A 144179-nucleotide genomic window follows, 5' to 3' on the forward strand; every position below is an offset into this window, starting at 1 on the left:
AAATGCATTTTTACGTTATATTTTTCATGTACTGGAGATAAATTATGCCCCTTATTAAACTGTCCAGTGTGATAATTGAACTGCAGCTCTGGTTTTCACTGCCAGGTGGCATCTGTGTAACGCCCCCCCCCCCCCTCATCTAGTTTCCATAGCAACTGACAACATAAGCTAAGATAGCGTTAGTTGTTGGTACAATTAGACAGAAATTGACTAGTTTATGTTTGCGTGATATTGCTCTATATTTCGGAATATTTAGAGCCTCTTTCAACGGCAACGCTGTAACGTTGGACTAGCTGGTTTTCTAACTTAAACCCACAAGCTTCAGCATTTCTCTAGTTATCATAGTTTTCTTCTCAGACAGCTTTAAGTTAACCGAGCTAACTAGCTAGCAGCTAGTGTTTGCTAGCTAACGCCAAGGAACGACAGTCACCCTAAGATGTTCCCCACTGGCAGTACAGAGGATGTTTTAAGGCAGGTCAACCAGGTTTGGTCCATGCTGGATGATCTTTCTCAAAATGACCCTGCAGCGTACCGCACCTTCATTGAGAAACAGATGAAGGATGGAGCAGAATTCAATGCGCCACCTGAGGTCGACTCTTGTTTGTGTACTGAAATAGTGGTAAGTTAAGTACGCCGGTGGCAGCGGCTTTATAAGTGGTAACTAGTTAACTTTGCTTAGCTATCAAGCCCGCATAAACGTTTTCCATTACAAACATTTTACTTTACCTGTAAACGTGGGAAACACAGGTGCGTGTCATCAAAGATGGCGCCGTCCCATTCAGGTAAGTAGGTTCAACATAGGTGTTGTACCAAAATGTGTGACCCTTCACATGTTGTGACCCAAACGAGAGACATACTTAAAAATCTGTGACTCAAAAGACAGTGAAGGCACCGTGTTGCTCGCAACAAAATAAAAAGCAGGTGATTTAGACACAGAGTCTGGCGGGTCACAGAGTCAGTTCGTGTCATTGGTACGAAAATGAAACGCAGCCATTACTGATGACGTTAAAACTAAGCTGCCCCCCCCCCTTTTTTTTTTTTTATGAAGCGCAGACGTCCACTGTGACAAAACTCTGCTTTTGATTGGAGTATTGTCTACCCGTCAGTCTCCTCAGCTACATCTAAATATAATTTAAATTCTTAATTAATTTGCAAAATATTTTCTTGATTTATTCATTTAGTCAGTAAAATGTAAGCAAATCGTGAAAAAAGACCATCACAAGCTCCCAAAGACCATTGTAACATCTCTAAATGTCTGGCTCTGTCCTCTGTGTTTAAAACCTGAACATACCCAGAAAATATTCATTTTTGAGAGGCTGAAATGTTTGCTTATACATTTACTGAAATAATGGATTATTAATATTGTTGTCAGTTGTCTACCCCTTAATACAAAATGTCTGACTTTTGCTACAAATACTTAAGCAGCCACACCTGTTTCCATTTATAGGTCAGAGATAGGGTGTGCTTTGACTTTCTTTTTTGACAGATGGTACATCTGTGTCCTCAACAGGAGCCCAAGAAAGGGTCACTGTACATCAACATTTGCAGCTGGAAACGCGTGCCTGCACCTCAGGATCCCAGCAGGCCTTTACCTGTGTGTGCAGGAAAACTGGAAACAGACACAAATGAAGGTCAAGGTAAAAGACAAAGCTGTGCTGCATCACGAGCGACAGAATTGGCCTTTGTGTTACATCATGTAAACAAGACAGTTAATAAATTGTTGTTGTTCCTGCGCAGGTTGGTACACAGTGTTGGATGTGGCATTAAACCCTGCAGTGCTACAGGACAACGAGGAAGACAAAACAGAGGTCTATATGCTGGCCCTGAGCTTTGTCCAGCAGCAGCATGGGATGAGGGTATCTCAGCAGTACACTGTCGTCAGCTGCAGCCCAAAAAGTAGCCCAGATGACTTGTACCGCCGCCTTGGTTTTCAGCAGAGGCCCAACACCTCCAAACAGCCAGACACAGGTAGAGTAATAAGTCTTATACCCCGACAAGCTGCTACATGCCCTTTATGTTGGAGCTATTTTCTTTTGCTGCTGTGGGTGTATCATCTTTCACCTTCTACCACTGTTTCTAGTAATCTACAGTGTTCATTTTTACAGACAGTCAGACCCCAGCCGCCCTCCTGCAGCAGATCTCCTCTCTACGCTCAGAGAAACAAGACGAGGACACAGCCCAAATTATCTGTAGACCTGCGGAGCACAAAAAGAAGGATTTGATCCAGGTTATCTCCACCACATTTGTGCAGCCTCAGAAGCCAGAGTACCAGCTTGAGGTGAAGACTGATACAGCAGGAGTTCCTCACAGCATGGAGCTGACAGTGGAGCTGCCAAAGGTTTGCTTCATGTCAGACTGCCAGCTGAGAATCTCCAAGGTTAGCGGTTACACACTCCTTTGAACAGTTATAATGAACCACTTTAGAATCCAGTGTGTGTTGGTGCGTAGTTGGATGTCATAAAAAATACATAATTGGCCCCTTTCTACTTTTTTTGAGTCTTACGGGGAATCTTATTTTTCTCTGCAGGACGATGTCTTACTGGAAGTGGAGGATGTGTACTATTTACTTTTGGAATTTCCAAAAACTGTAAATGAAGACACTGCATCTGCCATCTTTAACAAGAAGAAGCGAAGGCTTACTTTGAGAGTAGATGTTTTCTGACCCTGAATGAAGAAACAAATATGCACAGAGGTGATCAGTCCTGCTGGAAATGGGCTGAAGGAACTCCTGACACTGAGAATACCTCAAAGTAAATAACCAAAGCAAACTAAATTCCTGCCATGCAATCTGAAATGCTGTGTGAACACATTGTACTATGCAGGGACTCAAAACTTCAGCTAACAACCAGTTCCCCTGTAAACAGATCCTTTCCCAAAAGGATGTTTTACTGAAACAAATATGCTGCTGTGTGGGTTCACCTGCAGCAGCAAATGTAATTCTTAATCCAAAAAAAAAAATTAATTGACTTTAATGACCATCTGTGTGGTTTGTTTATTAATGTGGGGGTGTATGAGTGGAGGTGTGTAATGGCTAGGAGCTGGTGTACAGTGTCATTACCATACCAATAATTGATAACAAAATGATCCATGCAATAATTCATGTTTATTAAAACATCAAAATTGATGCAGAACAACAACATCACTATTTGGCAATCTGGAACATGTGAAAAATGTCAGTAAACACTTTTAAGGTTTGCATATTATGCAGTGAGTACAGCTTTTCAGAGCACAGCTTGTAACATGTTAGTTATTGTAAATCACGTTGACTTTCTTTTATAATTCAGTTCAGTTTCAAGTATCACATTACTGACCTTTAATCTGTAGTCCCGTATGTTAATTTATCAGCTGCAAACAGTGTCTAATATTAATTCCTTGAAAAAAAAAAAAAAAGCTGGTACCCTAATGTCAATTCAAGTTCTCCGTATGAAACATTCGCTTTCAAAACATGGTTTATATCGAAATGGCATTGTATCTGCTGGTCCCAGTTAATCGATTTATAACTTTTCTCTATTATGGCATCACAAGTATTTTCAGTGGAATCCTGGTCCAGTGGGAACAACTGAGGTTTGTAGTGGTGATCTCTGGTTTTTCAGCTCTACCTCCTCTCTCCGTGGTCCTCCTCCACCCACGCAACAATCTTCCCTTCCCAGCCGGGCACGACTGCTCCGTCCTGGAACACCTGCACAGCCAACATGTGGCATTTACATATCCAAGAAACACTCACACAATGCATAAATAGGATAGAAAGTGCAAATGCCTACTCTGTGTAATCAGATTCCCTTGGATGGAAATCAGTCCTGCAGTGTTTTGAAGTATAGCACCGCCACGGCTATTATTAGAATATCTTACTCTATAACTGACATTTCATATTTGCCTGCTGGAGCTGATGTGAAAAGAAGCAGGGCCTGTAATTTTACTCCCACGCCTACCTCCTCTTTCACTGTGCCGAACTCTGGGTCGAGGGCCTTGAAGTGGTATCTGAAACTGCCTTGTCTGTCCACAGCAGCCTTGAAGTCTCGCAGTGTCACCTCACCCAGCCTGCAAGAGCACACTGTCGGTCATGATCTATGCTCACAGACACCCACACAGACATTAAGCTCGTCTAGGATAAACATTTAACCAGCGCAGATACCGACATTCTATACGCAGCTGTGGTTGTGCTTGAATTAAGCCATGTGTCCTCAGTGCGCAGCTCTAACCCAAACAGCAATTTGCTTAAAAATCATGCACACTACAGTGGGGGAACAAACAATAACGCTGTTATATAAACCCACCATAAAGTGTTTTTATTTTCACCTTTTTGGGATGTTAATCAGAAACGGAGTGAGGGAGCGATCGGTGAAGTAGAGCACTTTAGTGGAGACGGCGGTGTCCAATCCAGGGCTGCTGTGTGAGTGGGCCATTTCTGGAAATAATTACAAAAACAGCAGACTGTTTTTCACAACCAGGGTATAAAATGGCTCTGGCCTCACAGACGATAATGCCCCCTCCACATACAGCAGCGTAATTGAACAGCACAGTCTGATTTAACAGGCAGAGTTTGAGATGTTCCAGAGGATGACAAACCCTGAACAAAACAAAGATTCTGTTTGTCTCACTTGAGCTCGGTGGCCAGGAGTCACGGTCTGTCGAGTTTGCTCTGCGTCCCGGTGATCTGAATTCCTCCTAGAAGAAGGAGCAATTACTCATGGTAAACAGTCGAACGCCGTTTGCTGTTGACTCATCATTCACCAGGTGACAGATGTGTTGCTACTGTGAAACTGTGTGTGTGTGAGAGTGCACGTGTACCCCTCTGTCCTGTCTGCGCTGGGTGTCCAAAGAGTGTAATCGGTCCATGAGACTGGACACACCCTGCTCCAGGGTGTCCAGGGTGTGATGTTGGGGGTCGTGGCCAGAAAAGCTGTCCCTCAAACTACGTAGTGCCTCCCTGACCAGCTGCAGCTCTTCCCCCTTGTGAAAAATTAAGTCTTGATACTCAGACAGTTTCCGAAAATAGTAGTTTTGTTTTTCATACTAATGCAAGAGGCATGGAAGCCCACTCCCACCAAGAAACGAAAGAAATGCATAAAAAGTTGTCATGATAAGTAAGTCAAAATTATGAGATACTAAGTCGAAAATATGACTCACTAATTATAATACTCAGCATAGTACATAAATTTGAATTAGTAAGTCAAAGGTTTGACTTAATGTCACAATTTTGACCTCATTCCTGATAATTCTGATAAAGGATCTCTCAGTTTTTGCTGTGCATCTACCAATTACGGCGTTCTGGCCTAAATCAAAATTTGAACATACTCATTATCTTGATTTATGTCATAATTCTGACGTACTATTTCATAATTCTGTCCCCGTACATCACAGTTTTGGTGTAGTATCTCATCATTTTTAATTTATATCTAATAATTGTGACTTAGCACCCCAAGTCGAAATTTTGACCCATTTATCTCATAATTCTGACCTACTAGGTCATAATTTGAATTCATCCCTTAATTTTGACCAAGTCAACATTTTGACGTATTTTCTCATAATTGTGATTTACTGTTTGTATTTTTCATCTTTGTCATGCACAATCTTTGTTTCTTTTCCCACCACGACAAGCCATCGAAGTCAAAACAATAAAAAGCGATTGATAGTATTTATTAAAAACTCAAATGAAAGAGAATACGTACCGGTGCGCTGTGCTGGAACGCTGTAGGAGATGTCGAAGCCACTGAGTTACTGTAACCACCGCTTTCACCCCGAAATGGCTGCAAAATGCAAAACAATACATGTAAATACGTAAATAAGGCAGGGTGGTTTTCATCATTTAGAGGACGAGGCTGCTGATATTCTATAATTATGTTGTATTAACAGCCATGATCAGACCTGCGGAGCCAAAGCCTGACCTCGCTTATTCCTCCATGGTACAAGCATCAATTGTCGTCCAAAGACTATTCTAAACACATCAATGAGCGACTGAATGACATGGTTCCTCATTATGATAAACATAGGCTCTGTGGTTTATTGCGTCAATCCCACACACACACACACACACACACACACGCAAATGTGAATTAATCCAAAGTAGTCCTTAACTAGCGCACTACTTACTCTTGTTTGAGTAAATTTTTGTTAAAAACTGCAGTGACCAGCTGTTTTAGAAAATTACAGGGCCTTTGTGACCCCTTTTCTAAGATTACAAGTTGAGTAGGAACCAATGGGCGTTGAGCAGAGCACCACTGAGAGGGTGGGGTCATTGGAAAGAACTGAGGAACTGAGCAACACGTTGCTAGTTGAGATCTCTTCTACCACCAGACTTGTCCTTTAAATCTCTTATTAAAATGTACTTTTACCTTAAAGAGTTTGATTGGCAACAGGTGATAGTATCATGACTGGGTATGAAAGCAGCATCGTTGAAAGGCTCAGTCGTTTGTGAAACACATGATTGTATAAAGGATATCGCTACATGGGCTCGGAACACTTCGTAAAACCATTGTCAGTAAACACAGCATCCCAACTCTTTTGGGATCGGGGTTGCACATCCAAACGTATTGTTGAAATACTTGAAACAAATCATGATCCCTACCCGTCCGAGGCTGACTTCATGTGCTTTATATTGAGCTTCATCGAGCTTCTGCTGCTGCTGCTGCAGTATCCTGTCCTTCCTCCCAAGTTGCTGCTTTTGAGGCAAGAAAGATGGATGACATAAGTCTGTGTATACATGTATGTGTCCAACGAATGCACTTAAGTATAATTAATAAAAGACGTTACCTCATATTCAGCGAGTAATTTGCTCCGTTCACTCAACTTGTGTTTAAGCTCTGCCTGCAAACAGGTATACAGTATCAGCATGACATGACACACGAGTGCTACATTGCTCTCACGTAAAGCTGCATCCACGCCGGTCAAGAAGGTCAAATATTTTATCATGTCAAATGGAAATCATCGCTTGTCTCACATTTTCCCCTTCCAGCTGATCTTTGGCCATGTTGCACCTCAGTAGCTCCTGCTTGAGCTGCAGCACAGCGTCCTCCTGCACTGCCAGTCGCTGCTGCAGAGCATCCTAATGAGCAAGAGGGGGAGATCAAAGAAGCATCCAGAAAAAGACCTGAATACAGATCCACCTGTCTCGTCGACAGCATGCACGCACCTCTAAACTTCAGTATCTTTACAAAGGAATGAAAGAATACAGATTGTGTGCGATAGAAACTAGAGTCGTGACTTTGAAACAGATTGAATTATATCCTTTAATCCCTTTTAATTCACACACAATAAACAAAATTAGAGTAAGAGGTTTACCTTGATGGCCTGAAGGTGGCGTGCCTCCTGTTTGTGTCTCATGAGTTCCCTCTGAGAGTCACACAAATGAACAGAGACATTTAGAGAAAAGGACTCTTTGCTTGTAAGGCAGCTCATCTAAATTAAACCTAATTACATTTCCTTACTGTACCTTGAGATCAAGGGCTTCCTCTGTGCTTTGGTCCAGACGACTGCGGATTAGGACCTTCAAAGAGAGAGGGCGAGCAGCGTAATTAGAGAATGGAAAAATGTCAGAACGTATGACAGCAGGCTAGCAGATCAGAGATTCAATTGCGCTCTACAGTAGCCACACTCGAGCGGAGCGATGGCGGCAGACATCACCACAACAGAAGGGCTGACACCGACACTTCACACAGAGTGGCGAGCAAGTGCTGTTTTCTCGAGTTAGCAGAGAGAGGGCACTGTACCAGCTGCTGTTCAGCGTTGGCCCGGTTATCTCCGAAGCTCACAGATCCGTCCTGGTCCTCCTCGGGGAGGGAGCCGTGGAGCAGCAAAGCCTGAGGACAAAAACACACACAAGGACACGCAGTGTGAGAGCCTGAAAACAGTCATATTAAATATACATGCCAGAGAAGGCAGATTTATTTTATGTATTTGCGTGTGTAAATATAGCAGTTTGGGATTTTAATACTCAGCCACAAAACAAGTTTCCCATTTCAGCAAATAAAGCCAGTGAATTAAACTGAATTGAGCTGCATCAAATTTAAATCAAATTGAAAATAGCACAAACATATACAGTACACATCTACATATTGCATTATTCATTAGCTTGTTAAAATATTAATTACCTCTTTTCAATAACTACTGAATATTTACTAATGTCAGAGGTCGGGAACCAGCTCCAAAAAAATCACAAGCATGTGTTAACCACTTTGGATGCCGGAAAAGACAAATGGAAAGACAGAAGCATAAATGTTGCTTTAGTTTTGGACATGTACGCACTGACAGCATGGGCTGTGAAGTGGACAGGAGGGGTTACTTGTGTAATTTGTGTTGACTTGTAGCTGCACCACCAACATGGCAAAATATAGTTGAATACATGGAATTACTCCAATATATTATAATGACTTATTTCTTCATATTTAGATATATACTGCATGAAGAAAATATGGCAAATATATTGAATATATACAGTAATAAAATCACCATATATCTTTATCTAGACTTACATATATTAACATACATTTTACCTGTAAGCAGCATCACCACTATTTACAGTAAAGTTTATGGTAATGTTTTTGTAATAAATGCACCATGTGCGAGTGTAAGTTAGTACTTTCCACTGATTAATTCTGTATTTTGCAGTATTTTGCAAATATTAAACGTCAAAAATACTGTATATTATTAAGTGAATGCAATATCTTAGATTCTCACTGCATTAGAGGCATCTGGATCAATCATTACTATTACTGACATGACTTTGCATAAATGTATTAAAGGATAACTTTCGTTTTTTACAACCTGGACTTTATTTGTAGCATTAAATACGACCATTTAGACACCCAGACAACTGTGGTGGCATTTGGAGTCGTTTTGAAGAAATTAGCCACAGAAGAGCGGTAAGGACGTCCATCGTAAACAAAGTCATCGTCCACCACCTCAGATTCGGAAAAATATTCATCCATTTTGTGAAAAATAACAGTCGCAAACTACAGCTAAACTAGCCGACCGCCGCAGAGTTAGCCGTGTTGTAGCTGGTTGCTCGCAGCGCGCGGCGCTCGAAAATGACGTCATCCACGTCAGAAGTAGTTGTCTAGAGACACTGAATGTTGATAACATGCCACCACGGGCTCAGAGGGGAATAGCGCCAGCATATCATAACAAAATATTGGAATATGAACAGGTTTCGCAGCAGATTATGCGTATATAGAGGCTACGCACGGGTGCCCCAATTACTCGCATTATACGGATATACGCGCCGCTCTTCTGTGGCTAATTTCTTCAAAACGACTCCAAATGCCACCACAGTTGTCTGGGTGTCTAAATGGTCGTATTTAATGCTACAAATAAAGTCCAGGTTGTAAAAAACGAAAGTTATCCTTTAATACTGAACCATCTGCATATTGATTTTAAGTGGAAGAACAGAGGTTAGATTGTCAGTCTGATCAGCTCTTGGAGAAATTATCAATAGTGTCACTAATACTTATCAGCATGCATATTAGTAGCATACTGTTTTTCCTCAACGACCTACTAATCACAGCTTATCGATAGTAAATAAGTGCTTTATAATGACTAAAAAAGAGCCACTATGCTACTAATATGCATGCTAATAAACAACTGCTATAAATAATGAATATGAGTATCTAAATATTAAGTGTGAGCATAGTGTCAAATTAAATTGGGCTAATAGAGGTCTGCTTAGGTCTGCTGATCCTCAAGGGCCTTGATGGAGCCCAAGGAACTGAACTGCAACTTCAACAGGGATGTTTCAACGGAGCTATAAATTCTAGAGTGAATCAGGTGCTAAATAATAAATATCGCCTTTTTGTTTTCACTTCGTTATTTGAATCAATATTTTTTTAAATCTTTTTACTAATATTTAAATTGCTGAACAACATCTGGAACTCTGTGGAACCAGGCGACTGCATGCTATATTTGAGCTGCTGCCTTCCTCTGGAGCATCTGCAGCCTGTGTGCCCTCTGTCCATGTGTTCATAGCAGTGGTGCAGTTTGTTTTTGAAGTGTTTTATCACCAGGACTTACCTGTAGGCGGAACACCATCCTCCTGGCCTCCTGCATCTCCTTCTCCAGCTGCTCCTGGTGGGCATCCAGCTGCTCCTCCCACGACTTCTCTTCCTCCTGCCCATCGTGCCCGAGGGAGGGACACAATCCACACAGAGACACCTCCTCTGAAAGGAAGAGAGGCACAGCAAACATGAGAGAAGGGAGCTCTTTTTTTTTTTTTTTTTTTTGCAGGGATTCTTTGCATCGCAACTTGCTCTACAAGAGTTGATGTGCAGCCAACCAACCTGTGACAGATTTCTTCTCTGTCAGCTCAGATTTGTCATCCCGAGGTTCCCCCTGGTCCTCAGACTGATCATGGACTGCCTCTTCTTTAGGGGTGTCAGTGGACTGGGTGATAACATACTCCTCTTTGGGAGAGTGAGCAGGGCTGGCTGAGCTGAGACTGGAACAGATGGTGGGCACAGGCAGGAATGAGTGTGTTTGCGTCTCCTGCCAAATGAATGGCAATAAATAAACCTAGCGACATAAAATAGACATATACACTTAAATAACTCCCCAAGGAGCACAGAAATGTGAATTAATCCCATCTGGGCTAAATATTTTAAGCCATATCCGTTTTAAACACGTAGTGCCCATAGGAATACAGAGTATCACAGGCTATTTAACAAATAACAAAATGAGTGAAAACACACCACTGATTGAAACCTGGACACAAAACACACAGTGGGAGCAGGAATGCGTGCAACTCATCGTTCCCACAGGAAATTCCTTTCATAGTTTGCTCCCCCTTTGGCCATAATTTCAAAACATAATCCCGGTATGGTTTCTGAATGGCTGGTTTTTTGTGCAGCTTGTATGAATATGCATTTGTGCTCTCTGAGAGGATCTCCAGCAGCCTGGGGTGCAGGCCGGCTGTCATCTTCACTCTTCTGTGTTTGTAGAAATGGGATACAGCTAGTGTGACCTGTGACCTATGGCATTATGCATGGTCCTTTAACAGGGAATTCCTTCTTTTTCCCTCTGTGTCTGCATGGGAAAACGGGCGTACGTCTGCAGAAACAGATCTAAACTCTATACCAGAGAAGGGAGGGAGAAAAGCCTCACAGTTCTTCACCCTGCTCCTGAGGCCAAAAAACAGAAGGAAAAAAAAAATAACTGTGGACTAAAACTGTTTACAAACCAAAGAATGTCCCGAGGGATTGTATTTGCAGAGTTAAGCACATTCTCCCCATACATATGCAGCAAGATTTAGATTGTAGTCAATGAGATTTTCTGCTTATCTAATAGCATTACTCAGCTTGAGCAAAAATCACAACAGACAGCAAACAGAAAGATTTGTATTATCTGTCACTTCTGAGGTCACAGCCTCTTTATGGATTAATTGTGCGACGATTTATAAGAATGTGCTCCTGAATTCTGTCTGTCACACCAAACAAGTCATGATTGTGGCTTTGTGACGCTGTACTTAGGCACAACACTGAGCTAAATGCTAATCACAGCATGCTAAATGCTTCAAATGACAATGCTAACAGGGCAGCACCTGACGATTATATTCACTGTTGATTACTTTCTCAATTGATCGATTAGTATGGCCAATAAAACGTCAATCAGCTGTTCCCAAAGCTCAAACTGACTCACCTCTAAATGCTGACATGCTGATGTCTAGCTGGTATATATTCCTCCGATGTCAGACTGTACAGTCCAATGTATATCTATTATATGCAATAACCTCTATTCTTCTCTGATTAAAAACATCCAAATCCACTACTGCAGGGCAAAAGTCACTGATGCAGCTCTTGTGCATCTTTATGCATTTGTTCCCTCGGCCCTCCCTCCCTCCTTCCCCTCGCTCCCTTCTGCTCGGTCGCAAAAGTTTAAACTTTTACAGTTGCACATTTTTTGCTCAGTTTGTTCTTATTTGTTCTTATCTGATTATAAACATCCAGATCCACTACTGCAGGAAAAAGGTCACTTAAACTCTTACAGTTTTGTTTTTTTTTATTTTTTACTGTTATTCTTTTGCTCCGTTGTTGCTTATTTGCACCTTGTTCTTGTTTTTCCTATTGTTCTTATTATCAGCACCCTTATTGTTCTTATTTTGCATCTTATTGTTCCTTATTGTTCTTATTTGCACCTCCATTTGCTGTTTGCACCCCCCCCCCACCCTTGTGTGTTCCAAAGAGCTTCTGTATGATTGATTTTCTCCATTGTGAGATCAATAAAGTCTGATCTAATCTAATCTATAATGTTTACCATGTTCACCAGTTACTTTAGCAAGTTAGCATGGTAACATCTGTGAATTAGCCCTGAGGTATAGCTAAGGGTGATGGGAATGTTTTGCAGGTATTTGGTCATTAAGCAAAGTATTGGACTGCAACACGAAAAGTTCAGGGTTCACCAAAGTTATTTCAGTTTATCGTGAATGTGTGTGCAAACTGCCATAAGAAGAGGAGTTCAGTCAAAAGCAGGAATGGCAGCCTCAAGGCGGCGCTAAGGTAAAGTCTGAGGATCGTCATCATCAGTCATTACGATTAATCATCTGTGCAGTATAGATATGTGCAGGCTACATCTCAGGGCAATATTTAATAGCTGCTGAGATATTTGAGTCTGGATCAAAGTGGTGAACCAACCAACATTACCATCCTGCTGTTAGCGTGGCTAAAAGAAAAGTATAAACTAAGAACTACTAAGAAATAAACTAAACCTTTAGGAGAGTTCAGTCACATGAAAAACGTGTGGCGACCTCCCCACACTGACTTTGGATGATTTGGTCCGCCCAGCTCCTCAGAGAGAGTAATTGCGCCGGGTCCCATAAAAGACATGAAGTGCGCGTCTTATCAGATGCTGCTGTGATTATCCCTGAGTGTTTCTGCAGGGGATCAAAGCAGCTGCCTCCAACTAATCGTGTCACTGCAGATGATGACATTTAGGAGATGCCTTCTATCATTGTCTCAGGCTGCAGCCGCTCAATGAACAAATTCATTTTTTAGATGCTGATCTGTTGCACCGAAAGAACACAAAACATGCACACAGATTTGAAACATACGGGTTAAGCCAAAGATTAAATGCTGGGATTTGCAAGAGATGAGCTTCAGATTAACGTCATTTGATCAGCAGTGGTGGAAAGTTACTAAGTACATTTACTCCAGTACTGTACTTCCGTGCAATTTTGAGGGAGTATTTCTATGTTATGCTACACATTATACATACACTGCTACTTCACTAGTTTTCACAGCAAGATTTTTTACTTTTTACACCACTGCATTGCTCTGACAGCTGGATTTACTGGTTAGTTTTCAAATTAAGATTTTACATTAAAAAACATGTGATACTACAAGATTAAGCAAGTGCTTCCAGTGAAAACAGCTCCGGGCTGCTTGTCATGTTGCAGATGTCTTTGGATTGTTAGCATTTCCACTAAAGAGAGATTTACCCTCTAAACTTCTCAGATGGTTTCACTGCAATACATTTTTGAGTACTAGAAAGGTAGAGTTCAGGTTAAATTATCCAACATTTCTCAAAATATCAAAGATTAGAGAGAAGTCCTAAAAATTAATACGCATTTATGCAGCAGCAACTTTGCTTTTTTCTTCTTTTCTCTCCCATTATCTCAGAACGCCTCAGACCTTTATGTGACCCTTTAGAGAGGGCTGATCTCGGGTTGTGAACTGCCAAACTGTATATAAAGTGTTTAAGACTATCTCTGTTTCTAAAAGGCTGCTTACACATTGATGCACCAGTGTTAAAAATTTAATAATGTTACATAAATCACTTAATACTTCTGTACTATTGCTTAAGTAAGATTTGAATGCAGATTTTACTTGTGATGGAATATTTTTTTACATTATAATTTGGTACTTTTACTTAAGAATCCATCAGCGGTGATCAGCATGAAAACTCTAAACTTCATCCAGTCTGTAGGCTTTTATTTAGAAGTTCGTTTTAAAGGATTAGTTTGAGAGCAGCCTAAAGTTTGTTTGTTTGTTGGTTACTGTACCAAATCTAGGAACAGATGATGGCTTTTAAAAATATCCTCACAGCCCAGAAGTGAGCCTTATTTAACTGTATAACACACAAAAATAAACATCTTGTATTTATCATTCTAATAAAACTTTAAATAGAAAATCGGCATCCAAATCATGAGATGGAAGAGGCGGTAGACTGTGGTTGCTAGGCAATGGCAGCTTAGCTGACACACACACACACACACAGGGACACACCCACATCCACTGCACTGTAAACACAGAACAATAACCTGCACAGTCAGGGTATCAAAGTCATGTTACTGTGATGAAATGCATTTCTAACCCTGACACACACCCTGATCATACTGATTCATGTATATACAGCAGTCTCCTGAATTCCGGCCTGATGTGTCTCTGCTCCTGATGCGCTGATGCAAAGCAGCCTGGATAGACATAGCGTTAAAATGCTCATAAATAACAGCTCTTACCATTTCATCTGTTTGGCTCCCATGCTGGTGTTTATAGGCTTAACCTCCCAAACAGCCGCAGCCCTGCATCTGGGTGATGCTCTGCTTCTCAGTCAGGACCATAGCCCAAACACAACCAGAGGCAGGAGGGAGGGGAACAGCCCTGAAAGCAGCAACCAGAGGAGTCTCCACGTCGCACACTGTGTTCAATCAGAAATAACAGCATGTTCAAATCCTCTCCAGCAGCATACTCCTGAAACATAAAGCTCCAAAATCCTAATCAAAAGCCCTGAACCCCTCCCCTAAATCATACCCGGGCTCAGTCCTCGCTGGCAGAGACAGACACAGACAGAGCGAGAGAGGATTGGTGCTCAGCAACACCAGCGGCTGGAGTCTGCCTGGTTTCTCATTGCACTCGCCTTGTGCCTGAGCTCACCCGCTCCCATTCACGAACACAATGTTTTTTGTTCCTTGCCGACAAGAACTGATGCAGCTCTTGTGCATCTTTTTCGCCCGTTTTGCATTTACTCCCTCGGCCCTCCCTCCCTCCTTCCCCTCGCTCCCTTCTGCTCGGTCGCACTGGCTTTGTATCGTCCCTTCCTTCTTTCAGCAAGCAGGGATGTCAGACATGGCTCTGTTTGGGTGTGTTTACCCTCCCCCCTCTCCCTCGTTCCTCCTCCCTCCTTTCTACACTGCTCTCTCCTTTCACGAGGAGGAGGAGGAGGAGGAGGGAGATTTTTCTCCTTCTCTTCCTCAGCTTTTTGAGTACTGTATGTCACTGCGGCTAAAACAAGAAGCAGCGTATAGACTGAAGAAGACAAAGAGAAATCACAGCAACACACCGCACAAGCCGAAACATGTGAGAGGTTAATGATACATTTACAGAGCCTGAGGAAGTGTGTGGTTAGTTGGAAATAAACAAACAGAAAATGGTATTTATGGAATGCAAACATTTTCACGTTGTTCGCTGTTGTGGGCTGTAGGCCGTGAACATCATTTCCACTGCGAATGTGACAGGAAGCCTTTAAAATAACATGAGTTCTGCAGGGAAAAGCCCTGCAACAGAAGAGGCATCAGACTAAACCAAAATGTAAAAAGTGACAGATTTTTAATTTGAGCAGCAGGCAAACAGAAACAAAAGGTTTTCTGTGACATGTGCCTCCACTGTTAAGCACCCTGCTGAAAGGCGTTTTGGCGGCGCACTCTGTCATTAAGCTGCTCGAAATGTTGCTGGTGTCATCAGCAAGAATGTGAAATGGGTCTCCACGTGGCTGCTTGCTGCTCTGCCTGGAACAAAATGACAGTGTCTTAAATTCAGTATGAGCACCATCTACACCAGCTCCAATGTGCTGCTTTACTATCGGGGGGTAACGCAGAGCCATGAGAGGGTGTGCAGGCCAGCAGACTGATGCAGCATCGCACTTTACTGCAGTAAAGCTGCAAAAGTATTGGCATCAACATGTACATAAAGTACAAAAAGTATCCATTAGAAAGGCTCATTTCACAATATTGCACAAATTCTAACTATAATTATTGTGTAAGCATCACTTTAATGTTGTAGCTGGTAAACACAGGGCTAATTTGACTACTTTTTATACTGCTGGTTAGTTTTATCTGTGATGACACATCAGAATTTATTTGTTGGTCATATTTTATGTTAATAATCTGCAAAAGTAATAAGTATTAAAAGCTTGTTTAGTGTCACAATATAATGGTCAAAAAAATATGATTATTATATTGATATTGCAGTTATTACCATGGAATAAGTATCGTTGAATTTTCTTAAGTGTGAATTCAAATCCTGACGTTTTCAATATTATAACAACATTAATGGTAATCAGTAATACTCCTCACATGAGAGTCATATTTTGATAGAAACTTGAAATAAGTCACACTGTGGACACTAATAATAATTCATGATCAGAATAATTTAAAAAAATCTGGTCTATCTACAGGGGTCATATTCCTACAAAGTAAAAATAAGGCGGTCAAGAATACAATAAACAACTATTACTGACTTTTAAAAACTATACCAGAATTTCGTTAAGTGTTAATTATACATTTAGACATTTTTTTAATGTTATCACAGCATTAATCAGTACCTATAGGCTACATAATGGTCACATAAATCAACATTATTGTTCACATCAGGCTCACACTGAGGACCCAGATGTCAGATAGAGACACTTGACAGGTTTTACTGCCTCAGGTGTTAAAAGCTGGAGTGCGGGACGTTGACACATAAATGAACATCCATTATATTCAAGCCTTTCAAATGAGTTAACGCAATGCTGATTAAGCTGTCTTTCTCAGCAATGATTGGTTTGCCAGAGCTGAAGGGCGGGGCAACTGCGGCAAAGGAGTAGGTTGCAACTAGTGCTGTGCTCCAATATGTATATTACCAGACTACCTAGTATGCCAGAAAAATGTTTAGCATGTCCCTATGCATAGCTCAAACAGTATTCTGTCGCTTTCAGAATGTGAGCCAGCACACTTTTCTGGCTACTCTGACCCACAATCCTCTGCACAGCGGAAGAGACGTCACATGTATCTTGGCGCCTGTCCAAATCGCACATCTTTTCTTTTTGCTACATATTTTGCACTATGGACTGGGACACATGTATGAGCAAGAGGGTCAGCGTTCAAGCTGCAATGTTATTACAAAGACGTGTCTCAACTGTATGCATACTGCATGCGCCAGTACGCAGTTTGTAATTAAGAAAGAAAAGTGTGTGATTTGGAAGACAGCTTAGGAGCATGGAGGAGCAAATAGCGTCACAAGCACCTCAACAGTGTTTGTGTCATTACTCTCATTGCCAGGAGGGGGAGACACTTGTTCCACACTGCAGGATTAAATATTTTATACTTTCACTGCCCAGTAGCCTGTTTTTGTAATACATTTGGCCCAAATTTGCAAAACTTTAAATCAGAACATGCAGGAAAGTTTTGCTATGCTTTTATCTGTGCAGGTTAAGACAAAAAAGTTTTTCCAGGCAAGTAAATCAAGGTGATGCACGTCCTCCCATCTGATGGAAGGATTTTGATACTGGACAAAAGGAGCTGCTGGAAGAGTGGGAATACCAGTTTAAAAACTCAGTAGTTTCCTGTTAAAAAAACTGTCCTGAAACAGCTTTCCAAAGTTGCTACTGTTCCGTTGTGCACTAATTCCTTTGAATCCTGCTTTTGCGCCACTATTAAAAAGACAAGGACAAACTCGGGTTCAGAACAGACAGATGATGAAGATTTGGCAGACCAAAATGTGACCGAGGGACTCTGGGAAACAAAGTGTTTCTTAAACAGAAAATATTCTATTCAAGCATGGATGGTGTGTACGGAGTGACTTTGCCGCTGAGAGCGTGGTTGGAAAGTCATTCTACCACCAGGGAGTCAGGAGGTGAGAAGAAAGCCGGTTCGCCTCAGGGACAGCATGCAGTCGGCCAATTTGTAAATCAAATGAGTAGCTAAAATAGAACAGATTGTTTGCATGATCGCCATGGATTCTGATTGGAAATTATTATTGTGCCTGCTATGAAGCAAGGGTTACTCATCCTTTTCATTTCAGTGACCTTCGAACAGATACGCACGAAGCACTGCGGACTGATAAGATTGCGTCCCTGAGAATAGCATCTATTTTTGTTGTCAAATATAATTCAGAAAAGAAGTCTGTGGCTGCTTAGGTTTATTGTCGGGGAGGTAACACTGCAGAGGATGACGTCAGTCTCTCTCACCATAAACCAGCCATTGTCAATTAAATCACAGCCATAGTGAAATAAACTATTTCGCTCTGAAATGATCTGGCAATCATCAAGAGAGCCGCACAGATAGCAGAACATAATTGGAAAAGTTGGGTAAAGACTTTGTTTTATTCAATTAAGAAATCCTGGGTCCACTTGGACTGGATACTTGGATCTGTTCACAGCTTTTTCACTTCACTTCAACCTTTTTACTAACTTCTTACTGACAAGCAAAAAACAAATGTGAGTGAAAAAATGAATTACCTCCAATGGTAATAAACAGCAGTGGTGGAAGAAATATTCAGATATTGTTTCTTTAGGACAAGTAGCAATGCAGCAGTATAAAAATGCTTCATTGCAAGCCAAAATCCTGCATTCAAAACCTTCAATCAATCAATCAATCAATCAATCAATCAATCAATGCGTCATATTCTATCAAATGTTCTAATAATATATATAATGATAAATGTAGTTGTAGTAAATGTGGTAAATGTAGTTATTTACTTTCCATCACAGATAAATGGACTCTTCTGCTATTTTAACAGTCGTTCTACGTGAATTGTCACGCTTCTTGTCAAATGTTGACTCGCTTCAACAAATGAGTGCTCAAAGCCTCAAAAGTTGTACATAAAACTACTCTGACACAACTGCTTCAAATCAGGTTGGACCTGTGTGAACAAAGCCTAAAAGCCCTGCTTCACTGAAGCTTGAACCAATGATCTATTCTGAGAGAAAATAACTAAAAAAAGACACATTTTCCCTAAAAAAAGAAGACATTTTCTACAGCACTTGTTTATCACTCGTCTGTGCTTTGTGTCCACAGTGATTGCTGTCAGAACATGAAAGGCCTAAGCATCAATCATCTTTTAAAAAAAATGATACATGGATGAGGAGAAACAAACTAAATCCAACAAGGTCTGGCTTTTCATTAAAAAAAGTCTGTTTGTCAGTGCGATGTTAAGGCTCAACCAGCTCAATCCAGTGAAATCAGTGTAGCCTACTTACGCAGTTGAGCAGCAGCTTCAAAGTACTTAGTAGTAGCACACAACTCAATTTCCAACATTCTTCATCTGCTATATAAGAGATGCATAAAGGCATAAAGCTGTCAGGCAATTAGGTCAAATATAGGATACATAAAATAAGATTCAACTTTTATTCCCACCAGATAATATTGGGAGCACACAATCATCTTCTTAGTCTGGTATTATGGAGCAGCTTCACACGTGCAACCACATAGACTACTTATTAAAACCACTAATTAGGCTCCCACTTAACTGATCATCACGTACCTTCATCATGGTGTGCCTTTATATTGGCTTGCATAATCACCAGGGTATTCTAAATAGACTTGAGCCTAATTAGTTATTACAAAGTGATCCATTTATCAGCATGCTGCACGTGTGTGGATATATTAGTTAATAGAACTGCCGTACATCGTTTACAGAGTACTTTGATCATCATAACCCGGATGGCTGATCTTGCAGCAGGGACTGACTGTATGCAGGAACTAGCACCCCTCTGAGGAACTTACATTAGTGGAACTGGGCTGTAGCTTGTTTGTATTTGGATCAGATATAAATAGCGCCAGAAAATGTCTCGCTAAGTTTGGCACAAAGCACAGACACAGCACCCAGGGAGAAAATATAGCGTGACTTTGCATATTCTTATTGTGCAGTTTCTTTTATTTAATTTTACTGATATTTGTATTTATAGTTACAGGGGAAACAGCAAGATCTAGATCTATCATAACACTTCAAAACAACTCAAAAACTGTTGTATTTACAGAGGATTTATTTACATTTCCATGTATCTTGTGGAATTAACGCATTCAGAAACTGAAAATGAGACATTTTGGTCTCACTGGAGCTATTTCTAGTGGTGGAAAGTAACAGTTAATGTAACATTTACTCAATTACTGTACTTGAGTACAATTCAATATAATAACGTAACGTAAACCATTTCAATTTAGAGGCGATTATTTTACTTTTTGCTATGCTACATGTTTGATAACTTTAGTTACAAATTACTTTGCTCGTTCAGATTAATATTATCAAAATATGATCAACATATAAATGATAATATTAATATATAAATTAGACATTACTGTTCCTTTGGAGGGGATTCACAAGCTAGCCAGCAGTAAATAACGTGATAACATAGAAAATGTATAGAAATACGTTAAACCTGCAGCGTAGAACATTTGTCTCCCCCTGCTGGCAGTGAGTGGAAATACATAAATACGATCTACTTGCTTATAGCGCCATAGGCTAGTCACTGTAGTCCGCTGTGGCTAACACCGCTCCCGCCTTCCGGTCTGGCAAACCAATCTGTGCTGTCTGACGTAAAACACATCACTACAGGTGTGCCAGCGTGGGAAAGTCACGACAAACACCAGATTTATAAAGTCTGACACACTGTGGAATACAGCGCGATTCACCTGCCAGTGATAGGCTTCATCAGCATTATGCTTGTTTGGCTGGAATGCAACAGATGTTTATTTGTATGTCCAAGTCGCACACTGCAGCTTTAAATCAGGCCTACATTTACCTGCTGCAACATTAAAGTGAAATAGGCATGACTGCATCAATAATCTTAGTCCTGGAAAATTAGTAATTTTTCTTTGAGTACTTTAATATATTTTGATGCAAATAAATTTTTTATGTCAAATGTTTAATGCGTGACTTGTAACCGAGTATTTCTGCACTCTGCTATTGCTGTTAAAAGCTGTAAAACAGGCACCAATTTATCAGCAAAAAATTGGGTACTTACACATCCAGTAGAAACGAGCAACATCTTGTCCATGATGTCCTTGTCCCCTTGTTCCAGCTAATCTAAACAATGAGCTCATGTTATTGAGACCTTCAGCACTAGCATCCATTTCCCATTATTGTGAGCCATTTGATGCAATGTTGGTATAAAATATTGCTTATTGGCTGTAGATTTTTAGTCGTTTTTAGTAGAGTTTAAGAAAAATCAAGTGTAAAAGTCAATATTATCTAATTTTGCTATGAAACGTTAATTCTGTTAAAAATTAAAAAGTGGCAGTTATTTTGCTGTTAAAAACATGCACAGTTGAATACATACAACCTTGAACGTATCAAGCGTCTACCACGATGATTGACGGACCATTTGACCAATCACAGTTCAGTTACATCCGTTGACGTAGAATGCGCGACAACGTTACGCCGTTCAATAAACCGGAAGTACCGGTAAAGGCTGTGAGCCGTGTTTTGTCCCTCTTGAATACTACTCGTTTTACAAAGGTACAGTTTGTACACATTTACCAAAAGATGGTGAAGGTGTAGTGGTGGTAGTAGTAGCCTATTTTTTATCTGAACAACCTGTAAGGAGTAGTTCTGAAGCAGGTTATTCTTGCTGAATAGTGTTAGCTAGCGAGCTAGGCTAACAGGTGATGATGTGTGTACATGTAATTACAGTTATCGTATATTTGCACTTATCATTCCTCTTATCTCTCTGATTCCTAACCAACGATCGCGTTTGTCTGTCGGTGACTTACATTTGTGTCATATCAGGTGTCATCATGTCCAAACAGCCTTTGGGGAAGACATTACTGAGGAATGTAATCCGACACACAGATGCCCACAACAAGGTGCGTTTGGGTTCACGTGTTTGCCGACAAATGGGGAAACACGCTCCGTGGCCAGCCAAATAAGTACACCCAGCCAAAAGTAATGCAGCTCAATACAACAATCCTGCAATAAATCCTGTCTTCAACAAGGTTATAATGTTCATTTTTTTTTTTATAGAGGGATGGTGCTGTTGTTGCACGTATTCTGTCTGCCGTCACTGATATAGAAAAAGGGGCAGACTAAATTATTATATAAACTGGCAACTGAGTGTAGTCTTTGGTGAGAAACAAGATAATGTCCTCCTGTTTCCCCATAGAAAACAGGAAAAAACGTATTTCCCCCCCAAGTATAACCTCCCTTTATGATAGCCTGAAAACTGAAGCACTCTAATTCTGATCAACACTTAAAAATCACTCATAGAGCTGCGACTATTATTTTCATTACTGCTTAATCTGATAATCATATTGTCAGATTAATTGTTCTATCAAATGTCAAAGAAATGCAGCAAATGCTCAAATTTGAGAGGCTAGAACTCGGTATTGTTAAGCATTTATGCTTAAGGAGCAGTTAAACTATGTCTATTTTAATTATTAAAATGATTAGTAATAATAATAAATAATATAATTGAGCTGAGATGTAGGTTAATGTACATTTGTGATACTGATATTTGCCAGCTGTGGGCAGATTCACAAACTGAATGCTTCACAAACCAATTCGCAGGTTTTTTTCTTTACCCACAAGTCTTAAGGAACATATATAACCTCTGTAAATGTATGCATGAGGTTGAGAGTGTTAGTTTGTGCGTGTGTGACTGGGCAGCCTTTAAGTTACTTACGTTTGCTGACACACTGCAGATCCAGGAGGAGATGGAGATGTGGAAAATGCGCGGCTGGGAGGTCCAAATGTCCCACCACAATCACTTGTCCGGTACGGAGAGAGTGAGGTAGGAACAGTCCCAGTTTAATCTGACACACCTGAACACAAGTGACACCAAAGCTAATTTGGGACTATGTTTAACGATGTAGCTCTCAGTTCAGAGAGTTACTGTGTGTTTCTGTTTTGTTTATTCATGATGGTTGTGTTGCAGGGGGCGAATGCACTGTGATCGAGTGCCAGATCAACCCAGGGAGCTGAGTCAAAGCAGAGTTTCCGAACATGATGACAGAGAGGCTCGATACTGGACTCGCAAACTGTATGACTTCGAGTCCAATGACCCTGACAGGTACAGTACATGACTAAATCTTCATCTATGTTTTACATTTTTGCACATTTTGGGAATATCTCACAGTTGCTAATTTCTGAAAGGTAAAAACAAGTAAGTGAATTGGTTTCCTGGTTTATTTATCAGAGACAGTGCACAGTAATCGTCACTGTAATGTAAATGGAGGGGAGTTCGACAAGAATGACAAATTTTCATCTTCATCTTGTGTTCACATCACAGGTGGGGACATAGTGGCTTCAAGGAGCTTTATCCAGAGGAGTTTGAAAGTGACGGGTAAGCAAAATGCCTCAAAAAAACAAGAGATTAGATTTGAGCTATATGTGAAACTCAGATTTTGAAAGGGTACTATGGAGACTTAGTACTATACTTCCATAAAGTTGGGGGTTTGATGCTGAAGAGGTTGAGATATCCTGGCTTTTAATCCATAGACTCCAGCTCCAAAAAAATCTGAATCTTACCTTTCCCATAATTGCAATTTAATAGCATCTTTAGCATCTTGTTTGCCATGTTCACACCCAGTTTCCAATTTATGAATAGCACTCACATCAATTTTTCTGAATGCAGCATTATATCCGACAAATATGAACACCTCACATCAGCCAGTTTTCATCATTCGATGAAATTAAAATCAAATTTAATGAAAGTGTTAGATGTAGTTTAATCCTATATGATCCCCAAAAGAGATTATTAAATGTTTTCATGAGCTAAGTAGTTCCCCTTATGATGAGTAAACTGATATTGATGTGTAAAATTGCTGGATTGCCTCTCTAAGGCATTATGTCCTACCTAAAATCCTGCCATGCTCTTTCTAGCTAACATTGAATTTGTTGAATTTGGTTTTTCTGCAGGGAAAAAAGTAGTGCCACAAAGAAGATCGGGCGCCACAAATTGAAAAAATCTAAGTCCGACACCGAGGCAAGCTTAGCGAAACAATCCAAAAAAAGAAAGAAGAAAAAGAAGAAGAAGAAGAAAGATGAGGAGGACAGGCGTAAAAGAACAGAGAGCTCGAGCAGCAGTGATGACAGCGGTGCTATCAAAGACAAGCAGAGGAGGAAGAGGACTAAAAGTCGACATAAAAACAAGAAAAAAGCCAAAACCAGGGGGAGAGACGAGGACAGCAGCTCAGGGGACAGTAACGACGAAGAAGAAAAGGAGAGACGGACTCACAGTCGCAAAAAGCGAAAGCAGGACTCCCACAGAGACTCAGACTCATGGTCGAAGTCAAAGAAGAAGAGGAGGAAAAACTGGAAAGCAGCAGGTGAGGAGAGCTCACGCGATAGTTCTGGAGACTAAGATGTACAGACACGATCAGACCCACAGCTCAGGTAACGACCAAGAAAGCTACAAATGATTCCTTTGTTCGCCTCAACTTCGCAGAGGGCTTTTCTCTGCAGGGCCGTTCTGTATCGCGCTTTGTTAGACATCAACAAACATGCGCCCGTTGATCCTCTCTGTGGGCGCCGTGTGCAGCGATACCTCACCCACCTCTGCAGAAGCACGCTGCACGGCAGAACAGACAGCGTGGAGAGGGATGCTGGGGTATGCACCACCTGCCTCATGAAGAATTCTGTTGGCTGCAGGCTCATTGATTCGACTCTCGCCTCAGACTGTCTGCCTCACGAGGAGACCTGTCCTGAGTCGACCGCTGCTTTTTCTAGTACGTTTTATTTAAGAGGAAGAAAAGACATTAATTATACAGCTCTCCCCAGCAGTTATGATGAAATGTGCATTTGCTTTTATTCATTTTTTTTTCTTAGTTTTGTAAATTTTAATATTTGTATGCAGCACGTTGTCATTGGTGAGAAACAATTCTATTTTTAGAAATATTTCTTATTTTAAAATTGTTTTTTTTAAACAATAACTCTGATGATACTGTGTTTTTCTTATTGTCAACAAATCCCACTGAAAGACCAAAACCAACGGCGAATGTATCAGAATAACAAGTATTATCTATGTGGCAAAAAGCCTGGTGTAGCTGAGAGACTGTACAAAAAGTATTGGTGGAAAAAGGAGGTCATTACATCATTACTGAAATTATAATTTTCCTTTTGCTGAAGGTAGTCTGACTTGGATTTTTTCCCTTTACAATACAGTGAATTCACATAAAAAAGTCAATTTTTACATGTTTCACTAATGTGCAGTGTGTTAGGGCTTTATTAATGGCACACAATAGAAGTTCCATTAAGACATTAAGTTTTGAACTGGACTACACGATGAGACAAATTGCACCAATTTAAAGCTTATATTATTTTGACATGTGGAGATGGTGCTGCAGTTTTACCTAAGATCAAAGAATAGTAACCAGAGGAGGGTGAAATTATTTTCATACAGTTCCTTATTACTCTGTGCCAAAATGATTAGAAACACATCAATGTGTCTGGGTGACATGTATAAACAAAGAATAATGAATATCAGCAGCCTCATGCTTGAACAGAAATAGTTACATACAACCCCAATTCCAAAAAAGTTGGATCCCTGTTTAAAACCCAAATATAAACAAAATGCAGCCTTTTGCAAACTGTTTACAGACGACAGTTTCACTGAGTGTTCCCGAGCTCATGCTCCTCAAAGGACCGAGCCTTTCCAGGACGCTCTTTTCATATTCAATCATGATACTATCACCTGTCACCAATCAACCTGTTTACCTGTGGAATGATCCAAACAGGTGTTTTTGGAGCGTTCCACAACTTTCCCAGTCTTTTGTTGCTCCTGTCACAACTTGTTTGAAACGTGTTGCTGCATCAAATTCAGAATAAGCAGATATTTACAAAAATCTATGAAGTTGATGAGGCGAAACATTAAATAAATTGTCTTTGTGCTGTTTTCAATTGGGTGTATGTCAAAAAGGATTTGCAAATGATCACATTCTGTCTTATTTATGTTTTACGCAGTGGCCCAACTTTGTCGGAATCGCGGTTGTATGTTTTACTATGTGTCAAAGATCAGATTTCAACTGATTCCTGATCATTTCTTGCTATAAATGTAAGAACCACAGTCTCCACCCATCTGTTTCAATAACATTCACATGTTCAGGGTCAAATGCAGTCAAATAATGAGGTAGCAGTGTAAATCTAGATAAGTGACTTAATAATTCATACTTTAATACTTGGAAATAACCTCTGTCAGATGAAATATCCCATTTGAGATGGTGGGTTTTATTTTATTTTTATGTTTTTTGATTAGTCACGCGGTTTGTAAAGAAAAACACAGGACGGCTCTCTCTCCACTGGGCGCCATGGATCAAAGACCTCGGCGCAGTCCTGTCCCAGTTTCAACATGCAGTCTGATTATGATGCAGGATACCTTAATAAGCTGCTAATCATGATCAAAGTGAATTAGTTTGCAGAAATGCTCTTTGACTGCTCTACCACCCGAAGTTCAGCTCTGTACTGAGGAGCTGCAGGTTTCCGTCCCCCGCAACTTGTGCTGTAGTGCTTTGGGTGAATTTGAGGCTGAGAAAATGATTCAGTAACATGAAAAACAGCCCTGAATGTGAAAATTCTAAAAGTTAACTGCACCATTCAAACCATATTCACATCACGTTCTGTGCTGCTGGTCAGTTTCCTCCTACATTTGTATTCAACATTTTTCGAACAAAGCCAAAATCAGCCTGGTAACAAGTAGGCCTGAGTCAACTGGGTATTTTTAGATAATCGGATGCTGAAGGAAGTGTTGGTAAACCATTTTGAAAGTGTGTGTGCGTGTGTGTGTGTGTATACTGGAAAAGCCCGAAGCACTTTGCTGAGTCTGTGTCAATAGGCTAAGTGTTCTCTCTAAGCAGCAGAGAGTTGGCTGTGTCGAGCTTGGCTGCAACCGCCCAAATCTTGGAAATGGAAAAAAGCAAACAAAATTCGGCTGGTCAAATCATTATTGACACAGATTTTTGAACATATTGTCAAGGTTAATAAGAATTTGGAAAGAGTGCAAAAATCCAAAATATGTTTTGTTTTACACTTGAATATGTCTCGTTTAGACAACATATCCATAAAATAAGTATAAACAGCAATTCGGTTCGAGCCTCATTTTGAATGATGAAATGTGTTATGTGCACCTCAAACTGCAGCCTTTCAAAAATCCATTCATCAATGCAGGATCTACTGGATGGACAGGCAGGAAATTTGGTCCAGACACTCATGGATCCTCTGACTTTTCGTCTAGCGCCACCATGAGGTTGGCACATGCTTTTGGGTGAAATGGCTCAACAAACATTGGATGGATTGCCATGAAATTTTGTCCAGATGTCCATGATGAACTGTGATTGATTGGGCCAAATAACCTGTGTTTAGTGCCAGTTGATGTTAGCACGCTTACATGCCAAATTAAGATGGTTAGCATGGTAAACATCCGCGTTTTACAGTATCATTTTGGCTTTTTGCACCTGCGTCAACACTTTGCTACAGAAACTGTATGTGAAGTGTCTACTTACTCCATTTTCAGGAGACACACAATATTTGCTGATACAAAGAGATACCAGAATTTACAAGTAAATTCTTTAAAGGTGAAGTGTGTGAAAATCAGAAAGAGATCCAAACATCTCATGCAGTTACGAGGCTACTGGAAAATAGGCAGCACAAGGATCCATTCAGGACGATAGCATCTATCAATCACAGAAAAAGCTGCTGTAAATTTTGCATCAGCGTCTTGAGTTTCAGCACATTTGGAAAATGGTTTGCAATCTTGTCGAGCAGACCGCATGGTTGGCAAGGATAAGACTTTACCAACTGAACCATGTTCAAATTGGACTTTTCAAACACGCATTACTATGCATTAAACATAAAATGGGATCTTCAGTGGGGGGAAAAAAAACCTCGCTCTCATCTAGTCAAGGCACTTTTTTTTTTTTTTTTGCAGTCACTCAGAACTGCTGATGAGACGCAACACGCTTCGCTCCACTCCCAGTGTTTGCTAGTTTGGCTGCTCCGGCCAATTTTGAAGACCGGGTGAAGTCTCAGCCTCATCCTGCCTAAGCAGATTCCGTGTTGAATAATGGTCACAGATAGCAGCAGACAGAAATACTTCTCCTGCTGTGAGAAATGGTCAGCGGCGCATTTCCAGACTGGAAACCATCAGTAGTTAATGAGGACATGGACACAGGTTGAAAAATGTGTGCACCACACATTGACAGCTGAGCTTTTAAACTCTGCAGTTAACTCCTCTTCTAGCTGGAATAAAGAAAAAACTAATTCAGGCTGCGCAAAATGCTTTTGGCTGAAAAGTGCATTGAGGGAAAAGGACGGGATGACCCTGTTCTTCGACTCAATCCTCTCCATCACTGAGGAGGATTGAAGAGCTGCAGCGTGACTTATCTCTCTCTGCTCCACGTTTTATCTCTTTGCTGTCCACGCAGCTCCGTTTCATCTCAGCATGTCCTAAGTAGCTGTAATCAGAGGGAGAGGGTGGTTTCTGTAGCAGCGTGCAAATATCCCTCATCCAGCCCGATCGAATCTTTCCCCGCTGTCACGCCTTGTTTGGTGACACCATATTTCACCCCTGTCTTAAGCACTGATATGCAGAATGAAAACAATAGTTTATAACACATTATAATGTTAATGACTGATTTATCAACAACTATGACCTCTTAACGCCTCATCAATGGTGTATATGCCATTGATGATTTACACAAAACACAGTTGTGATTACACAAAAGTCTTCATATATTTGTAATTTTTTATTATAAAGTATTTATTTAAATGTCTTCATCTCTGCTTACAACTGCATTATAATATGTTATAAACCATTTATTAGCTGTTTACATAGAGTGCTGCTTGAGATGAAGCTGAACCTTAAAAGCAGGCTTTCTGCTAACAAAGGTTATCATAGCATCCTCACTGCAGCCTGCAGCTCAATGGGCACGTCACAGCCCTTTGTCTTGTCTCCCCCTAGTGGGAGCAACAGATCTTACACCCTTGTGACAAACAGCTGGCCGCATTTGAATTCAGCATCACATCCAGTTATCACGTCCCACACCCCGCTCTGCTCCGTGTGCGCTGTGCGGCATTCACAGAAGCCTTATAAATAGTACCCGGGAATCAAATATTTATCATGTCAATGCATGCGTCCCTCCCTGCAGCGGACACATACTGCTCCTCCTAAAGCACAAGAAGAAGAGGCCACGGATACAGTTAACCCACACAAAAAATTTAATACCCTTCAAGAGGGGATAAATGGTCCAAACTTTGACATACTAAATAGGGAGAGGTGTAATGACACAGGTTTTTAATGTAAAAACTTGCAGCCAACACCCAAATGCTTTGTAAAAAGTCATGTGACATATGACTTACTTACTTACATAGTTAGTACACATACACCAATGTTTTAATATACTTATATATGTCTTGTTTGTCGTCTTTTTATCTAGACCAGCCAGATACAGAACCGATTAATATACAGTTACATCTGGAACAATACCTATTTAACATCATACAGTCCGACCATCAAAGAGGAATCCGCGCTTGGTTTCCAGGTCCATCCTCTCTATGCTAGCATTAGAAATCGGCACGTGTAAAATCCTGTTCTTTTTTCATTACTATTATTGTATAGACTGGTGGTGATACTTGTCCTTGTATCTCGTGTCTTCTGTGCAAAAGTTTTTTTTTTGTTGTTTTTTTTTGAAAGAACCCAAAACATGATTGACATAACAGGATACCTGGCTGTTTCACTTTACAGTTATGATGAAGTTTTTTTTTTTCTCGTTTTTCTTTTTTAAACAATTAAACAGTCACATCCAAATGCCACACTCCCTTGGCATGTCACGGAAAGAGATGAAAATTAAAAAATCCAAAGAGATGCTTCCCCGTCATCGGGGAGGGAGGCAATGACAGAGAGGAAGGTTTATGACTACAGTGAGCAGCATCCTCCATTCGTACATTTTTTTTTTTTAGAATAAGGCACCGCTGCATAAAGAAAGGACATGGCCAACAAACCTCTGTGGGAGTATGATGGGGAGGCAGGATGAAGGGAGACTGTGTTCTTCTCCAGCAACTCACAGAAAGTTTGCATGTCTAAGTAAATGTGCTTGTGTTTATCATTTGCTGTGCGCAAAGGAAAAAGTGTGTGTTGTATGGCATGTAGACACACTTGTGTTTTTACATGTGCATGTTTGCGTGTGGCTGAGCGGTTTGCTTGTTTGTTTTTTTTTCTCCCCCCGGCTACACCGCTTTTCCTCAGACTGTGCTCTCAAGCATCCACTCAGTGCTGCTGAACGTAACTCTCCTGTTGGCGAGCGGCGACGACTCCATGTTGAGCTGGTTGGTGGACTTGTGCCACCTCGTCCTCGCTCTGCGTGGGTAACTGTGACTCTGAAAAATGGAGTAATCCCCTCCGTCGAAAGAGAATCTGTGCCTAGTTCGTGCCAGCTCATTAGGGAGCAATCCCATGTTGGCTAGGGCACTTTTCTTGTCCTTGAGCCTGGGAGCCTCCTTGCTGCCAGCGTTGGGGCCTATGAGACACAGGGACATGGTGGAGCCCGTCAGGCTACTGTCCGTCTGCGTGTCCTCAGATGGGGGGCCAGAGCGCTGCGCATCCAGGCTGGTTCTTCTCTTCATCTTGTCTCCAGTCAGGGGAGGCAGCTCCACCTCCAGGATGGCAGTGGTGGCTGCTGGATCTTCCCTCTTCTCACTGTCCACCCTCAGCACCAGCGCCATGCACTCTTTGGGCGCCTGGGCTTCGCGCTGGCCCTCGTCAGACGGCTGCTTGGAGGCGGAGCGCTGGAGCCGCTGCTGGCTGCCATTGGTCTGGGAGTGCATGCTGGAGCTGACCTTGGTCTTGCTGTCCTCCGGGCTGCTGTAGGCCTTGTAACGGATCATCAGGATGATAATGAAAACCAGCACTGAAGCAACAATTATACCACCAATAATGATGATCATAGTGCCTCCCAGGAACTGGCTGTGCATGAAGCGGCACTGGCTGACCTCACTGGCCGTGTGGAACTGCACACAGCCGACCACACGTGTGGCCGTTAATGATGTGATGCCGTCGTCGTAAACCGCCAGGACGCAAAGGTCGTACTCCCGGCCTGCGGCCAGATCATTGATTAAGAAGTTCTTGCTGGTAGATGGGATCATTCTGCAGAGAAAAGAAACACAGCGCGGCGGTGAAGATGTTGACGATTAATCATCGGAATTACAACGCCCACATTTACTGATTTGCATAAGGTGTATTAAATCACACAAAGGTGTCAGTTCCACACAACAAAAAGACAACAGGGCCATCGCAGCTCTGGCATTAAGTATCACTCATTCTGGTAGACAAACATAAAAAGCACAACATTCATTAAAGTTGACTTATGAGAGAATATGTTATATTACAAAACAGCGGCGAGAAGTTGCTCCACTGGGTTTGTGTATGAAATGACAGCGCGGGTAAACTGCAAGGTGATAAACAAGGCGGAGGAGGTTCGCTGTCTGAAGAATATGCCACAACAGCTGCAGGCTGCAGGACAAGTGACACATGATGCGAAGGCAATTTTGATGTGTGAATACCTAAGGTCACATTTTGTTGGCAACTGGTAGATTACCCGACTCTAAATACAACGGAGGAAGGCATTGTCTTCAGGTCAACATTGGCGTTAATATAATTAGAAGCTTGTTCCTTTTCCCTAAAGGGGGGCTTTGATGGTTATCATTTGTAGGTAATAATGTACCACCTAAAGACAAAACAACACTCAGCTCCATGCCTAAACTGGATGAGAAAATTATACAGGAGAGCGACTCATTATATCTGGTAAAATCTATGAAAAAAAAGAAAAAGTCGACCACTATTATTAACTCGCTCCATGAATACATAAATCCTGAAGTACTTCTCGGTGCACCACATTCAGTTCATGTGCGTCACATAATGCAGAAGAAACACATTAAACTCGTATTTAAAACTGCATTTCATGAGGTTTGCAAATGTTTTCACTGGCTGTTTTGAAAAAGAGTGAGCTCAGTTTGAACAACCATGAGCAGTTTTTAATTGTAGCACAGGCGTATTGATTTTGCCATTTTTCTCTGTATCTGCATTTTATATTACACACCGCAACTGAACTTATGCAGTATAGAGACTTTGTGTTTGTGCAGTGTTCCTCTTTTTTGCAACCAAGCAGTGGTGGAAAATAACTCGAGTGCTGTACAGTAGTAATAATAGTAATAATAATTATAATAATAATGTATTTTCATTGTATGAGACATAATACTCCAACTAGTTTACAAGCCATATTGTAAAATAAGATTATATATGTTAATAATATAAATAATACAATATGCTCCACCAATACTGCTGTTAATGGTTCAATAATAATGATCACATAATAATAAAACAGTGTGAAAAGGGGCCCATTTTGAATAATGAGTAATTTTTACTTCTAAGTTAAGTATTTACTCAAGTTTTAAAGTAATTTTGAGGTGCTTGTACTTTATTTGATTATTTCCAAACTACTTTACACTTGAATCTTCTGATGGGGAAATATTTTACATTTTAATCTGACAGCTGTAGCTACTTGTTGCTTTTCTTAGATCCATGCTTTACATTAAAAATATGATAATCTTATCAAATGAAATGCATTGTTAGGTGTAGTTGGGGCCTGTTGTCATGTTTCAGATACATATATGTGAGTTAATAGACATTTTTCACTCTGAACTTCTCCCATGATTCCATTTAAACAACTGTTTCAGGCCCAAAAAGGTCAAAATATCCAATATTTCGCAAATAAAGCCCTTCCATTAATCAGCTCATGACCCCGCAGATTCATTTTGTGACACTTTGAAAGGAGCCTGACACTCGGGTTGGGAACTGCATTTCCATCGTGTGCCGGTGGCAGTTTCCCTACAGTAAGTAAATTATCTGGTTTCTTCCTCCGCCACTGTGACCAAGCCTATCATGAGACAACCACATCTAATCACACTGTGTGTTTCAACCAATTAATCCAGACACTTGCTAATGATACAAACAGTTACATGCAGTGAAGTAGTTGGCCCTCCTGATATTGTTTATAGTCACATTATGTTTTAATGATGCTGAAAAGGCCCTTTAGTCCTTCAGAGAGCTGGACACCACAGTCTATTCAGCTGATTGCAAATATCACAGACTGAAAATTGTTTACTGAATCTGTATCATATAAGTGTAATGTACTTTTCATGCATATTGCAATACATTTTAATTTATAGAAAATATTCTTCCTCAGTAAAGCCCCTAGATTGCACTGCAGGCGTTCTGCTTATTTTCGGACATACTTAATCATTTTGCATCTTTGGGACGTGCCAATCTGCCATTACTGTATGTACCGCTGTGTCATTCAGCAGATGGTAGTTCCAGATGTCTCACCTTTCCTCATGTCCCAGCTCTACCACCCTCCCCTCCCTCCATCCAGCCACCCTCTCCACCATAACTCACCTGTACACCAAAGTATCATCTGCCGTGCTGTTGTACTGAATCTGGTACATCCTGATGCCGGGGATGTGGCGCTCAGATGGCCAACGGATCACGGCAGAAGAGGAGGTCAGCTCGGTGACCATCACCCTCCTGTCCTGCTTGTCGTAGCCCTTGGTGTCATTGCCAGATTTGGAGGAGGTGGTGATGTCTGAGAGGCCGGGGTCCTCACGCATGTGGCCTGTGTTGTTAACAAACAAGGGTAAGGGGATCATGTTGATCTCAACAGCAGCTGTGGCGATGCCTGCGGCATTGGACGCCACACAATTAAATGCCCCGCTGTCCTTCAGCGTGGTGATGAGAATATCAAGGGTGCCATTATCATACAGGATGGTGCGGGAGTTATTATGCACCAGCTTGCCGTCTGGCGACCGCCAGTGAATGTCTGGGTCTGGATCGCCCACGGCTTTGCATTTAAGAGTCACACCCTGCCCTTCCATCACAAAGGGCTTCGTGGAAAGATGTTTGGTGATTAGCGGGGGCTCACAGATAAACTCCTCCTCTTGGATGGACCAGAAATACTTGTCCATGAGGTGTTCTGGCGAGGCGCACGTCTCCAGATCATCCTCTCTGGTCAGCCTGCGGAGCCACAGCAGCTCACAGTTACAGTGAAGAGGGTTTCCACCAAAGCTCACAGCCAGAGTGGAGGAGCTGGAGCCCTTGGCGTCGGACAGCACCTGTGCGTGCTGGAACAGGCTGTCCGGCGGAAGCTTCTGCAGCCTGTTGGAGGTCATGTCCAGGCGGACCAGCTTGGTGAGCAGCGTAAAAGTCCCCGCTCCGATGTGGTCAATCAGGTTGTGGTCTAGCGTGAGCGTGTTAATGTTGGTCATTCTGGCTATGGCTTCCCAGGGAAGGCTGCGCAGGTTGTTATTGGAAAGATCTAAGTCCTCTATGGTGGAAACAAACTCATCAAAGGAGGTGGCGGCCACCTGGTGGATCTGGTTGTTCCCGAGGATGAGGTGCCGCAGGTTGATGAGGCCCTTAAAGTGGTCGGTCTTTATCACGCTGAGGCGGTTTCCGTCCATGTGGAGCGCGCGCAAGGATCGCAGGCCGACAAAGGCGTGGGGGGTGATCTGGCTGATGGTGTTGCGGGACAAGGTGAGGTGGACCAAACTGGTCATGTTGAAAAAGTCTTTCCTGCGGATGATGGTGATGAAGTTGTCGGTGAGTCGCAGCTCGACGGTCTTGCGGTCGATGGTGGGGGGCACAAACAACAGACCGGTCTTAGCGCAGAGCAGGGTCAGGGTGGGGGAGAGGTGCTGGCAGATGCAGCGGCCGGGGCAGCTGTAGCCCTTCACCAGAGCGGCACACAGCAGCACGCACACAACCAGCCGGTCCATTGTTGATCGGTTTCCAGGTCCTGTACATGAGACAGACAGAAATGAAATAAGAGAGATGCTGAGTCAAAAAATAGAGATCTTTGAATTAATAAATAGCATCATAGCCTTTATGAGAGCCTGCTGCAAAAAATCCAGAGTCTGAACAAGATTGCTGAGACTGCCAGCAAGGTATCAATCACAAAATGAAATGGAGCTTTTCTGAAATAATGGCACCTGGGATGATGAAAGGCTGCACCAACACTCGGGAGCTCGTGCCTCTGTAGCCTTTTAATGGAAATAATAGAATGTTTTTGTGCTGCCACGGCTGCATCACCACTGAACCATGTAATTTCTTGAATGATCAAGACAGTTTTCCTATATTAGGTAACCACATGCCATGTACATTTCCATCATAATGCAAGGCTTGTGTGTTTTTCTAGCTGTGAGTTTCCACGTCGGGATGAAGAATTAAAGGTAGCAAAGGGCACTTGTCAACAGCGCTCAAGGATTTTCATGACCTTTTCATGCTCTCTGCCCGCCCCGCGCGCCGCAGATGTACCGCAAAATTAGACAGAAACCTGTCATGTAAATCACGGCAACAAAAAGTAAAGGTGAAAACGGCGGGAATGCGCCTTGTTTTTCGAGTCCGTCCTATGGGAGCGTTGGGGATGTTCTGATTCTCTGATTCCCATTTAGAGGTATTGATTTCAGCCTTGGACAGAACACGCCTGTGGTGACAGGAGTAAAAAGTGATCCTTTGCTATAATAACCATAAGAGACCTCAGTGGAGCACAAACGGCGATGTGCTGATGCTACATTGTCAGTGCTATTACCCTCTTTGGCATCCGGCTTGATTGCTTATGCCTTAAGCTTCGCCGCTGATGAGAGAGGCTGTTAACGCCGATAAAGTAAAGAGATGACAACTGACTTTTCTTGTCTAGGTTTAGAGAATGACACAAGGGTTGCTACAGCCCACCACCCCATCCAACCCCACAGGGTGACAGTTCTGATCCCGAACATATCCAGCGTGTCACTCAACCGCATGTCTTCTTTTTTTAGAAGTCCAGCGTTATCACTTTAATTCATACAGGAAAAAGCTGGCTGTGGATTTGCAACACAAATTGCCTCTGGTTTTCACCGTTTTTTGATGCTTTACAGCCACGTTGTCTGGGCTTTTTCCACCACGTTGAGGTGGTGCTGACGTCTTTAACACCAGCGATTCTGTCCCCCATTGGGCCCGAAGCAAAAACATCTCATTCTCAGAGCGGCAACAGTCCTGAATTAAATTTTTATAAAAACAAAAACAAAAACCTGGAATATTTCAAATATCACATCAAAGTTCATAACAGAAATAAAGCACAAGCCAAGCTCTCTTCCTCTTTCTCTCAGGCTTGAACTTTTTCGTATGCTTGGCACAAACACTCCGTTTTTTCGAAACCATGTCGTCAACAAAACAAATTTGGGTCTGATAAGAGTTGTTATACGTGTTCAAGATAGTGAGAGAAGTGAGAAATTGCGAGCGCACCGCTGACATTTCACATCAACCTGCTCTGCATTTGCCAGCCAGCAGTGAAAATTCCCAGATGCTTCTGCTTTTGTGCTCTCATGCACGCACACACACACACGCACGCACGCACACACTGCTGGCTGGCTACTATCTGACAGACAAGAGGGCACCTCGTTAAGTATGAAATACTGTTGTCCAATCAGAGCTCTCATTAAAATCTGGGTCTGTCTGATGTCATTTTCTGAGGGAAGTGGAACAGCTTGAAGCACCAGTGGGATAGTTTCTTAAAGCTTAAAGCTTAAAGCTCGTTGATAGACTTTAGTAAACACTGACGGCTGTATGACTACTACTTTATGCTATATGTCAGTAGACTATTCAACAATATTTAAGGAAGACACTGAACCCAGACCGCTGCTTGTTTCCTCCCTTTTTGTTCAGGCTTTGCTATAATCTCCATCTCTGAAACAGAACCACCTTAACTGTTTGAAATCGACAAAAACATTTCTCCTTTGCAATTTATTCAACAAAGAACATACACGATAAACCATTTCCATCTGAAAACATACGCAATAGGTGGAACACTGTGAGAGAGAAATTTCCAAACCCCCTCAGACAGAGTTTATTTATTCAACAATGCTCCTTTATTGTTGGCAGCTCAGTGCATCTGCCTTGTCTAAATTAATTCCCCAGATTTCCTTTTTTAAAGACGCTGGGAAAGCTAAAACAATCAAGTAAGCTACAGCAGTGCACACTTCCTGTTAAGTATGTAAGAGCCGCAGTCCAGTGAGAGACTTTCAACAGTGCAAGTCTTTGGCCCAGATTGAATCTAATATTGTGGCACATGTTTAGAAATTTCAATATAATAGTGACCTTGCTTGATTGTGTTAGTTTTCCGATGCTAACTAGGCCACAAAGCTCATGGTTTCTCTGAGGACCATCTGTGCCAGAGCATTTCCTGCCACACCGTCGAGGATACTCTATTGATCTTTCAGCATCTCAGGGAGGAGGGGAGGGACTTTGTTGCCACAGCAACTCTGCAGTAGAATGTAGGTCTTTGAATTGCATTAAGATGATGTTGAGCTGCCCGAAACGCACGGCGTCAATCTCAATCGGCGCTGAGGAGTGGAATGGCCAAGTGGAATTAAAAGAAAAGGGCAGCTCCGCCTCTCATTTCTATTTCTGGTTTATTGCTTCATATTAGTGGCGGCCGCCGAATCGATATGTAGACAACAAGGGGGGGGCCACAAGGTGAGCTGGAGGTTTGTTTTTGTGTCCAGTCATGCAGGCGCACAGCCTCTCGCAGGGGATTACTGAGATGGATTAGACACATGCATTTCTAATTGAGCTTGCATTCACATTCTGACACATTCAGGAAATGAATAAGAAAATAAACACATTTACATACACCCATGCAAACAATTCTACCTATGATACTCAAACATATATGTTCATGCATGCATGTATGCCTATACACATACGGAGCTGTCAAAAATCTGCATACCATTTGAGTCTTTAGAAACCAGCTGCACAGTGCAGCTACAACTTTATTAACTCCAATTTGTATTTGCTAATTCTAATTTAAATAAATCCCTGTTTGCGTCTGCACATAGTGAGATTAGCATTATAATTTGTTAGAATTTGAAGATGTGGACCCGCCTGAAGCCCTCCAGGAGCGAACCTGACATTCAACACGATGTACAAGTTTTCTAAATTTGGATCCATCCCACAGCCTAAAATCCATCGAGCTTCCTCTGACATTTGTTGCCGTTGGCTGGAAAAGGCTGAATTACTCTGAATGGTTAAAAAGGCCTGCAGGCCTGCAGAAAAAAAAAGCCTGAATATGAGATCTGAGCAGCATATGAAAGTGTGAAAATGTGGAATCTGGATCAAATGTTCAGCAAGTGATCAAGAACGAGCATTGTTGAAATGGCACGCCCTGTTTATTGACAAATATGTCTAAAATAAATATATATTTTTAATACATTCGTCTATTAGCTATCTATTATTACTGTCTTCCAGTCAGAGTTAACGCCTTGCAAGGGTCTGAAAAATCCTGAGAATCCTTTTGCAGAACAGAAAATTGTAGAAACAATAAATCTCATTAATTCACAAATATATTTATTTCTACTTAACACTGAACATCTGCGAAACATCGAGTTTTTATTTATTTATTTATTCTTTTTATTTTGCTTCCACAAAAAAGCTTAAAATTCATGTCAGACTTAGAAGAGACATTTCAGATATATTTGAGAGCCAAGTAGCTCTCCCTGCGGACCCTAATGCGTGATGACTCTCATCTGTATTAGAGGTGTGTTTGAGTGGGAGGGAAAACAAGCAGGAATAATACAAAAAAAAGAAGTTAATTTAAATGCTGGAGGTTGTGGGAGATAACAAGCCGCTTTTTCCGTGGCGGTGGCAGCCGGAGGAGAGGGAGGGCGTGCTGCTGGCTGACAGTGAAGACGATTTCATACTGAGGTCAGATACCTGCTTTAGGTGAGCGGTCCCTTCAGTCTGAAGTGAACATACTTATTTCTACTCGTGCATTTTGATGCTTTGAAGTGACTGTGTGTGTTTCTGTAGGTTTGTTTTATCCATGCACGCAGTCGTATGCTGAATTCGTGGCTTTGAGGGAGGAGCCGTCCTTTAACCGGCTGTGTGGGAGTTATCTGAGCCATTGTGCCCATTCAGACCTTAACTGAACATTTACCTTGAACGAAGGTTGGAAATGTTTCTGCCTCGTGTCTGGCTGCGTGGTGATCGTCGCACTGGATCAAACTGCAGTGATGGCAAATGGAGCGGTCAATCAATCAGTCAGTCGCATGACTGGAAACTATTTTGATCACCAGTTAAGTCAGTTATCAAGAGGAAATGCTGATTTTTGGTTCCAGTTTTTCACGATGATGTTTTTGTATTTTTTGTATATTTGGGGGGTTTGGGAGACCCTTTCAGGATGGCATGAGTGACTGACGACTCTGCCTGAGCCTGAGGACAGCTGAGCTCCCCCACTGTTTATTCTCCCCTTCCTTTTTCTCTCCCCTTTTTAATATTGGTTTCTGTATGTTTGCTTGGTTTTTTGAACTCAGGGTGCGGTTGGTGGGCAGTGGGTGGGCTGTCGGCACGACTAGTTGCGTTGGTGGGTTTGGTTTTCATGGGGGAAAACTCACAGGCCCCGAGCTTAAGTACACTGTGTTTGTGTGCTTATAAACCTGTGCTAAAAATGCAATTAAGAGAAATAAAATAACAAATTTTGATTCATCCATTTAAAAAAGTACTGGATGAATTAATCAATACTGACTAATGAAATTAAATGGATCGGGCTGAATACAGCGGATCACAAAAATCAGCTGGATCATTGTGATCCAGATCCTGAACAACAAAACTATCATTAAATGTTATCCTTCATCAAACAAAAGAGGATATATTGTATTTACACACAAGCGCAATTCTGCATAAGGCACGTACACGTGAAGACATGAAAACACACACAGCCGCCCCCTCACACACACACACACCAGAGAATATATACAGACACCTATAGCTTCACATCCTTGTACTGTACCTGCACATTAACACTGAACAAAGACAGAACGCAGAAAGAGCCCAAGAGGAGAAAACAAAGGAGAATAAATTAACTTAGTCTTCAGGGTCAGGTGTGCTGGTATGAGAGCGTGTTCTCTCAAACACACTGACAGAAAACACGAACAAAAGATAAAACCCCTCTTAAAAATGCTCTTACGGTTCACGAATTTACAATAGAGCTCCGTTGAAAGAGGACACAAAGGCGAGGACTGCAAGTAAGTGCAATTTCTTAAATAATCAGCTACTCAAAGAGAGAGCTTAGAGAGCATCATAAACAATGCAGGAGGAATCAAACGAAAGCTGAGAGATGGCGTCTCAAACAGCTCGTGCTATTTCTGACTGTGGAACACCTTCCCGCCGCCGCGTCCGCAAGCATCCATGTTGCACATTAAAGAGGACGAGCAGGTGCGAGGATGATAACGCACCTTCGCGACTGAGATGAAGTCATGAAATCAGAAGTCAGTCTATTCTAAACTTGAAAAAAGCTTTTTCACCTTCTCAGCTACACCCACGTCGTGTTTAATTAGGGCACCCGTGAATTCTCCAGGATATTCTCGTAATTAAATAAGCAGAGAGAAGTCGGGGCTTCGCAAATTCAACAGCCACTCGAGATAACGCAGCAGATCTGATAAATCACAGGAGTGCCACGTAAGAAACACCCCAGTTTTGTCCTCAGTGAGAATAATGTACATGAATGTCGGCTACCACCATTGAAATGGACAGGAATGTGCTATTACCTGCCACCTCACAGTCACTCACAATGAAATATGCCTCACCTGATGTAATCCTGACATGATAACATGGTTACAGTAGCTTCCTTTTAGAGGGCAGCTTTCCACCGAGCCTCCTCTGGCTATTAAAACCTGCAGTCATGTGAGATTACAGTAGAGCTGAAACGATTAGATGACTAACAGAAAATTAATCCGCAGCTATTTGGATAATTGATTGGTCTTTTTTGTTTCTTTTTTTGCATAAATGTGGAATATTATCTTATTCCAGCTGTGAGAACTCATCACCTTTCTTGTTTTATATGATAGTAAACTAAATTAATTTCATTGAGTTTTTTATTAAAGCAACAAAATTCACTTGTTTTAGCTGCTAAAATCAAATCAGCAACAGGTTTCTTACCTTTTTATTTATTTTATCATGTATTATTAGACATGATTAGATTTCTGGCATTGAGTCTTTAAGGTGGACGGTAGAGAGGTATTTTCTGTTGGTGTTTTTTCGTCATCTATGGCAGTGAACTGAATATTTTGACAAAACAAGCAATGTGAATATGCTAGCTAAGGTTCCGGAAAATTATGATGGCCGTTTTCATGACTGCATGGCATTTTAAAGAGCAAACAATCACTGGTTAATTAATAAATAAAAAAATAATCAGCAGTTTAGTGATAACAAGTGATCATTAGTGGCAGCCCTGGATTGCAGTCAAAGCAGCTGAAGCTAAAGTATACTTTGAATGTGACATTGACGACAGTGACTGAATACAAACAATGCCAGAGAGTGTCCTTTACTCAGAAAAACATCTGCTCAGAGCCGGAGCGCTGCGAGGATACTTTCTGGACATGACATTGTCAGGGAACCGTAAACGCCAATTAGACGGCGCAGGCAGTGAACTGCTTGCTGCCCTTGTGCGACTCTTGTCAGGATGCTGGCATAATTATTGACAGGCCGAGTTCATTGGAGTCAGCTCCGTCTCCGCCAGTGGACGCCTGAACCGAGGCTCCGCCGCCCCGGGGATTTCTGGTCGCATCTCATCAAGGGGGATGGGGGGTATCGTCGTAAACAGGAGACGCATTTGCATATTATAATTATGTCGGCATGCGAAGCCGGTCTTCTCAATTACGTCCCATTTAAAACTTTCAAAGAAGAAGAACTGAGGAGCACAAACTATTGTGGCTCCATAAAATGTAATTGTACGAGCTTCCCTAAGCAACACTGAGAACATTAGGGTTGCATTTGTGCTGCGTAAGTATCGTCGCGCACGTCACTTGTTGATTGAACACTTAGCTGATTGATTGTTAGCCTTTATGTGCTGCTCTACCTGTTCTTTTTAATTTGAAAACCCTCCCCCAGACATAAGCAACCCTAAATAGCTGCTGCTGCTGCTGCAGCTACAAATTACTGCAATATGTTTTTAAAAATAAGACTTTCTAAAGTTTAAACAACAAACTACTTCTCAAACACGCAGCCTTGAATGTCAGCTGCTAACTGGTGAGTAACAAGTGTTCGAACAAAAAGGAAATAACATGGAAAGAACTGGAGGACGTACCAGCAACAACTGCTACACAGTCTCAGAGAGGCTGAGCAAATTTACTGCAATTCACCTGCTGATGAACTTTCTCAATCAATCAATCGATTGTTCCATCTATAAAGTATTAAAAAAGTGAAAAATAATAATTTTTCAGAGCCTTAAGTATTTGTATTGTTTGTTTTGCGTGAACATTAGTCCTAAAAACACCCAATTTACCATCACAGAAGATAAAGAAAACCAGAAGGTATTCACATAAAGCATTTTGGCTTCATCAAATGATTAAAATAATTGATTGATTTTCATTGTCTGCCTCCTGATCTCACCATTCTTCTAATTCCAATCTTTCCATCAGACGTTCTTCACAAACAATCGTATGACGTAACGCTCCATACATCAGAGCACTCAAACAATCATAGGGGAGCTGATTTACATGAAGGACAAGAGAGGGCTTTTTTCTGCGTGAAGTGATTGTTTCCCGCTTTTTAAGTCTCACAGCCACACATGCAACATTTCTGCACTGAGTCTTTCCTGATTACTGTACATCCACTGAATTATTCACTAAAACAGCCTCATTAATCACAAGCACCATTTGATGCATAATAGAATTATTAGACATGGTGTTGTCCCAGTCAATCCACTTGATGCACAAATTGCCTCCACAACTGAGCTAAAAAACCCCCTCTGATTGGATTCCATCTGCTAGCAGTCATGATTAATAGAATAAATAGGACAATGCGCTGCCCTCCATTTACAATGGCCACTTGCCTCTTTTAGATCTGCTGCGAGAGTTTTTGCAGAGGTTCACACTCAGAGGTGAAGGTGGCCTTTTGAAGTTCACACTTTATTCACACTGTAGGGCTCAGACAGGAAGTATGATAAAGATGAACTTTACTGTTTGGTGTTTAATAATATCAATGGTGGAAGTATGAAGATCTTTGACTAAATTAAAAGTAGGAATGCCACAAAATACAAATACTCAAGTAAAAGTCCAGAATTCAAAATACCACTTAAAAATGAAACTATTATTGGGACTAATGCAGCTCTGTCAGTGTTAGATTATTACACATTATTCTACTGGATTATTATCATTATTGATGCTGCAACATGTAAGATGCTTGAATTTATTGTATGAACATTGTATTTCATAAGCTCATTATATAGTACATAATTTAATATATATAAGTGTATAATTTCCCACAAAAATTTAGTCGAAGTCAACTTTATTGTCAACACCATATGTGCAGGACGTACAGAGGGATCTGATAATGTTGCTCACAGTGGAGCACAAAAGCAGCATGAAGCTCTTTTAGCTTGAAGCAAGTACAGTACTTCAGTAAACCTACTTCCCGTCACTGAATGATATGAACAACCAGCAAATGAAGCATAAAACACGACACATATTTTCTTTACCGACTCAAACACGCTGACTGTGCATCTTTAATTGAAACATCTCAACAACACGCAGCGTGGCTGCTGCTCTTTCCTTCACGTAGCAGCTTCACTGACACCTTCCCAGAGACTGCCGAAGTACACGCGACATATTTGTCCAAAATAAAAAAGAAAAGCACAGACAAACAAGGCGCGATAAAAGCGGGAGCTGCAAGCAAACAATACGAAGACAGACAGTGATTCTGAGTGACACGCAGCTTATGGGATTTCTATTTCAGGGCTTAGTTATTTTGAAATCCAGCTACAAGTATTGGCGACTTACAAGCCCAGCATGATTGTCTTGTCTATATGTTGCGTCTGCTTGCCTTCCCATGTGATGACAGTTTTGTTATTTCCTCATTGTTTGTCCTCGACACATATCTATTTATTCACCGACTTGCTGTTTTATTTTAATCTTGTCGTCTCGTCCCTTAGCATAGCGGCTCCATGCCCTGCTCGCTCTGTGCAAACGAGCTGAATATACGCTCTGAATTGGTGCCTTGCGGTGCCACTTTGCGCTACAGCGATGCAGAGGAATCCAGACTTAGTTTCAAATCCTCCTCCAAAGGTTCCTATACTGTATTGATCCCGCTCTGTATGTACCCTTGCAGGGCATTATGTATGCCTGTTATGTACTCCGCTGCCTCAGTAGACTACAGTGAAGAGCCGATTTACACTGCGGAGAGAAAATGTATCAAACGGCTGAACTTTTTGAACCTTTCCCTGTTGAAATGCACTGCATTCACTTCTACAAGGCAGCCACTGATCTATCATTAATATGAGCTTTTGTCATGTATTAAAGCTGGATTACTAACCGGCTTGTTCCATAACAAAGGAACCGTGTCTGAAGCAAACAATGTCCACCATCTGTTAATCACACAACAGAATCACAAACAATGAATTCCTTTAAATCAATTTCAATGAGGCAAAGATTTTGGATTTTCTTCCAACACACACACACACACACACACACACACACACAGTATGATAGACAAATTGAGTTTTTTCCATGGACGACAAAGCTACTGAGATTGACTGAAATTGAATCGTCTCAACAACTATTGGATGGATTGCCATGAAATTAGGTACTGATATCAATCTTTCATGTATCCAGTGAAATATCTCATTTACACGTTGGATTGGGACAAAATTGGGACTTTATGTCTAGCGCCACCATGAGGTCGACATTTATGACTTCGAGTGAAAACTATTGGATGGATTGCAATGAAACTGCGTAATAACTTTTGTGTGACTTTTCATTTAGCAATATGTTGCTTTGTGACCAAATACCTGCAGAACTTCTGCAATTTCCCTGCTTGGGATAAATAAAGTATATCTATCTATCTATCTATCTATCTATCTATCTATCTATCTAACAACACTCCCATCAGCCTGTGCTGTACTTGGTGTTCAGTGCTAATTAACATGCTAAACAAAGATGATGAACATGGTAAACATTATACCTGCTAAACATCAGCATGTTAGCATTGTCATTGTGAGCATACAAGCGTGTGACGATGTTAGCATTTAGCTCATAGCACCACAGTGGCTAATTGCAGCCTCACTGAGCTGCTAGCATGGCTAATTCTTAGTCCTCTTAAACTAGTGCACTGTGCTGCTACCCAACCAACCATATCCTACTAAAGGCAGATGGTCCCATTCGTCATTTTGTTCCTTGAGTCAAATACAAAGTAAATATCCAACGTCTACCTTCTCCTTTACAACTACTCTATCATTTATATAGCAAAAACAATTGAGATTTATTACTAATGGGATCCGCGTAAATACATTTATTGTGAAAACGGGATGAAGTAATGAGAAACTCACACAGCTCTAATTGATATAGAAGACAGTGGCCCCAATTCACTCGAGGCTGTAATGCTCATGAGTGTGTGTTACAACCTCAGAACAGACAGCTATAACTGCATGTGATTCACTCAGCGCACACAAATAATAGAGCTTCAATTTGACACACTTCATAGGAAAGCCTGTGTAAAGCAGGTTTAGGCAGAACTTTTGTCAAACATATATTGTGGGTATTATATTCATATATACTGCAGGCCGTCTGAGCTTCACTAATCCTGTCTCCGCTTCACATAAAGCACCTTGCAATGTCAATGCATGCACGGTGGCAGTGGGGCAGTAAATACACATAAGGTGTGGATTTATCTACAATTGGCTTTGTACCAAGACAATGAAGTGAATTAAAGTGCACACTGGCTGTTTCCCACAACATCATTTCATCACCAAGAGCCAGTCATTATGTCCCTTTGGTTGTTTACTGTGACTCTTCCAAAAACAAACCAAAAAACAAACATACCAAAAAAACCCTGAATTCAGTGCACTAGTTGCTTTTATAACACTGTCAGTACTGGATTAGCATTTGCATATGTGCATTTCTTCATTTGCATGTTTTGTATCATCCTGATCTTGTTTCAGTTTTTGTTTGGGCTGCACCATGAAGAACTGGCATCATGCTGGTCTTTTCTTATGAACTCTTTAAATGTAATCCTCAAAGGATCATTTCAGCCTGCAGCATTTACCATGAATGTGACTATTGTGGCCTTAAGTAGATGCCTATGCAGCTATGCATAATGGACGTTCCAGGCTTCTACTTTCTGTGTTTAATTGTAGTCGGCCTCAGAGATGAGCATTTGAAATGATTCATGTCTATTTGGAAAGATGTGGGAGGTTTGTGCAGCTTGCCCCGATATGTGATGTTTTGCACAAATGCTCCTTTTCCCAAATCTCTACAACAGAGGTGGCTGGTGCAGAGTTAGCATGATCCATAGAGCCACATGCATGGGAAATATGCAAAGCTGAAATAACTCAAATAACCCTTAAACTGCCCTACTACCCTGCGGAGATTTTCCTTTTATCATTTAAGTTTGCCCATCCTCCAAAATGCCAAGAATTAGCTTAATTAAACAAATGGGTCCGCACAACATGCATGATAACAATTAATTGTTTGTGTGTGGATGTGTTGAAAGAAATTAATTATGACCCATGTCTGCATTTTCTCTCTACAAGCAATACCTGCCACGTTCAAACAGACGGCACGATTAAAAAGTCTGATATTCTTGAGCGAATTCAATCATTATTTGTCATTTGTGCCTCCAATTATAGCTATTTGGGGAAATCAGGGCAACGCATAAAATCCATGACATAGCTGTATAATTAGCAATTATGTGAATGAAATGTTTAGGCTGCAGACAAGCTCACGCCACACTTCGTGAGTCCCTCGTCACGAACCTGTCAGGCCTGTTATTTGAAACTGAAAGGCATATTTAGCCATCTCGTCAGACATATAATTATTATTTTTATCTACATTCATTTTTTTTTTCATTTTACGTTCTCTATAATGGAAAGTCAGCGTTGATAAACTGCTGTGTAGAATTTTTGATGTCTTACAAGCTTGCCAAAGGAAATAAAAATGATTACAACTTGAACCTGCAGCCTCGTCTTCACATACTCTAGCTGCTGCCTTCGCGTCACAGTTTTTTTAACCTTGGAAATTTATTGGCTGTAAATAAAATACAACAAAAAAGGTTGCGATCTATTGACTGAAATAATTGCGCTGGTCGACGTTGATGCACAGGAAACATTAAATACTGCACATGTAGTGACTTCACCTCCAGCGAGAAGAAGTTCATTATGAGTCCTTGTGCTTGTGGCTGTACCATAAATAATTAGTTCCCAACCTATTTGATGGAGGTGGCATTATCAGAAATTGCTCTTTATTGTCTGTCTGTAGTTAATTAGTAAATTTGATAAATTAGCCGCTGAACCAAATTGCAGTCCAAAAGCTATCAAGTTAGGAACAAATTAAGCCTGAAAAATGAGGACATCAGAGAACATTTGGTGGGATTGAGGTGAAAGTGTTTTTTTGGTGTTGTTCCCTTTTATTGGGGAAAACGTGAATTTAATTCAAAATCCGACATCGAGCAATTTCTACATTCCACGTCTCCCAAATGGGCGCTGCTGCCACGTTCGATGCAGACGCCTGCACGCTTCAGAAGAATGGTTTGCAAATGAAACCGCTGCCTTGGATTTGAATGAACGCTCGAAGACGATTTTCTGATCACATCCCGGGCTTGATGTGTGATCTGAAACAGGGAGGGCAGCGCAGCAGCTCGTCTATTTTTGTCTCTCGGTTTGATCCTCGGCCCTGGCCCTTTCTTCCGGAGACTGCTTATTTTCTCTGTGTTTGCGTGGGCGTTCTCCAGGTGCGTGACCTTTCATCTAAATGAATTGCGAGAGAAATGAACATATCACTCGCTAATTGGTGGAATACATAACAAAAAGCATCGGCGTTTGGAATTAGTTTCTTATTTGCTTCATGTACTCTGACTAATAGTTTTCATATGCTGCTGGAGACGGCTTCTGGGAATGAACTGAGAGTAATGCAGCCATAAAGCATGCGATACCAATACCGAGTATGACTGGGATAGTTTCAAACACTACATTTCTATAATTCACTCCCCGCCCTAAGACAGACTATAATCTTGGACAGCAGGGCAACTTGCTCAGTGCCATTATTGCACTTTAATATAGCTCTGTCCACGCCACTTGTCCATAATACTACACCCAAGCAAGCTCATTGTGCTGCCAGGACCACTTATAACATCCCTGCCTCATCCGCAGCTCCTCCTCCTCCTCACTCTCCTCTGCCTATGAGCCAATGCAAATTACAGTAACAGCTTGGACGTGAGTATAATCTCAAGTGGTGTGAGCTGGGCTCCATGGCGAGGCATGCAGGCAGATGGAAGCAGAGACTCTGCCAGGCCTCTTTAGGGGCTCCCACTCTTTCTCCAGCATGCTAGACAATGGAGGAGCTGTGGCTCATAACCAGCTACTCGTCTGCCACTATCACGCGGCCTACTCCCATACGCTGTGTTTGGTAAATGATATGAAAGGAAGGGGGCTCCTGTCACGGCCTCGTTCCGACCGATGCACAGATACTGAAATGGATACCGGCCATGTTATACCGTGAAACACCTACAGAGCAGAATGTGGAGACTTGAGGAAAAATGTTCAGACGTTCACATTTACAATGAAAGAGGGGTAAGGGGAGCACAGCAGGTGTGTTTCTGTTCATGTCCCGGCACAGCAGGTGGTAAAGGCATTGATCTGATATACAGAAATAGCCCTTTAAATAAACATCCTTTTGTATTTGCATAAAAGACTATAATCAAATTCAGTGATAATTTATTTTAGCACCTTAAGAGAAAAGCTTCGAGTCTCTTAAAAAAAGCACCATAATAGAATATTCATACAACATACACGGCGCAGCATAATTAGCTTTAGCCTAGTTGAGGTATGTTGTAAGTCTGTGTTTCCTCAGGGGAAAAAATAATTTATTTTCACTATCTAAATAGGTTTTCCTCATGCCTGAGCACACTTCTGTCTGTATCACAGAACTCTTAATAAGTCCAGTAACGTCTGTCTCCGATCGCCGCGAACAAGACAGACGACTTTGTCCTGCTCTGTGATTCGGGATGATCTCCGCGAAATGAAATGACGAATTTATAAACTGTGAGTAGAAAACTTTTCCGTGGTTACGGATGCCTTTTTAGGTTAAAAGCTTGCCTCTTTGAATTCAAGCAGTGCAGCAAAAGTTGCATCAAAATGTAATGCACCTTTTATTTTGAATGAATGAGCTCCGGGCTTTACACTTGCATGACAACACAGATGAGAGGTTCTCTGTTTTGCCGCTCGGGGAGACAGGCTTGCTTCTGCACACAAACACTGTTTGTGCTATTCTTGGCCATTACTGTAAATGGATTCTTAAACTCCGTCGTGTTTCTGGTAACTACTAAGGATAAATGCAATAAGGTTGCACCTCCACACGTCATTAACCATGGCTCTGAATTTTTAATTGCATAACGCTGCTCCGAGACAAGCGTATGTGCTTCGGATGAGTTCAAACAATGCCCTCCCTCCTGTACATATACATAACAACAAACAGTACAAAAGAGTATGATGTGTGAAGAAATCAATAGACTGTGAGTCAGCTGTGTGTCAAGATGAGGCTGTTTAAGTGACTCAGTTTTCAATGTGTTTGCCAACCCTGAGTGCATCTGCACGAACAAAAAGATATTTGACTGTGAGAGAGAAAGAGAGAGACAGCACCAAGACGCTGAGCACACCTCCCCTGGAGCTACGCATCTATTGTATCTGACTTGTGCTCGCACGCACGCACGCACGCACGCACGCACGCACGCACGCACGCAGGTGTGTTTGATTTTGCCATATTTTCCTCCGCCATTGTTTGAAACCGCTTCAGCTGCACCGCTTCAAATCCACAGGGCCCTTGTTATTCTGGGACGCGGATGACGCGGGGTGGATATCTTAATTTCTGCGGATGATTAGAGCTGTGGTAACAGGAATCAGGTACAGATGATGGCTTAACACGGCAGCGTGCTGCAAACCTCAAGAATACCCTGAGCTGCTACTCAATGCTGCCTGTCACTGCCTTCAATACTTGGTATTCCAGGAAACACTGACTGCAAGACTCAGATTACTTTGACAAGACAGGCAGACCACAGAATACAAGGCAGGGGAGGGGAGGCGCATATGCACACTGCCGCCACTGGAATTTTGAATATGTGAGGGTAATAACTTGACCTCCTCCTCACTCTCCCGTCGATCCCTGATTAAAGACCTGCATTCACTATCTACTTACAGAGCACAGTTTTCTCCGTTGTAGAACCATCATTTTGCACAAGCAGAGATGAACTGGTGGGGAATCCTGTTGTTCCGCCTCTTATCGCCCTCAAACTTGACAACCAGGATTAAACTACACTCGAAAGAACAGCTGGGCGAAGATGTCCAAAGAATACATATGGGCGCAAATTGCTTTTGCTTGACAGGGAAGTGTGAATTCAATTCTCTCAAAAAGGATTAATCTAAAGACGGGAATTATTTTCTTTTTCAGGACAGACACAGAACAGGATGTCTCACGGTGCACAAAATATGCAGAGTTATGCAGGGTGCAGGGCTGTTGTAGATGCTGCTTGTTAGGCGACGAGGGGGAGGGGGAACACTGAAGGGAACAGCGGTTATGTTCAATTCCGTAACACAAGATGGCTAATTAGCATTGCCCTGCCATTCCCTTTGAACTAGAGGAGGACAAGTGGGAGCCATCATATTTCTTTGTTCTCAGCACTGTGTGATGCCCTCCTGACCGCAGAAACCACAGGGGTTCTGACGGGTCAGAGGTAGGCAAAATAAGCTCACCTCCCCACCCACCCCCCGCTCACTGAACTCCCCCAGGGGAACTGCTCAGACCTCTTCCTAAAACTAAGCCCTCAGCAAAGTACTCTTACTGGCAGCAGGCTGGATCAGATATAGCGCCTAGATGTGGTGCAATGACATTTTCAGGATGCAAACCTACGCTGAGTACAGCAGACAGATGTTAAGGGGATACAGGGACCTACTGCACTTCAGATGCACACAATTATTCTCGGCTGACTGCCCTCTGAAGATGCAGCACAGATCATTAACTCTATCCTCTCGTGTAGCAGGTTTTAATTAATGGTTTCATGCTATATAATGTATGATTGAAACATGAAACTGAGTTTATGTACTGCTGCAGCGTTCTCAACAGCATTTTATGGCTCGTTTCAGGTTAGTTAGAGATGCAGTGAATTACACTACGACTCCAGATTGGACCTTTTTGTACCACACATGGGTCAAATAATTGGAAATATAATGCATATTTAGGCCAGTCAAAAGGTGCTTGATGCCAGGCTTTGCCTTTTACTTTATGTTTAGTACTTTAGAAGTATACACTAGACAGTTGGGTCTGCAGAGAAGATCATTGGTGCCAATCTGCCCAACCTCCAGTGCTTGTACGCCTCCTAATTCAGGGAAATGGGCAGGTAAAATCACACCTCACACCCTGGACATAACCTGTTCCAACATCAGCCCTCTGGCAGGTGATACAGAGGTCAGCGCACCAAAGCAGACATGCACACAAGGGCAGAATTTGCACTGCGAATGGAGGTTTTCATTACTTAAATCTCTCTGGACAGTCAGTTCTTACTGTCCAGTAGTCAAATTTAAGATGAGAAAACAGAACAGATGATAAAAATGGCGACAGGTTCAAAGCAATAAGTTTAAACAAACAGCAGTGAGCAGTCGAGCAGGTGCCTGGTGGCTTTATTTGCCCCGTGTTTTGCCTCTCAGGCTAAATATATGTTCCTCTACCTTATTGTTTGAGGTTGTGGGGGCTGTATGCAGTCTGAGAGAAAGATTGCAGGCACTGCTTAAGGCTGGAAAAAGGACTACTACCTCCTCTCCAAGTTTGGAGGATAAAAGGTTGTTCATTGTTGTTGTGAAACAACCATTATTCTGGAAAACATTGTAGCCTGTATTACATACAGTAATTAATTGTTGCAGTGACATAAACGTATACAGAAAATGCTTTTTTTGGGAGGGCTGAAGAACCTCTCACGTCTTTGTGTTGCTGCACTTCTAAAACCAAACCGACACAGTTTCCTTTCGCCCTCTTGAACAGCAAAATCAGACGCGTGCTGTCGGGTACATTAAGCCTGTAAAATCAAAACATTTACTATTCTTACAAATAATGTACATGACAGGCTTATATACAGATTGTGCAACAACATGTACATATTATCCATTACTGTCAAACGTAAATCTATGCAGACTGTATATACTGTCCATAAAGCACCTAATGTAGGCATATAAAGTTACTTACTACATTAGTCATGCAATATTTATGCTGCACACTCCCACACACTGTTTGTAACCCTGCACTGTATGTTGTCGTCCATTTGTTGTTTATATACAGCATGCATTTCTCATACCTACTTGTCTGTACATAATAGCCATAGTTTCATGTTTGCTGATCTCTGTTTAGGTTGTTTCGATGCACAGTAAACGTAGTGTTCTCTGCACTGTGAACACTGAGAACATTGAGAGGTGCTGGAAACCTGAGCCTGCCTAAACATACCTGGCCTATAAAGCTGAGTCTGATTTGCAAACTCCACCCATATGGCTGTTTAAACTGTGTACAACAAATGCTGCTGCTGCAAGAACGAAAGAGCATCTGCAAATTTGACCCAGTTCTGCTCCGCACCTGTAGTTTCCGTAGTCTTTTCTGAAATAAATCCCCAGAGGTATCTACATAGTGCTGCAGCTTCAATCTGCTGATGCACCACTGCTAGCACAACAGTTTCGGCGTAGTTACAGCAGAGCTGCCCCAGCTAAAGGTGGAGCTGCAACTGCTCACAGTCAGTATGCAGTGACTCGGAAAACACGACAATCTCACCAGATATCAAGCCCTGTTCTCCATCGCGGGTTTCATATCAGCATCCCGATCAGCTGGCGGTCAGAGAGTCAGAGCTGAGGCAGGCGACTCCCACCGGCGTCACAGCGAAACACCACCTGGAGGACGAGAGGCGTGTTTAGCCATTTTGTTGGAATTAGGACGTGTTAGAGCCATTTTGGGATGTTTGTCATTCACGTCTAGACACTATTCTGAAGGAGGCAACATTCCTCAGCACACAAGAGAAGCAGTCATACATTCATAATCTCATTGACTGAGCTTGCTCCTTTTTCCACTTGGCAGCTTTGGGTGCGATATGAACGCTGATCTGATTATGAAACAACAGGAAAGAAGCATAAGCAGCAGGAGAGGCACCAGAAAAACAGAGTTGGAGATACCATGACTATGAATGTGTGTCCTGTCATTAATATTTCACTGCATCATTGTAGCTAAAGGAGAACAAAGTGTAAAGGGGAGCATAATGAAAAATTTATCATATTTTGACACAGCTGTGGAATTTATCTGCGCAAAACAAAGAACGGGCGAGTCTTCTCTGCTCGTGATGAGATTTTTGACTGAGAAAATAAGGTGATTTATGCGTCGGAATAATTACCGCATGCCTTAACATACAGCTATTGCCATTATTCGCACATATTTCATAAAGACGGATGAGGATAAGGGTTCCTTACTCACTTAAGGGGCTATTTTTACAGCAAAATTTTTCTTCCATTCTTACTTTTTTTTCCCTCCCCCCTCAAACAGGAGAGAGGAGACTGTCAAGGTCACAAGCCTTCAGTTTCTCACTTGTCCCTAAAATTCAAAACAAGCTACATGACAAGTCGCAGCTCTGCCTGCAGAACAGGAGCACGCAACCCAAGAGAGATTACCATATCGCTCGCATTTGTCTGCAGAGAGCCTTCATGCATTAAAAGACACAATTCTCCACTCAGGTTCCTCTTCCAGCTCTACTGTACATCAATTTGTATTCAGAGGGGGACTTTAGGCTTGTCACCTTCAGCTATTCATCCAGCCAATGAAGTATTTATGACGCAAGCTTTTGCTTTTTTGATAAGTCATTCCAGTCCTTTTTAATTCATCTCGCGCTTGAGTCAGTGCTGTCATGTCAAGAGTTTAAGAAATGAAGGCGAGAAACAAAGTAAGAGTGTAGGTGTCATGAGTTTCACAGTCTATCATTTCACAGTCTATCATGCCATGCATATTAACTGCTTCCACTCGTGTGTATGGCGGCGCTGCTGCCCACTCCAACAGCCAGTTTGACAGGGAAGCGGTGTGACTGCAATGTGACACTGAGCAACCACTGGGAGGTGCATAAAGTTGTAAATGTGCTTCGAACATAAAGTCCTTCAGCCGTCCACAATGGTCTAACAGCTGATTTTTCGGTTTTATCTTGGTTTCCAAGCATCAAATCATCACCTGGCCCAGTGTGATAAGTCCGGTGTCAGCCCAGGACAAGTCGGCCTCACTTAATCTCCAACATGGCTCCCCTTCACTGTATCAAACACTCCACTTCCCTGCTCCATTTTGCTCTCGCAGCCACACAATCTCACCTCTCTGTTTCTCTCTCCTTTTCTCTCCAGGCCCTTACATGAAGCGAAAAGAAGGAACAAAAATTTCCTCAGTGCCGAGCAACTTTGGCCAAAGGACATACTCCGTCAAGTCATTATCCATCACGGTGATTCCCTCCTATCAGGGCAAGACAAAGACAGTTGTTAGGGAGACACTCATCCTGCTGCGCTGCCAGCTTTGTTACTTAAAATACTCCGGGATGACAACAGCAGCAGCTGAGACTTTTTACCTCGCTACGGTTATCTCCTGTCTGTCAATTCACACGGAAAGGACTTGATGTGTGTGGCATACAGGAAAATGAAATACCGCTCCGGTTGCAGGAACGATTAAACATCTTTTTTTTTTGGCCATCTTTTTCTCAAAAAACAGCCTTAACCTTGAAATTCATCACATGCTCACTGAAATATGAGCAACACTAGCAGCAATATGTGTTTCATGGGCTGAGTCTTAGGTTGTAAATAGTCACAAATGTACATGCAGTGAAAGCATTACCTGTCCATATATGACAGCTAGCTTGCTAGGCAATAGTGGAGGCAGGGGAATGCTATTTCTAAATTATGTTTATCTTTGAAAACTCAGTCTACAGCAAGCATAAGGAAAAGCAGACCAGAGCAATATTGATTTATCTAAAGATTGGAATATAATACAGTTGTTATTTTATACCTGTTGTCTAGGCACACAAGATTACAGTTTACACATTTAGAAGACAATGTCAGAATTATCTTTCTACTGGCTGAAACAGAAGGGGGATTTTTCCTTCTTAGATATCAGCTCTGCAAAAGCAGCAAAAGAAAAAAAAAAACCTTCAGGCATCTCATTACATCACATCCTGCTGACCATCTAGGGAGACAAAAACAAGCCTTGGAGCTTCAATCAATTATAGATCTGAGTAAATGCATTCATACTGGATATGGTCGCCTTTCTTTGTGCTCCGCTCCGCAGATATCGACAGAGGCGATGGCAATTCCTGAGCTTACCAGCCGATAAGCGAGGACCCCAAGCATTTAATAGATGGCAGAATTATGGGAAATTAATACCACAGTGGGCATGTGAGGAGGTGTTTGTGTATTTATTACAGGCTTTAATTATTTTTAAATTGCCCAATTGGAGTAAAGGTTTTGGTTAGAATTAAAATTTTCAGCAAGGGCCTCCCTTCCTTCACTGCAGTGATCATGGCGCCTGTGATGAAGACATGCTATAAAGCAGCCGCAGCTGTAACACGCTTATTAAAGGACATTCTCAATGTCATCATGACTCAGCAGCGGACTGACAGAGCCACTCGTTCGGGAGGACAGCGATGCTGTTCGGAGGTGTAGAGTAGCCTGATAGCTGTCATAACTGTGAGGTCAAACTCAACCTCAGCAGATCTAAGAAACCGAATGCCGTCAGACCATTCCTCTTTTCCCCTGGCTTTACAGTAATTTACTCTTCATGTCAGCACTTTGATTAATGGCGTGACTCACACACTGGATCATACAGGCTCCACAGCAATGTATCAATCATAGTGCTGTATGTATTCATTGCTTAGCCTAATTACACCTATCTAATAGGGGTGTGTGAACAGCAATGCCCTGAAACTGTGACCATATTGAAAATATGTCACTAACTGTGGACCTAATGCTTTGCATCACATCACATACATGCAGTTTATTCAGTGGATGCAGAATTCCAGGAATCAGCTGGGGACCAACCCACAAATGTGCGGTGATTATTGAGGAAGAGCAGCTGTTCTTGTCTGAGCCGCTTCCACCAATCTAAAACCACCTTCAGACTCTGATGAGCGCTCCGCTCCCACTGGCCCGGCTCAAACCAAAGCTGAGCTCTTTACTTGCAATGAGACAAAAACAGTTTCAAGGAAAATTGCTCGCAGGAGCAGTTTGATTGAATACTTAGCTTTTTATTAGCTTTTACAAACCTTTGGCATTAGAGGTCAAGGAAAGATGAATAGTGTGTGTATGTGTGTTCTTCAGCCAATCAATACTCATGAATTCGGTGCTGCTAGAGGGCAAAGTTACCAAAAGAAGGTCTGCAACTGCAGGAGCAGGTTGGGATCAAAAAACCCATTTTCAGAGATAATTAGAACTTGTTGTACAACCGTGATCTTAAAAAGTTCAGATTCGGTGTAAAACCCCAATAAAACCACCTTTTGCAAACTGTGTTTTGTTCCTGAGCCCATGCATGTATCATGTATTACTATGCATTATGACTCCATTAGACAAGGCTGCTGGATCACATGTTGAGGTCCGCTGTAATGCATTAGCTGAAGGCTCACATCAGACTTCATCCAGTCACATCGACACGGGTCGAGTTACAGATCTGAACAAGCAATTGGATTTTGCTCATATTACGATAAGATCCCCCAATCCAGATGTGGAAGTGGTCTCTTTGCACCGTGAACTCTCTAATGCAGTTCAACCACAATGCAACTGGCCAGCTAGTGATTATTTACATTATCGATTAATCTGCTAATTGTTTTTTTTTTCAGTTAATCAATTAATTTTTGGGGTCTAAAACAGCAAATTTCTTAGAGGTCGAACATTCAAGAATCAAAATACATTAAAAATGTAAGGATATAATATAGAATTTATTTATTTATAAGCAGTATATAAATGCTTATACAACAAACTTCTTTCCTGATGCTCCACTTGCGAGCTTGTTTTTGCTCTGTGAAAGATCTTCGATATCAATTTGGCTCCAGTTAAATTAGAATACTTCGGGTAAGAACTGGACATGTTTTTATGATACGATCAGCCAAAATCTTGTAAAACCTCATAGTAGGTCATAGCTTACTAAACATCAAACATCCTAATATGTTATTAATCCAAAGCAACTGGCGAGTGATGAATCATTTAATCTAAGATTGCAGGGAGTCGATATGAATAATAAAGTTAATTTTGCCTTTGAGAGTGTGGGCATTTGTGTGTGGTGCCACGAATTAAAAAGCAAGAGTGTGAAGTGCATCAGAAGTCCTTTTTGCTCCTTTCAGAGACAAATTGCAAAGTAAGACATCAAGTTAATTCTTAGAATTTTAACCTGAACTTAAGGTCCACTTACTTTACTTTACCTATGTCACATGATCTTCACCTTTAGGCCTTCTTGTTATGTACATGATGCAGCTATAAAAGCTAGTGTGTTATACCAGGGGATACTTTCACATCCTCACCCCTCCTGTGATAAATCAGTGTCTCAGTGTTTGCTGAAAAAAAAAAAAAAAAATCAAGATATATTTTCCCCTAAGAACAAATTGCTCACTTGGATTAGAGTTCACATTTTCCTAATTCCCATTTTTGCAATGCGGTTCCACCAATTTCGTATGTAATCCTTCCACAGGCGGGTTTGTAAATCTTTAACGCAGTGTGTGCAGGTTTTGGCACCGTCATCAGACTGCAGGGCGCAGTTCATGGACGTTTTTGGCAGCCTGACATGTTCGTGTCACATCAACAGGACAAAACATCACGAGGTAAACATGGGATTCATATGGAGTCCCACTGCTCAAGCAGCTCTTATTAAAACCTAAAACAATAATTCATCGAACGATTGTTTTTGTTGCGCTGCGTTCTGGACCTGAATATTCACAGCTCGTGATGAAGAATGGTACAAATTTAGATCACCCTGTGACTGTTTAAAAACAGCCCAATGTGGTATTGCTGTCTGCACGTCTCATGCCATTAGCATGCGCCATCACAGTCAGTAATAGTGACACTTTGATCATCCTGTGCCGCTATAATAAGAAAAGACAGGTCTGATATACTAAATGAAGGTTTTACAACTACCTCTCCTGCCCCATTGAGCTTTAACCTGAGAAAATGCAAATCAGCTTCATGAAAACCGTGTGATTTCATGGTTCACTGACTGCTACATAAGCATATGGTCTGTAGTCTCCGGGAGAACGCATCATAGAAGAAGGGGTTTACATATGAATCTTACTTTAATCCGTAGCTGTTCATTTTGCAATCATTCAGTCATATTTAGTGCACTGCACGTGACTGTGTGCAGCATTTTGCTCTTTACCATCGTTTCAAAACTGAGCTGAATTCTAGCAACTTTTTCCACACGGCTATATTACGCCATCAGCATTTACAGTGTGCGATAAAGACATGGTCCTCTGTTCACAAATCCAAGCATGAAGATTACAAGGGCTTAGTACGACGAGTATTAGCATACTATGCTGTTACATACAAGCCTCTAAGCAGGGTTGTGAAAGAGTCATAGCGCTGCCTTTAGCTGGTTGAAATTTTATACAATATAACTGAATCCCAAAAAAAAGCTGCAATAAAGTAATCGTTCCTTCGTTGTATAATCCCTACATAGAGATCAATGATTCTAAAGGGGGTTCTGAGCAGGGCGCAAAATGAACTTTTTTGTCCACCGGCCAAATGGCTAGTGACATTTAAATTTCACCAGCCACTCAGTAGATTAGCATTGGGGGGTTTTTTTTGGCTGGTGAGTGAAGCCACTTGCATATTTTACCAGCATTTGGACGCCGGCTGGCGCTAATTTCGTGCCCTGACTCCGAGTCAACAATTTTGAAGGCTGAGGAGAGAAAAAACAGGAGGTTTCATTATTTTTACTATCCCCTCTCACTCAATAAAGCGGGAGGGAAAAAACGTTTTACAGAGCCCCAAGCACGAGCGTAATTTGCTAAATGAATGTGACAACTTGTCCGTAAACAAGACCTGGAACTAACGATGAATCATACTGGCTAGCCACATATTTCTCCTTATTTACCGCCTGCAAATAATGTCAGAGTTGGGCCCGCGTGTCACCAGAGCTGTCACTTTGACAGGTTGTGGAGGTGGCGGCGCAGCAACAAAACGGGTTAAAAAAAAACAAAACAACTGCTCTTCATTTCCTTCCCCTTGTGAAAGCATCCCAATTCTCTCTGGTAAACACTTGGGCTTCTGTAATTTGTGTTTCATTCCTGAATTTATTGGTAACTGTAACAGGATTTGTCTGTCAAGGCGAGACTCGAGATGAAGAGACCAAACGGGGGGAGAGGTTTGATAAGATTGTTTCCAATATGTCAAAGGAGAAATATGAAGAGCTTATCTGATTTCCTCAGCTGGCTCTCATTTCACTGCTGCCGAATCCCAAAAATTTCATTCATTTCATTGGTCTCATTGTCTTTCCTATAACGCAGATGAAATGAATTAAGCAGCAGCATAAGAGCACCGAAGGTTCAATCACGTTAGGGGCAGAGTTTGAGTTGTGCTTCTGCAGACCATTTCATTTCACCTGTACTTTGTCATTCACAAATAAATCACTATGATTTACATGTTAAACAGTGGCACACTGTTTCATACATCACACTGACTGCATTTATCACTAGTTATTAGTTCTTCCTGCCTGCTTTAGCTTCTGTCCTGTGTGTTTCCTGTATCCTGACATTACTAAAGCAAACAGAAAGTATTCGGTCAGAACCAACTCGTCTGGAGTCACAGGGGGAGCTCAAAGCATGAGCTTTAACTTAATGCATGATCGTCTGACTTTATCTCTAGTGCCATCGTATCTTATCTTATCTTATCTTATCTTAACATCAGTTCAAAAATGTTTTAAACCTGCAAAACTAAAGACATTCCCATCAGCCTCAGCTGATACGTATCATACCTGCTAATCATCACCATGTTATCACTGTCGTTTTAACCATGTTCGCATGCTAGCATTAGCATTTAGCTCAGCCTCAAGAGCAGCCTCACAGAGCAGCTAGCATAGCTTAGCATTCACACTAGTTGCAACTAATGTTAATGTTAATCTCTTCACTTAAGTCTAATGTAATGCATGCTCCGCTGCGCCAGTCAACTAAAAAAGTTTCACCCCTTGTCTCCTGGTGCAACTCTGTCTCCCAGAAATTACATGTATAAAGCACATATTGGCAAATATGTTCTGAAGGAAACATATTGCTACCGCTTAGATAACGTTTTCATGAGCATAATGAGGAGAACGATGCTAATTGGCATATCTGGCAAGTCGATTAATGCATCTGCAAAACCTGACTACACGTCTAATTTGTTCTTGCAGCAACTAAAGCGTGATTTACCTCCTTTCCTGTTTATGTTTGGGCAGTCATGGCACTTGGTTAGGGCGAGGGAAAGATCGCGTTCTGGGTTCAAAAAGGCAGCAATGACTTTAAGCACAAGAGACAGCGTGTTTACCTTCTCACTATTCAACTGAAACCCCAATCTGTCTGGAACCTGAAGTGCTTCTGGTGCCCAAATCTAACCACACACGGGGATGCAAACCCCTGACTCCGACGCATTGCACTCCCCCAACAACTGACAAAATGTGCTACCTCACTGAACAAAATGCTACCTGTGAGCATAATCCAGGCTGAATCCCATGAATGCAGTTGTGAAACTGTTCACAAGATAGAGAAAGAAAAAAAAAGAAAGAAAAAAGAAAACCCTTAATTTGCACTGTGTCTCTTGTGCCCAACTTCCTTGCTTCCTCACAAATACATGAGCACATTTTGCCGTGTGAGTTGTTGACACAGAACTTAAGATAAAAATAAAAAACTTCTAGGAGGTTACTACAAAGTCTCACTGAGCGTCTTAGAAGTGGAAAAAAACTCCCCAGTTTCCTAAAACAAAAACTGAGAACCACCAGCCTCAGCACATCAACTATTAATCACATCTGAAGCTTTGTGCTTAAAAGTGAAACACTCATAACACCTGGCTGCCCTGTACGGTCCCTGAACTGCACAATCAAAGGGAGCTTTCACACTAAAACATAAATAAGGGTGAAGAGGGAAGTTAATTAAGAATTCAGCAGTTTATTTCACAGTAATCTTAATTTCTGTTTCGCTGTCGTGTCCAACCTCTGGAGCAGACAGCACACTACTGTTAACTCAGTGTTAATCCACTAAAATCAGGATGTGGATTTTCATCAGTAAATGTTCAATATGCTTCTCTTTAAAACACAATAATTCACATTAAGTGTGCACATTTGGAAAAGACAGAATTGAAAGTCAATTTCCACCAGTCCTTTATCATAATGCATGCCCGACGCTGGTTGCCATGTTTTTGAGTCCATGCAGTTGGGCACATTTATCTCTGTATGTATTATTGATGTACTTGGGAGATAATGTTACAACAAGGTCTTCGGGATCCATCCGGCTCAGATGGATAGCTGTTTTTTCATGACTCTCAGTGAGTCCTCTTGGTGCATTTGACAGTTGTAAACATATGTATACCGCTGGCTTGGCTGAGCCAGCCATCTATAATGGATATGGAGTCGTATGGAGTGGAGCAAGTCACCTCTGGTGAGATACTGGGACTCTATAAAACGTTAAAATCGGCCTCTCAAAATATGCTCTGTATTTCCATGAATAATATCCAGAGCTTAGGCTGTGAAATGTCAATCGCTCTCTGCCAGGCCTTCAGAGATTCTATCGTGCAATGGGAAAATATGTCTTTCTTAAATGTATGTAACTTTGGAGATCTTCTCCACCTTGGGGTGCAGTCAGTATTTAATAACCTGGACTAAATCTTCTTCAAAACCTCAAGATGTGCAGTGTGCTGCAGCTGACAATACAGCCGTTTTTCATACAAACTGTGTATTTCTCCGGGGATTTGGAAAAAAGAGACTCCCCAAACTGCTGCCTTCTAGGAATAATAATGCACAGAGCAGCAAAAGCTGGGCTTTAAGATGTTCCACGGCACATGCACGGGTTTCCCAGAGCTCCCCTCGTTGCTGTTTGTGCTTGTGATTGCTCCGTTTGAACCCTTTTTGATCTCAGTGAGGCAGCTGACACCACAGACCAGGTCATCCTGCTTGAAAGTCTTGAAAAAGGGTTTATGTCACACAGTTATTGGCCTTCAAACGGTCCAGACATGACGTGCTGATCATTTCCTGCTGCTGCTGGAGGTGGTGCAACATCTCAATCCTGATTTCATGTTTGGTGTTTTCCCATGAATTGAGTTTAGGTGCTGCTAAACAGCAGTTAATTGAGGAAGGCCTCAATTAACTGCTCTTTATCAGCACAAAAGCTTGAAAGTTTTCAGGAAGTTTTGATTTTATTTTTTTAATTCCTAAAGAAAGCCAATTACAAATGTTCAAAAACGTTGCCAACAGTATGATTAATCTATTAAACTAGTGTAAATGAATGAAAGGTCATTACCTCCAACCTCTGACTCTTTCTCATATTTTTCAGGCCACACTGATTTCCGCTCTATTTAAATCTACTCTGCCTCTGCATGGTAATGATATCGGATGATCCAACTCGGTTATTCATTTGCAAACACGGTATCTATTCCCCCAGTGCACACCCACTAGTTCCAGCCTTTAAAAACCATTGATATCATGTTTAAAAATGTTCGCAATAAGAAAGACGTTCATATTCAGTCAGTAATGAAATTATTAGGACTGAATCCCCTGTCAAATTACACCAGCCGGTTCACCTTAATGATTGGCTTGCAGATATAAAGTACTCTCCCCAAACTTCCTGCGTGTTAATGATAATGAATCTAGGTTTGCTGAATTCCACCCACTCGGCTGTATTAATCTGATTCAACAAAGGAACAGAAAATCTGCAGCCTTTCTAGAAACTCCTGTTTCGTCTGTGCGTCAGGATCTGGCGGCTTTTCTTGCTCAGATCTTTTTCTGAGATGAGGATGTAAGGGCTGTTCCCTATTGCTTCCTCCAGTGAAAGTACTGATAAAAATATGGACTTTCCCAACCTTGAGAGAATTATCCATGCTTTTATTTAATCTCATTTTCATCACCACGTCTATTAGCACAAGTTGGGTATCTGAAGTCAGGCCAAGTAAGAGCCAGGATCATATTAACCTTAATTTGGTGAATTTGTAGTGGGGGTTCCTTAGTTGTGCTACCGATTTGTGATTTTTCCCCTCAAGGCTCCCCGATTATGAAACTTAGTGGAGGAGCTAGGGTTTAAAAATTATCAACACCATTTAAAATATCTCTAAAAATTTCAGACAGGCATGTTGTACACAATTAGCTTCTACTTTATCCTGACCTTCTTATTTGACCTCGTCTTAATTAATTTCCTTAAATAACACTTTCTGACTATTTTATTGACTCGCATTGATTGTGTTAATGATTGTATCGTATTATTTATGCTGTATTTGGGCTTGGCTGTAGCATGAGGCAGAATGGATTATTGATTAAGGCTGTTCAATCCATGCGACACAATCCAATCCAAGTATCCCAGAGCAAGGACCTCAAGCCTTGCATAGTAGCTCCGCCGCCATCAGTGTGTGAGCGCGTGTGTGACTGGGTGAACGAGGGTGGTTTAATTTGTGTCCAAAACAGTAACACATCATGTTATTTTCATTATCAATTAACCTGTCCTATCAATTAACCCTGACACTATCAGTGATGGAATGTGTACATTTACTCAAGTACTGTACAATTTTGAGGTATTTGTACTTTATTTAAGCATTTTATGCTATATCGACATTTCAGAGGCAAAATACTGTACTTTTTACTGCCCTAAAATTTCTTATCTTTAGTTACTTTGCAGATTGAAATTATTTATTCAAAAGTAGTTAAAGTAACTAAAATGAGCTCCACCTTTACCAGCTGCAACAATAAAGTGATGATGAACACATTAATGCAGTAATTACTAGAATCCTGTGATATATATTATTCTGAAATGGACCATTCACCATAATGAGTACTTTTCCTTTTCGTACTTCATGTATGTTTTGATGTTAGCATGCACACTGAGATTCTGCAGACAAGTTATTCTGAATGATGCAGATGCAGTCATATCAGTTCCTGCAAAACTGAGAACGAGTTACTTGCTTTGACCTAATTTTGCAGTTGGAAAGTTTGATTGCGTTTGACTTGGTTGGGGGAATGAAACCTGCAGCTTGACTTTATTGTATTTTTGCTTTGTTTATTATTGCAGTTTTGCACAAAAAATGTTCTTAAAATACCTCTAATTCAAATGATTGCTATTGCTTATTGCTTCAAATTATGCTGTAATATAAATATTAGGCGAAACTGTCCAGCCACAATTTGTACTGTTAACTGTTTTTTTCTTTGGTCTATAAAATGTAAAAAAAATGTGAAAAATACACATTTCAACAACAAACAACATTTCAGAGAGCCTAAACTGATATCTTCAAATGTCTTGTTTTGTTTGACAGACAAAAAAACCCAAAACATTCAAGTTACAATGACACAAAAAAGCAGAAAATCTTCATGTTTGAAAAATGACACAAGAGGACGTTTAACTTTTTTTTCTTCTTAAATAAATAATTAATAATCAAAACTGTTTACAACCAATTTTCAGTGGGCTGCATGTTTTTGCAGATTATGTATCACCTTGCCACTTTTCTTCCACAAAGAATTACCACAACAAACGTCTGTATACATTTGCTTGCATCTTACTCTTACATTGACTGAACACTACTTTAAACCCCTCGGTTAAGCTGCAGCTTATTCAAGTTTAAGGGAAGATGTTAAAGGTAATGCTGTGCATCTTAAACAGACATTAGGCGCTAAATCATATGTAACATCCCACTTATCTAGAAGTCCTTCATTTTTGCAGTTTGGGAGCTGCTATTCTTCCTCCAGCCATTGAAGTTTGCAGCTTCATAAACATTCAGGAGGAAAAGATGTTGTGGGAGGTGTGCGATTTGGTTTAATTGGAAAGTGAATCCCATTTTCTTTTGTGCTGTACATGCTACGATCATTTAAGAGTTTAAATCTTCCTTAAATGCTCGACCAAGTCCTGAAATATTCGAGACTACTCATAAAGAATGTAGTCTCATTGTAATCTCTCATCTCGAATTACATTATTTCATGCTTTTGCCACTGATTTAGATGATGTATGACAATCTGACTCTGACTTTCTGCATCTGGCTTATGTGGGTTTGTGGTGTCTTGTAAGCCAATGCTGTGTGGGAACAGTTGTATGCATGAGAGAATAATAAAAACCTCACTTACTCATTCATTGCTGTCAAATGTTTTTAAAAACAGCGCCCCTCTTGAAGCTGCTATATAATGCCATGCTAGCGGGGAAGCCCACACATAGACTTGCAGTGCTGCAGACTAGTGCGTGACTGCGAAACAGAGCCCGACGATCAGCCCCGTCCACTGGGAGAAAAGTCAGAAAGCAATGCCTCGGAGTGATGATGAGTAAAATATGTGGATGGTGCAGTGAACCGCCTCGTGCATGTCACCTGCTGTAATGGCATTCGCTTGATTAATTGAAGTTAACATGTCTGGTTCTCGAAGCTTAAACACTCGCGTTTTTCCGTGCATATCTGATGAAAGGTCAGCTCCCTGCAATTTATGTGCCAAAAGGAGAGGACACAGGGGAGCAAACACAGGCTGGGGATTTAATCAGAGCGCCACCCTGATGCTGAAACCCGGTTCTGTGCTTCATGATGACATGCACATCCGAATACGGGCAATGGTGCATGACTAATGATCTCTGACTGTGACAAAGAAACTCCACTCGTAATCTCGTGTCAAGTTTTGTTGACAAATGTGTTGTTAAGAAAGACAACGCTGATTAACACGCGGACTTGAGGTCATTTCAGTTTCGCTGTACAGTGGCTTAAAAGCAGGTTTCGGCATGAATAATGACACGATATTTACTCATTATCCCGCTCCAATCTTCACACAGGGACGTGTTTTCTCATTTTGGATTCAGGAGAAAGAATTTTCAGACAGAATCAAAGTGGGAAAGTGATTATAGGAGTTATTGATCCATTTATTTGGGTAGCGTCTCTGTTAAAAGTGAGCGGAGTTGACCTCAATTTGTGTCTGTAAGTCCCTTGATGACTGCATGCACTCAGAGAACGATTACATAGATAACAGACATTAAGAAACGATTCCCCAACCTGCACTCTGCCTGTGAACGGTGTATACACTGAGAGGCTCTCAAGTGCACGACACGTGAACGACTAAATGACTTATACTGCAACACATAAGGTTTAGAGCAGGAGGGGGATTAAGTTTTTGTTTCATTATTGATAATATTCTTAAGTCTCTCTTACTGAGTTGCTATAATGTTTCAATTCGGGTGAAGACGGGTGAATTAAAAAAAAAAGATTGTATTTAAAAAGAGATTTGTCACAGAGGATGCACTGCGCCGCATTTTTCTAAGATTTGTAAACAGCAGAAGTTTTAAAAGTATGTTCAGACTTTAAAAGTGTAATCCCTAAGATTTAGTGCCTGGTTGATTTTGCGACACCTGTGGTCACCGTGGTAACAGCAAGTGCGTTTTAACACTGTAGCAAACACTCGATGAGCAACTTAGTCGTTAATGCACCAGAAGAGCGGCTGGTGTGTCTGTTTACGGTGCAGCCAAACAAACTCACTTTGCTTTAATGAGGGATTTGGTCAGTTGGCTGTTTTCCAGGATGAAAATAAAGAAAACCGTTCGATTCCAGTTTTTAGCTGCACACCCTTCCCATGTTTGTGCAAATCACTAATGAGAGGACAAAAACACTTCACAGGTTTATACTGTGACACTGTACTGGGATCTGTACAGCGCATTTGAAGCATATTGTATAGCAAGAGGTGTTACGTGCCTGGTCTGAAAACTTTCTCGTTAAGGTTTGGATGGCGCCCTGAAGGCAACATTAATGCCCTTTGCCAGACACAAGCCTGTTTACGTGATGAACTGCACTGCTTGTGGTTGTTTTTAGAGGTGGCAACGGACGTTTTATACTCATGCTGCAGCCCTGAGAGTTTCTTGCTTTATAACAACTTCACTGCTCTTCCCCGCTTTGCTTCCATTAACATTAAAACGACCACTAGAGGGCTTTTTCACTTAAACACAAACTGTAACTGCTGGAACAAGAACTATGGCCTCACCGTATGTATGGTAGTTATTGATCCTGACTTTTTAACTTAACTTTTTGTATTTCATAGTGCTTTTTACTTGTTTTGCACCCATGTATTTATTTATTAAACACTTGTTTTTCTGTTTTACCTTCATTGATGTAGAGCCAGTATTTCGATCCCTCTGCATGTCCTGTGTATATGGCGAAATTGTCAATAAAGTTGACTTTGATCTTCCCGGAGGTACAGCCTGGCTGGAAAACATGCATGTATTGTTTTCCTATAATCATTTGACGGCGCCACTAATGATAGGAACAACTGCATCGAGAGGGAATTACTGAATGCAAATGCAATGAATGGCTGTTTCTGAAAAAAATGGCCACCATGAATAGCATCAAAGAAGAGTGTTGGCTTTCATAGACATGTTCAGGATTATAACTCAAGCTTACATCTGCAGCGAGTGTCACAATCTGCGGAGGCAGCCTGATATCCTGCAAGAATTCATTGTCGTACGCCATTTTCCGGTGTCACGACCGTACATCTGCAGAAATTGACTGAGCCCTCAAGCTGTGTGGACAGCTAGTCGCGGAGATGTAAGCGTTAAAACCCTAAGAAATGCCTCACAGAGAAGGGCATTCAACCGTCTTCCTTTTTTTCCTGGCAGTCACTACAGCAAACCTCACATCAGCATGAATGAAGGAACAGCAGAGTAGAAAAATGACATGCTGTGCTGTCTGGAGAGAGATGTCCTTCATGGGCTACAATACCGCAAATGGGGTTATTATCTATGACCACTGCATTCTGTTATTCCTCTCTCACCTCTTCCTTTTGTTCACACTGTGATGAAGAAGGAGTCATATTTCACCTTGTTATTTACATATATCTGTAATAATCCCCTGTGTTCCTTCCCCTTCACATTCATTTTTATATTCTAATCTACACTATTTATGATTACGGGCTTTGCAGCGCACACCCTGTGCAGGCGGAGGGTAATGAATAAATTAAGCATTAGAGTGAAGGCAGGCCTACACCGAGGTCACATGTATTTTGCTGCCATTTTAAAACAGGCGGATCACCGAGGAGCACGGCAGAAGACCACGTCCAGTCAAATGCAAGTGAGCGGCTGTAACTGGGCGGCCATCGGGGAGCACCTGAATAATTTATGGCTCTCCTTGTTTTGCTGCACAATCAGGGGAGGTTTATTTCAAACAAAGGGAACACGGTGTCTGTTATGAATCGCTGTTAAGCTTTGTCTCACCTTGTCATGTTTGTACTCGACATTTTCACCCACATTAGATTTATTTCATTTGATCCATCAAACCGCTGACATGCAGCTGTAATTGATGCAGCTGTTTGTGCATCCTGAGGCAAAGTGAAAAAAAAAAAAACGGGAAAAATTAAAAAAGCGACCGTGTGGTGTTTGGATCAGAGAGCATAAAGCTGCATTTCAGCTCGCTCTTAATCGAGCAACTCTCATCTTCGCGCAGCCTGGGACGTCCCGCTAGGTCTGTCTCAGGAGATGCCAGGTCTCACTGACACAATTCTCCAGAGAAACTCACAGCGTGAACCGTTAAACATGCCACTTTTCTGAGGCATCAAACCGAGAGGCTGTTTGCCTTTTCATACCGAAAACTCAACCAGCACATTTACATTATTATCTCTGCTGCAGCGGCTGCAACATGCTATTAAAAAAATACAATTTAAAGCATATAAGGTAAGAAAAACTGCTTCGTGCAGCATGTAAGCAGGGATTTTTGTTCTGTTGCCACATCTCCCGCTGTGTACGGGAACATATCACATTTCACTGCGGTTTTGATCTTAATCTGAGATATCGTGTCAGCGGCTGCAAACTCAAATTACTGCCCGAGTCGTCGCTGTTCGACAGTAAAGAGAAAGAAAGAAACACAGACGAAGTATCCATTAACAGCACTGACACAAACAAGTGCCTTTATGTATCATTATTGTGACTGTCACGTCAGTCACAGATACCACAGTTTTGTATCGCTTTGTGATGTTTAGTATTTTGTCTGTTGTATGTGCTTGTGTGTCTCTTCTGTAATGGTTGGATTAGATTTTTTCTGTGTTCTCCCATATGTGCTTTGATGTTGTTTCCTCTGGGCTTTGTTTTTTTTTTTTTTTTTTTGGATATCTTGTTTGTTCCTTTTAATGTATAACATCAAACTGCCCAGGCACCGCAGTTCATAATTAGCCTTTTTTTTTTTGCCAAAATCGGACACATTTACATCGCGCTGATTTTAACTAATGAGTGTTATTCCTGGTATATACAAGCCTGATTCCAAAAAAGCTGGGCCGCTGTGTAAAAACAAGAAAAAACCCCAGAATGCAAAATTTCCAAATGAACTGTGTTCACCAACAACAGCTTTACAAAGTGTTCCTGAGCCCATGTATTAATCTCCTTTAACCAATTTTATCCGATTAGTAGTGAACCTCACTCCATCCTTGCTTGTGAACGACTGAGCCTTTCCAGGATGCTCCTTTTATACCCAATCATGATTCTATCACCTGTTACCAAGCAACCTGTTTACCTGTGGAATGATCCAAACAGGTGTTCTTTGAGCGTTCCACAACTTTCCCAGTCTTTAGTTGCTCCTGTCACAACTTATTGGAAACGTGTTGATGCATCAAATTCAGAATAAGCAGATATTTACAAAAATCAATGAAGATGATGAGGTAAAACATCAAATATATTGTCTTTACACTGTTTTAATTGAGTATATGTCAAACAGGATGAGCAGACTGTCACATTATAGCATAACAGATGAAAAATCACTACTCTTGTGTGAACGGGAAAAGTCATTAGAAATAGCGAACATCCCCAAATATCATAAAACAAGCAATCTAATGATGTATTGTTTTAAATGAACTGAATATGAATACATTATTCAGATATGAACAGAAAACAGGCCCAGAACTGGAGCTGGACAGATAAATCAGCTGATATAAGCTGATTGCAGATATATTGATATACCGATACATATGGGTGTGTATGTATTCACTGGTTTGTATGTCGACTGAGAAATGAGAAGAAATTGTAGAACCGAAATATGAAACTAGGTCTGTGGTGACTAAGAAACAGTGACACAAGTGCAGCCAATCGCGACCAGATTTTCTTTAAAACCCCAAATATGAATATCAGCATGACCTCAAAAACCCAGCATCAGTTGGGCCGTACACTGAACAGATGCAAACCGCCTCTGAATCCACTTTATGAAGTGACATTTGTTTGTTTCCACTTGAAAACCAGAAGGAAAACTCACAGAATAAAGAGGACTCACAACATTATGCTAATCTTTTTTCAAATGTTTGCCTTTTTCTGTGAAAAAATGGATACCTCTTTAGACCTCGGAAAATCCTTCAAATGAAACCATTTGCGAGGAAAGGAATGCCTCTTTGGACTTAACTCACCGCTCGTGCTCATACTAAGGCATAATTGGTGACGAGGGGTTGCAAGCAGACATTGAATGTGGGTGTTGGTCCGGCCCACAAATCCCAGTATAATGAATCTAATGTATAGATAGATGCAAACACATATTTTTTTTTAGTGAAATAAACATATATAGATAGTAGCTTTGCCTTCACTACACTGTAAATGCTCATTGTTCTTAACACTCCAAGCTGAATATTGGATTCTAATGGCCTCTTTTTTATATATTATTTATTTATTTTATAACAATTTCAGGTTTATTACAGTAAAACCCTGCATGTTATCTCACCTGAGAGCTGCTGTCAGTAAGGTTTCTAATTCTGGAGACACCTCCGTCAGAGGTGGGCCAACTAAAACTGAGCAAATGCAGACTGCAGCCGAAGCAGAATCAGTGGGATTTTCACATGTCACATTATAACAAGCGGGCTGAAAGAGGCTGCTGATCCTCTGATAATACAGACACATAAGACTCTTAAAGAAAAAGCCTGTCTTTGGAATGTAAATGTATGCGCCTAAAAATACTTAGTGTACAATACTACAAAGACAAAATACATGTAAATATAATAGTGATAATAAATTTGCATATTTATTTGATCTTTTGTGGTTTATATATTAACTTAAATTTGAGAGGAGATATTTACTTTTCATTGTAGTTTTTAACAAAGATCCATGAGGATTACGCCCTTCTCGCAGCTCGTCTTTGTGCTCTTTGAGGTCTTGCTGCACCGCACGTGTGGGCAGCGAATGGGAGAAAAGTTTGCTCACCTCTCCATCATAATCTGATGTTCATCAAAGAGATCTATTTTCTGCCCCCCTTTGTACCTTTTCAGTGGACTGCAAACTCTGACAAAGTGCCCGAGTCAGTGCTCTTTAATGATGATATACGAGCATCATCCTGAGGATGTTGTCAGATCAGGGGATGTGTCGTGGGTGTAAACCTGGGTGGTGACACGTGGAGAGTGAATAAAAAAAACACTAATTTTTTCCATAAATCCAAAAGATTATTTGTCTTTTGATGGAGTGTTGCTCCCAAAACGTCAGGGAACAATTGAAAGAAGCTCAAGGTACTTTAACTATGTTAAATTGACGATTAACCCCCATTTCCTAATGTGTTTATCTGTAATTGGGGATGTCGTGACTTAAGCCATTACCAAGGGATCAAAGCAGCTCGGCAGGTTTATCAGCTGCAGAGCAACAAGGAATTTGTCCTCACAAATTCTGATTTTCAGGCTGTTAACTGATACTTAACTGTGATAAATACAAAACATGATGCGATACTGTTGCACAAATTTTCCACAAACTGATTTTTGGTGCATTTTCAGACATCGACGCTGTCGCCGTAATGAAGATTAATTCACGAAACCTCACATACGCACGCTCCTAAAACAAGAAGAAAAAAAAAAGGATTGCATTGCGTGTGAAATCTCGCTGTTGTTCGGCTCGCATCGCTTTGACACAGTGCGTTTCTGCAACAGCCATTTCTCAAACTGACATAGAATAAAGGAGGGTTGCGGCCTCCTCCTGTTTAATTATAGCGCCCTGAGAAAAGCAGCAGATGCCAACAAAAGACATCAAAACAGCTATTTGCATGAAGAGAGTCTAATTTCAAAACGAGTCAAAAATCTATACTTTGGCGTGCTGATGCTTGCAGCGTGCTGAATGCGCTCTCGTGGTGAAAAATGGTTAATCCAAGAGCTCTGCAATTTCACAAGATATTAGACTTATATCAATTGCTTTTGCCTGCTGTAAGACAACACGAGAAAAACATAATTTGCTTGAGAACATGCGTCTCAGCTGCAGCAGACTGAGGGGACTCAAATGTCTCACAGTTTTAATAAAAAGAAATAAATGTTTAGGTGACAGATACACAAACGTATCCCCTGCATAGCTGCTTATAATCAGTCATTTATGGAATACCTTGCTTAGGGCTGATTCATTATTATATTAAGCATTATTTTCGATGTATTTCAGTCTGGGTAGATTTACAACCTGAGGTAATGCTTATGAAGCCTTTGTCAGACTTAATGGAAGAAGAACTGTTAAATAAGCATTTTAACAGCATCCCGAAATGTCAGTGCTACTTAAATCACATGATATTTCAGTATTTACTTGCTTATATATTTTTGCTGTTTCCATCGAATGCATTTTAACTTTTTGTTTACTGTGTTCATATCCTGGCTGTCAGCGAGCAGCGTCAGTGATTAAGGGTCGCACACAGGTAAACCTGATTTGTTTTGACTGCTGAATTGAAAAAAACTGACAAAAAAAACAACATTTCTCTTTATGTGTTTGTAGTTTGAGCAGGAAGAAATCTAACCAAAATGCGTTTCAAGACGATTATCAGTGCATCTGCGAGGACTCACTTTTTTCTTCCTTTATACTTTTTTCCCTCCACATAAAGAGATCGCAAAGCGTTTTCACGCTATCACGATCCTCAACAGGTCTCTTTGCGCTGCTGCTTGGTCCCTTTTCAACCTTCACATCCAGCGTTCAAACACTTGCCGTGTGCCTTCGTGGTAACAAAGTCTCACAATGTTTGCAAATGTTTATTCTCGTTAAAAACTACTTCCAGTAAGCAGACAGATTCGCACCAATATGGACATCAAGACAACAACAAATGCATGAATCGGACTGCAGAGAGACGTGAAACTGTAGCAGCTCTTTCCTGTGAAGTCTTTCTCTATAAAACAGCTTTTAGGGGGAAAACTAATAAAAGCACTTGGACCTCACATGTAATAATGTCTCATTCTTTGTACTCGGATTCCAACAAGAGACCACAATCACCTCCTCAGAGGGGATAATTAATAATCTCATGACCACTTCATCAACTTGCATTTAAGAAGAATCTGAAGAACCAGATATTCAACCCAACCTGTCCCTCCTGATAATATTTTTGCTCATTTTACTTTAAACATAAGGACATAATGTATTTCTTGGTGGAAGAACCCTAAGCCAGTGGTTTTGCCTTTAAAAGTTTTATTATTCACTGGATTACCTACTATCTATTTCTTCACAATTACCCTTTGAGCTGATATAGCCGGTTTCTGCTTCCCCGTGCAGTGCTGAAGCCAGACTCCCCCCCAGTGCAGAAAAGCATCCTGCAGGACTGCCAGTTCAAAGCAAGAAAAATCAATGTCCTCTCAGAGTACCACATTATGTAAACCCCAGCCACCTGAAAAGGATCAGGCTCGATATCAGCAGCGTTTAGCAGCCATGCCTGCCGTATGTTGATGTCTCTCATACATGCTTTGATAGGGTGTCTGCGCAGTGCAGCACGAGCACACATACAGCGCATGCAATGTTGCACTGCAAATGAATTTTTACTACACCAGCTGTGAGTATTTATTATATCCAAGATAAAAAAAAACAATGTTTGTGCTTGAAGTGCTTTACAGAAAAGGATGTTTAAAGTAACATCCATCAAGGAACTGCAGAGCCTTACAGGCAGAGAAGATCTTGAAACTTTAATGATCGTAATAAATTACTCTTGACGTGTCAGACCACCAAAAAGATAGCACTGCTATCAGTGGGTGCAGCCCTACCTGGTGATTACTGTAAAACACAAGAACGCTAACTTAGCCAGGGTATATCAAGTTACATAACTTCTTTGTCCCCACTTTATAACTTCTGTTTTAGAGCCTGGGAAAGCTGACACACAATTACCACTGTAGTGGCTTTCTGTGACATTGATGAAGCTGTTAGCAGAGGGCTGGGTAAGCCACAAGTCAGATCCTTCAGCTCCATCGCTGACTTCTTGCTGAATAGCGAAACAAAGAAATCTTGCAGGTTGTCAAAAAAAAAAGCAAACGGCAGAGACAACAGGGGATAAACTCCCGAAGTAACATCACGGCGCGAAGTCATTCACGCAAACGTGTCGTTAAGGACATCCAGCTACTCAATTCTCCAAAGGTGACAACAAGCTCCAGTAAGACTTCCAACACGAGGAGCACACGTGTGGCGCCAGTTCATGCCGAGTTTATGTCACGTGAGAGTACAGCAGCTGAAGAGCTGCTTTTATCTCTCTCAGAGACGACTTTGTCCTGGAATGTGATGCACAAAACAACAGCAGAACACTATACATTCACCTGCTATGGATCCTGTTTAAGCCTTATATGATATGTCCTTGACAGTAGCCCCATAAATAATTGCTTCACCGCTGGATCAGTGGTGAAAAGACCTTCCCTTCCATGAATCATTATTTACAATATAAAGCAAATACCCTCGAACATCTATGACGAACCGAAAATTCCTATGAGGAATATCAGCTGCGCCCGTTCATAAGATTATCAAACCATCTATTGTATATATTCTCAATCCTTGTTCACAGCAGCCCAGGGTGTTTTCTGCTGTTCATCAGAGGGGCTGTTTTCCCTATTGAGATAAGAAATTAAATCTGCAGGAGCAGAGGATGCTGGGTTTGCTGCAGGGTGGCGAAGCAGCAGCTCTGATAATGGAGCCGACTCCCATTGTGCAGGCTATGAGGCAAACAGCCGTGGCGCCAGCCCAACCCTGCCTATGTGAGAGGATAGCTAACAGTGTCACTCTGCAGCGTCTCGCTCGCCCTCTCTCTCTGGATGCGAACATGTGGTTAAATCTGCATGTGACAGAGAAGGGAGGAAAAGAAGGAGATGCTGTGTTTTGGGGTTTTTTTTTTCTTTGCATTCCTCTGTGTCTCCGTTTGAGTTAATATATGAGGGGGAATAAGGAAAGAAAACTGGTAAAACTGCAGGGTTTGCCTGAGTGTTTAATGCAGGGAGAATATGCATGCAGGGTGAGTCAAACACGCTGACCCTGTGGAGTGAAAACTGAGTGATCGATGGAGTCAGAGCAAAGAAACATCTGTTTTTTCAGCATACCCTCATCAAAACCTTTCCTTTCTATCCCTCCACCTCATCCCTTTCTGCTCATGTTCACAGTCTTTGGGGTTATGTGTGCTGGTATATTATGCAAATACGAAGAGGGTTTTAATTTCAATTTGGGAACTCACCAGAATAGTGTGCCGTTCTGGATCCTCCTCACAGGGTTCGCTTCAAAGCAGTCTGCGGAGAGAAATAAACGGTCACACCTTAATGTGCAAGCACAAATAACATTGGGGGGGGGGGGGGGTGGGCATATGGCACCAGTTGTAATAGTGTCACAATCATAAAAAAGGTTTAATTTATAGGTCAATCTTTGATTTCATCCCAGACTCAATACCAATGATTTGATATTTCTGTGGCGGTGGACTATTCACTTTCAGCCCGGAGCCTCTCTGCCAGATGAAATTTAAAACAGGGGAAATTCAAGCGGAAACACAGTTTTACCTGCACCTTCTCTGAAGATGATCTACGCTTCAGACGAGCGGCTAACCCCGTCTATCACAAACAGAAGTAGACAAAAGCAGGTCTCTTATATCTAGCAGCAAGCGCCAATTTTGCTGTCGTTAGCACATCTCGAGCTAAGGTAAGCTTTATCATGACTTTCATATCATGACTATTATGAACCAGCTTCATGGGGCAGTTGTCTTAAAGGAGTTCCCATACATGCTGAGCACTTGTTAGCTGCTTCCCCTTCATTCTGCGATCCAAACCATCTCATCTGGGTTAAGGTCTGATTGTGGAGGTCAGGTCATGTGATGCAGCCCTCCATCACTCTCCTTCTTGGTCAAACAGCCCTTTCAGAGCCATACAGGGCGACTTGAATAAATTGGCCACAGTGTCACCATCGAAGTACCCCCACACCGTCACCTCCCCCATGCTTCACGGCGGGAGACACACATGGAGATACTGATACTCTGTTCACCCGTGTGCATCCCATAAAGGCATGGTGGCTGGAACCAAAAATGCCTTTTCCTTCTGTTTTTTGGCCCAAGCAATTCTCTCTCCTTGTTGGTCTCCCTCTGTGCTGCTTTTTTGCAGCAGCAGCAGCAGCAATCCAACCATGAAGGCCTGATTCACACAGTCTCCCCCGAACACTTGATGTTGTGTCTGCTGCTTGAATTCCTTGAAGCATTTGCGTGTGCTCTAATCTGAGGTGCCGTTAATTGGTCATCATCACCGCTTTTGATGGTTCGATTGACTGACCTTCAAGTCTTAGGCCTTGACCACACATATCTAGCCCACATGTTTGTTTGTTTTTTTTAAATATCTCAGTATGTGAGATATGTTTGCATGTGAACAAGAGGCCCAAACGCAGGCGAGAATGTTCCCTTCCCTTAAAGTAATGATGGACTGTCGTTTAATTAGCTGAACAGCTCTTGTCATAATATGGGTTACTACAGCATGCTGAATAGAGCTGTTTACTATATACCAACACCACCTCTGCACAACACAACTGATGGCCTCACAATTCCACTAATGAAGTTTTGACAAGGCTCACCTGTTAATTGAAAGGCATTGAATGTGACTGCCACCTGAAGCGGGTTGAGAGGCTGCCAACAGCGTGCAAAGCTGTCATCAAAGCAAAAGGTGGCTACTTTGAAGAATCTACAATAAAAAACACATTTTGCTTTGTCTACTGTTTACTGCATAATTCCATGCGTGTTATTTCATTGTTCTGATGTCTTCAGTATTGATGTGCAATGCAGAAAATAATGGAAAAACCGTTGAATGAGAAGATGTGTCCAAACGTCTGACTGGTACTGTATGTTTTAATGGCATTAGTGCACGAGGCATCTTCTGCTGCAGTACTGTATATAGGTTAAAACAATTCATGCAGGCCACAGTTTCTTCTTCTCCCTCTCCCCAATGCGCAGCTAAAGGCGCACATGGAGCTATCACAGTTAATTGAAGCTTCTGTAGATGAAGAAAAAGGGACCACTTTCCACTTTTATTCCCCCCCTTTTCAGGAACGACGGCAACAGAAGAATAGCTCTGATTCTCCACTGTCAGATTTAATTGCAAAAGCAGCAATCTTGATTAGGATCTCAGCAGTCCTTTTTATCAGGCCCAGCCAAAGCAACACAGGGTGTTTGTCCAAGCGCGACATATTTACCAAGCCGAACTCTCACTTCGGCTAAGTGTAAACACGACAAGCCTCCACAAAAGACCCTGACATTGAGAGCAACCTTCAAAGGTTGCTCAGTAGCCATCAATTACATCCAAAAGACACATGCCTCTTCGTTTTCTTTAGTGTCATATTTGCTTCTCCCACAGCATGTAGGTATTGACATTCAGCTAAATCTCAACTCTTTCAAGTGTTATTAAGGAATCGGTGACATATCGTTCAGTCGGGCTATTTTGTTTAAGTTTTTAACGCAGTTTGAGTCCTTCACTGTCAAAATGCCATTATGTAAAGTCCAACAGCCAGCTTTCCGACTGACCAAAGACAGCGATGTGAGGAGTACAATTTCACGCATGGCGCACTTCGCCGAGACGTCCATCCTATGTTCATGTTCCCTGAAGCATCCAACCACTGAGGAATTGATTAGAGCACGCTGCACACACACTCCAACGGCAAACATCGCCACAGCTATTCACGCCGCTTTAGCTGTGATACTACATATTGTGACTGCATGCTAACTGCTCCTCCATCTATTCATCAAACTCCCACGCACACACATCAAACGCGCACACCGCGCGCACACGGACTTCAGTTCAGTGACAGTGATTAGGCTTGAGAGTGGATTTTCTGCTCTGCATTTCAGTTGCTGTTACTTTTCTAATTAAAAACATGGTTTGTGGTGGGATGTTGCGGAGGAGAGGGGAAAGGCTGCGCACTCCAAAACAAAAGCAGCTTTGCTTCAAAACATCCTTCAAACATCAAATGTTATTAGGCTCATGCGCCGCCTGCAGCCGCGTCTTCATTTCTGCTAATGCTACAGGATTTCTAAAACAGAGGACTTGCAGGTTTTGAAGGGGAACCAGCATAGTTAGCAAAAATAAAGGGCTGTAACTAATGGTTACTTTTATTTCCAATCTGCCTGTTATTTTCTAGATTAACGAATATTTGTTTTGGCCAATAAAATGTCTGAAAAAAAGCTGAAAAATGTTCCAATTTCTTGTCTCATCTGATAAAAATCCAAAGATATTGGATCGATCCGTCGATATAACAAAGAACAGCATCAAATCCTCACATTTGAGAGGCAGGAGCCAGAAAATTTTTGATACATTTGCTTGGAAAAAGGACTTAAAGTTGCCAACTCACGTCCTGCCAACTGACAAATCAATAAATCCACCAGCAGTTTCACATCTATGACAATATCACAGCTTCAGATTCACCCACATCGACACACATACAGTCGTATATATAATTAGCATGCAGGGCTGATGATTTATACATGATTGATGACTCATCAGATAGTGGAGCTGCAGCTGTCAGGGTGCTGCTTTGCTTTTTTGCCGTTTTTCTAAATCAATGCAGCAGCCCGGCTTTCTCATTTGTGGCCATCCTCAAGGACAAACAGCTATTTGTTCAGTGTTTCAGGACTTCAGAGCCTCAGTACACAGGCTGAGGCAGGCATTTGGATAACTGTAAGCTTGGATTAGTTCTCCACATAGTGACAAAATGGATGCTTTATTTGACATTTTCTGCACTGACTTTGAAGTAGTTTTGCAGATAGAACTAAAATATTTTCACACTGAAAACTGAAACATGCCATTTCCTGTACTTTGCAGTACGTGTTAGTCTTTGGTGTGTGACCAGACCGCCAGTGTCCATAGAAACATTATCGCCTCTCAGTCCAAACACCATCCAGAATTCTTAATGAAGAGTGAAAAGGAACCTGCTACAGGGCCTCTGTATAGCAGTGTCTGCACCATGTGTGAAAATGCTCTGCACACAGCACATCCACATTACTCTGCCTGACTTGCCACAAGGCTAAAATAAACATTTTGAGGCCGGGACCCACATTACTATTATAAAACCTTCAATAAAATTAAATGAAGACGCACAGGCCATGTTGAACTTAACCAGCTGGATGAGCCTCCAGAGCATGAGTGAGGCAGGGTTATTCTGCCTGTTGGAAACAATGAAACGAAGCGGCGCGAGGGGACGCGAGAAATACCTGCTTGGCCGCAGTGCTCGCGTCTGTTGCGCATGTTGTCATTTTCATCAGATACCAAACAGCCGTGTTACGCCGGTGCCTCCACTGAGTGCGATTTAACAGACAGCATATGGTTCACTTAGACTGCCCACACAGTTGGCGCACTGACCATTACCAGTACCTCCAGGGTGGCCAATGTGACCTCCAGAGATGAGAGAGCTCCAGACAAAGGCATACAACCCAAGGCAAAGCAGAGGCCTGTACTGTGGGCTGCACTGCAGAGAGCCGGACCACACGAGTACACAGAGCTAATGGTGGTGGCGGAGGTGTAAAATGATGAAGAGAAAATTGTGCTGATCTTTTACTACAACATTTACCATGACTAGGGTGTTGTGACTCCGTGGTTAAGAAGGAACTCTTGCCGTGGTGCAGACAGTGACCACGGTGACACTGAGCAATAATACAAGTTGCCTGAGAGAATCAAATCAAATAATATACGCTCTACTAATTACTCTGGTTATGCAGCTATTTTTAATAATAATAAAAAAACGCAGTACAATTTGCAAGTCTATGTTATCCTAAACCTTGTCCCACATATATAAGTCAGCGAACCAAGAGGAACGCAGTAATTGAATAATGAATAATTATGCAATAAGCACAACACAAAGTTGTGCACCAGTGGCCGCAGAGGTCAGCAGGGTTACCCACGAGCCTCAAACATGCAGACTACGAGCATGCAAGGGATCAGAGCTTCCCTCCGTTCTTGATGAGTCAGGGAGGATCGTCTCTGTTGCTCATGATCTGATGCTGTGGTAGTAAGCTCTTTCCCCTCCCCTTTCCCCCTTGTGAGCAGAAGCCTCTGATGATGTCCATACTGCTATTTATACACTTAGCCACGCTCAGCACATTTACAAGTACCACATAAATAATCAGTAGGTATGAAAGACAGTGCGCAAGGAGGACTGGTTTGCTTCAACGCAGCAACTTTCACAGGCTGTCTACTTTCACAGAGCGATGTACGACGTTCGCACCACAGCAGTTCTGACTCTGTTTCCCTCGTCACTTGTCATGATTTATGAGGTGAAACAGGCTACTATTGATTTACTTCTGCACCAAATGATTTGCGCGTTTCCTTTAGCTCTACTGTTAAAACACAAATCAGTGTTTTAACATGCATGTTTCAGCACAGGCTTTCAATGATAAGTAGCAAAAATGTTCATTGTGTGAATATGCATGACTAACAAGGTGATACATGCATGTATGCATGCACACAACAGCAGCAGAGGAGCAAATAGTGCGTGCACTAAGAATAGTGTTCATGTGCCCAAAGCGTGATCTGATCCAAAAAGCGGTGCTGTTTTCTTTTTTTTATACATATACACTGTAGATCCCGTTGATGCTAGTATTGATATTCAAAACAAGACTTTGACAATTGCTCAGTTTGCTGAAAAAAACAACTAACAATGAGGTTTTATTTGTGTGAACTGGGTGCAAATTTGAGCATGATTGCAAACAAACGTTGCAATCAGACACGGGTGTGTCCAACACATTTAAAATTCCGGTGTACAGCCTCCCTTCCAGAGTCTCTTGCACCAGACTGAGCATCTGGGTTGCCGATATTGCACAATTCCAACCCTGGTTTACTCACTTTCACCAAAAGGGATGAAGAAATGTACAGCAGGTTGGATTGGGATAAGCTTCTGTAATGGCACATCATGTCAGCCGCGTTCATCCCGCTTTAAGAGCAGCAGACTGTTGCCTAATGGGCTGCGAGGAGAATCCAGTCTGGCTTCTTCTTCCTTTGAGTAAACCTTCCTGTGCAAGAGGTGCCAAGGCCCAAAGCACAAATATACAGCACCCCAAATACGATTAAACAGCGCTCCAAATATTCTTCCACGGGTACATCATGTCCCTGTTTAAATTTAATTTGTGTTAAAGGAGACACCAAAATTCAGCATTCTTTCAGTGCAAGTGTGCATGTGGTTATTTACAAAACAATGAAACCTATACATAATAAAATGTGTGTTCGCTTCTTCTGTTTTCATGCCTGAACCAATATTGCATTCAGCTAATCTCATCGCATGTTTACACGTGCACATTTTAACTAATCAGCTGACCTTTGATGGAGCTCAGGACACTATATTTGGAGTCTGTGTGCTTGCTTACCAACCAGGAACTAGCTGCATAAAACACAACTGCAAAACCCAAAACTAATTCTACTAATTTGACTACCCATTCACCCATCAATGAGAAGAAGAGCAAAGAAGAATATGAAATATGAATATGAATGCTGTGTAGACTGCAAAACAATGAACAGTGTTTTTCCATGAGGTTACATCTCTCACCTTACATTATCACATCACCTGCAGCTATCTCTAGAAACCTTCTCGTGTAATTAAGGGGCCATTATGGGCAAAAATCAGCCCTTAATTAAACCCATTATAATTACAAATTATATACTTAATTTAATTAAATTAAACTTTGGATGAATATCTCAAGAGAACTTAATTTTAATGTACTAGATGATAAATATTTATACAACTGAAAGGGGGGAAAAGTAAACATTCATGAAAGGGTTTGTCTCTCCGTGTGTGTGTTTGTCTTGACCAACTAAAGTCATGAAAAATTCTGCTGGCGCTTGCTTTTGAATCTAGAAGCGCTCTGAGGAAATGCATTCACAATCTTGTGCCAAAATGGGTAAGAAAAGGCTGCACCCCATGATCTGCATAGACACAACCTCGGCCTGCATGTGGCACCTTTTAAAGGAGTTTTTTTTTTTCTTTTTTAATTGCGTCTCCTTGGCACCAACGAGTCAAAACAGCTGTTTGAAGAAACCCTTGTCCCTTCACCAAACTTGGCGCAATCAAGCTTGATCTGAGCCGCAGAGTTAGCACAAAAGGCATATGCACAAAAGCTAGAGCTAGCATTGTGCATTTACACCTGCATGGAAAAAGAGCTGCATATCTTTTTGTTACTGACAAGGTTTCAATACATAAAGAAGCAAAAAGAGAAGTCAAGGCTATGGCTTCCCCAATCGGCTGCTTTCCCGCCCCTCGCCACCAGGAAGCCATGATACACAACTCCAGTTTGAACCCTGCTACATACAGGCAGACAATGCACTGATTAAGTTAGCCATTTATTTTTCAGCTAGGGGACAAAAAAAGTCTGAACACAAATCAGGAATGAAAGACTGATGAGAAATAGCTTATAGCGCTGTCACTGAAAATGGAAAGAGAAAAGAGTTATTTTCTTTTTAAGCATGCTGGAGAGGAAGTATTTTCAGGATAATTCTGAACCCAAATGTGTCATTTATGAGCCCACTCCTTATTATCAGCTAATAATGTGCAAGTTGATATAGTGCTTCAATTTCCAAAATGTATGAAACACAGCAAACCATGTCCAAATAGCAAATTATAACGGAATGGGCAGAATAAAATGAAAACATGCCTTCATATTAAAGCATGAAGACGCGCACAGCAGTCATCCTAAAATACAGCTTGATTTTTAACTTCCTTTTCTATTATAGTTCATTTGTAACGATATAGTGGAGCATTTCGCTCACATAAAAGCTAAACACATTTCAATTTCCGCTCATAACATTGAAGGAAATTCTGTTGAAATCTACAGTGGCTCCTCTAATTCAAATTGTGATTACAGTGAGTTTTCTGTTTACCGCTTCAGTTTAAGCTAATTTAAAAGTCAATAATTGCAGTAGAGCACAGGAGTTTTGAACCGAAGCCAACCCTGACAGGGTGTTTTTCTGGCTTTCACCCCATGCACACCACAAGGTACTGTTTATGGATTAAACTTCAGAAATAAGCAAGCCCACAAAATGGGTGGACAAAGGCAAATACATGCATGACTTCCATATTCAGACGCCCCATGTTCTCATTCAAATTCCATTGAAAAATTTAAAATCTTCAACTGATCAATGAAATCTTTATGAGTGTCTGGATTCTACAGCAGAATGCAAAGGCCATGATAAAGTAAGGTAAGAGGAGATACACTGAAACTTTAATGAGCTCCATGAAGAAGCTGCAGCAGCTAATATTGACAAGCTATAATAAGAATATCCTGAAATACACTGAATGCCATTTCCAATATGTTGAGTGCAGGCTTTCAAATGCTTGGCAGGAGGATAAAGCAGCAAAAACAAAGCCATTTTCAACATTTAGCAACATCTGAATGTGTAACGTCAACAATTTGCCTGAAACCGCTTGTTTTGAAAGGCGATTGTTTTCATCGCTCTCCCAGACAGTCATGGTCAGCTGGGCTTGGACAGCCTTGCTTAGTCACGCTGACAGAACAGCGCTTCCACAAAGCGCCAGAAAAGCCCTGTTATGATCCACAGTTACAGTCTCATTTGAACCCGGGCACCGAATGTGCAGAGTGCCGTTGTTTGCTTAGCCCCTGAGATGTGCTCGAGCGTTAGCTTTGTGTGTCCAATTATTTACTTCAATATCCGCAGGCCCCATAAATGCCACAACGTTGGGGTGCAAAGAGTAAAACACATCCCGGAATCCTCTCGGCAATATTTTATGAGACAGGCCGGCATTTCACCGACGGTTTAAATATGTTTTGTCGTCATGGTGTCAGTGGATCTACAGTAACATTTATATCACTGCGGTTGCTAATAATAACAACCTGACAGCCACCACTGCGAACGCCGTGATCGGAAACAACAGCAAGCCTGCAAAACTGATGTATCCTCCCCATTCATGTCAGCGTATTGACATCCGCGCTGATATTGAAAGGGATTATGTGACTTAAGTCTGCATGTTTTGCATGCCTGAAGAAGTGTTCTACTTGGATGGAAGCTGATCTTGCCGTGCCAGTCAGCTCCGTCTGAATACTGACTTCCTCCTTCGCAGATAATCCCATGAAAAAGACAACTCTTTAATGCCTAACATCCTTAACACAGCTCTCTCAATTCCCTGAATCAGAATTAGCCACCATGGACGCCCAATCCATTTTGCGCCTCACCGTGGACCTTTTTCACATGTCACTGTCGATGTGCCACGAACATGAATCAGGTTCAAAGTGATTGGGATAAAAAGGCATCACTGATAAGGACTGTGCTGGTGAACATGATGAGTATACAAGGCTGACAGAGGCTCTGTTTGCTGATGTTATAATATCTAAAGCTGCTGGAATTCTCTCCTCTCTACTGTATGCATGTGTTATTCTTTGCTATTCGTCTTATGCTGTGCTGCAATATGCAGCTCAAGCCTCTCCTGGTCTTCACTGCGAGATGATTTCCATTAAGATAAACTGGAAATGCGCTGACGGAAAGGCCACACAACGCTCAATGTTTACTGTTTTTTAGAAAGGTTCGTGAAAATACAATAACCAATTTGTTTTTTTTTCATAATAATCCTGTTTCTAGGGTACTGTGTGTATAAACAGACTTCCTGCCACACGTCTATGTAGGGTTTTCTTTGAGGGGTCAATACAGATTTGAACTGTCTCAAATTCTTCCATGTCATGATAAAATCCTCCATAAAATGTAAAGACGGGTCCAGTTCAGGACACGATAATACAAGGTGCGCCTCGTAGAGATGGAGGGAGGCTGAAGGAAAAGGAAGAGAAACATGAGCATGTGTCTGCAAGAGTAAATGACATTACGGGCCAAATGCTCTCAGCAGATCAGCAGACTGTGAGGAGGGGCGGCGAGAGGCCGGGGGAACTGGTCCGCAGTCAAACACACTGTTTGCTAAGAAATGTCAATCAAGCTATCTTGCCCCCGAGTGCAGGTGGAGTCGGCTCACCTGCGCAGAGCGCTCACTTATAGTGTGAAAATAAATACAGCACCTTGGCACTGCTTTTTATTATTTCTTTACATGTAAAGCTACACTATTCTATAGCCTTCATCAGCAACTTCACTTTTATGACTGCTGTTGTTGCTTATTAAAAAGTCAGAAACTCATATCCCTTCATTCATGATTTGTTTTAATGTTCATATCTGCAGAATTGGTGGTTTATTACTTTTTATTAATGACTTACATTTATCAAGCTGGCAAACCCAAACGTTGCTCCCGTAGATGATTTACAGCTGATCTATCAAGCATAAGTAAAGGATTTATTAACTACCGATAAAGAAGCTACAACTTTCCAAACCCTTTATGAATGGTGCTTTTTGAGAAGGTGGTGCTAGTTTTTAGGTGATTTCCTAGCGTCAAAAGACATTTTTTATGATGACTAGTAAATTCAAAGAAAGGAGAATCAAATATTAAATAGAGGTGCAGAGACATGACGACATTGCAAGATTAAAGAATAGCTGGAAGTTTCTCTAATTGAGATAGATTACTGCTCCTTTAACAAGGCGCCCTCCTCCAAAATATCTTCGGGATTCCACAGTTTGGAAGCACGGACAAAGTTAAATACGCAACAAAGGGTGAAAGTCAATGTGAAGACACATAAAACGACAGGGAGTCTGGTCCCCCATCATTTACAGCTTCGCACACGAGCTAAAAGACACATAACTCAGGTGCAAAGCATTAAAAGGACATGAAACACTTGGTTTGTTTGCAGAATGTCCGAGATGACCCTTTTGCATGCGAACACACGACTGCGTTCATTAATACTCAGCCAATGAGCATTACATCTCGATAATGCATTCCACACAGTTCTGAGACGACGGACTAATAGCAAGCCACGGCTGAACTGTGTGCTCTGTCCGCTCAAGCAAAAGACTCCTACCTTCATTTCAAATAGAGGCGTCTTGTCGCAATGTAAGACTGACATAACCTTGCGACGGATTATCTCTCAATTTAGCTACGCTGTCGACACCTTTAGTGCTGCTTCTTCTACTCATACAAATTTGGAGCTAGCATAAGGGAATGGTGACTAAAATTAAATGACAATACAGTATGAATGCGTTTTATCAGTCAGATCAAGTCCAGCCAAACGTCAGAATTTAACTCCAGCCAGCGGAGTATGTGACACATTTATATGTGCATGCAGTGCAGCGAATGAATCAATTTAAGCCACAGTGAGAAGACAAATAAATCATAGCTCCTTCTAAGAAAGACGAAAAAAAAACCAAACATCTTTAAAGCCTCATGACAAACCTCCCGGCACATTCACACAAATGAGGTCAAATGTGGTTACTAACAGTTCACTGACTCCCCACATTCGCTAACACATGCTTTTCTGCACATTTTAGCTTGATGAATCCAAAAAAAGATGGCCATGTTTTCTGCTGCCTTTGACCACTGAGAGCAAGAGATGAGGGTGCTGAGCAAAAAAAACAAAAAAACAATTATTGCTGATTGTTAATGGCTCTGGGAGCAATGAGAGACAGAGCAATGAAAGGCTTTCTAATGTCTTGTTGCACCACGAGAACGAGGCAGAGAGGGATGAAAGCGTTTTTGTTCCGCCAAGGTCAATTGTTCCACGTTGATTTTATTATGAAGTGGGAAAGCGCTTGATAATAAGCTTGCTTAATAGCTGCGTTTCAGAAGTTATTGGTGGGTTCAACAATAATAACGGACGGTGTATTGTCTTTGAAGTGTAGGCGTGGAGGAAACCTATTTGATCTGGACTGATCAAGTAATAGCTGGACGAAGCATTCGCATAGGCCCAAAGCCATGGAGGCAGCGTCAGGTTGCAGAGATCTGGAGCTGTGTTTGGCAGCATCCATTATTTATGACAGCGCCCTCTACATATTCTACCAGACACATTGATTAACATTGTTTGTCGAATGTTACTTTTGATGTTGCTGGAGGCATCTTGACCGGGCCGGCGTACGCCGAGCTATTTATCATTGATTTGTCATCATTTACATCTAGGTTGGAGGGAGGAATCTAATTATGTAACCTAAACCATGTCTTATCCCTTCTGGGAATAACCAGTGAAATAAGACTCACCCCGCAGAGTTTAAAGCTAGATTTCAGATTGGTGTCACTGGAGTTAATCCCATTACGGGGGCAAATAGGAGCCAGGGTGAAAGAACGGATATGTATACAGAGAAAATGGGATCAGTGTAGAGATTCCGCCAACCAAGCTATGTAGGGTGAACTCATGGTTTAATGGATTAAACCCAGTCAAGCAGTGATGATTAACCTGACCCCCTTTTTGGTGGGCTGCCCCCTTAGACCTCAAAGCTTGGGAAATATGGGTCTGTTCTCCATCCGGATCACGGGAGGCTCGAATCCGAACCGTGCTGCCATCGCGGCCACCAGGCGAGGCCCTTGGACACCCCGCAGATCCATCTGTGAAAGGCAGATGACGGGGGAGTTTGACTCGTACAACACGCCACGCCATGACTCACAGACGGGAGCCAGCTCAGGCAGGATTTGTCACCATAATGGGAACGGTGTCTGTATATGTGTACTGCACGAGCGCACGCGCGTCTTGTAAGAGTGCCCGTGAGCACGTAAATATATGTGTGGTGAGACCGTGGTGTTGACTTTTAGCGGAAAGGGGGTGGATGGAGGAGAGGCGCTTTGACAAGTGTGTGATGCATGCTCCCGTGACGGCAGCAGCGATCAGAGAGCAGCGGGCTGTCAGAGACTGATAACCCGGACGGGAGGAGTTTACCAGGACCTGTGTCGCCGAGGCCTAATCCACAGTTCAGTGCGGCCCTCGATACATCGCCTTTTGAATGCACACTGCAGTATGATATTGACTTTTGGGTTATTTTTAAAACAGACCGCAGAGCTGATTGAGAGCCAAACATATACACGTTACAGCCAGTACTCCAAATCAAGTTGAAAAGCATGTCTGAGGTAAAATATCCAAACATATGGACGTTGTTGTGCTGACAATTATCATCCTACCATGACCAGCGATGATAATTAGTGAGCGAGAATGGGCCTAATCTAATCTGTCAGTTTCCTGCGTCCAAACAGACATCTGCATGGGAAGAATGCATTTGTTTTTTTAGTTTCATGACAGTCCTTTTTCCTCAGGTTTTTATCATTCTGCTCACATCCAAACTTTGCAGAGCAGCTTCGTCATCATTATTTAAACTGTGATAAAGAAATGCTCGTGGAGTGATCTGTGACACAGAGCTGTGCACATATAATCTCCACCGGAAAGGCTTGAGGTAGAGATACATACATTACCACTCAGTTTACAGTCGGACTACACATCCACATATTTCTATAACGTTTCAAGTCACATCTTTGAATTTTGTAAGTGACTTCGTTGAGGTCATTGTTCTCAGCTGTTTCACTCTCAATGAAGGAGAAAGAGCAAGCTCCTCTCTTCATTGATTTAGGCCTCCAGAGACACTGTGCACTTATAGTCAAGTAAAAGAACGCTTCGTTGCTTTCACTCGGCTCAAACAGCACTCAGTGCTCAGGGGAATAGTCGGGTAAAACCTTTATATTACCAGGTTTATCACTTCAAGCAAGGAATGCTGAATCTGAAAAGTTAAATATGGGCTCTGTAAAGTATGTGTGTGTGTGTGTGTGTATACTTTTATATAAGTTTTGGTATCCAAGGTCAAAATTTTTGTTACTATGACAAAGTGAGTAAAAGGTGACCTGATTCCAAACTGCCTAAACTTAAAGACGACACATTTCTTGAATATTTCGAGTGAGATTATTTTCTTATTTCCATTTTTTACAGTTTTAAAATAACAAAATTGGAAAAGGGTCCGAAGCAAAGCAGCTCGATGGTCAGTCCTTAGTAACTCCCCCTTTGGCAAGTTTCACCGCTTGTAAAGGCTTTTTGTAGCCAGCCAGGATTCTTTCAGTTCTTGTTTGGGGGGATTTTTGCCGATTTTTCCTTCAAAAGGCTTCTGGTTCTGTGAGATTCACTCTGGTGCTGCTCTTTTGAGGTCTATCCACAGATTTTTGATGATGTTTAGATCAGGGGACTGTGAGGGCCATGGCAAAACCTTCAGCTTGAGTCTCTTCAGGTAGTCCATAGTGCATTTTGATGTGTGTTTAGTATCATTGTAGAAGATATCTCTTTTCATTGTAATATTTTACATGCCAGATTCTGCCGGCATTTCATTTAATCCATTCTTGCCGCCGCACAGTAGAACAGTGCGCCACCTCTCCAGAGTCTGCCAAATCTTGCTGAGGGTCTTTTGCAGTCAGACGGAAGGGTTTGATTTGCCTTTTCATTTTATTTTGCAGAGTTCTAGGCAGCTGCTTAGAGGAGCTCTTGGCTACTGATTGTTGGGACAAGGTTTGAGGAGTCACAGTATTCACACTCTTATATTTTTTAATTTGAAGGAATTCCCAACACATTGGTTCCACATCCGAGACTTGATAACTTCAAACCCTTTTTTTTTTCACAAGATTTCAGAAGATATGACTGGGAGTGTTTTGAAAAGCGTAGCAATGGCAGCGTTTCATATTTAAAAGACGTTAGGCAGCCAACTCTCAGGTCTCAGGTTGCAGTTTCCCGACGAGCACATGAATGCACAGCACAAAGAGACTTTTCAGATCAGCCAATTCTTTCATTAACCATACAATGTGTACAATGACAGTTAACGTGTTTTCCTCCAAAGCTGAGAAAAAAAGGTCACACAACATCATGGAAGAAATTTGGACATCTCAAAAGCTAAGACAAAGCTCTAAGACGATGTGCAAAATATGCCATCGGATGGTGCAAAGACACACACATGTTGTTCAAGTGATAACTTACCGAGCTCAGCAAAGTTTTAATTATATGTAAATTAGTTTTATACTGTTTTGAAAGATATGAAACAGAATTGGTTGGAAAGACAAGTGGCTGGCAGTAATTCAAGTCAATATGATTTATTCTAAATGGACTAAAACATGTATTAATGGCCCTTTAAATGCTCAATTAGTCCATCGCTGCTACAGTATGTGCAGAACCAGTGAGAGTGAGAGGCCTGAGCAGGCCTTAAGCTGCCTGACCTGAGCATCAGAGTTGAAATAATCAACAGAGACACTGGCTGAGCCCTAAAGCTTACAATCTACAGTTAACATGAACACATGGAGTTCAGCAATGGCTGGAAAATCCCACTGCGACTTACTTGATATAACATACATTGTGCAGCCGCTTGCAAACAGCATTGAAATGTTTAGATATTCAAGCAAATCTACAGAGCGCAACGGTATTCTGTAAAAATAGGCATAAGTAGGATTAAAAAATGGGTATTATTGCTGCAATTTTATCAACTTGACTAGTTGTGCAAGAATACAACAAAGAGAGGTTTCAAAGCACACATGCTGGATTTGCTACTGTGTCCTCAAAACCAGAAATGGAAGCAGTAAAGGTCATTTCACGATTGTGTCGCTCACTTTCCGACAATAAGTGACAGCGAAAGGAGCTGAATGAATCAAGGTTCAACATAATCATACAGAACACTACTATCTATAGTACATATACTCCAGACTCACAATAATGTAGGAAGAAAATGAGTGTCAGGGCTCCACTCCTCTTTCACTCCTGTTAGCCACTTCAAATTGTTGTGTATCCTAACGGAGCCAGTTAGTCACTGTACAGGTGATAGGTGATGTCAACCTTACGGCCGGCTCATTGCATTATCTGCATATTATCCGTTTTTGTCCAGACGGCTTATAGAAGCAGAGGAGCACTTTAACAAATGGAAACCATTTAATGTGCCCTCTCACAAACACGCCAGGATCATGTGTGAGAATTACACATCCAAATCTTTGGAAGACGGGTTACGCTGCAGGAGTGTTTTGGAGAACTGAGGAGGAATTAATTCAAAGCCACAAGGAACGCATCTTATCTTAAAACTCAGGAAATACAGCCAAGGACTCCAAATTGCTGCTTTGATTGTGCGAATCTTGGCAACATCTAACGACAAATTGTCTCCTGAATCTTTTTTTGTTTTATTTATATGGCGACAGAGTGATCGGCTCCAATGTAAAACCATGCCTGAGAATGAGTTTATAGACGGGGTGAACTTCAAATGAGCCTCGACTTGTTGCAATTACAGCGGCTCCAGATGAGCCAGCTTTGACTGATGTGATAGCATGTGAGTGATCATTAATCATCAAATCAAGCCCTCAGTAACCTGCATGCAAACAAGTGAGGCCAGGAAAATATCGACACAAAGTCACACACTGCCACAACACGTAGAAAGACATTTTGTCTTCAAATGAAAGCACGCAGACTTACAACACCGGAGAGACTGAATCAACATAAAAAAATGATATAAACGGCAAATTATTATTATTAAGTATATTTGACCAGGTGCTCTACTCCACAAATCAACTAAATACAGTGTTAATATCACAATGCATTTATCATATTCATAGGAGAGGGATCCTGAAATTACTCTTATCAAAACCTCAAATTAAGGCTTGTCCGTGTTTGCTCAACTCACCGAATGTGCTTGAGTGACACTTGCAGTTCACCTCAGCCTACTCAAGCAGACCTAATGTAAAAAGAACTGGCTTCAGTTTATAAATTATGATGGCTGCCCGCTGAAGTTATTTCCAACTCTGTCTAGAGCGCCTCGGGCCGAGAATTCACCCTGAAAACCTTTTTACATTAAACCGCCATGTGTGTTAAGGGACAGAGAGTCCGGTCGGATGAAGAAGTAAAGTCAAATAAAACATGCGGGCGATGCAGAACTCTGAAACCATACCGTTGTCTGACCTGTACGTTGACCTGAACAGCATCCTGGGTGAGTTTGTTGTTTTATTTATTCCACAGCCAGGTTGCTGCCGCCGCTGCTGCTGCTGCAGTAAGTTTTCATGCCTGATAAATGACTGTAGTTTGAATGGACTCAATACTTAATAAATCTCGAGCATTCCCTTGAAATCTGAGCGGTTTCACCAGACCGTAAACATCTTTTCACACAATGCCCTCCAAACTTTGGGAGAATGGCCAGCTTTGAGTATATTGCATGTTTTGTTTGATGATTTTAACGCTCAACCTGAGGGCACGCACATCTCCACCCACAACAGTATTGCACCTACACAGCCAGGAAGAATGCCGAATGTTCTCAACACAGCTTCTGTGTGAAATGTAGCTTAAAATATATAGAAAAAAAAACTCCTCATGCTTAATAAAATCAATTAAGTTACTTAAGAAAAAACATACCAGATCACTTTTCATGAAATCGCAAGTGAAGCCTCATTAATTAGAAGGAAGGCGTCAATTCTAGTATAAACCCATAGGATTGATCAAAAGGTGCATATGTGTCTTGGATATTCTGCCGGTCAAATTCCCACGAGATTGACTTTCAGGCTCACTTTGAATTTATGTTCTCAGCCAACGTTGGTGCCTCTCTGAAGGAAACTAAAAAGGGATGAAAGTTGGCATCTGTCTGCCGTGGAATCAAGATTCTCCGCCGCACTCCCGACAGTGGCGCTGAAACGCCCGGGACGACGGGGAATGAAACAATCATCTTTGACAATTCTGCCGCAGATTCCAGTGGAGCTGCTGCATATGCAAACAATTGCAGAAGCCATAAATGATACACCTTGCGAGTCTGGGAGAAGAGCAGTGTGGGTGTAGCACTAATGGAGCACTCTTCTGACAGGCAGTTCTTTCAATTGTCTTATGAAAGCAAACCGCATCTTTGGCAGAGGTGAATACGGCGCCATGTTCGCAGGAAACATGAAAAGATTGAAGACTTTTATTCCAGGAATCACTCCTGTTTGGTTTAAGGTTGTCTCCATACAGTGCAACCTGTCTGGTCTCTGCTGCAGTGCTTTCTGTTTTCTTCCACAAAAACAGTTGAATGTTGGGAGTAATCTGCATACTTCAGCAGTAGCCACTTAACCGCTCCCTTCTTGTGACAGTGTTATTTTGAAAATGACACCATGCCATCCCTTGTCTAACACTGTCACAGTCAGATGCTGCTCATTTCAGCATAGTAAGTCACACTTCCCATAAGCTTAGTGGCTGCAACCCCAGTGATGACTATGTGTGTTGAATGCAGATTAAACAATGACCACATCAAGGCAAATTAGTCCCTTAATCATCACTTAAATAGACCCGTTTTTTTGCTATCCTGCAAGAAGTAGTCATGTTGTCACAGAGTCAAACTGAAAGAAGCGACTATGTTGTGGCGTGTTGGCTCTCGTCGCTGACAGAGAAAGGCAGCTTCCGGAACAAAAAGAGATGAGTCGAAAACAGCCCGATGGGAAAATTAGTCTACATATTTCTCAGAGAGAGCTGTGAGTCGAAATTCTCTACATGCTTTTAATTAATGACGGGGAGGAAGAGGATGGGAGAGGAGCGGCTACAGACAATCAACAAATATCCAACTACGTGGTCTGAAGGGAACGCAACAGCAGGCGCTGGAATGCCAGCCAAGGGTCTGATTAATGACGGCTCTGTAGTCTGGAGGTGGTTTTATTTGCAGCCATACAGCTCCCGCCTCGGCCCCGAGCACATCAAAAGTAGATTACTCCTCTACAAATCTGCTCATTATAAATCAAACACCGTCTCCAGGAATATCCTTGTCTTATCTACAACTCTGATGGAAAAACGGGAAAAATCCGTACAACGTTCTGCAAGAAATGTTGACGTGTATATAAGATCAGATCCTTTACTTTGCAATAATAATGCAATGCAAAATACTTTTTAAGTAAGTTAAGTAAGTAAAAGTACAGAGGTACGATCTGGAAAAATTTGCTTTAAGTATCATAAGTAAAAATATATGCTTTGCAGGAAAATAGCCCCTTTTTGGGTTCTATTATTACATTATATAAAATATAGCAGGTTTTTTTTTATTTCTGATGCATTAACATGTAAGAAGTATTTGAATGTTGTGCTTGCAAATCTAGCTGATTTTTATCAATGTATATACTGTAACTACAGTCTTGATCTTCAAAGTAAGTGTAGCCGTCAATTTAATATAGTGGACAGCAAGTGGAAAGTGCAATAAAATGCAACAGCTTGTTCTCAATACAGGTACCGAAATGTAATTGTACTTTGTTACGTCCCCGCGCTGCATACGCTGCACAAAAACACAGATTCATAGTGATGGGCTACGCAGCGCAAACATAAATAACAGGAAAACAGAGGCAGGAATGTACATTAGCCAGAAACGAGGAAGAGCGGTCTGTCATGCTCCCAGAATCGACATGCACGTCCAGACACAGTAAATCGCACAAGACGGAGAAGGCCGCTGTGACAGAATCTTGGACGACAGGCTGCATTTTTAATCTTGGAACCGTTGTCTGTAATATAATATTAATCTCATATGAACGCTGAAATTGTAAAGACCGTTAAATGACCACTCTCCCAGGCTGGACGTCAGCATGGGATGAAATGTGTATCACAATCACTTGTTTTGCAACTGTGCAGCTGTCTCTGTTGACGCTGTGTGTTTGTGATTAGATTACGATTTCGAAATGCATTCATGCCCTTGGTTCACTTGTTCTGAACAGCGCCAGTGTTGGCAAAGGTTTTTCAACATTTGTTATCGTTTTTCACGCTTTGTCCTTTGGCTGTTGTTAGCACAATATTCCCAATAAGAAATGTTTTTGTCTTCCATACTGAAAAAAGTGCTCCTGTTCTGCAGAATATACACCAAGATCGAGTAGACGACAGTTAACTCATGCAGATCGTAGTTTAGATGTCTGAGTTGAATTCAAAGTGAAATTAATGAAATTCTGTCGGTTAATGTAACGACAGGAACCATTTAATTTAACAATCATTGAAGAGCAGACATCCCCTGTGCAAAGCACGATAATAATGACTGAAAAAACAACAACAACATTGATTTTCTGCACGTAAAGAGCTGCTGTAATCACCTGCTGAGGATCTTCACTTCAATCAGTTATATTTTTGCATTGTGCCATGTCACAGACACAGCTGCTAATGCAGGATTTTTGGTTTTATGTGCAGATATGATCTTACAAACAGCAGTGAGCTGCAGTGAGCAAAGGCCTGCCCTCCCAATGTCCACGGGACATACTCCTCTTTCACAGTGTTTGTTTGTTTTTAATCCAGCTGCTAAAACTTCATCATTGCTCTTAAGATAGCATCAGTCCCCATTGTCTTCTGATCCACTCTGGTTTGTCAGAGCTGTAATTGTCTCAATTGAACATCAGCAGACCTCGCTGGCAGCGTTCTGAGTTGGCGTCCTGCTGCACTTTGACAAATTTATTGTGAAGCACATGCAGGAAATGCTAAGCTGGCATTGAGAGCAGAAAACAGGAAACAATGTCATTGACTATGCCATTTGTGTGACAGAATGATCCGGCAAATAATGATAAATGCAGCAATATTGTTCCCAAGAGGACTGGTGGATTATTGAAAATTCAGGCGTGGCACACTGCCACGAGTCAATGAATGGAGCAGGGAAACTACATTAACATCATCACGGCAGCAGTGAACGATTTCGAAAGGAAAATATAATTCTATACAACTTCCCATGACATTAACATGTTCATTGTGTAGTATTTTATAGGCTTTACACATTTTTCACTTTCTAATTTAATAGAAATGCTACTTGATGTTGGCCTCTGACTGAAAAATCCCAACTGGTTGCTTTTGGGAAATCAAGTGAGGCAGAGAATAGAAGACAAAAAGTCAAGGGGGTTGAGTATATTTTTATATGCGACACTCATGCTGTGCTCTTTAACATAGCTCTCAGAGACACTGCCAATTCTCTTTGCTCCTCTAAAGTCACAGAAAACCCTCAGTTTATGTTTATCGTGAGGAAGACGAAATTCACGCATTCTGAACGGTTGTTTTTCCCAAAGCAAAACAAGTGTTTGCAACATTTCCCCTCCATTAACACTTTGTTCCATATGTTTGTACGTTTATTTGGCTCATTTCCCTCCTCATACCTCCATTTTGCATTATTCATAGTACGTTTCACATTCTGTGATTTTGTTTGTTTTTTCCATTTATGGGGCACAAACCTTGATTCATCCATTAATTCACTTGCTGCTCAAATTAAGGTGCAAATAAAAAATATCAGTATGAGAACTGCAGCGCTTTGCAGTTGCGTGCACTGTGCAACAAAATGTTCACAAAGGCTCAGAGGTTATGAAGAAACGCGAAAAGAAAACTGGTGAATACCAGAATTATCACACAAGTTTAGGGTGAGAGTTCGACTTACAACCCAGATTCCAAAGAAGTTGTGTAATGCATAAACAAAAACACAGTGCAATGACTTGCAAATGCTTTTCCACCTATATTTAACTGAGTACAGCACAAAGACAACATATCTAATGTTTGTTTCAGCTTCATTGATTTTTTAAAAATATCTGCTTGTTCTGAATTTTTTTACACATTACAAACAAGTTGGGACAGGAGCATCTAAAGACTGGGAAAGTTGTGTACTTCTCCAAAAGCACCTGTTTGGATCATTCCACAGGTAAGGGAAAGGCTCAGTCGTTCACAAGCAAGGATGGAGCGAGGTTAAACAATTTGGGAAAAACTGCTTGAGCAAATAGTCTGAGGGTTTAAGAACAACGTTTGTCAACGCTCATTTGTAAAGAATTTCAGGTTTTCACCGTCTACAGTCTGTGATATCAAAAGATTGAGAGAATCCGACACTGAATGCCCGTGAGCACTGCATTAAAGACCAACATGATTGTATGAGGGATATTACTACATGGGCTCGGGAACATTTCGGAAAACCATTGCCAGTAAACACATTGGTCGCTGCTTCTACAAATGCAAGTTAAGACTCTAAGAAAAGCGAAAGCAATAAATCAACAACATCCGGAAATGCCGCCGACTCCTGAGAGCCTGAGTTCATCTTAGATGGACTGAAGCAAAATGGAAGAGTGCTCTGTGGTCTGGTTTTTGGAAACATGGACATCATGTTCTGTGCTATAGAGGAAAAGGACCGTCCAGACTGCGTTGAGTTCAAGGGCCAGCATCGGTGATGGTATGGTAGGAGCTACTGAAATTGTACATCAAGCAAGGAAGGGAAAGAATTCAACAGTTATTGTCATTGAGTGTTGTTAAAAGCAAAGGTGATGTAACACAGTGATAAGCATGGTGCTGTCCCACCTGTTTTTTCGAATGTGTTGCAGGCATGAAGATCCGAATTTACAAAATATTTACAAAAAACAATAAAGATTATCAGTTTGAACATTAAATATCTTCAGTTGAATTTAGGTTGAAAAGGAAAATCACAGCACTCTGTTTTTATTTGTATTTATTTTGTAATTGGAGTTGTCGCTATAAAATGTCACACCACAATAATACTGAATATATTCCCGTGACTAGTTTATTTAATGCTAAATTAATAATTTTGTTTTCAAAAAGTTAACACACCAGTGTGTCTATGGCGGGTGCAGGCCTGTCGCGGATCTCTTGAAACTAAAATGAGTTGCTGGAAGCAAAGTCTAGAAAGTGAAATACTGTCACACACACACACACACACACACACACACAGAGACACCAGCTGCAGACCTTCCCTCGTGCCATCACTCCAGCCTCATTTAAATACTACATCCCAGAGTGCTCCTGCTTTGAACTTTCTTCACTCGTTTCCTCATATCTTGCTGTCACCTGGCACCAAAATGTGTTTGTGTTTTGAAACCAGTGAGTTTTGTTCCAAGTCGCATGTTTCTCATGAGCAACAGGCCCATGCAATATTAAATGGGAACTGCTGCGTGTAGTGGTTTGGAAAACATCTGAAACATCTGGCCAGATGTGCTGCACATCATTCATTTATGTAGGACTACATCATTTTGAAGACCCAGTCGCTTGCATAGGTTGGACTGCACAGGTGGATGTTCCTACCTGCTGGAGTCAGATGCAAGGTCATTAACTCATTGTTGTTTCACACCTTTAACCCCAGACACACCTGTCTCGCTCACACCCCTTTCAGCTTCCTTCCTTGTTTGACGAACCCCAGTCCCTGTCCTTCCGCCTCACTCACAGCCAACAGCTGCCCTTTTGCACCTCCTCCGCAAGGTCTTTCATTGTAGCTTCACCCGAGGTACACCCAGTCCCAAAGTGTTGATGTGATGATGAAGCCCTGACAGCCTACTTGCACTGGGCAGATGATGGTGGTCAAGCCTGCACTCAGCTGCCAGCTCTGAATATTTTAACATCTTGCGGTGATGAGAAGACCGGTCTTGGCAGCAGTACCGAGGTCGACCCTCATGTTTCATTCCCTGCCTGCAGAAAGGAGTCTTGATGAGCCTTGTGAAATGCTGCGCCTGGTCCAGGCCTGATGGAGCGGAAGATGTGTTTGTCAGCTGGGTTGATTGTTGGATATTTCAGCCAGCTTCCTCAGGACCTGGTTATCCCGCCATGTGTAGCGCCCCTGGGTCAGCGCGGTCTTGACCCCTGAGAGGATCTGTCAGAGGCTAGCGTTGGTGGTCTTGCAGAAGGGCAGACCTCTTTATTGCTGGGTCTTGTTTTGTGCTTGATGCAATTTTGGATCAGCGACCCTGAAAATGCATTGTTTGCAAAAAATGCACAACAATCACAAGTCCTCTGTTAACATATCCTTTACAACTGAGTGTGATTCTTCACTAAGAAAAACATGTCTACACTAAATGTTTCATTAAAATATTTTGATTAAGTTTAGGACAAGTTATTTTGGTTAATGTAGGGATAAATTACTTTGTTTAATGAGAGATGATCACTTTTCACTTATTTTCATGCAAAAACAGCCTTTGTCGAGTCCACGAATTGTCATAAATACAGAGACACAGCCAGACACACAGACTATACTCAATCTCAAACTGCAAGATATGAGTATAATATATCTAAAGGTTTTTTGACAGATTCTCCTCATGTAACATCTGTGCTGCAGCTGACGTGCTGTTAACAAAGAAAATAAAGCAGTAACTTGATGTATTACATTTGCCAAATTTACAAGAGGGAATAAATAACCAAGAATACAGCGTAGACAACATTTCACAAAGCACAAACAACTCCATGATGTTTGAAGGGAGTCTGGGGCCACCTTAGATTACTCCCGCACAGGTTTTGCTCTGGAGGAGAGAGATCTGATCTGAGCACATCAAAAATACAGGTGTAAGAGTAAAGACTAGATCTGATTCTTTATTATCTGGATGACACAGAGAGTCTATATAAATTGCAGATTAATGCCAAATGAACAACCCCCTAAATGACATTTTGCACAAATAAATGTGAACTCACTGCATGACCACTTGCTATGTTAGCCTTCATTTCTATCTGTTTGCATTATTAAACATTTTGTCCTTCAAAGTGGCAGACCCTTCTGTAGTATGCATCCACTGTTCAGAAGGATCTTATTCATTGACTGTTAATATTTATGTATTAACCACAGCAGCAGCAGCAGTTTATGTTTACTACACCTGCAGACAACGTTCAAGTTTTCAGTCATTTATTCCCTGCAGTGCACAGCAGAATCGATGCTGACTTGAAAGGATGGAAGTTAAGTGACGTCTGTTACATCTTTGACTGTGGCTGTTATACATTTGATTGTATGTGCCTTCTGTCAGCAACACCTCTTTCTGGAACAAGGTAAGGATTTCTTGACATGATGATCCCCTCTCAAGCTGAAAGATTTTGTTTGACGATGATGGGAGATGCTGCCCCACTTTCTGCTTAGCCCCCTTGGGAACGGTCGTCACTCTTCCCTCATCGCCCGGTTGAAAACAGAGAACCAGGCGCAGTGAAACAACTGCACTAAATACAGCCCTGCAGTTACCATAGAAACCAGTGCTGGTGCATCCCTGACTAGTCCTACTGTATTTCGTTTTGCACTTGACCCAGAAAAACACTGGGAGGTTGATGTTTAGTTTCTTCCCAGTTAAACTTTTCAGAGTACAGGTGATATAACAGGCTGGGACAAAGAGCCACAACGTGAATGAGGAACAAGCAAAAACCCGGCGCTTCACAAAAGGAGACAGACGGGAAAGATGCAGCAGCGTGAAAAAGATAGAGAGGTAAAAACGTGCACGCAGAGTGATGATGCCAAAGGCGTTTCAGGCAGAGTGGATTTACAGTGACAAGAAAATTGAATACCGCTGTAAGGCTGGACATAGCAACGCTGGACAGGACAGCACATGATCGCATATGAAATATATCAAGTCTTACTTGTGCTGACACCGTTCTCAAGATAAAGGACGACGCGACACTGATTTCATTCTTTTTTATAGGAGTATTGTAGAAACACTTATTTATTATTAAAGTTATATAATGCAAGGTGCTGCATTGCATCAAAAAGCATTGTTTTAAAGACAGCACTGCCCAGCTCTCCATAAAACTTAAAACACATATTACACTACATTCAGTGTGATCACAAAGTTTATGGCACCTTAAGGAAGAATCCATCAACCTTGTGTGTCAGGAGCCACAAGTTAATTATCAGAAAGCTCAATTTTTAATTAACTTTTCATGATATGTTCCTTGTTCTACAGGCCGCCATAATGCCCAGGCATTTCACCGTGTTAAGTCATTTTATACTGTACTCTCAGTTCCACTGGGACGTCATTATAGTGTCCAAATAGGTCAGGAGCAGCGCATTATACTGCAACCAGGCTTTATTCTACTGAACATGATAAAGCTTTTATGTCATTAACACCCCTCCTAACAGCACCCGATTGTTCCCACAAGTGTCTTTAATGTGATAATGCATCAAAAAACATGAAATCACACAGTTATTGCCAATGAATACCATTATAATGCAGCTGAACCCTTAATGGCAAGGAGAGTAGATGCAAATTGAGCCCTATAGTATGTAAGGTTTGTACAACAACAATTGCAACAAATGATGCAACTATATCATACACTGAACGACGGCTACATCTGGGGCCCCCTTAACATGTACAGAGACCCGCATCCATCAAACCAACAAGTCACAGCTGATCTCTAAAGTCCTTGCACTTCAAAGGAATTACTGCTGCTACAATCCAATTTTGTGGCTTGCAGTTGGGCTATGCTCTGCGTATACAGAAAAAAAAAATGCTATTAGCGAGGGCTCTCTATACAAAGAAGAACTTTTGCAGGCGGCAGATAGAATGAAAAACAAATTTTCAATAAGGCCATCAGAGAAGACAAATGGCGGACTGCTGAATGCATTTTCAGTGATAAATGTTTAAACGCGACAAACTGGTATTTGTGAGAACAATGGCTATATTTCACATTATGGCAATTCAGTAAGGCCTCTGTTTTATATACTATATACCACAGTGTGGTACTGGTGGTTTCAATGCCTTTTCAGTATTTATTCTTCCAGGAAAGTCTTCTACGCTTGCAGGATATGCTCTTCCCCTGCACTGTCATGTTACAAACACAAAATACTCATATGTTTATGCTGTTTAATGTTAATTTAATGTTTAATATGTTTCCTGTTTTTGACCTCTGGACTCTTTTCCTGACTGTTAGGCACAGCATCCACCAGAGGTTCAGTGCAGAAGTAGCTTACCTGTTTCCTCTTATATAACAAATGTTACCGCAGTACGAAAGACAGGAAGAAGGGAAAAACCTGAATCAAATAAGTAAAATAATATACAATTACAAAAGAAAAATACAATTAAATAGCTATATATAAATTATTATTACAATGCATTTGACAATATAAATAAATTGCAATTAAGTACAAATATCTGAGTCCAGTAATGTCAAAAAACTAAATCCTTGTCGTGGAAGGATTGATCTATGAGTCTTTAGAATGCTACTAATTTAAGATTTAAGGCTAAAGATTAATTTAATTGTTGTTGTATAATATTTGAGCCGATCGGATAATTGATTAAACAACAGATTGTTACATCACTCCATAGATTTATGGAGGTATTCTTTTACTCTTGCTCCTCTCTGTAGGAAGGGCAGCTACACAAAAGCACCCTTACAGCTGATACATATTCAGTGTCTGTGGTCTCTCTTTGCACTGTCTTGATCAACAGCACCTTCAGTAGGTGGCTCACAGTGTGTGGATTTTTAACCTTCAGCATCTCATCAGCAAATTACTGTTATCCAATAAAAACCTCATAGGTTGTTGTGCTCTGTTTTACTCGCAAAAACCTTTCAAATGGTCGACTCCTTTACCGTTACACTCAATCAGGCATTAAGCAGCATTAACAGACAGGCTAAACAACCTAATGACTGAACAAATGCAGTGGCAAATTGGACTAATTTTCTGATTTTTTATTTATTTTATTTTTTTGCATTGAGCGGCTGTGCTCCATAATAACTGACATTATGTTGCACACTCCTGTTTTTGTCTTTAATGGTAATTTGAAAGGCACTGCCATGTGAGCTTACGCTGCTGCATGGGGCTGAGCCAGTCCTCCACAGTTAAGGCCTGGTGGCATCGTATTGCACTGCTGGAAATCTTCTACCAACTGCGAGCAGTATGGCACGACACAACTGCGGTGGTCTTTGTGAACGCTGTAAAAAAGAGCAGCACACAAGTCATAGACTACTAAAAAGTGTTTCACAGTGTGGGAGGGACACGACGAAACACATTTTTTTATGTGTAGGTGTAAGTGTGAGTATATACATGTAAGTACACTGAGTGAATTGTAACAAGCAATTTTAAAAAACCACCACCTGCCACAGAAAACCTGAGCACAACCCAATGTCAGCTGGGAGAATGAAGTAACTACATGTCCCAGGATGCATTGGGTGTTGGGATCTAATCAAAGTTACACAGCAATGCAAAGCAAGCAAATGGGTTTGTGCATTTTGACCATTTCTGTTTCATATGTAGTTATAGCGTTACTTTCAGGACAAGTCTACGATTACATTTACATACAGCAGCACCACACACACACACACACACACACACACACATACTGCCAAGAACACAACAGCTAGCACAACAAAGCTAACCCTAGCTGAGCTAGGGCTGCAGTATAAATATCCACAAAAAAAACAACATGAACAAACAGTAGCTGGCATCAAACCTACTGCTCTTGTTACTGAGCGGGTTTCAAATGATTTCATATTCCCTCACTATTACAACATTAGTCCAACGCCGCCCCAGCCTGTGGGAGGACAGAAGCTAGACACATTAGCTACACAACATGCTAACATCAAGTTCAACAGGCTAAAAACGTGGCAGGAATTACAGGTTCCACGTCACGGACAGCTGGTGTCGATCCATCCTTGAGCTCGTACCGTAACTGGTAAAATCTGCACACACATTGCAGCTTTCCAGTCGTTGTGGGGACATTTCCACCACATTTCCATCAAAAATAAAGCTGGTTCTTGACATACTCAGGAGGAGGGAGCAGAAGGAGACTTTTGTGTTGGTTTTTGCAGCCAACAACATAGCAACCGGGGTGCCTCGCTTGTACCTTCGACATCTTCGCGTTAACAGATTGGGCATTAGCGAACGGCATTTGGCACACACCCTGGCTAAGGTTTTACAGCAAGAGAACTAAGCTTTCTCTGTAAACATTGCATGCACTGAGGAATTTATTGCTTCAACTGACTATATTTACCATCAGCACTGTTTGAACATGCATATAAAATGTGGTAACTTTACCCTTTGATGGTAACTGACTTGGTGTGCAGGCTTAATTGGACTAGGAGAATAAGTTCTGTATTAATTAGTGACACACTGTTGAATTCCTTTAAATTCCTTTGCAGAAATCCAATAGAATGTAAAGGATTCATCGGGTTTACATGAGGGTAAATCTTCATAACCTGAAATTAATAACAATCTGTAACACGAGCCATGTTTCAGCAAGAAAGTTGAGAATCCATCAGGCAGCGTTTTTAGAATAAATATTCGAAATTCTGAAATACATGATCTAATTTAATATCGGATCTGTCACTGAAACAAATGACAGACAAAAGAAACTAAAGACTGTTCTTGAAAGCAAGAACGACTCATTTAATGGGGGCGCTCTTTACGTGTCAAAATAAATTGAAAAATTTAAATTGAAAAACAGTTGCTGCCGTGGAGGAGAGAAAGATACTGAGAAAATTAAGCCTTCAATTAAGTCCTGTCATTTTCAGCTTGGAAACTACAAACATGCTTTATCAACCAGAGGTGCGGTGTTTAAAAAAATGTGAGTGTTTATCAGACAGTGTAGTGACGATGAAAAGATGTTATTGGATGCATTATGGTAAGGATCTGTCTCGACCTTGGCCGCATTGATTTTGACAGCTTTGTTATACATAGTCTCCTCTAACATTATGCGAGTGCAGTATGTATTGCTGGAATCACCCTTTAATGTTTTATCTGTCTCTGCGAGGAATTACAAACAGGAGAAATCCCAGTGCAAGAAACACTGCACCTAAAACTATTCTAGAGCCTAATCCAGGAGCAATAGAGGATATCATTGATCTTATAAAAGTCCATTCTTTACCTTAGGATAGCAGCTGACAAAATAATCTCATCATGAAGTTAATTTAGTAGCTGTTCTTATTGTATTATATGATTGTATTTTAAGAATACGATCACATCATCAGTCAAACGTGCAGCTCATCGACTACAAGTAACAAAAATGAACTGACAACACACATACCATAATTATACAGTACACATGAATCTGTGGCTCAGATGAAAGCTGTTCATTGTTGGCCCCTGATGTACAGCATATGGACTCGCAGCAGACATCATTAGCACGAGTGATTAACTGGCCAGGTTAAGTGTCTTGCACTTGAGGCCCTAACGATACCATCCGCCTCGAGGGATCAAGTCATCTGTACGGCAAATCCTGTTATCGCTAAAATCAGCTCAGCGGAGGGATGCCAGCTCTGGTGGCGTTCACACATCATAGGTATTTAGTTGACGGTGTCTGCGGTTGCACGATTGAATGTGAGAGACAATGAGGACGCGAGCCAATGTCACCAGGGGAGTAAGACGGGGGGGGATATGTGTCACAACAGAGCAACTGAGGGAAGCCGTGATGTTTCCTCCTGGACTGAAACCCGCCCATCGCACATTCAAATTTAATGAGAGCATGTTGGGAAAAAGTCATAGAGGAGTTGGGGCAGTGGTAATAGGGTGGCAGCTCCAACCAATTAAGGCAACTTTAAGAAAATCTATTTTGAATCTCAAGTTCAAAGGCATCTCAGTCAGTGGCTGACTGTGAGCTGGCACTGGGATTTTCTCTCTTCGCATTGCATCTCCTTTATGAGACACACAACACACATCAGGTGGCAGATGGTAGTTTTCTCCAGCTACCACGCAGTATTTGCTCGATTATATTTAGACTAATGACGTGTAACAAGCTGCATTTTTGACTTTTCTCGTCCTAAGCTGCACCGACGTCCAAAGTAAAAGGACATTTCCTATTCGCACAGCGAGATCCTTAAAGTCTTTAAACCACCAGAGTCGGTAAAGTGCACTGCATTCACGGGTGAGAGGTCACAGTGCTGCGAGAGTCCCTTTCCATCCTCTGAAGGCAATCAAGGTTTGGCAGAGTAATTCAAGGCAGAGAAAAGGATCCACCATTACATGTTGTTGTTCTTGCACAATTCCTTAAGGCTCCATTGCTGCCTTTAAGTGCCACAATAGGTTTTGAGTAGGATGCGGTTCCAGTGGAAAAGGAACTTCAGACAACTACTTTCACTTCCTTGAACTCCCCAAATCCCTTTCTGCCTGCCGGTCAACTGACTCCTCGCCTTCGCCGAGAAAGGCGGCCATGTCACGCTGCCGTTGATGGAAAAGTGGCACAATTTTAAGGCCAGTGCCTCCGAGCTGCTGCATGACCGTTCCCCGCTCACACGCGTTGTTCAACCACTGATACGCTGAAAGAGTGGAGACGGTAGCAAAGTGATGAATCCCTCCATATCCGAATCCAACCTGTTCTCAGGAACAGCAGGGGGATGAATATATTACAGCATGACGATTCATTAGCTGAATGTCAGCCACGAAGTGTGCACTGACAAGGCCTTGCCTTTCAACCAGTTCACTACATGAAAGAAGACCTTTAGTTAGACTTGAGTCATCCACACAATAATTTAATAACTTACTATAATAGCTTTCTGTATTTCAATGAGGAATTTTTACAGAAACTTTATCTGTGAACCTGTGCCCTCTATAAAGTGTTTTTTTTTACCGCGATAGAAGCTTTTCATTTCCTACTCTGAATACAAGTGAATACGGGCTTATGAGCAGCCACCCTCTCATATGAGCAGGACCAGGAACCCATGGACACCAATGACGTATATATAAAAAAAAATCAATGCCACACAACAGAGAATATAAAGCCTCAAATGAAATTACTCACAGGGCCCGATGTTAACATGCCACACCAACATACGACAGTATGTGAGATAAACTAAACTAAATAGTATGTGAGGTGCATATTATTTCTGTATGCAGTATGTGCACAAATATCCCACAATGCAACGCGGCACTGACAGCTATGGCTAGAGGCTACATTAAAATCCTAAATCCTTCCTTTTCTAGTAATTAGAGGATCATCTACAATTCCACAACAACCAAGCAAACTTCATCTGCTGATGAAGATCATTTGATGTGACTGAAAGGTCCAGAACAGCAACTCAATGGATCTTGTGTTAAGACTGTTTTGTCAACCACTTTTTCCAAGCTCTACTTACTGTTTCTGAAAAAAAAATGTAATCTTAATGGAAACTTAAATCAAACTAAATTCTTAAGGAGATTTGCTCTGTTAGCAGTGATGATAACACAATGTACAATGTAAAGAAAAGAGTTCAGAGAGGGGTTCAGCGAAGCTCCCCTCTTTTTTTTTTTTGCAGAGCCCTATTCAGAAAACAAGATAAGAACGAACGATTAAGGTAAAAAAATAAACGTTAAAGCATTATCTTTTTGCATTTCCCTGCAAACACTGTAAAGCTTGAAATTGTCCAGCTAAATCCCCATGGCCATTTTGTGCAGCAGAAAGATACGATCCCGGCATACAAAAAGAAAGGCCAGAATTCTGTTCTTAATACTTAATTTTGAAGTCACTGCTGGTAAGTGATCTCCGTGCTCTCTGCATACTAATTTGCACAGACGTCGTCCTTGAAAACCGTGTGATTAATAATGGATACAGTGTGACTATATGCCAATAGCCGGGGCGAGCTGCAGAGCAGTGAACTGCAACACTGGGCTTGAAAATGTGCCTCCTTGCGTCTCCACATCTCAAATGTTGTGTATTGGAATTAAGCAAGACAACTAAGAGTTAAATTTGGCCAGTTTTGCAGCAACCAGATACAGGAAATCTGTTAAATCTGATCATGTTAGTCAGAGCCTGCCCCGTAGCTGCACACCTGCATCACAGCTGTCTGCATTTCTGCTTTCTACCGTAAGAATATGCACGGCATCCACATAAATAGGAGCAACATTTCCTCTATAAATAAATGACATTCTCCTGATTGTTTGGGGTATTATACTGGCAAATGTTCAACAGGAATACAGTGGATTAACACAACAGTAGATTCGGAGAGCGTCAAAGCTCAGCACAAAGGATTTCTCACGTTATTGTCCTATTATGACAAAATTTATGAAACAGCTGTCAAATTAGTGTCCAAGATGGAAGATTCAGTCCAAACCCCCTTTTTCCCTGAATCTGAATCTGTAGTGCATGTTTCTAAACTGGGATTACATGGCCCTGCTCCAAATTTAGATGCATGCAGAAATGACAGCAACATCTGCGTCATTCCTCCTTTAGATGCGTTTTCATTCTCGGGTGAGACAGCGTGCTGAAAACATGTGCTTTTACTTTAGCCTCAGTGTGAGCTGAGAGAACGCGCACCACATGTAGGACAAATACATTTGCCAGCTGTGGACTCATTTGCCGGGGCCCATTTCAGGGTCGCTTAACATAGTTAAAACAGAAAGCAAACAAGTTAAACATCAATAATTAAACACATTTAAACACTTTCTTAACATCTACTTAAGAGGATCTGGGCCGAAGAAGACACTAGAGTACTTGTTAACCAGCATTTGGTGATGATATTAGATATTCCATATTAGATATATTGATATTAGATCAGATATTCTGCACCTTAAAATGCACTGTAATAAGTTTAGTGTGTTAAATGAATACGAGTGGTACTGTGCGTCCTTTGAGTTCAGTCCTTGCGAAATGACCCACAGATCCCCTTCTCTGCTTTACTGTGAAGTGTCTCAAGCACACAAGATGACCCCCCCTTTATATTCCCTCACAGTTCTGACATTAAAAGTGGGCTTGAGAGTTTTTTGTGCTATAGGAACTACTTTTGAATCGGACGCACAGATCGAGCTTTATTGTAATTCTAAAAAAGATCTCAAGGGGAAATGGTGGGTGAAGAAATCTCTGCCTGAATTACAAAAGGGTACATTTATTGGCACTTAGCTGGTTACTATATGCAGTACATTGTAGTGATATGCACCATTTGCTCTAATGGTGGTAAAGTCTTAATTCTCTATATCCTGGAAATAGAAATGTTTACTATTCTTGTGCTGTTTAATAGAAAAATGCGTGTCGAATTACTTTTGCGATCACGCTTGTAGAGGTTCTTATCGATGGAAACTGAACCTCTACCGCAGCAGCTTCCAGGTTTGTGACAGTCCCAGTAACCATTGGAAACAGTCTACTACACAGAGGACAAAGGCAGGCCTGAAGGATGGGACCTGCCAATGATTCCCCCTTGTGTGCAGCCAGAAGACTCACAGGCCATGTTGATTTACTGACAAAAACAAGGTCCCCTTCTGTGTGAGTCAATGCTGGTGTGAAACACTGCTCAAACAGGATATTTCACTCTTTACTGGTTGCTCATCTCTCAAAGGTAATGGCTTGGAAAATCTGGATGTCTTTAAAAGGCAACAGGGACTACAAGTCCATTATACATTTCTTATCCTACTGCCATTGTCATCACTGCTTAGACAGACTGACATTGAGGGTCACTCGCTTATTAATTTCTCATAAGTGGTGCAGGCCAAACGAGTGGAAAGCTATCATAAAGGCTTCATTTAGCGATGGGTGCCAGTGTTACCACGCGGCAGCTTGATTCCACATCAATCCCAACCATTGCTCCTATCATGATCCTTTCCAGCATTCACAGGCTGTGGTGCTGGGAGTCTCTGCAGTGGCCGGGGGCGACAGCTCAGCCCTTCGTGCGCTCTAATATTTCCAGTGGCACCTTTACGTCTTTATGATTTCAGGTTCAAAAAAACACCTTAATCCCAGGGTGATCGGGCCCCAGCAAACCGGCTATTAAAGGCGCTGAAAATATATATCTGTGCACCGCGAGAACATGTGGTCAATCGTTGGTGTACAAGACTTACCTCGCTAAGCCGGCTTATACTTTAGCTCATAGCACTTCTAAGCTTCTTAACGAGTAAGCTCAAACTGAGCTAATTATTCATGGACAGCCTTCGTCTCAGGGAACACTGCCAGGGATGAGCACCTAAAATCATGAATTCTGCACTGTAACATATGGAAACTGTTAATTACCCGAAACCCCGATTCTAAAACATTTGGGACACTGTACAACATTAAAACAGCATGTGATGCCAATCTTTCTGGACATGCACTCAATTAAAAACAGCACAAAGTGCAGTGTTTTTGTGAAAAGTTTCATTTCATCAACTGAATAGATTTTTGCAAACAGATGCTTCTTCTGAATATGATGCCAGCAATACATTTCAAAGAAGATGGGACAGGAGCAACAACGGCAAGTTGTGCAATGCTGCTCTCTTCTATGATTTTGACTCTGAAAGGTAGTCTTGCATCAGGCCTTTGTCATGCACAACCCTTCGCTTCTGGCGTGGCTTAGTAAGCTCAAACTGTGGCGCAGATATGATATCTTGATATTCTAAATTAAAACCGTAAATCAGCCGGGGCTGTAATTTCTCTCATGTTTTCTAATTCGAGGCAAGGTTTTGTCCCGGGAGTTTTGAAAGCTGACTCATACTGTTAATTGTTATTCATCTTAATATGGCTTTCCCGTGTGCTTATGTCGTTTTAATTTCGCTGCTTCAAAGTCAAAAGCCTCTTTCATGGTGCTTTTTGTTATGTTGCTCACTGTCACCAGAAATGGAAACATTCTGGGCTTTATGTTCGAGAGAGAATCTGCAGTTTGTCAAGATTGAAAACCAATTATCCATTTCCTGACTACTAGTATTATGTAAATAAGTAGCTAAGTGGACTGCTAAGTGATATTGGTAAATATGACGTATAGCAGTCCACTGTAAGGAGCAAGCACTGTATATCTGTGAATATATTTCATGCAAAACATGGCGCCACCATACAAGCATTTCAGATGATAACAGATAAATAAACAGATGATGAAAACCGTGCGTATCTGCTGAAATTAATTTGCATCTGAGATCCCAGAATAACAGAGGTATTATATTTGCATACCATCAACATCGATGCTTCATTACATCAACGCTCCATACGCTGCCGAATCCTCCCTCTTTCACGTCTGCGTCGATTTTCACATGTATGTAAATTGCCTGCAGAGGCACTTCATCCGCCCGCTGACAACTTATAACTTCATTCTGGTTATCAGCACATTACCGAAAAACTCATTTATGAGGTACAATTGGATCACCTGCGAGGATCACTGTTGCGCAAAGTAAACATAATTATCTACGATTCCTCAGTAATCTGATCCATCATGATTAACAGAGAGTTCCTAACAATGACAAACTCCAAGTCAAACATATTACTGTGAAAATAATTATTTGAATAATAATAGGATAGGCTTTAGTAGGGGAAGTACTTGCATTATAATGGGGTGGGCAGTTTCTATAAATAATGACTAAAGATACGGAAGGTGAGTACCTGCAAGGTACCACATGTACAGTACTTCTAAATTATGATGTTGTCAGTCACATTATATGCAAATTGTATGTAAAATACTAAGGAGAAAAATCAGCACTGCCTTTCTATGTAGCATGTCTGTGATTCAGGACACGGCAATGTGATGAGCTCCAGACAACTCCTGAAAGCAGCTGAAGGTAATAATGTACGAACTGAATTAAATGATAAGACTCCAGATGCAAAAACAACTTTCCAACACAACACTGAAACTTTTCCGACACTCACAGCCGCAGTTTTGTGTTATGTGTCACCCTGACGTGCCACACGGTTTGTTACACAGAACCACTTGGGAAGTCATCCGTGGAAACTGCTAGGAAAAGGTCAGGCACTTTCAAAAACTACTCAGCGGGTGATTGGATGAACGGCCTGTCTATCATCATCTATCACGGGCTAACTTCCGCAAATCAGATCAACGAACCGTACGACGCGGTAGGAGATCGAAGCTCCTGCAGAAGCCAGTCGGGCAAAGAGTGAAAACATCTTTTCCGTCAAGAAAAGGCTTCAATGTTGGCTTCAGCCACCACTGTCGTCACACCTAAACCATGCCTATAGCTGCCGGTAGCTCCTCACTGGACGCTGACTGGTCCGGATGACAGCAGTTTGGCCACAGGTGCATAACTTGAAGCCTGGCGAGACGGACTCTCGAGTAGCGTGATCTATCTCTTTAGCTGCATCCCAAGGTATAGGATGTATGCGCCTGCAAACCTTACATCGCAGAGGATTTTTTAATGTACTTATCGAATCCTAATAAATTAAGTGCTCCTTTGACTTTTCATTGAGCACCACCAGCAGGTCAAAGTCTTCATTTAAGCACTGAAATACCCCAACATAGCATGGCTCAACTGGCCACAAACATGGCTGTGCACCTTTGTGTCATTTACCTTTTTGGCTCTGCACACACTCCTTACCTCATATTTGTATGGGGTCAAAATGATTAAGGATATAATTTCACAATATAAATTGCAACTGCATCTTCCACTACTGTGCAACTATTGCCAAGCCCTAATTCAACAGCCAAAAACTATTTACACATTTAAATTCTACCTGCAGTCTCAGAGGACTGCCAAGTTAGAAGGCTTAAACAACCATTTAATTTGTATTGAATATCGAATTACCTCAAAGAACAGTGCGATCTAAATTTTCACCAGCTCCTGGAGTAATCACAGTTAAGTTTTCTATTTCAGAAAAATGAAAAAGACTGCTCAGAGTTGTTGGGTAAGCCGTAAAATCTTTAATTTTGCACTCTTATACTTTATAAGAGTCCAGGCAATAAAAATAATGCAGAAATACAAGGACATCATAGTGACCGCGACAACTGTTTGTATCCTGCAGACCGCGTGGTCATCGGCCCGTCTCTATCACACAAAAAGTATTTCACCTGGAGCCAAATCATTTGGAGTCTATCAAGTGTGCCTGGACCAGAATGATAGAGCTGTGGGCTCATCAGCCATATGTTAGGCCACTGATTAGACCAGAGCCATGCTGAGAGAAACACTGCCCCTCAAGTCAAACACGGAGGTGCATCTGCTTTGGATACAGCTTGTTTTACATCTTACGGTCTCTTTATTGCACTTGTAATTGAAAGGGACAGTTGATTTAAAGTTCCACTGCTTGCCAACACATAACCTGCTTTTAAAGGCAGGGCTACATATTCTTTAACAGACAAAATTTACAAGCATCTGTGACAGGTTTAGATAGAGCACAGAGAATCGCGGCGTTTCTGAGAAATCATGCACAAAACGCCTCCCGTGTTTTCAATCTCTAACATTTTTAAAGGCCATTTTTCTGGTTTTCATTCTGAGTGACATGGAACAAATCACTGCCGGATTCAAACGCAGCACATCAAGATCGCACTTCATCCCGCCGAGCCACCAGGACGCCGCAAACGGCACCACCTAACAGGTTAGAGGGATGTTTGCTGCCATGGCAATGCAGCAAATAACAGTGATGTGTCTTATCAACAAGCCTACAAAGGGAAGAAAACCAAAGAGCTTGAGCCACAATGCCACATGAGTGAAATTCAAACACTGCCTGTAGTGATGAGGGAGTCTCAGGAAGGAGGTCTACTCAAAGCGCCATCATTCCTCATTATTGCAGTCAGACAGCGTTCGTGTTTTTTGCAGCAAAGCGAAACACTAGTGAGGCAAAATATCCTCATTTCTTTTCCTTAAATATTTCCAGCGAAATTTGTCTCCATGCATTTCACAAAGCTTTAGGAGACGCAGGATAATATTGGCATTTTAATCCCAATGATTTTTTAAATGTATGATTTAAAATTGAATTTCTCGTGGCTATGTGTAATGATCACAGGAGACATCATTGAAGAGCGTAAAATGCACAACGGATTTCACTGTCTAATACGATGAAGTCTCTTCCCCAAAGCTACTCAAGTGACAGCCAGCTGCCAAGTGTCTCGCTTGCTCAGCTGTCTCGTCTAAAAATTACAGACATGTCAAAATTCAAAGACTTTCGCAGCTATAAAGACCAAGGGGTGGAACAATGCACAAAATCCATGCTTCAGTCTGTCCCCTAGGTTTGGTATGGCAAAGGAAACACAAGAAACGCAGAAAATAACATCTTTGTGACTGTTTATTTTAAATTACAATTCTTACTGTACAAGTTAAAACACTCACAATGCTGGTGTATTATTGTCAATAAGAAAAAAAAACTACGTAAATACGTAATTTCTGCTGCTTGGGGCCTCAATGACAACAATTAGAAAAAAAGGCTTAGTTCGATGATGTCGTGAAGTAGCATGGGATCATGGGAATTGTTGTCTTCGTTGTTAAACAACCACCATTGCAGATGTAAATCCAAACGACATGACTCAGGCAGAAACGTGAGGTCATTTTATCCATATTACATTCAGTCACGTGACAGACGACCAAATACACCTTTAAACAACGTTTGGGATAATGTCAGCACACAACTTAACAAAATCTATAGCATAGGTGAAGCTGTTTTTAGACATTTTAATGCAGAAATGTCAAATAAACCATTTATTTTTTTCATTCAACCTTTATTTTAAAGAGAGTACATTTAAAAGATGACCATTAAATCCAGTGGTGAAATTTAAGCTTTAAACATCCAGTTCAAACAAAGCCAACCAAGAATCCTTTCAAGCTTTAGGTTTGTTTTCAGAAAAATCTGTTTGTCCACATTGTCTGAGGAGAGGACGGATCTGCTGCACTGACAATGTCCCCACCCCCTGAAAACACCCTCTCACTGGGGACACAAGGAGCTGGTACAGCAAGGTAGCATTCTGCTAACATTGCAATATGAGGTTACCTTGACTCACGAGTCTTGCACCACGCGAGTGGGTTGTAATCCGGGGAAATGCTTTCCTTTGCCAGATATGATGCCACTTGTTCACTCATAAACTGGGGCAAAGCGCTATTTTCTGTGGCTCCATCCTGCAGTATTAAATGACACAGAGGGAAATTTAAAGATAGTCCAGGCATCATTGTTGCAGCAATATGTATTTTTAAACTGTATATTTAAAAGTTATAAGCTTGATAAATAAACCGTACTTGCTCTACACTGGAGGCTCTCTGAGGTGAGGGGCTCGTACTGTCTCTCATGGCAGGTGCTATCCATCCTTGTGATTGAAGGTCCTGAACCATGAATGGGGTGCTGCCCATTTGTTGAGGAAAACTCAAGGTTCAGGGTCCGAGTATCTGTTTTGCCGTCCCCCTTAATTCTTCTCCCCGTCGGACCGGCTCCATCATTTGGTTCCATGGATCCTGGAGGTGTAGTTTCAGACCTCATCAATGTTGTGTTGTAGAGTTTTCGGGGCTTTGAGGACATCGACCGCATCCTCTGCCACTCCACTGGACAAATTAATGTCGTCTTTGTTCTTGAGTGCTTTTTCTGTCAATGGCAACTGTTGCACTGCCAAAACTTTCCAGTTGAAACCTGAATTTCTGTTCTGCAAGCGCGAGTACGTCGACATAAGTAGATTAGGTCACAGGGCGTACCGGCCGAAGGAAGTCGGAAACCGAACCCAAAGTTTTGTACGGAACAGCTTGAGTACATTTATAAGGAATTCTTTAATGTCATGACTGACTTTGACACTTAAGGTTGTCATGCACTATTAAATTAACAAAGTTAATCCATCCAGTGATAATGATGGTACATGTGATTCAGACTTCAAAGCGCTTTTACATAATTATGCCATATTCAAAGGATAGTAGAGAAATATATGTGCTGTATGCATGCATGTATGCAGTCCCCTATTTAAATGTTACTGTTATTAAAATGCCTGTGTAGTCTAAATACAGTCAGGATACAATGGAAGCGCTTAACTGCTGAATGTCTTATCGCAGTCACTCAATCGACTTCTCCTCCCCAACCGTGGATCAAAGAGGTATCCATCTGCCATTACTGAGCTAATGCCATGCGCTCTTTCAGTTAGAGGATTTCTAAGACGTTATCTCCGTTTCATCCTGAACCGGAGCTTTATTTCCTCTGAGACACGCGTGCACAAAGCAGCACCCGATCATCCAGCAAAACAAACAAAGGATGAGGCACGAGCAGGGGGCAATTGTTTTAAGTTTTATATCTCGCTGTTTGTCATATTAACATTTTGCCAATTAGATAAAGGCTCCATTTAATTTATGGCCGCTTTATTAGAGAAATGTAAGGTGACAGAGGCCAAGCTTAGTCAATAATTGTTGTGTATGAGATTCAAATCTCGCCTCGCTGCTGAGCTCGAGCATGAAAATCCAGACAAATCTAAGCTGCCTCTGGTTAGGAGGATTAATAATTAGAGAGACTGACAGCAATGTGTTCTCTAAATTAACGTCACATCATCTCTGCTGTGTGGTCTTGGACACTTTCGGTAAGATTTGTGTACGTGAGTAAGAATTTCCCAAAGCTATGAAAACTAAAGAGGCAGTTCACTAATGTTTGAAATGACAGCTTCTTAAGTTAGTTGTTATAAATAATTTGGTGAAAAATGAGACACTGGACACACTGAATATATATATATATATAAATATGACAGAGGAATCTGCTTTTATAGCAATAAATGACACTTACTACATACTATTATATCCATCTCAAGATAAGTACCACAGTCCATTTTAAATTTTGCTCTGTTCCACTGGTAGAGTTAATATTTAAGTGTAGAGACACTTAGTTCAACAGGACATCAATTATTTTGATCAATTCATTATTTTTACATCAACTTGTTGCAGCTTCTCAAATGGGAGGACTTGCTGCATGTGTGTGATAATAAACTGAACATCACAGCAACTGTTTTAATGATCAATTCACTTAAACAATTAGTTTAAGTCTCGTGCTTTTAGCATCAATCTCATACGATCTCTGGTTCTCGCTTCTAAAATGTGAGAATTAGCTGTTCTGTTCTGTTTTGTATCATATTAAATTGAGTAACCTTTGAGTTTTGGACTTCTGATTGGAAGAAAAAAACAAGACATCTGATGATTTCAGTCTGGGAAAATCTGATGGACGTTTTTCAATATTTTCTCACCTTTTGCAGACAGAACAATTGATCAAATAGTCGAAACAATAATCAGTATCAATGAAAAGAATCATTAGTTGCAGCCCTACTAAGCAATATGGAAAGATTTGATCGACATGAAACCTCCCTGTATTAATTAATTTACCTCAGTGACAGTACATGTTAAATGAAGCAGTAAAATGTACTGAAGCATCATGAGTAAAAGTACTGACTCTGACTCTCAACAGAGCTGATTTAAGAGTGTCCATTTTAATGGTTTGCACCAACAGCTGTCAGACAAATGTAGCTCACAGCAAGTTCAATATTTGCCTTTGAAATGTGGTTTAATATACATTCATGCAGAATGCCAAACCAGAGGTCAAGTACCAGTACCTCTACAGTAAATCAGTAAACATGCTTTCCACCTCCGCTAAGTTGAATGATACATGAAGCTCTGCAGACTGAGCCCGGAGTCTTCAACCATCCATCCACCCAAATATCCAGGAGGGGGCTGACACGCTTTATGAATGTCCTACATGACTAATCCCGGCCACCATAAATGAGGCCCTTTTAGTCAATAGACGCCCAGATCACAACGACCACATCCAATCGGCATCTATCAAGCCTCTCGATAGAGATACTTTGTCAGACCGATCTAATGACCTGATCTTGCTGAAGCCCGTCAAAGTGCATCATCAATAACTGTAAGCATGGATGGCTCCGAAAGACCGAAAGCACGCAGCTATTCCCTGTTGGAAGACAATCACTCTTTAATGAGATTACCACTTTACATAGCTGGACGCGTTTGTTTGCTAGTTTGCTACAGAGGATATTGATGTTGGTATCACACCATAAAGCCTTCATATCATTCCACATCTCAGCACCGCTCACATGAACATGATGTACAGCTGACCTTCTACCGGGCTCTGTTTTCTCTGACTTGAGTTTGGTTGGCATGTCTCAATGCTTCTTGACAGACAGGTTCGCTGAGGGCTGAGGCCGTTACGCCACCGCTCGTTTTTTCTTTCAGCAGCAGCGTTTGAGACAGGATCGCTTTTGTTTTGCCAGTTCATATCTCGTGGAAGTCAGTGTCACCGACCTGCCCTCAGTGCAGGCCCTTACAGATGAATCTCTACATCACAAAAGAATCAGTCAAGAGCATGGCATGCTAAACCACTCGTCCTTCGGCTGATCCCTCTTATATAAGCATGCCAGTTTAGAAAATGGGCAGTTTAGAAAAAAAAGCAAAAACAGTGCTGTGGGTTAATTGGACTCCAGAGAGAAATTTCCACTTTTAAGATTGCAGTCTACTGGGTGGTGTATTACCTTTGCAATGGCAGGCACTTGCGCGTGTTTAATGGAGGAAGACCCTCATTTCTTTTAAAAATTCACAACCCACGCATTAGCATTTACATTTATGCATTTGGCAGACAGGCTTATCCAGAGCGACTTGAAGCACTGCTCACTTTTCCTAATTAAGACAACAGCATCAACCGAAGACACTTGGCAGCGACCTGATCATCCCGGCTCTCAACTGACCATAACTGATAGATTTCCAGTCAACAGGCAGACACACTTCACTTACTGCAAGATAAGAGACTGTGTTTATTGGAGAAAATGCTGATCAAAGTGCACACATTGTTTCCTTGCACTGAATGATAAAATAGTACTTTCTGCTGCATTGTCCTCTGTATCAAATTTTCCACAAGCTTTGTGTACATGTGAGGTACAGAGGTTGTGCCATTACAGTCTATTATAGCCTATATTTTGCTGAAGCTGCATTGTGACTTGGCAGTATTGCGTGCACTCGAGCCCCTTCACACGAGGCTCTGCTCCAAAAGAAATAAAGATAGTTTTTGGGATATTGTCAGTGCCCCCCTAAAGGACAAGAGCATCTTCCAAAAGGTTTTGACAGAAATCCTCTTTAAGGCACTCAGTATGTTTTTTTTTTCTTTCTTCATATTTTCAGCAGTGTCACTGCTCTCTGTCTGGAAAAAACAGTGTAACGCCTGGGTTTTAATCGCTGCACGCCATTTAACATTTGTCTTATAGATGTTTTTATGTCAACTTTCTCCTTGGTTGAGCCCATCACTGGCTGAAGCAGGCTCTGCTAATATGCACAAATTAGCCAGCGAGCCCAGAAAATCAGCAAAAAAGAGTAGGTTTAAGAGGCAGTGACACCAGGGACAGATGCATATTTTGGGGCATTTGGAGGGATTATTAGGGACAATAAAAAATTATTAAATCCGTTTTGCAAAAATAAAGGACAAAAAAGTGAAATCCCTAATTTTACTACACTGTATGTAATGTCTTCACTCTGGGAATGTGAAAAAATGAAGCAACTAAACACTAAAATTGCTGCAGATGTGCAGTATTCTTCTACAATGCAATGCACAAACAAACTGGAGCAGCAACAAAAGTATGGATGGATGGATGGATGGATAGATACACACATTAGACGGATGGATGGAGCCATAGATGGACTTTACATTGATACATCCATTGAAAGGACTGCGAATGGGTGCTGACTCACCCTGAAAAGAAGCTACGGCTCTATCATGCAGCTTACATTATGCTAATGTATGCTATACACACTGTGGTCACCCACTGAATGCAGGCAACACATGAAAATTTCATGTTGTGCAGGATTTATACAGCCTACTAAACAGCCAGTCAGTGTGTGTACACACAGGAGTTACCGGGCGCAATCCAGGGATACAAAAATCAATCCCAAAAAGAAGCAAGCCCATAAATATCACCAAAATGAAATATTACAGAAATTAACTCACTGCTGGAAACAGTACATCAGTAACAGGTCCTGTTATTAATAGCCAAACATTAGTGAACAATTTAGAAACAAGCTTAGAAACATCCAATAGACGTTGATCTGAGGGAAAGATTTTCTGAGCCAGCTCTTTGTCAGCAAGATATCTCAAGTGTCGTCCTGCTCATGTGTAATAATACACTGATCGATGTGTTATACTGCTGACTGAAGAAAAGCACAGCCAAATACACTACGGAGCACAAACTCCTCATGAAAAACAAACAATTTTTCTTAATTTCACATTAACATCAGGGGAGGAAATCCAAACATTGTGTGTAACACATGCATTGTACCTGCAGTGACCATAATGACATTTTACATGCGTTATTCTAAGAAAACGTCGATCAATAATTTCTACAGAGACTATTCTCAGCTATACCTGAGCTACTCTGAGGAGCTCAGTATTCCAGAGTGATAGCGCTCTCAAAGGTGTCAAACATTTGAACAGAAATAATCTGTAGCTTTACACTGACACGGTTGTCTTTGTTTCAAAAAAAAAAAGCCCCAGGCGGTAAATTATCAGTCTCTGTCTGGTGTGCATATTTGATAAATATCAAATATCACATGCACCAAAGCCTGCACTGAAGTAGAACTTATTTCATGGATTTGGGCCAATTGCATGGCTATTCTGCTGCTGCTGTGTCTTTGAGGTCCCTTAAGATGTGAATTTTTATGATGATCAAGCCTATTTAGGCTAGTATCAATGCAGCAGTGCTCCTCTGTGTAGCCCAGATGCAATTCTCTTCACAGACATAGGGAGACTACTGGGAGAGATTTAATCAAGGTGCGTTGAATTTTTCCATTACTGTTTATCATCTACAAAAGCAAGAAGCGAGTACGTCTGATTGTGAATCTGTCAGAACTCCACCTACAATTCAAATACTATAAAACAAAAGACATGCACAACTTTAAACGGGATAACTGAAATATATCCAGCTCCTATAACTTTCCTGGAACAACAACAGATAAAAATATGGTCAGTGACAAGATATTCACAGACTTTTTGTTTTTGCACTGTGGGTGCTAGATTATGCATGCGTCTCTATTAAAGCCAGACGTTCAACCAAACAGAGAAAACAGAATGTGAAGGTTGAGGCTCTTTCCCATTCACTTCACTAGAATAGTTAATGCTTCTGCAGTCTTCCGGCCTTTAATAGGCAGCAGAGTTAGACATCTCCAATGAGGCTGGCGCAGTGTGATGAAGAGCGCCCCATACAAGTTTCTGACAAACAAATCAATATATAAGGACAGAATGATCTCTCATCACTGTGGCATGTTCAGCAGGAGTAATTCATGCGGGCACCATCCTTTTCCTAACGCCTCAGTCGAGAATGAACAGTGGAATAAAAGCACTACATTTTGTCCGATGCTTCTCAGTTCACATATGAAAGTCTTAATAGGACAAGCAAGACCTGTGGAAGGAAGCGCTGCACAATAATATATTGTTCTTATGCATTATTTAATGAGACTGTGGGGAAGGTAGTGTTTGTGTGCATTTCAAATTCTGTATGAGAGCATGTAGCTCTCTTAATTGGCTTCCTCAAGAGAACCAGAGGGAAATGCTGTTCTGGCAGAAGGTATTGATCAATATGACCAGATACAGCTACTGAAAGCATGATCTGAATCAATGTCACCTTCAGGTAAACAGTAGAAGAATAGAAGCTGTAGTTTAAGGCATCCCTGGAAGTTTGCTATTGTGCTCCACTCAGCCATTGTTTCTTGTTTACATAACGATATCACATCGCTTTATTTAAATGTCCACTTAAAGGCTCTGACATACAGTGTGAGGAACAACAGTTCAAGCTGCCACAGTGGCGGGACGTCTGCACGACTGTGGCTCTTGAGGGAGACAGATGCCACCAATAGTATTCCCATCCGAGTCAACAGAAGGAATGGCTGGTACCATGCAATAGATGTCATGGGTGCACAATGTGTTGCTCCTCTGCAGTTTTAATGCCATATGCTCTACAGGTTTTCCCAACTGAATTTTAGTGTCAGGATTCTAGGCTTTAAATTTAGGTTGAATATGGTATGTTTGGTATGTTTGGATTATGACAGCTGCTTACCACTGGGCTCAGCTGGGTGTTCAATATCATACCACATCCTGCATGGTATTCTTAAAAGACTTAGCTCTGTAACCTCCATCCTTTATGTGAATCTTTATCCCTCCTTCAGACTGCCAGTCTCTGTAAAGGCCTCGCCACAGCTTCCGCCGGTAGCCCCCTACACCAAGCTCCCATTGTGCATTCTGGTCACAGCCTATTGCTCCATTTTACATGAGACACTCATCATGTGGCGCCGAGCAGGTCAGTCTTTAAGCAGCAGCACTCCTTGTGCTCACCCGTTTCATCAGTCATTGTCAGGAACAAACAACAGAGCTGCCATGGTTAACAGGCAATGCTCCAAGCGCACGTTCATGATCTGTGACAATAAATGACAGTTTTCCTTTTTCAGATGTGCTGCTCAGATGTGAGGGGCTAAAAGCCTCAGAGATAAAAGGAGCCATGCAGCAATTTCCAGTGGTTACGTTGTCAGAACACCAATGTTCTCCACACATACAAAACCAAGACCAAGAGCAAAAATTGTTTATCTGCTCCAGTTTCTGCACTTTCAATTATATTTTTGGAAGGTTTTGGTTAGTTTTCCGCCGCTTTGCTTTGGTTGCAGTTGTGGACAGTTGGTTTCATCGCTATTTATTGACTGAACGTTTGCAAACAGGTGTTTCTAGTGACATAAGCAACAGTGCAAGTCACTTACAGCAAATAACTGAGCTCATTCGTCCGTTTTCAGCACTGTTTGTCCCGTGTTGTCGCAGGGGGTGACAGCCTACCCAGCATGCAACGAGTGAGCTACAAGGTACTCTGGACTTGTCACAAGTGTAACACAGGGCTAATGCCTTCAAACAGACACCATAAAGCTTCCTTTCCACATAGCATGCACGTCTTTGGACTGTGTGTGGCTTTATCACAGTCTGGTTTTCTCTCACACATGCAACACAAGCAATCGGAGCTAATTAATGCATTCAAACCCGAAGCACTCTTGCTGTGAGGCAACATCATGCCCAACATGCTGCAAAAAACACATGCACCAACACCACAACCATTGTTATGTAATTGTTACTGATGAGTGAGAAGAGGCCCTCTCTGAACTGGGTAATCTATACGCACTGTATCAAATATATCACATAAGTGATCAATAGTTGTGTTTAGGACTGTAAAATATTACTGCAGTAACCTTTTAGTGTAATATTTTAGTGCTCTTGCCTTTTGCTGCCATTGAAATTCATGATGCAGCAAAGTTGGAAAATGTTTTATGCCTCTTGAGGCCTGCACGTTATTTACCTGTGTTTCCTCCTGTGTTCAGTGCTAGGGGTGCATCACTGCTTTCTTCTGTCACTTTTTAACTCACTAACCTTAGAAAATAAATTCCAAGGGTAGCTCGACTTTAATTGCTTCAGTGCTTTGGTGGCTACCCCTTTGATCTTTTTGGCTAGTTGTAATTACGCTATTTCTCAGTTTTTTTCATGCATCTTGGGCACTAAATAACTTGACTTGCCTTGGGAGAAACATCCATCTCATTCTGTCGACTGATAACAACTTAATTGGTACTTACTTTCTCCTATCTTGACTGGTTGTGCGTGCAGAGTCCAGGATTTAGAAAAATTGCAGAGCATTTACTGACATCACTTCTGTTAAGTCTGTTACCATTTGCATGATAATGTCTTCTGATTCTTTGTTGTTTATTTCCAGACAAATGCATGAATGCAAAGGCAGTCTAAGATTTAAAAGTGGAAATGAAAATTCATTCACAGAATAAGAACATTGGCCTCTCTCAGTTTCAACAAGCTCCTTTTCCTTAATGCTGGCCTTAAAATCCTATCTCTGCACCTCCAAACCTGCACACATTTCTGTGTGGTGCTGTGATGCTGAACATGAATGTCTACAGGAAAATAATGCAGGCCAAAAGTCACCTACTGTATACCTTTTTGACATTTTGATTATCTTAGAATGACATGAAAAAGTAATCTTTGGATCAAATAAGCGCATCTTGCAAATGTCAGTCTGCATGCATGGCTCACTGTCAACGGCTATTTCAATCTGGCTTGCATAGAGAACAAAAACAGGTTTATACAATCTGTTATGAAGTCTTTTATCCTTCCAAATACAGATCAATAGCTTGTGCTTGCAGTTATTCTCTCATTCCTGCAGTGGCTGATAACCTTCTACTGGTCCCGATTTCATAATGCTAACACATGACACCAGCACCACGAGCAGCTGCTGTAACACAATGCAACAGAATGGCAAGGAAGAGAGACCCCATTAATCTCACCCCACGGTTCGTATACAGCAACCTAGAAAGCAGACATCTCGGCACACATGCCATTGTCACTTTCTTTTTATGCATTACCTGCTGAGATATGAATTTGTTCTGCAGTCGTCGGCCGCCTGCAGTAGAATTGCTAAACATGGAAGTGTTGGCAATAATGCATGATAATGATAATGACCATCCTGCCTGATTTCATTAGGCAAACACATGACAGCAAGCGCTCTGAGCTTCTGCTGTAACATCCTGCAACACACTGACAAGCCAAAGACCTGATAATCACCACTTGCAACACACACAGCTCATAAAAACAGACATCTAAATACATAAGAGCACTGCTGCATGCACTGCTAATTCAAATTACAAATCCAATAAGGCTCAAGGGTATCAGCCCTCCTAAGAAAAGACCTCATTAACCTCTGTTTTTAGGAGTCTTTTCAAGTCCCTTATGTTAAAACCTGTATGATGCACAGCTTTAACCAAACATAATTTCAATTTGCTCTATTCGCTCAGCCAGTCACACACACAGGGTTCAGCCTTTACTGAAACACTTCACAATAGCAGTGAGCCAAGCCCCTGAGCTAGCTGCTTGAGCTTGTTTTTTTTTTCAAGCATAAAAGCTTAATGTGACGTGGACAGTATGCTTTTTTTTTTTTTTTTAATTTCTCTTAGACATAAGAGGCATCTGTCAGAATATGGAACAATGCCAAGACCCTGTGACCACTTGCATTTATCATTTTGTGTGATTTCAGCAGACAGCTGCAACGAGGTCGTGCTCTGCCATGTAGGAACATACGTGCAGTCCTAAGGCTCACTAAGCGTAAAGGAGGGTGTATACAGTAGATGCAGCTGGTAGTCACCGTTTTCCAATAGCACTGCAAGCTGCAGCAACACTCACTGCACGCCCTGATGTAGCAACTTGGCTGGCCAATGCCTACATCTTCCCCAGGGGGATGTCTTGGAAGGTATTATGCGGATAAAGCAGGGCTATATGAGGGATGTTCACTTGACTTTAGTGTGAGCATATTGACATCTAACCCCAGCTCAATCTAATAGATTTACGGCCCCGCTACCTCCACGGAGGCATTCTGGACCCTCACGTCTCCCATCTGTTGTTGCCGATGTCCTGCGGGTGATGAACAGATATTTCCAAAGACCAGACACTGACCCCTCTGACCCTGCCCGCCAAAATTAGAATAGCTGGAGTGTAACAAACTTCCTGCAAACGCTGATTTGAACCTGAGGAGGCTGAGCTTATTGAGTAACTGGAAAATGATGAGCGGGGCTAAAAATTCCAGCTGCAAACATAATTGCCTGCATTCACTCACGGCGCCCATGAGGTCGTTATCATGCTGCATCAGTGCTTCTGTGTCTCTTTATCATCTCTAAACATGCTTAGCTGATTGTCAGAAACAAAGGTGCCGTGCAGCCCCCTAACTCACGGTGCACATACGCTGCTGAGGCCTCCACTCACCATAAAACAAATGCATCATCTTCCTGCATGCTTTTAAACTCAACCAAAAAAGGGACACTATTAAGTTTTCCTCATCAGTCAAACTGTGTGCCGCCTCAGGAGCCAGTGCAACGTTGCCCGGATGGGAGGAATCAGTGCTGCTGCTAATTTCTGAAAAGTCTTGGTCTCTGCGTCGTGCTGATGCAGACACGCCCGGGCTATTTCCACATGCACTCCAGTCTCTGGGAATTCAACTCATGTGTCACGGCTTAAGCATCTCCATTGCACAGCTCGGGAGCCACAGCACAGCTGCCAATGACGGGGCTGTTTTTTGAGGGGGGACCGTTGGACTCAAACAGAACTAACACTGTCAATAACTGCTCCACCACGTGAGGATTGAATATCTCAAGAAGCCTGAACACATCTCTGCTAGACAGACATCATGTTATCTCGGAGACTACTGAGAATGGCTGCCTTTAAAGTAGAGCAAAGATATTCACATTATGCAAGCAAGACAGAGAAACAGAGAGCTTGCTGCTTAGAAAGAAAGATAGATAGATAGATAGATAGATAGATAGATAGATAGATAGATAGATAGATAGATAGATAGATAGATAGATAGATAGATAGATAGATAGATAGATAGATAGATAGATCATGTTTCAGGCCTGTTGTTCTACATTTAGTTGTTTGCATTATCAATGCAGCACATCACATATTTGGAGCCTGTTCAGCTTCTCAGTGGCACAGATGTGTCACACATGCATCAGAAGTGCAAAGTCCATTGCACATTTCTCACCAAGTCTAAGTGACTTACCAAAAGTAGGACTAATAAAGCAGATGCCGAAAGGTTGGTGCTGCTGCACATGATTCCCTTGTCTCACGGGATAAATCTCAGCTGGTAGCGGGAGTCCCTTTATTCCAAATTCACGCGTAAACCCTTGTCATCGGGCTGGCAAAAGGTTTGTGTCCATCCAAATCCAGCGGACGTGATGAGCGACAATCTGCCGCTGAAGTGTCATCAACCGGAGACGCTGGGGCTACCTCCGGGTTACCTGCGTCGGGACAAAACCCCACCTTAAATCCCAGTACGATCCGATCGAGGCGTAAAGGCAGAAAACGCAAAGCCGAAATCCCAAAATCCCAGAGCTCAGGAGAGTCCGAGGCTCGCGTCCGAGGCGCGTTCAAAGGGGTTAAAGCGTCAGGACGCGGTCGTATCGAGTCCCCCCCCCCCCCTCCTCGCGTACGGGTTTGTAACGGGAACACGGCGGATTAAATTTAATAAACCCCACGCTTGTTGTGAATAGCAGTGCAGACGGTGTCAGGACGGAAAGCTGCAGTCCGGAGCTCCTCTCGAAGTGATGGGTTGCGCTCTTAGAAGAAGAAGGGGGGGAAAAAAGCCTCTGACGATTGAAGGTTGGCGTCAAATTCAAGCTTCAAAAAATCACGAAGGTCGAAAACTCTCCTCCGTCACCGGTTCCCAGTAATTACAGCACCACAGCGCAGTTATCACGCCTGTTTCACACGCAGTTGTTTGCCATTACTGAAGCCATTTGTTGTCATAACTTCCTCTATCTGAAGCGCAATGAAGGAATCCCACCCATGCACTGACACCGCTGTGAGGTTTTTTTTCCTCCCCTTTCTTCTCTAATACTATGCGTACCCATGCGCGCAATTAGTTTTCATACATGAATTGGTCTGTCCGCTCCTTCAGCAAAGCAATGCGGTCGATATCTCTCCGGGCGGGATGTGGCAAGAAACCTTGCTGCGTCCTGGAGAACAAGCCGCCTGGAAATGCGCCTCTACTCCCCGTGCAGGCGTCCGTCTGCGTAATAAGAGCCCGATATAAATGAATACATGTTGTCACGCCATGATGTCTGAAGCAGAGCAGAGCCAAGTGGCCGGCGGACAAATTCTTGCCATCAGAGGAAACGACTGACACCTTTCACGGCCAGTGCAGCACTGCAGCAATGTGATGTCATTTGGGCTGCATTTAAAGCATATCCACGGCGAACTGAGAGTTTCTCTTTCTGTGGCGAAGAGGAGGAGAGGGGGGGGAAATTGTTCGGTGGGTTCATGCGGGGAGAGGAGGCGCTGTGAGGTGTTTGTGATACTCCGGGATGGGCTGGTGGCTCACGGTCCAGCACGAGATGCTGCAAGGGTGTGGGGAGGGAGGCGGATGGAGGTGGGGTGTTGGGTCATTGCTGCGCTTTCAAAAATCACACTCACGCCCCTGAAGGCGTCAGACGCGTTTACTGCTTTGTGTTCAGTCCGTAATAAATACCCTTTTATTCCCTCGTCCCTCTCAATCTTCAGTGTCCACCATGATAAAGCAGAAGCACAAATAACTTGAACACCCACACGCATCAGACAGCAGCTCCATGCTTCACTCTGCTGTGGGACAAGAGCACTCCTCTTGGCCCGGATCAATGGAAACGGGATATCCAGCATGTAGAGAAATAAACATGAATATCCTCCCACCATAAAGAAAACAATGGGTAATCCTCTCAGAGTTGCTGAAGAAAGCCAGAGACAGCCCATCCTTCATCAGTCTGTGCAATATGCCTCTAAGAAGAGGATAACACGTCTTTTTTTTTGTTTGTTTTTTGTGCATATTCACCCCCGGGTGTTCTGTCTGCCTAGCATGGAGGCCACAGGACGCGTGCAGAGAAAAGGAACTCCGTTGAACTTGACAAATCCCGTCAAACCTGATTCAACTGCAGGAGCATCACACATATTGCACTGATTTGCATTGCACTTTATATAAAAGGGCGGATATTGGAGACCCGAGACATGCAGGGAGAGTCAGGAAAGTCTGACTTCACCTTTAATGTACAGTTGATTTAAAGGTAATACGCCTGCTGTGAGCTGAATTAATTAGCCAGAAAAAGTAGCTCATCATATGAGAAAATTGAAGATGCAATGAAGATATCACACATAACAGGTCTCAAATATAAGACTATAATAATGTTGGAATGGTAAGAAATAAAAGTACCATAAATAAAAAGGTTAGTGCTCATTAAAGAGTACTACAGACACACTTTATGTGCTTAAAAAAAGAAAATCAGAATAACAGCAAATCTTTGCAGGATTTTGTCATTTTTATATTGTTTTACAATAAATACATCATCTTGCCACTGCAGCCGTAAGTTTCACATCATCTGTGTGTTCACTGCTGCAACATGGCAGGTGTCGCAATTATCTGATAAGCAACTCTTTGTACACCAGCAGCCTGTTGTAATTAAAGGCCAGTTCATAATGGGTGGAGCACCTCCAGGGGATTTTAAATGGATCCATGAGATGTGACACAAACTCATTTGGGGAGACTCATGCACTTGCAAATCACGCTTCCTTTTCCCAAAGCCAATAACTCTGTCTACTGCGAGTTAACTGTAGCTCAACAAATATTCACCACAGGTACTTTTAAAAGGTATGAAACCAGGTGAATTCAGATTCAAATGCCCCCTTAAACTAGTTTTGTGCTTTCTGAACAGACGCTGATCCTCCAGCACTTCATTGTGCCGCAGAAAGTGCTGCAGAACTTTAGTTTCATTATATTGGTGCTCTGAATGAGCATGTTTGTTCATGTGGTGGGTGAGCGCATAGGACGCATGCAGCGAATACTGATGGAAATTGAAAAAGAGTCATGAAGGAAGCCAATCTGCTATTTATATCGGGCCGCAGTCCGTGGGGGGAAGCTCCCTTTCAAAGTAATGCACTGGAGAAGTGATTGATTAGTGTGATATTGAGAGATTGTCCGTTTTAACCGTCATAACTCGCCAAACCGATGAAATTACTGCACACTAGTCTTTGAAAGCATGAGAGCAGATTAGGTCAGCGTGATCCATCCACTCTAATAAGGAAACTCGCCATTCGCTAAAGTGCAAAATATAAGAGGGAGGTCAGCACTCAGATCCATAACACACCACCCAGCCACTGATACCCTCAGAGGGTGTGCTTAATGATCTGGAACACATTACGCACTGAGGTTGCTCAACTTTGGTTCAGGTGTGCGCAGTCTTTGTATGCGTCCACACATCACAAATGCCATTTTTGACACAACACAGTTGCCCTTGTCGCTGTTTCAACAAATTGCTCAGATCAGTTTCCATTAAGGGCAGTGAAATTCCCAATTTCTTCTCCCTGGCTGAGCCCAAAGGACCCATAATGTGACGCTCCATCAATTTGTGTCAGCGAATGGTCTCGCATGTGTGCGCACTTTGAATTGGGATTAGAATTAGTGCAGTGACAGAGACAATAAAATGCCGTCTTCAGGAACAGCAGCATCATTACGGTGTATACAGCGCTCTATAGTGGATTAGAGCAGTCTTGTTTACACCCTTAAATCGCCGCGCACATTAGCGCTCTCTCTCACGTTGCAAAAGTTCCCCTTAATGTGCTTTACACTCTGCATCTTAGCATCAGATGCGGAAGCACTGTAAATGTGATTTCCACGATAAGGCTCCCTAATTGACTGATCAGCGTTGCTTTTTTTTCCCCAACAGGTACACGTAGGAAGCTGAGTGTTTCAGCAGAGGTCAGCCTGTATGGGGTTCATACGGTACGCATATGTGTGTGCGCCTCTTTGATTCAACACGGCTTAATCAAAAGAAAACGAAAACTCAAAAGAAGAGCATTCTTCCACTTAGTAACGGTTCAATTCCACATATATCACCACAAACCGCTGTAGCTGTTGGCTAAACATAAAAGATGGGTCACTTTAATGGAACCTGTGTCACAAATGACACAAAGGTTATGCATCATTCCACTCGTACCTCATAGTAGGTACAGTCATGCTTTAGTGTTTGATAGGCACTGTATCGCAGCCTTGACCTGCGCTCTGCTAAATAACACAAGTGCTGCCTCGACTTTGACTTCAGGTATTGAGCTTTAAGGGCTCTTCAGTGTGTCCTTGTATGGGAAATCTTAAAGATAGACACAGGCCGTCTCACAAGCGAACCGCTGAGTTTGTCTCCGCGCCTGAAGGTGTGAAACAACCCCTGCTGGCTTTCGGAAGAAAATACAAATCTTGGGGTGTGCAGACCAACGTGCTTTAGCTGCAAAAGCTTAAACCAGTGTCATAAGACAACATATATAGTTAATTCTGACGGGCGTCTAAAATAGCTACTTAGAGGCCAGTATTTAAAAACATTAAAAATGATATCACCAAGTGTAATTAAGGATGTGACACTGTACTATATTAAAACAGCTAGAGGATATGTTTAAATATCAGGTCCCCCATTTATTCGTTGTGGGTGTAGACTTTTAAAAAGGAGAGACTCAAAAGGTCTCTCTTTTTCTTTTCTAATGAAATTTAAATCACCTCCTCCTAGACCATGAGACACCTTCTCAATGGCAATAAAAGAAAAAGCAGACACGGGATGTCTGGCCTCTTTAAAGTGGCTTTCTACACGATTTTTTGACATCTTCTCTCTTAATGGAGCTCCTGCCGTAATTCAGGATTTCAAAGAGCACTCTGTTTCCACGGGAGCATGAAATCACCCATCACATCTGTTGCTTTGTTGATGAATCTCTGCATGCCTTCAATCTTTAAGTCAGAAAAGTGTTCTCTATTTCTTGTGTATGATCAATTAAGGCTGTAGGCATTTTGGATATTGCTGAATATTGTTGACTGCCAATTATCATGTGACCCAGATGAAGAGTGAGTGACATCAAAGTCGTGCCTTCAAGAGCAGCGGGAATTTTGATGTTGAACTTCGGAAGAGCTGCAAGTTTGTGACAGACGTGTTTTTGCCCTTTGAACATAAAGATGCATGTCAGTTCTTACTGACTGCTGACAGCAGGCAAGAATTCATAAAAGTAAACTTATACATAAAAAAAAAACAGAAAAAAACACACATTTCACTGAGATTTAACAACAATATGCACACTTTGGTAGGATCGCAATCTCTTGAGAGAACAGAGAGATTGGCACCAGCTGTGTGTCGCTATCACTTGTGAATTTCAGGATAATAATCTCAACAGTGTCACAACGGTATTTTATTTCTATATATTAAAAAGCTGCATTCATTGATTTTTTCCGCCAACTGGGGGAGTCAGAACAAGGTGAAAACACTGACAGTGTCACCTCAAATGCTGTTATGGCAAATGTGTTAAACAGCTGCCTGTTTGCTCATCAGCATTCATCATTCAGACCAATGCAATCTCCTTTTAGCTCCACTGGCCTCCACAAACTCTTGAGGGAAATGTCTGACTTTTAAGATGCTAAATGCTGCACTGTGTTCACGGGTCAGTTGCTGATGTTCTGTCTGCCGTTTGATGCTGGGCAGGTAGCGCAAAACCAGAACAATGAGCTGAAAGACACTAAACTGCTCATAGAGCTGAGGGAAGTACAAAAATATTGGCTAGTGCAGCTTTGAAATATGACTTTCACTCCAGGTATTAATCGTATTAATACACTTGTATAATTAGGTATTCATTTGTAATTGATCAATTATCTTATCCTTAGCCAAACACATGAAGTCAGTATTTCTCAAATTTGATTCAGATGGTTCAGACAGGTTTTCCGGACGTCAGGCAGGTAAAGAATATCTGGTCCAGCCCGAGGAAAGCATGTTTAAAGTTAGAAGTTCCAAGTTAATTTCTATATAAAACCTGTAATGTTTGTTCTGTATATACCAGATTTAACACATCATGAGGTGACCATGACTTCACTACCCTGATAGAGTTTCCACAGTCCTGCCGAGAGCAATTTCAGACCCCATATTTCTTTGTGTATGCATTCAAACAGAAATAATTCAACAAAATCCAACAGAAGGTGCTCGGCAGAACGTTATTTCTTTTATTCCCTCAGTGTATCCCCCCCCCCCCCCCCCCCCCCCTCCCCCCCCCCAAACAATCTATTTTTACATTATGTACTAATTTTGCCTAAAAATGATCCAAAGTGGTTTTGTCTGTTAGGTAAGCAGACAGAAAAATGAGAATTGCTATCTCAGGAAGAAAAAGGAAAAAAAATCACAGCGGCAGATTTTTCAAGGTACCATGGCAACAGTACACTCAAAAGAATTTTGATGAGAACAGCAGGCAAAGAGAGGCTGATTACAAGGGAGACAATTTGTTACTCCAATTGCAAGAGCGGCACAGTATGATTGCACACACACACACACACACACACACACACACACAAACAGCATTGTGTTGTGTTCTTTATCTGGACCACTGTGCAGAAACACTGTTCTTTTCCTCCTATCAAGGCCCTTCAGTCAGACGACGAGTGAGAGCGGCAGCAGCATCTTAGTGTGCAGATCAAGGGCTCAGTCTAGGTTGCACTTGCAACAAGGCTAGTTTAGCAGTTAAAGCGTTGGCATAGTGACGCGAGGTGGGCACAGCTTTGATTGACAGTGCAGCAGGATGAGCTCCAGACATGCAGTGGGCGTAGACTTCTTAAACCTGCGAAACTCCATTCAAAATCACACAAGAGGAAGTGGCAATCAGCAGAGCGCCGCAGCTGCCCGGCCTGGGTGGCAATTCTCACTCCCCAATCTCGCTCTCCAGCGCTGGGCAAACAGACCACCGTCCTGACAAACACAATCACTCAAGGCACAGATTCAGAGAGCACCTGCCAGCAGGAGAAAAAGGTGAAAAAAGTCTGCATAAACTCTCAGTTAAACACCTTTTTGCGCTGAATACACAACTCTCAGCAGCACATTATTCGGCGCTGATTGTTCTATAAAAGGGCCTGTCATCGGGAACTGCGACAGAAGGCACCGAGTAGACTTTGCCAATGCTCATTTGTAAAGGAACTCAAAGAGAATCATTGATGCCATATGGGTTGAATGAATATTTATATCTGATGTTTTACATGAAAAATTAAGACTCGTCCCTTGTCACATGAATTGTGACTGTTAATTGAAAATCAATGTGGTCGTATCCCGAAGCTCGTACTGCCGTTGCTGAATTTACCAGCTCACTTGCGTCCAACTAACATGTCAAGACTGGGTGGAGATGAAGAGGCGGAGGGGCGTGCATCGTGCAGAATCGTATTCCCACAGACGGCAGCAAGATGATCACAGTAAAGGTGTGTTGCCACGCTATTGGATGGATATGACCTGCTGGGGAGAACAGCTGATACCTCAATTGATAGCCTCTGACACTGACAGCAAAGAGATAACGAGTGAGCGTGCATGAGAGGAGTGAATGCAGGATGGCTACAGGCCGAAGCGTGCTAAAGAAAAGAGTTTCTGACTGAACGTTTGCTAAAGCTTCATTTATTGGCATATTAGAAATATGCACAATATGTAATTCCTTTCATAATGTATGACATTTAAATTAGCTATATATAGGATATTATTGCAAACTCAACTACAGCACTGCTGCTAACAAGTGTTATCCACCGCTGTTCTGTCTCAAGGTCTCTAATATGAAACTTTTTTCCTCTTACAGTGCTCAACTGTGGAAGGTAATTATTACAGATATTAGTGAGCTATCGAAGTGACATTGTTGCTAGAGTCACAGCTGTTGTGAATGTACGTATATGTCTGTATATGTATTTCTTCTGTAAGTCATGATGTAATCTAAACAAAATACCAGCATCCAATCAGAGCGAAGTCCCCCGCAAAATGAATTGAATTGAGCTTAAGAGTCAGTGAAAGGACATCTGACTAGATGGATCTGGGGGCTGCCATTGTGTGGGTTCATGTAGGTGAGATTCAAGGCTCCACGCCACGGTTCTGTGCTGTAGAATGGATGACTGTTAAGGTTCAGTGGGCGTACGGAATAGAGGCTACCAAGGCTGAGATAAAAGGAGGATGCCGGCTGACACACAGTGGATGGGTGGCGGTGACTAAAGGCCCTACCTGTGCACAGCAGTGCCACAGAGCAACCCTCATCTCCTCTTCTCAGGCCGACTCTGATAGTGTGTGTTATCAGTGCAGACAGGCAGGCTAAATCACTGGTTGAGTAAAGGTTAGAGCTACTGGTCTGTTACTTCGCCCATGAGGGCAGGCGGGTGAATGTCAAAGCAGCCTGAATCACAGGGGAACACTCCGGGGCGGAGGGTGAGTCAACCCCCGGGGCAGCCGCTGATTTATGCATTACTTGTGTTCAATGGTGCAACCCAATATTAAACAGCAGCTCACTGTTGAGCAATAACAGCGATCACCGGGTGTGATCTTGTGCCTTTTGCATTGAGTACTGTGGGCATGGTGGAAGTTGTTCAAGAGGAAGCCTAAACTCAAACACTGAACTAACTTTGCCACTTCTCGCCCGTTGCTGTGGGCCTGTTGGTGCTTGAAAGCTCGTTTCCCTCGTTAGCAAACACCAACCAGGTGGTGGCTGCAAATTAGCTTCACTTAGATGCCCAATATATCTGTTGCATTGCTTTTCTGTATGTATGTGATGATGTGCATCTGTAAATTAAAACCTCTCCTCCACAGATCCAGAGCAGGTAGACATCCTGACCCACAGCAACAACCTTTTTGCATCGCAGGTCATTCTTGTGTCCCCTGCTCTGCTGTGAGAGACACGCATATCCCATGGAAAATGAATGAGATAAGAATAAGATATGGCGTTGCCCTTGAGAACTTTTTCTTTGAAGTTTTCTTTCTCACTGTGTGCTTCTTAAAGCCATGAACACAACCTACAGTGCCACAGCGTGTGCACATGACTGTGTTCTAACAATCATTTGACTTGATTTTAATGTATTTTTTTCTAATTTGGTCTCCTATGGCACGCTGTTTGCCTTCAGGCTCCACACCCAGTCCTCCTCCTGTGTTTTCCTGTTAAGTCTCAGTAGTGAAATGAAATTGTAAATACACAGCGCCTTGTTTCCACCTGGCACTTAGAGTGGATCTGGGACTTGGCTATAATTGAGACTATGCAGGTTTCCATTAGTACAGCTGTCCAACAGGGAGGCAGCCTGTTCAGGCTTCTCTGTGTACTGTATCCACAATTTAAAAAAAAAAAAAAAACAGCTCTCAACACAGGAAACCTTGTTAAATATTATTGGTTTCAAGCTCACTCTTCTTTCTCACAGTGCACGCTTTTGTTTGGGAATCTTGCTAGCAACGCTAAATGTAAGTTTGCGAGCAGCTGCTTCGGCGCCATTTCACGCTGGAAGAGCAAATGCGGTGTGTTCACAGGCTGACTGCGGTGTCTGCTCTGCATCAACGGCCCTTTATCCGCAAATCCCTCAGTTGGACAATAGTGCTGCAGGTTAAACAGCTGCTGTTGCTCTTTCCACACAGGAGTCAAGAGCGTACACAGGAAGAGCGAGGGAGGAGGAGCCGAGCCTTGGGCACCCGCAGCTCCGCAACTTCACTAGATAATGCTAAGTGCGCTCAGCATTTTGGCCCACGGCTCCCTTTTTTTTCCTCCTCTTTCCTGCCACTGTCGTTTCAACCACACTTGTGATAGAGCCCATTTGCTGTGATACACCATTAATTTCCCCAGGGGCTGATCATTCAATATTCAATAGCTACTGTTATGCAGCACCAACTGTGGATAAAGCTACCGAGGCTGCTCTCCCTGACCAATATCGTCGGAGCTCAAAACAATCTCTGCGAGGGGATCACAAGACCAGAGTGAGATGGGAAAAAATAAGCTCTTTTTGAAGATTGTCTTCCTGCTGTCAGCTCGGCTGTCGATGGTGTTACATGCAAAATATGCTCCATGTTAATATACAAGGAGAAGAAATGTGAAGCAACTGCATTGCTGGGTAAGATGCAGACAGGCTGCGACCCATCTGAATGGGCTGATCTTGCCCAATGCACATGTCCAGCAGTGTGACATCTTTTAAATGAACACCACAGGGAACACTCATCACTTCTTAAACCAGGTCCACGTTTGTATATGGCGTTACAGAGAGGCTGGGGGTGTTGAAACAGCCCAAGAAAGACCCTGCACGGCTGCCACTGTTACCACTTTTTTTAAACTGAAGATGCTGAGTTTCAGTTACTCCTGACAGATTAATTTCTTATTGGGCTGCGTTCAGAGAAAACACCAGCCAAACTCTGCAGCTAAAAGAGAGCATGAATCGCGGTAAGGACTCATGCTTGTTAGTGCCTTTACAGTATACATTCACTGGTAAAGGATGTCAGTGTAAAGCTTGAGGGGGAAGATCAATTGGCGTTTAATCCTGCTTTGGTTTAACTGCACAGGGACTCTTTTGAGCAATTAACTCTTGCAATGACGAGCGAGACAGCGTGACATCTCTGCACACGCCGTGACGGTAACGTGACTGTTCTGTATGTCCAGAAACATTCTAATGACTTCTTGAAGGCAGGAGGGAGGGCGGCGTGCCAGAAGCATCCCCGTCTCCTGGATATAACAACACTTCTGCCTAACATGTTTTCGTGATCGCGAAGTGGCATGTTTTTTTTTTTTTTCGTCAGTCCAGGAGGTGAAGTGTTCTTGCACTTACATAGACCCTGCAAAAACTCAAATTGGAACGATGTGTCACATCATATAGAAGTGAAAATTAGAGCTGTTCACCTCTGCACTGCAGTCTGTCAGCAATAGGAAATGAAAATAGCTGTTTCCATTCATGTATTCATATGCGCATGACCATGATTATTCCCTAACCTCAGCCACTTTAGGTTGACAACAGAATTACTGTCACCTTAACAAAATTGTCATTTTAACCCACGCTGTGTTTCTCTAACCTAAAAGGCGGCAGCATACTCAGCCAAAAGTGCCTGTCGGATGGTCCAGCGGCTTCAGAAACCTGCTCCCAGATCAGATTGGTGAGGCTGCGTCCAGCCATTTCTGCCACTCTCCAAAACTGATAGCTGGACATTCACACCAACATCACACCATGCTCCCTTTGCCATTCTTCCTCTGTAGCTCTCTTTTGTCAGCCATTACACAACTACTGCTGTCGCCGTTCATGTGAACAATGAGTGCATCACTACGAATGCCCTCCAGGAGAGACTGTTTAAGAAAAATTCATCCCCGTGTTTTAACGGTATTGTATCTCCCTCTCTCTCTATGACGGCCAGCTTTTTACCCCCTTTGGAGTGCGGCTGTTCAGAACAACCACACACACTTTTGATTTCAGCCCAGACCAAGCCAAGTCTTTTTTATAACAGAGGAAACTGAACAAAGCCTTAACCATAGGTGTGCCAGACCACAAAACTGTTTCATTTTTGAGTGGTTTTGAAAGCATGTGACAAATCGTCCTGTGGTGGGGTGCGTCAGAGCAGGAAGTGCTTCAATGAGCCGTTCTGGAAAGCAGGGACAAACAATGCACTTTGCTGTTTAATTTGGAGGACTTGTCTCGGCGTTAAAATTTTGCGGATGACACTACAGTAGTGGGTCTCATCTCAGATAACAACGAGACCCACTACAGAGGGGAGATACACCAGCTCACCCAGTGGTGTTCAGCCAACAACCTGGTGCTGAACACAGGGAAAACCAAGGAGGTCATTGTGGACTTCAGGAGGTCCAGGAAGACGGATCACGCCCCCCTCCTCATGGACGGAGAAGTGGTGGAGCGTGTGGACAACATCAGGTTCCTGGGCCTCCACATCACATCTGACCTCTCCTGGTCCATGAACACCTCCCGCCTGGTGAAGAAGGCACAACAAAGACTCTTCTTCCTCAGGAAGCTGAAACGGGCTGGACTCTCCTCTCGGTTGCTCGTTAACTTCTACAGGGCCACAATTGAAAGCATCCTCTGCCTCAGTGTGACAGTGTGGTATGGCAGCTGCACGGCACAGGAGAGGAAACAACTGGCACGGGTGGTTAAAACTGCACAGGGCATCGTGGGCTGCCCCCTCCCTGACCTAGACTCTATATATGAAGGTCGGGTCAGAAAGAGGGCGAGATCCATCGCCACGGACCCCAGCCACCCGGGCCACAGACTGTTTGTACCTCTTCCATCAGGAAAGCGGTACAGGAACATCCGCACCACCACTAACAGACTGAGGGACAGCTTCTTCCCCAGAGCTGTTAGAGCTATCACCCCCAGCAGCCCCTCACTGCAGTGAGAGACTGTGTGAACTGTGAACACTGCACACCGCACTTTACACCTACACCTACACCTCTACCTCCACCTGCACCTTCTGTGTACTTGACTTTTATGTACACACATATACTATAATTATATACATTTTAGTATATCAGCACATTTCAGTTTCATTGGCATATTTTATTCTGTCGGAACATTTCACTGTGTATATTTTATATTTTATTCTGCTTGTATATTTTATTCTGTTTGCACATTTCACTTCCATATTTTATTGTTTATTGTTTAGTATATTTTATTGCCTAAGTATATTTTCATTCTGTTATATTTTTAATTGCTTCACGAATATTTTTTTTTATTGCATGTTGGTTTATTTTATTTTATTGTAGTTATCTTAATTTTATTCACTCTTTCTAGTCTTATCTTTCTTACCATCTAACATGGGGGTTGCAATGAAAATTTCATTGACATGTGCAATGACAATAAAGACTCTTGAATCTTGAATCTTGAATCTTGTTATGTATCCTTCAAAGTGTATTTGCTGTTGTAAGTTGGTAGCATATAAACAGTTTCTAGGAGACAGGGTTGGACAGAGGAGTAAGATAAAAAGTCTGTTTCAAGGATTATTTAGTCTTTTCTAGTTGGGTTTTTTCCATAACACTGAAATATTCTTTGAATCGAGCAATTTATAATCTTGTCCGAGTGCTGTATCAGCTTAAAGAGCTTTGAATGTTTTTACCCAACATTTATCCATAATTTGCCTCTGCATCAAGCACAGGTTCACTTAATGAAAAATTCATCATATCACAGTAAAACTGCACACCGTCACACTTTGTTCTCTTCGTGCCGCGAGCCTATTGATGTTACTCCCAGACCTCAGATCTGCAGGAGAGACCTTCATATGCAGCAAGCCTACTGGCTCAAGGTCTGACTCACGCAGCGCAATCATCAATTCCACATCTTATCTTGAAGAACTGAGGAACCCTTTCTAAATTCTTACCATGGGTGGAATATTGCTGCCACAAAAGGTGTTTACTTCAAACAACACGAGAGAGAGAGCTCATGGGCTGAAATGGGGAAAATCTGAAAGGGAAACAGAGGATACAGGCTGTCAAGTGTGCCTGTAGAGTATCTGTGTGAGTGACAGAGGCAGAGGGAAATGAAGAGACGGTTTAACAGCTCTGCCAGTCCTCGTATGCTCTGCACATATTAAACTCTGCAACACCTTGACATGTTGAAATTAAATCTAATGTTTTAGACGATGTTCTTGTCACATTCATAATTATATTGCTGCGTGATGTTGCTCCATTTAGGTGCAAAATGCCGCTGTACTGTCTGATCGTTAATGGTCTTCAATCAAGCTAACAAACAGCGTAACTTTCAGTACATTCTTTTCTAAGTAGTGTTATTTTTTGCTAATTTCCCAGAACAAGCCCATTAGATAAAGCAATAACAACGTGACCCAGTGTGCCCCACTTGTTAGTTTTTTTGTTCAGTTTGAAGAATTCAATTATATGAGTCATGTCTGAGTCAAGCAACTTTTTATCTGATACTGCAATAATTACAAACTCACTCCCTTGCTAACCAATTTGTTCAGTCTTGGAAACGTGGACGGCTCCTGGCAGCAGCCACTTCCACTTCAAGCGATCAACGCAGAACAAGTCAGCGGGTTTCAGAGTTGGTGAGTGATTAGGACCAGTTGCTGGAGAGCGGCCAGGACTGGAGTCATCGGGAAGGCAGGTAGGGTATAAATTGTCTTCGTTCGATTCGGACTTCTCCTCATTCTCGACCCCTCGAGTTAAGTGATTTCTCAGTTTTCTCCAGCAGCTATGGGCAGTGTGAATAAAACAGTGTCAAATCCAATACAAGATTCCAATTGCTACCTTATTTAGTCACTGACCAAACTGTACTCACAGCGATTCAGTTACTCGGCAAAAATTGTACGATGCATGACAGTGTGAGAAGATGAGAAAATGTATGACCAGGAGTGGCATCACATATGCTTACTCTGCAGTAAACTGAAAATTCAATGCAGCCATCTTTGTAAATCAATCTACTTTAAAGTCCTCTTTCAATAATACATACATACATAAATGCTCATACAGACATGCATACATGCACAACTTCGTCGACTGTGGTTTACACTTGGCCTCAGGCAGCCCCAACTATTCTAAAAGGAGCCGATAAGCAGCTGAGACTCTCCACCAGTCAGCTAGAGGTGGAGGGAGGAGAGAGTATCTACAACCAAGTCCTGCTGTCGGAGTAGATTCAACTAGACCGGATAACCGGGACTGAGAATCCTCACAGACACGCAGATGAGAAGAATGACACCACTCTCATATCTATCATTATGAAGCTATGCAGGGTTAGCTTAGCTTAGCATAAGCAGGAAAGCAGGTATAAAATAAAATCTACCTACCAGCACCTCTACAACTTTTGTTAGCACTGGACAGAGCAAGGCAAGCTGTTCCACCTTGATTCCAGCCTTTATGCTAAGCTAACCATTTCCATGCAGTAGCGTCATGTTTACAGATATGAGAGTGGCATTGCTCTTCTCATCTATCCCTTGTCAAGACAGCAAATAAGCCAAAATGCCAAAGTCTTCCTCTGTAAAAAATGATCACCCTGACAATCCGACAGAAAACAAGCCGCAATTAGGCTTGAAACGTGTGAGGCCTTTTCCCCCCACAACCAAATTTCTCTCCTTCTTTGCAACAACTTCATCTCGAAAACGGATGTCTCGTGTTTACTAGCCGTATTCCCAGTTGAAATGAATTTGAGGTTTGCTGCAGCGGAGAGAGGATGCTGAGCAGCTGAGCCCCATCCAACTTTCAGCTGGAAACAGGTGCTCTGACAGCTTGTTCTTCTCAATCGATATGAGATGCGAAGATGGAAATTTTATGTGAGGCCACTGAGGGGAGGCAAAAAAGTATGCAAATAATTAGCAAAGGTTGGCAAAACTCAGTGATGTGAAAAGTGGGATAGGATATTTATTCCTCCCTACTCCTTCAGAAGGAAATGACAATGTTTGACCAACGGGGAAATCATTTTTAACTAAGTAGTTAATCTTCAAAAGTCTGTCAAAACAGAAAAATACAGCTTATTTCTGGCTTATCATGAGGCCAAGTAGAAATCTGAGAGTGAAACTATATTTATTTCAGCTGTCAAACAAATGAGTGAAGTCAGTTGGACGTCATTGTAGCCAAATAAACACAATGGGAGCCTTCTAGCAGGGTAGGACGATAGAAAATTAATTGTACATGAGTCCTCTTTCGTAGGAAGTAAATGACAGCCAAGGAAACTGAAACAAATGCCAACACATGGGTAAAAATATCTGCGTATTCAGAGTGGAAACATGATGAAAATGCTGCATAATCTGTACTTAATGTGTGGGTACGGTTATTTAGAGGATAATTGTCCTTTTTTAATTCTCAAACGACAGGAAAAAGATTAATACACGGACGAACAGCGATCACATGTGACCTCAACTCCATCCAACTCTTCCAGGACGAACAGGAAGGAGTGGAGAGTAACAGCTACATCATTTAAGGATGCTGTGCCACAGACGGAGGTCAGAGGGGGATCTGTCCGGATCACGGCTCAATACGTTCTGTACCACCATGATGGGAAAGGTAGGCTCTGCATGTGGAAAACAGATACGACAACACGGTCTCAACAATTCCTGAGAAGCCTGACGATGTGCAGTAAAAAGCCGTGTTTGATTAGTTCACTAAAACAGGATCCATTGTAATGCTAGAGCTATTAAAAATTCCCCATTAGACACAGAAGCATCTATTTGTTCCAGCACTTAATACCTGCGCAGTTAAAAAAGTTCTGAACCTTCATTTTGATCCAAATGAAGCTCTGCGTGAATCCGAATCTGAGCCACTGTAATTTAGTCAAGGTTATTAATTGGGTGGATTCTGATTTGGTGCTAAATTGGCTTTTGTCTTTTGTTACAGATGGATTTTTCTGCATCAGTCCTGCCAAGAATCCCAGAAATATGGCTCCGCATCATTTGGATTTCATGGAACAACAAGCCAAAAATCCTTAAGAGTTGCTTTTCATGATTCTCCGGTATTACCTTAACTGCTGCTCTCATGTCATCCGAACGCTGCGGAATGAGAGCAGGGTGTGTTCCCGGGCATTCGCTGACGCTAACGTTATCATTTTCGTTAGTTATTTCAATTATATAAACAAATACGAAAAGAAAATGTTCTGTCTTCAGCTGTTATTCAAACATTTTAGCTTGTAAGACTCTTCAGAGAGGTGATTCTGTGGTAAGTGGAGCATAATTATTTCCAATTTGCGGCTTACAGTTTTATGAACTGAGCGTGATTCAGATGAGTATGCAGCTCTCACACTCTGCTTCTATCACTTTTCAGACCTCAGAGCAGAGCACTCAAACAAGAAAGAGAAAAGAGGGTTTCTCCAGAAAATCAGCGCATTCCAGTTATTGAGTAATGATGGTAAATCCAATTTATCCATAATCATTTTCACCTTTTGAGTCCCTTTCAGGAAAAGAGACATAATAAACTTTACCATTACTTTTAACTTAAATTAACTGTATGCACATGTATGCCTATGGTTCATTTATTTCCCACCGTTTAAAGGCTGGCTATCTTTTGATCGTACATTTCAGAAGTTCTGCGGTGAATATTTCTCTCCAGCTCATTACCTCAATAAAATGTACGTTTTACAAGAACAAAAAGACGAACCTTTTAATATGGATGCGACTGCCGCAGCATGACGGAAGCCTAAAAGGGTGGGAGGGTTTGCCTGATGTCGCTAAACATCACTTAAATATGCATGATTGCACTGACATTATATCGTGTACATCTAGATTTAAAGAAAAGAGGTGGGATCAATCAAACTTTAAAGTAGAAAGGGAATTATTTATGCATGACTGAGACTATCACAGGATCATCAAAGTGTTTCATGGATGTGCGTATAAATTACACTACAGCCTTGATTTATACTTAAATTAGACTGAATGTCTTGATCCGACCATTATTTTAATGCCAGACCGCTGCCAAATGTGTGAGTTAATACAGAGCTTTACATTTAGTTGGACATTGGTGGTCAGGAAAACAGTATCCAGTATGTGCACAGTGCATGTGCACATCCCCTCTATTAAATCACCCTCCATCACCAGTTCATGGATCATGTATTCCTGCTCCACCACTTGTGAGAAATAGCAAAGAAGAAGTGCAAGTTGAGCGATTATCCCACATGTTTGCTAATTTCACCCTTTAGCTTGTGCTGCAAGAGGGCTACTTTCTTTGGAAGCATCCTTCTGAAGTAACAGCTGAAGTGATGCAATAGTCAACCTCCTCAATGATTGGTCCAGAGGAGCCACCAGCCATGCCCTCTGGCTGTGCCCACACATCACCTCTGAGGCTATTTACAGTGCCCGTACCATTAATTCATTAGCAGTAGTTCAGCATTGTAGTTTATGCAGGAAACAGCATATGAATGGTTTTGTGCTTTGTAAAGCATAAAAGACAAAGTTTAAAACATAATATTTGTGAGCCAGATCACCGTCACTTGACCACTGAGTGGATGTGAGAGTTCCTACTTGAAACAAGCAGCATCGAATTAGGTATGTTACATAAAGACAAGGGCCTAGGTGTGCAGATTTGACAGCCCACCCCAGAAACTGTGCAGCCAACATGCAGCAGAAAATGTCAGGCTATAGATCTTTGGCATAACTGGATATCCAGTTGAGGTCTTCAGTGAATGGCACACTGACATTTGTTAGCTGCTTCTCTCTGTAAAACTGTCTCTGCCTTGCAGGTGACCTTCCGAGGTCTATTTTTGTCAGGTAATAACTGTCATTATGAATGCCTTTGCTTTACATTGCGTCTGCAGCAGCCGTCTCACTCGGATTGAGACATTTAGACAAACAACAGCGGTGCTGTGCTGATTGTGATGAGTCTGACCAGTAGCCATGGAAAAGCTGATGGTTTGTCAGGTTTCCCACATCCTTGTTCAGAGAAGAGGTGGAGGTGCCGCCCTATCAGAGTGTGCTTCAGCGCCTCCAGCTCCCTCTTGATTGCCTGACATTCTTTATCAACAGTCAAGTAATTCAGTTCCCTTGGCAACAGTTTCCTGCTGA

General features: G+C 41.8%; 4 protein-coding genes across 6 annotated transcripts; 2 read left to right on the top strand and 2 right to left on the bottom strand.

Annotated features, from left to right (window-relative positions):
* Positions 1-436: 436 nt before the first annotated feature.
* pih1d2 (PIH1 domain containing 2) lies at positions 437-2662 on the top strand. Its single transcript, XM_041941369.1, has 5 exons — positions 437-619; positions 1511-1637; positions 1738-1968; positions 2106-2377; positions 2528-2662. The coding sequence occupies exons 1-5, from the start codon at positions 437-439 to the stop codon at positions 2660-2662; spliced, it is 948 nt and encodes a 315-aa protein (XP_041797303.1).
* Positions 2663-3090: 428 nt separating this feature from the next.
* dixdc1a (DIX domain containing 1a) lies at positions 3091-14953 on the bottom strand. Of its 3 annotated transcripts, none has more exons than XM_041941084.1 (16): positions 14730-14953; positions 14438-14616; positions 10269-10426; positions 10003-10148; positions 7707-7796; positions 7430-7483; positions 7279-7329; positions 6938-7042; positions 6751-6804; positions 6566-6658; positions 5670-5747; positions 4789-4950; positions 4599-4665; positions 4297-4405; positions 3930-4038; positions 3091-3679 (listed from the first exon to the last, which is right to left on the bottom strand). In XM_041941084.1, the coding sequence occupies exons 2-16, from the start codon at positions 14458-14460 to the stop codon at positions 3596-3598; spliced, it is 1383 nt and encodes a 460-aa protein (XP_041797018.1). In that variant the 5' UTR covers positions 14461-14616; positions 14730-14953; the 3' UTR covers positions 3091-3595. The 3 variants fall into 3 exon arrangements, with proteins under 3 accessions (XP_041797018.1, XP_041797017.1, XP_041797016.1); XM_041941083.1 differs by having other exon boundaries at positions 6566-6655; positions 10269-10473; XM_041941082.1 differs by having other exon boundaries at positions 10269-10473.
* A 6400-nt stretch (positions 14954-21353) lies between these two features.
* Positions 21354-25651, top strand: nkapd1 (NKAP domain containing 1). Its single transcript, XM_041941200.1, has 6 exons — positions 21354-21413; positions 21684-21760; positions 22595-22683; positions 22828-22962; positions 23182-23235; positions 23811-25651. Exons 2-6 carry the CDS (start codon positions 21692-21694, stop codon positions 24253-24255), a joined length of 792 nt encoding a protein of 263 aa, XP_041797134.1. The 5' UTR covers positions 21354-21413; positions 21684-21691; the 3' UTR covers positions 24256-25651.
* Positions 25652-29926: 4275 nt separating this feature from the next.
* lrfn1 (leucine rich repeat and fibronectin type III domain containing 1) lies at positions 29927-75584 on the bottom strand. The gene is made up of 4 exons (XM_041941146.1): positions 75533-75584; positions 52755-52870; positions 33334-34729; positions 29927-31026 (listed from the first exon to the last, which is right to left on the bottom strand). The coding sequence occupies exons 3-4, from the start codon at positions 34707-34709 to the stop codon at positions 30126-30128; spliced, it is 2277 nt and encodes a 758-aa protein (XP_041797080.1). The 5' UTR covers positions 34710-34729; positions 52755-52870; positions 75533-75584; the 3' UTR covers positions 29927-30125.
* Positions 75585-144179: the final 68595 nt, after the last annotated feature.

The sequence above is a fragment of the Chelmon rostratus genome, chromosome 7, assembly GCF_017976325.1.
Source record: "Chelmon rostratus isolate fCheRos1 chromosome 7, fCheRos1.pri, whole genome shotgun sequence".
Taxonomy (NCBI): domain Eukaryota; kingdom Metazoa; phylum Chordata; class Actinopteri; order Chaetodontiformes; family Chaetodontidae; genus Chelmon; species Chelmon rostratus.

Bases quoted from the DNA above. Each gene is read 5' to 3' on its own strand.
- pih1d2 (XM_041941369.1), top strand. From the start codon at position 437: ATGTTCCCCACTGGCAGTACAGAGGATGTTTTAAGGCAGGTCAACCAG. The intron at 1,638-1,737 runs GTAAAAGACAAA...GTTCCTGCGCAG, and splicing joins AGACACAAATGAAGGTCAAG to GTTGGTACACAGTGTTGGAT. The intron at 1,969-2,105 runs GTAGAGTAATAA...TCATTTTTACAG, and splicing joins CTCCAAACAGCCAGACACAG to ACAGTCAGACCCCAGCCGCC.
- dixdc1a (XM_041941082.1), bottom strand. The intron at 4,666-4,788 runs GTACACGTGCAC...TCCTTCTTCTAG, and splicing joins AGCGCAGACAGGACAGAGGG to GAGGAATTCAGATCACCGGG. The intron at 4,039-4,296 runs GTGAAAATAAAA...GTGCTCTTGCAG, and splicing joins CTGATTAACATCCCAAAAAG to GCTGGGTGAGGTGACACTGC.
- nkapd1 (XM_041941200.1), top strand. From the start codon at position 21,692: ATGTCCAAACAGCCTTTGGGGAAGACATTACTGAGGAATGTAATCCGA. The intron at 21,761-22,594 runs GTGCGTTTGGGT...GACACACTGCAG, and splicing joins ACACAGATGCCCACAACAAG to ATCCAGGAGGAGATGGAGAT. The intron at 22,963-23,181 runs GTACAGTACATG...TTCACATCACAG, and splicing joins GAGTCCAATGACCCTGACAG to GTGGGGACATAGTGGCTTCA.
- lrfn1 (XM_041941146.1), bottom strand. From the start codon at position 34,709: ATGGACCGGCTGGTTGTGTGCGTGCTGCTGTGTGCCGCTCTGGTGAAG. The intron at 31,027-33,333 runs GTGAGTTATGGT...TTTTCTCTGCAG, and splicing joins GATGATACTTTGGTGTACAG to AATGATCCCATCTACCAGCA.